The sequence below is a fragment of the Peromyscus eremicus genome, chromosome 8b (assembly GCF_949786415.1).
Source record: "Peromyscus eremicus chromosome 8b, PerEre_H2_v1, whole genome shotgun sequence".
NCBI lineage: Eukaryota > Metazoa > Chordata > Mammalia > Rodentia > Cricetidae > Peromyscus > Peromyscus eremicus.
Window position 1 is genome coordinate 48,539,261 of NC_081424.1, and position 123,443 is coordinate 48,662,703.

Here is a 123,443-nt window from a genome sequence, read left to right on the forward strand (position 1 = left end):
TAGTGGTGAGATTACAGACAGGAACTAATGACTGGCCTCTACCTCCTCCCACTTCTTAATTTTTACACTATATAGCCAAAGTTGGCCTAGAACTTACTTTGTTTGTTTGGGACAGGGTTTCTCTGTGCAGCCCTAACTGTCCTGGAACTCGCTCTGTAGACCAGGCTGGCCTCGAACTCAAGAGATTTACCTGCCTCTGCCTCCTAGCTGGAATTAAAGGCATTCCCCACCATGCTTGGCTGCTAGTCTAGAACTCTTATCTGTAGTGCAGGTTGGTCTCAAACTCATCCTCTGGCCTCAGCCTTCCGAGTGCTAAGAGTGCAGATATGTACTGATATGCCCACTTACCACTGGACTTTTTAAAACAGCTTGATTGACACAGTTCGATATGATTTAGCTGAAGTGCACAGTATTTTAGTACACTCACAAGCTTGTGCAATCATCTTTACAGCTGACTTCAGAACATTTGTTACCCCTAAAATAAATCCAGTATCATTGATAACTACTAATCTTTTTGCCTCTGTGCATTTATTTACATATTCTGGGCATTTAATATAATAGAACAATAAAATGCATGGCCTTTTGTGATTGGCCTCTTTCAAAGGACCATTCCTTGTAGCATGTCATCAGTACGTCCCCCTCTGACAGCTGAATAGAGTACTCCATTGTATAGATAAGACCACATTTACTAGCCTATCAGTGCTCTTTCTCTTTTTCTCCCTTGTTTATTTTATTTTCATGTTTTCAGATCAGGTCTCACATTGCCCAAGTTGGCATTGAACTGGCTGGCTATGCAGCCTCAGTTGTAAACTAGTGATATCCCGAGTCTCCACCTTCCAAGTGCTGGCATGACAGTCGTGGGCTGGCCCAGAGTTTCCATTTCCTCGCTCAGGATGCTGTTGCTATGACCATTGATGGACAGATAATGATGTTTCAGGTTTTCTGGGTAGATCCTGGGTCATGTAGTGGCTTGTATGTTTTGATTGACTGCCAGAAGTTTCTCAAATGTTGCCATACTTCCTTCAGCAATGCCACAGGGCTCCAGTTGCTCCACATCCTTGTTAGCATTCAGCACTGTTGATGTCTTTGATTATATCCATGGTGCTGGGCATGGAGCAAATGATGCATTTACTAACCATTTCTGTACTTTTTTGGATCATAAGTTTGAGGTGAGCTGGGACTATAGATAGAGTTCAAGACCAGCTGAGGCTACATAATGAGATCATCTCAACAACAAAAAATCGGGCCAGGAAAGTCTCTGACCAGATAAAAGATTGATAAATATTTCCTGCCATTCTCTGGGTTTATCCATTTTACTTGTTTTAAATTTGCTGCTTTGAAACAGCATTGTATAGCTCAGGTTGGCTTGGCACTGGCTATGGCCTGTTGGAGTTTTTCTTTGGGACCCCAGGCTCCCAAATAACCACACAGAGGCTTATTAATTATAAATGCTTGGCCGATAGCTTAGGCATGTTAGCTAACTAGCTCTTACATCTTAGATTAGCCCATATTTCTTACCTACACTGTACCATGTGGCAGTACCTTTTTTCAACTCAGCATGTTCATCTCCTGCTGTGTCTGGCTGGTGACTCTGCCCTCCTTCTCAGTGCTCTTTTTGTCTGCAAGTCCCCTCACCTCTACCTGCCCAGCTATTGGCCATTCACCCCTTTATTAGACCAACAAGAACAGCAAATATTCACAGTGTACAGGAAGATGATTCCATAACAATGGCTGCAAACTTCCAATCCTTTTGCTTTGTCCTCTTGAGTACTGAGATTACAATCTGTCTGTCTGTTTATCCCCTCCTTTCTATTAAATACACACATCAGATTGGCCTGTAGATGGATGGACACACACACACACACACACACACACACACACACACACACACACCCCTAAGAAAAGGTTAAAGAGGCTCCAGAGTTCAGAAACTCCCAAAGTCAGGGTCAGATTTAAGGAGCAAGGAAGAGTCTGTAGTCAACCTGACCAGACAGACGTTGGTACTAGGAAGGTGGGTAGTTGCTGTGATGGACTTGACTGTAGATGAACAGTCTGATTAAATAAGAAACACAGAGCCAAATGCAGAGTTAAAAGCCCAAGAGGTCAGAGCAATAGCTAAGAGCTGAGACTAAAACCCTTTCTTACCTTTCACTGCCGCTGTCGCCCTTCCCCTCAGAAAGAGACCTACTTCCTGTGTATCTGTCTTTTTATTGACTTTCTGTTCTGCCTTCTCATTGGTTGTAAACTCCACCACATGACCTCCTTATCACTGCCTGTCTATACAGACCTCCAGGTCTTCTATGGTTGGTATTGAGATTAAAGGCGTGTGTCTCCATGCTGGCTGTATCCTTGAACACACAGAGATCTGTCTGTCATGTGATCTGCATTAAAGGTGTGTGCCACCACCGCCCGGCTTCTGCTATGGCTTGCTATTAGCTCTGACTCTCAGGCAACTTTATTTATTAACATACACATAAAATCACATTTCAGTACAAATAAAATATCACCATACTTGACCAGGTTGGTTTGTGGGGGAAGTATATGACAGAAGCTTTTGGAATTTGGGGCTGGAAGTGCTCAGAGCTTAATGAGCTACTGCAGGAACTTGGAAGGTAAGTATGTTCCGAAAAAAGCAGACAATGGGAACCTGGCTTGTGAAGTTTTAGAGTCCCTTGAAGACACCGTCCTTTGTGTAATTTTTTTTTTTTTGAGGGAAGAATCTGTAGAAGGGAAACTGTCCCCTTATCGGGACAATGGATGCTGGTCTGCTAGGGCTCACAAACCAGTTGTGACTGATGAGAGATCAGTATCACTGAGGAGGAAGCTGGGGAACTACTTTTTCAGGGTCAGCTCACAGACGCTGTGGTCCTGAAGGGGCCAAGGCTGTACCTTGTGCTGGCAGTCAAACTTGCTAATATGGAAGAGCTTCCCAGGTGGTGCTGGTTTTGAAGGCATGAAGGGGTCAGGGAGAGCAGCTGAGCCTTGGCACCGTGTAACAGGGTTGAAGTCCTTGCAGAGAGACACCGTACTTGGGAGGAGGGCGCCTCAGTGGAGAAACTGCCTCCATCAGGTTGGCCTGTGGATATGTCTGTGGGGTATTCTTTCGCATAATGATTGATATAGAAGGGCCCACCCACTGTAGGAAGCGCCACCCCCCTGGACAGGTGGTTCTGAGTTGTATAAAAAGAGGCAAGCTGAGTACATTGGAGGGGCAAACTAGGAAGCAGTGTTTCTCTCTGGGTTCAGCTTCAGTGCCTGTCTCCAAGATCCTGCCTGTGCTTTTTCTTGATGACGGGCTGTGCTTGCAAGCCAAACACTTTCCTCTCCAAGCTGGTTTTGGTCAGTGTTTTATCACAGCCTCAGAAAAGGCCTTAGGAAGGCTGGGCGGTGGTGGCACACACCTTTAATCCCAGCACTCAGGAGGCAGAGGCAGGAGGATCTCTGTGAGTTTGAGGCCAGCCTGGGCTACAGAGTGAGTTCCAGAAAAGGCGCAAAGCTACACAGAGAAACCCTGTCTTGGAAAAACCAAAAAAGAAAAGAAAGAAAAAAAAAAAAGGCCTTGGGAGCTGTAGACCCAGAGTTATACAGGTGCAGAGATGTCAGGGGCAGGTCCCAGGGCCATTTCCTAGATCAATTTGAAATAGCTTGAATGTGAAGGGCAGAAGAAACTGCAGTTGAGCGGGAGCCTGGGGACAGTGGCAAGAGTCCTTCACTGGGATAGCTTTCCTGGATGAGGGCTTGGAACAAGTGACAGTGATTAGTCAGTGTGCCTGCCACTGTTATGGAATATCATTTTAACCAGGCAAAGATGTGTTACATTTATTTATGCTGCGGAATATTACTTTAACTATATGACAGTGTGTTGCATTTGTTTCTGCTGCCTTTGTTGACAATGTAAAGATGTGTTGCATTTGTTTAATTATGTAAAGATGTGTTGCATTTGTTTCACTTTGCCCAGGCACCTGATTGGTCTAATAAAAAGCTGAACAGCCAATAGCTAGGCAGGAGAGGGATAGGCGGGGCTGGTGGACAGAGAGAATAAGTAGGAGGAGAAATCTAGGCACGAGAGAAGAAGGAAGAGAGGAGAGAATGAGGGAGGAAGAGAGGGAGATCCCCGGGGCCAGAAGCCAGGCAGCCAGACGTGAGCAGCAGCGAAAGTAAGACATACAGAAGGGAAGAAAGGTAAAAAGCCCCGAGGCAAAATGTGGATGAAGGGAAACAGGTTAAGTTCTAAGAGCTAGTGGGACAAGCATAAGAAGGCTGAGCATTCATAACTAATAAGTCTCCGTGTCACGATTTGGCAGCTGGTTGGTTGGTGGCCAAAAAGAAAGCCTGCTCCATGCCACCTTCTAACCTCAGAGTACTCCTTATGTAGTCTCGGGTCTTGGGTTCCACTGCTTGTGGAACTGTGACTGAATGGCTTGTGTAATCCCAGGCATGGCTAGGCTTCCTTGTTTTCTTATCTGTTTGTGCCTTCTGCACTGGCAGACAGTGGTTGTTTGTTTGAGCCCTTGAACAAGATGTACTATGGCTGTTCTTTCCTGGCATTTAGGCTCAAAATGGTATGACTCAGGTCAAGACTGTGGCTTCATGAAATGGGATCATTTCAAGCTAAGCGTGACCTGAAAACTGATATTACATATGACTGATACTAAAACAGAGCAGGCCGCCTTCTGCTTTCACACAGTGTGTAAAGAGCCAGCTCATGGCACTGACCATGATAATTTTGAGTCTAGCTTATTTTGCTCAGTGTGATGATCTTCACACCCATTTTCCAACAGCCATTTCCTCCTTTTCTAAGGTTGAATGAAACTCCATTGTATGTTAGCTATGTTTTCTTTATCCATCCTCTGTGGGTACTTACTTTGATGGTATAAGTTGGATATTGTGAATGTTGAACATTTCCCCTACATAGTTATTAGCCTTCAACTCTTTTTTTCCTTCCTTGAGACAGTCTTACTATGCAGCTCTGATTGTCCTAGAACTCACTCTGTAGACCAGGCTGGCCTTGAATTCACAAAGATCCTCCTGCCTCTGCCTTCTGAGTGCCAGGGTTAAAGTCATGCACAACCACACCCAGCAGCCCGCAACTCCTAATGGCATCCTATTGGCCATTATTTCAACACCCAAATTTTGAAGGAGACATTTAAATCATGATACTATTTCCTATTAATTGTGTGGCCCCAATCATAATCTCAAGAAATACCAGATGTTCTTTCTGGTCTGTTTGGGTTATGTTAAGGCTCAACTCCAGATTATATTAGGGAAATTATCAATGTGGAAGAATATTCTAGCATTCTGGTATCCACTAATGGTCATCAGAATACTCTGTCAAAGCTGATTTTTCCTTCTTTAGTCACCTACATACAGGGAACCTCTGTGGCTCTGGATCCTCTGCCCATGCTAAGCAGTCACATCAGAGACCATTCAATCTCTTTTCTCTCTGCCTTTGCCTCTTGATACATCATCACATTCCCCTGCTCAATCTTGACTATTACCTCACCCCATCTTCAGACTTTTCACAAAATAACCAAGGGAACCAGTTCATCCTGAAGATACTTCTCACAGGTGAATCGCAGTAGCTGCACATTTCCTGGGCAGCCAAGGCCTGCGTCTTTGGTGATTTTAGTTCTGCTGGAATTCAATACAAAATTTAGGCACAAGGGGGAGACCCATTAGCACAGTGGAGTGGCTGGATTGTGCACAGAGATTTCAGTGTGAAAAGCTAGCAAATCATGATTTTCATTTTGACCGCAAGAATTCTTGTGTCTTCACCTTTAACAGGACTACAGTGGAGCTAGCTATCTGCCACGGTGATCAGGGCAAGCATTGTATGGAGGTGCGTGTCCTTGTCCATTCTTGGGGCTTAATTACTGCACAGATTTCTTGCAACAACATATTACAATGATTAGTCATTAGGCAGACTGGAAAATAAAATTCAGGAAGAGGAAAAAAGATGAGAATTTGTTAATGGGGCAAAATAAAAAGTCACATTGTGGAAAAACCTTTCTATGAAAAAGAAATAGCTTTCCATTCTGCCAGCCTTTGCTTGAATGTTACACACAGCAAATTAAAGGAAAAGAATTGAACCAGGTTGGACTCGAACTCACAGAGATCTGCCTGTTTCTGTCTCCCAAGTGCTGGGATTAAAGGCGTGTGCTGCTGCCGCTGCCACCACCACCACCTGGCTCCCCTAATTTATTAATTGTGAATGTAACAAGTGAATAAAAAAAAAAAACCACAATTGAGTGGACTTAAAGGAATAACTTTCTGGGCTATCTTCATTTAAAAAGATACAAATTGAGCTAGGCAGTGGTGCATGCCTTTGATCCCAGCACTTAGAAGGCAGAGGCAGGTGGATCTCTGAGTTTGAGGAAAGCCTGGTCTCCATAGGGAATTCCAGGACAGCCAGGGCTACACAGAGAAACCTTGTCTTGAAAAACCATTAAAAAAAAAAAAAAGACAAAAATTGGACTTGGTGCATCTCTAATGCTGGGATTCCTACATTGGTGTTCAAGAGAGTCAGTGGGGAGCATCTGAATGTGGTGGTTTATAGACGGGGTGGGGGTGGAGGGGTGGGGGGTCGATGTCTATATTTCTAATTAAGATGCAGTGTTTCCAGATCTCAGCGCTAGCTGTGGTCGTGTGATGTTAGATGACAGTTACTTCAGCTGTTCCTCAGTGCTGAGTCTGCACCGTGTCCCGGTCAGAACCGTGGGGCCATTCTCAAACTGATTTAAAGCATTTAAACATTTATTTGGAGGAGTCCACATTACTGTACAAAAACAGCTTTAAAAATCCCGTTTTTTGTTTTCCTTTTCTCTGCACACTTCCTCTCTTCCCCTTCATGAAGTTGTTGAATAGGACAGTTGGGTTTGTTTTCATTTTTGTTTGTTTATTTGTTTGGTGCGAAGGCTAGACTCCAGTGTCTTTTTGCTCACGCTGAACACACACTGTGCCATTGAGCACTTCCCTAGCCCCTCCCACCTCAGGCATCCAGGGCACAGATTAGAGTGTGTTTTCCCTTTTTACCTTGAATCTCAATATAAATGCTTTCCTTAATGCTCTCAAATGAATCCTTAAAGTAAATTATTCTTTTCTTTTCTTTTCTTTTGTGTGTGTGTGTGTGTGTGTGTGTGTGTGTGTGTGTGTGTGTGTGTGTTTTGTTTTTTGAGAGAGTTGAGAGAGTATTTCTTTCTCTCTGTTGCTCTGGCTGTCCTGGAACTCACTCTGTAGACCAGACTGGCCTCAAACTGAAGATTTGTCTCCTGAGTGCTGGGATTAAAGGCATGTGCCACCATAACCCAGCAAATGAAAGATTCTTATGTATGCATATAGACTAAGTCATTGTTTTTTTTTATTTTATTTTGTTTTGAGATAGGGTCTTTCTATGTAGTGCTGTGTGGCCCGGAACTCTCTACGTAGCTCAGAATGGCCTTAAGATGGTAACAGTCCTCTTGTTTCTGTCCCTCAAGTACTGGGATTACAGGTGTGTGCCACTAAGCCTGACATAGGTTTTTTTGTTTGTTTGTTTGTTTTTAAATAAAACTGAAAAAGCCAATCATGGTAGTTACATTGCTCTGACCTCCTCATTTGGAAGGCTGAAGCAGGATAGTCATGAGTTCAGGATTAGCCTGGACACATAGCAAGATCTTGTCTCAAACAAAACAAAAGTCAAAACAGAGTCCCAAATAGGGGTGTGTCCCTATAAACCACAGCAGTTGGGAAGGGCAGGCAGGACCATCAGGAGTTGGAGTTTAGTCTGGGCTACATAATTAGTTCCAAGCCAGCCTGGGCTATATGAGACACTGTCTTACAAATGAAATAAATCAGTAAAAAAAAAAAAAAAAAAGCACAAGAAGAAGGCAAGAAAAGTATGAAAAAAAAAAAAACCTAAATGGAATGGTTTTCCTATTTAGAACCTAGAACCAAAATCCACAAAAGAATATTTCATTCGTTTTTTGAGTTTCCCGGCCGGAGGCACATAAAATGCATCAGGCATATAAAATGTGTGGATACCACATATGAAGCTCTGCATTCCAGGCATAGTATTAAACACCTTACTCATGATGTGCAATAATATGCTAATACAGATACCTACAGCTACCACAGGCAAATACACTTATTACATTCTGCACACAGACATCAAGTGGCAAGATTGTTTCTTGCTGCTTTGAGGCCAGCCTTACACTGTAGCTCAGGCTGGCCTAGGACTCACCGTATAGCCTAGGCTGACATCAAACTTGTAACAATCCTCCTGTGTCAGCCTCTAAGGGCTGGGATGATGACCGTGAGTCACCATGCCCAACTGGACACAGGATTTTAAGTTACAAGCCCAATGTTATCCAGTTAGCCAATGAATCAAAATTTAAACTCCAATCTGCTGGAATCCAAAACTCTGTTTATATCTTTATAAATTATTTCATTTCAGCCTAATTTATAGCCATGGTGACGCGAGGCAGGGTTCTGGATGTAAGCCGTACTATGAGTGTCAAATACATCACAGCCTTACAAAGTCCCACACTGAAGATCGTTGGTGGACAGATGGAGGCTGTTTTTTGGTAATGTTGCAGTTAGCGTCATTTGGCACATTCGAATTCCTGGATTTTTACAATGAGCTGAACACCACGTGAGATGAAAGCCTTCTCTAAGGTCTTCAGTGTAGAGAGCCCCAACATGAACAACTCCCACGATGAGAAGACATGCTTCATGTTTCAACAGGCCACTAGCAGCTGAAAGTCAGTGGGGAAGAAAAAGGAAGTTATGTGGGGGGACAGATGGAAGCCATTTGACAAAGATGAACTGGCTCACTCTTCTAACCAAAGAGATGCTAATAAAATTTGTTGGTGAAATCCAAAATTTTGCTCATATAAATGATCCCAACTCCAGCCTGGTCTTTGACAACATTACCGACAAATTATTTAAAATTAAATGAGGTACGCTTTTATGTTGATCTATTCCATGTTTCCACTTCCTTCGATCTCAAACAGAAATCTTGGCTTGAGCGGCTGAAGCCCCAGAAACTGTGGAAAATGAACTTGATCATTGTTAAGATGGGTTCTGACTCAGAGTTGAGCAAGGATTCAAGTCCTATTCCAATACTAATTAACAATGCCCTTGCAGATAAAGTATACGGCTTAAGTGTTCAGTTATTTTTGTACTTAATATCCTTTATACATAAACACTAAACTCACTTTTAGCTATAATTAGTCTATAATTTTAGTATCCAATTGCTTGTGTGTGTATATGGTTGTGGTGTTTCCTCCCTTCCTCCCTTCCTTCCTTCCTTCTTTCCTTCCTTCCTTCCTTCCTTCCTTCCTTCCTTCCTTTCTTTCTTTCTTTCTTTTCTTTTTATCATGTACCAAACAACACGACTCTATTTATCCCTTTTGCTTGAAAGTTGATACTTATTAAAAAAAAATTCCAAATCCCTTTTCCCACTACGTGCTATTTTTCTTCATGGACAACTCCTGTGAGATGATATGATGATTGGTGGTGTCGACTTGTCAGAAATTGTGGGCATGCTTGGGGGGGCGGGTGTTATTGTGATTAAAAAGGTGGGCAGAGCCTTCCACCTGTGGGCTCCTTACTGCTCTAGAAGCAATGGGACCTGGGAGAATGAAGCCAGTAAACGAGGCAGACTAAAGTCCATGCAATAGCCAATTTTATTCAGAACATCAGGCACTTTATATTCTGACACTTAAGGAGAGTCATATGAGTAAAGTGTACAATCACAAGGAAAAGGCGCACATGGCAGACAAACTGCACATGGCAAAACCATGTTCTCCCATAGAGGTGTAGCAAACAAATAACAATAGCCAGTTGTAACGAATAATCAGAAGTAAACTCGCCCCTGTCTGATATACCTTGGAGGGTCACGAAAGCGCAATCCAAGAACAGTGCCATGTTTTTGAAGAAGTTGAGGTCAGGAGGTTCTTGGTTTCTTGGAGTGCCTTTTCCTACAAGCACGCAGAAATCTCCTCACACAACTCCATTCTTGGACTATGTTCTGACAGTGGAACATTCCTATAGGGGGATCTTGGGCCAGAAAAGGAAGGGAGATAAGTAGCGGCATGCGTACGTGAGGTGGTTGCTTCTGACGTTGGATGTACTGAGATCCGCTGCTACACACTCCTGTGCCTGGTTGGAGGGGTGGGGGAAACTGAGGCAAAGGCAATAATGTAATGTTAGTGTGAACTAAGCAATGGTAGAAAAAAATAGAGCAAGGATACACACACACACACACACACACACACACACACACACACACGGAAAAATTGTAAATAAATTTCAAAACGCAAACTGGTAGATAGTACGGTCAGTCTAAGTTATAAGGGAAACTAAGTGTGCCCATTGTGACTCTTCCTAACGTACTCTGATTGGTTGATATAACTGTGACTTTTACACTGTGCTCCCAAGGGCTCTGGGAATTTCCTTACAGTGTTTCCAAGGGGCCAGAACCGAGTGGAAGCCATATCCTCAAGTCCCATTTCAACCAAGGCAGCACCCACATAGTCTGCTTTGCATGTTTGATTCCCTGTAAAACTTCATCAGGATAAAGTGTTGCAAAGTAAGAGTGTTATTGCACAACCAAACACTTTCTGTGTGATGAATGGAGTCTTAGTCCCTCCCACAGACACAATCTACTCTGGCTTCATAGCTAGTGGGGAGAGGGTAGTGCAGGACCTAGGCTTGTAATTTATGAGTATAACTATACTTAGAATTTTAGTCATACTCATTGTTCCAATGTTTTGTTTTGACTTTTAGAAGTGAAAACGAATTTGCAGTAATCTCCCCTCATAAGTAAACATTATTCCCCCAAGAAAATTGAACACTTTCATTTCTAGTAGCCCCCCTTATCCCTGGAGCCTACCCTCCAATAAACAGGCTCTGAAAGCCCATAAGCTGCTGCCTCCCAGCCAAAAGGATGAAGTCTACGTCTAGGTGGAGACATGCCCTTGTCTCCTCCCTTAAGACTTAATCCAAGTGGGCAGGTCAATCACCTGGCCAAGAGATCACCTCTAGGAAACTGGGTTCATCTAACGCTATCCTAAAGAGATGGGAGGTATATTTATCTCTTTAATGAGATAGTACTTTTCTTTCCCAGAAGTCCTGGCCCCTGGGTAGTCCCATATGAAACCACAGCCATTCAGCTTCCTAAATCAGCCCTCTTTTCTGAATGAGTCAGGAAAGCGCATAACTTCTCCTTTTTTTCTTCCTCTTTTCTAAGCATGCTTTATTTAGCACTTTGGGCATCCTCATGCTTTCACTAAAGACCATTCCTCCCCCTCTTTTGCCATGAAGCTTACCTCCATTGTCCAACATGCCAGCTTAACTCAAAGAGCATGATTTTCCGTCTTCCGTGTCTCCATCTCCTTCCTTTGGGTAGCTGCTAAGATTTATAGCTTGCATGCCCTGGATTCTTCCTTCGAACTGTAATAAAATTTTCTGTAAGTTTTCTTCTGAGTTTCTTTTTTTTAAAAATGAGTCTAAGAGCCCTCAAAGGGGACCTCAATTTCCCTTGTAACATGAGGCAACCCCAATGGGACTCTAAAACATTTCAGGGAACGGGATGTTTGAAATCCGTTCTAAATGCACTACAGTACATACCTACCTGTGTGTCTAAACCTGATAAGATTTAGTTTATAAATTAGGCACAGTATGAGATTAGTACTAATCAAAAAGTAAAACAATTGTAGTACTCTGTGATATTCCTCCCTTAAAAGAATTAAGGCACATGCCAGTTCTTTCAGACTGTGTTGACAAGGACATCTGAAATGTTAGAAAATTCAGCTGCAGATAGTGGAGCTAAGTACTGAGGTACTCTTTTTTTTTTTTTTTTTTTGCAAGACAGGATTTCACTGTGCAGCCCTGGCTGTCCTGAAATTCACTCTATAGACCAGGCTGTCCTCGAACTCCCAGAGATCTGCCTGCCTCTGCTCCCTAGTGCTGGAATGAAAGGTGTGTGTCACTACCACCACCACCACCACCACCACCACCACCACCACCACCACCACCACCACCACCACCAATGCCACCACCAGGTCAGAGGTGCTCTTTTTAAAATGGTATTATTTTATGTATATAAGTGCTTTTCCTGCAAGTATCTGTGTACCATGTGTATACTGTGCCTGCAGAGGTCAGAAGAGGGCATCAGATCCCCTGGAACTGGATTATAGAAAGTTGTGAGCTGACAGGTGGATGCTGGGAACTGAGCCCAGGTCCACTGCAAGAGCAACCTGTGCTCTTAACCACTGAGCCATCTCTCCAACCCCTAGTGTATCTCTATTTTCTTTCATTTTCTTCCCTCTTTCTTTCTTCCATTCTCTTCCCCTTCTCTTTTTCAAGTAACATTTCTTTCGTGTGTGTGTGTGTGTGTGTGTGTGTGTGTGTGTGTGTGTTATGCGTGTGCATGTGCACACTCTAGGAAGTCAGAGGACAATCTGTGGGTGCCATTTCCCTCCTTTTACCATGTGAGTTCTGGTGCGTGAACTCAGATCCTTACACTTAGCAACACACACCTTTACCCATGAGCCATCTCACATGTCCCCCATTTTCTTTGTTTCAAGTGACAGCACACCTTATCCTTAAGATTGTGCTAGCTGTGATAACAGCCGCAACTCAACAGCTTGATAGAATAGAAATTATTCTTATGAAGTCCACTTGTCTGGGATACGTGTGTGGAAGCATCCAGCTCTGTGAAGATGGGATGGTGGTTCTGGGGTCCTACAGAAATCAAGATCTATAAAGACTAAAAGAGAGCAGCCACAAGCACAGGTGATTTTTTTTCTGGGCTGAACTTGGAAGTCATGTACTTCACTTGTGCCTACATCCCAAAGGTCAGATTTCAAGGTCACACCTAACTCTGTTTTGTGACCAGCAAAACAGTTGGCCACACTATGGCTGCGTCAGAAAAATGAAATTATACATTTATGCTTTTGATTGGGGCAAGTTAAGCTGCTTTTTGTGTTTTGTGACTGAGAGTGAATGCATAGGTGTGTAAGGACTGATTCTGAGATCTGTGGGCTCATGGGAGGCCCAAATGGCTGTCCTGAGGCTCCAGCATGTAAGCGAGGGAATAGCTTCTTTCTGTCTGTCTTTGACAGGTTGAGTAATATCCACTTCCCAGGGAAGTCATTTTCTAGCCTGTCATCAAACTATTACCAGTAACATAAAAATCAAAATGGCTACAGAATGGGCAAAAAGAGCAAAAATCTCTTTCGAGTCAGTGGTTTTACCAACAGGGCTAAATTGCCACACAGAGATTACGCTGGGAACTGAATTTGCCAGAGAGAACAATTTTCCAGACTCCGAAAGTACCTTGGAAAGTCTAAGAAATACCAGATTGGCACAGTTGGCCTCTTGACCCGAACATTCCAATGCGCTTGCAAAATTTATAACCACCCTGATTTGTGCCGAATTTGCCTCCGTCCACCTTATGTCCCTCAAGGAATTCTAAACACTGCCTCCCATTTCCCCAAGTTTCCCTTCCTCATGTGAGAAACCTACGTCCGGTTTACTTGAGCGGCACTCTCTCTCCATTTGCAAATCTCTTATGCACCACCGCCCGCCCCCCCCCCCCCCGAAAAAAAATGTCTTCAATTTTTTTTTAAAAAGAAAACTTCCTTGATCATATTTTTAAGTCATTTTATTACCTTGAGTTATGCTTTACCATTTTGCAAACTTTGCAATAAGCGTATTAACGCTTTTTCTTCTCGAAATCTCACCATTTCTTATTAGTCTGAATCCAGGAGGGCAGGTGTTAAATACTTGTCACTCTCTTTAACTCACCAGCTTCCTGACCAACGCGCGCGTATTGAGCACGCTGATTTACCAAATGAAGTACAAGAAGTTGGTGTTCTGAGTTCGGTGCTTTGCATCTAGGATGAAACTTCTAGAGCGTGTCAACAAACCCGGGACAGGCTCAGGGGCTTGCTTGTTTTTAAAATGACCATCTGATGCCCCAACTGCCTGTATCTCGCTTGCTTTCTCTTCTCTGCTTCCTTCTCTTTCCCTTTGAAAGAGTTTTATTGGCCAAGTAAATTCAGGACTGGTAATGCAAATTTATAAATAGATTTAATTGAGATCAACCCATGAATCAGCATAAGATAAGGATCTCTTCCAAACAAAAAATTAGACCAGTTTATTATTTGGATGTTTCTGGGAGGGATAAAGGAGAGTCACTTTATAGATAAAGGCATGTGGTTGACTAACCAACGATTGCTTATAAAATCTGGTCTCATGTGATTCCGAAAAATCATCAAAAGGGTGCAGAATGCTGCTATGAAAACCTTGGCAGGAACTTCAAGTCAGCCCAAGAAGCTAGGGGCGAAAGCAGCGTGAGCAGGGACGGTTTCCCTCTTGATTTTTTAAAAACGAGAACTGCTTTTTGTTTGAAAGTTGGCACAATTTTAAAAGCAATCCGGAACATGTCTAAAACGGGGTCAGGAATATCCCACACTCCTCTCAACCCTACTCAGAGCCATGAGATTTTCCAAAATGATAAGGAATTTTGAAAGATTCAGAAATAGCTGGGGCTTCTGCCTAAGTTTAGAAACCAGCTTGCTTTTGAAAGCTTGACCTTAACTGAACGTTTGATCCGTTGTCTTCATGTTTTGAGGAACTTTTGACTTCACTCCTTTGAGAACTTTGTGGTGCCAGAAGGATCCTGGGCTAGGAGGGTGGCTCAGTGGGTAGAGATGCTCTCCTGCACAAATGTGGTGCCCCGGGTTTGATCCTGGGAACTCAAGGTGAGAGGAGAGAATGGGCTTCAGAGGATTGTTCTCTGACCCCACACGTGTGCTGTGGCATGTACACCACACACCACAATGATAATGTTATTAATAATAAACCAATATTATTTAAAATTTAATACTTAATGTTTTCTCATTGCTGTCTCAGCATGATCTTGAGTAACTTCAAGTATGTTGCTGTAAGTCTGCTGTTAACCTCCTGTTCCTGGACAAATTACCTCCAGAATCATTTTACAAATGGACCAGGATTACAGGGAAGACAAGTTCATGGCTGCACTGTGGCATGCACTCACCCACCCACAGATCACACATGTACACAAACCAGGGCTCTCTTGGATAGGGCTCCATGCCATTAAAATAACAACAACTACAACAAACAACAACAATAATAATAAATCTACAGCATAGTGGCAAATTTCAGTAAATGGCATTAAAATTATCATTGGACAATTTCATGCATTTATGTAGTACCTTTTGATCATATTTACCCCTTATCCCTTTCTTATCCCTCTCATTCTCTGAATCCCTTCTTCTTCCCAACATGCTTTCCTCCTATTTTTGTATGTATGCATGCATGCATGCACACATGTCTGTATGTATTATTTTTATGATCCACTGAGTTTAATTAAGGTTGCTTGCATGGGTGTCATATTATTGACTGGGTCATCGGCAGCTTACCAGTAGCTTCACCCCTGAAGGAAAATGACCCTTTCACTCCTTATCAGCCTTAACTGCCAATAGCTCCTCAACTAGGGGTGAAGCCTGGTGAGCCCCTCTCCCATCCACGCTGGAATGTTGACAGGCTTGATCTAGTGCAGGCGTGTTGCAGAGAACAGCTGCTGAGTTTATGAGGGCCATGGCTGCGTCATGCCCGGATGACAGTGTTTCTCGGCACGCCTCTCATCATCTGGCTCTTGCCTTCTTTCCGCCCCCTCTTTGAGATGTTTCCCGGGATGTGGGGAGGATGTGTTACAGCTGTCTAGATTAGGGCTGAGCACTCAACCCTCCACTGTGAGACTCTGTATTAACTCTTGCCCACTGTAAAAGGAAACTTCCTCGACCAAGGCTGAGAGCAGCACAAATCTATGGTGTGGATCCAGGCACAGTTGAGCATTGTTGAAAGAGAAGTTCTTAGATCTCTCCAGCTCTAGCCGGTTCTGCTTGGTGCTGTGTTGGGTGGAGCCTTGATCTTTCAAAACTAAATGCCTACCTATTATTTTAGATGATGACCAAAGCTACCGAAGGGACAAGGCATTAGTGATTAAAGTCCACAGCCTTCCCTGTCTCCTGTCCCCATTGTGGAGCCACTTGTCCCATGTTGACCACATTCTTTCTTTAAATATGATGAGATAGTTAATTAGTTTAAGGTTTTTCTTTGGCTCAGGAAATAGTAGGGTTTTATAAGGCATTCTGCATATCTCTGCTGTGGTTTAAGAAGAGGAGGTCCATAGGTTTGTATTTTTAATTAAAAAAAATTAGAAACATTGAAATCATTTATTTTCTTGGTGTGTATGCGTGTGTGAATGTGGGCTCAAGTCTGCCATGGAAGTGAATAGAGGTCAAAAGGCAATGCTTGCGGGTTGGTTCATTCTTTCCACTTTGCCGAGAAAGGGGCTCTTGTTTCTGCCACTTTGGGTACTCCAGGCTAGCTGGCCAGCAAGCTTCCAGGGAATCCTCCTGTCTCTGCCACTCATCTCACAGGAGGACTGTTGGGAATATGGGTCCACATCACTTGCTACCTCTTCCAGGTTTTTGCATATGTTCTGGGGATTGAACTTGGCTTGTCAGGTTTCTACAGCCACAAATACTTTCAACTTTTAAGCCATCTTCTGGCCCTGTGTTGTTTTGAGGCATAGTCTCATGTGGCCCAGGCTAGCCTTAGATTCCCTATATAGCCATGGGTGGCCTAGATCTTCATGTATTTGCCTCTCAAATGCTGGTGTTACATGCCTGTGTCTCCATGACCAGTTGGATGTCTGATCTTAGAAGTGAGGTGTTTTCAACTCCTTTCTAAAAATTCTTGTTTTCCCAAAAGCAAAGAAGATGTTTTTAAAATTTATTCTTATGCATTTAGTTAATATAATTTAAGCTTATTATCTTCCAAAGTTGTTAGTCTAGTAGAATAAGAGTAAACACTGCTTTTGTGGTCCTTATGGGGAGAATTCTCTACTCTATTTTTAGGGCAAATAATGCTAATAGCTAACACTTATTAACTTTGTCCCAAATTCTGCATGCTAGGTACTTTGCACATGTTAAACAGTATCATCTTTATATCTCTATATCACTGATACCAAAATAGGTTTAAAGAGATTAAGGAATTTGTCCATCATCCTAAGACTAGGAAATAGCAATATAAAAATTTGAACCCAGACAGCCTGGATCAGGATGTGTCCACTCTGGTGATCTGAGGACCTCCAAGCCTAGGGACAAATCCAAAGACTTTCCATATTTTTTAAATGATAAAATATCCTTTACTTTATGGTCATTTTTTTCATATATGTGAAAAGATCTTGATCTCATTAATAATCTGATTTCAGTGAAGGGTTAATTGCTGATTACCAACTTAGTTAAAGTCAAGAGGATGCTTTATTCTACATCATTTTCCTTGAGCCATCTAGTATTTTTAGCCGTCAAGAAGAAGAGTTAGGCTTTTGTCTGGGGAAAAAAAATCTGCCATCTCCATAGGCCAGTTTTGATTTCTCAGGGACCTATCTATTGAGGACTTTTGCTCCTGGCTGTCTTCCTCTATCATCATCCTTGGTGACATCAACATCCAACTGGGTGACCTGTCCAACATCTTGGCCATTTAGTTCTTTGATTACCTGCTTTGGGAGCAATGATTTCCCCCCCATTTTTCGACTGAGTTACCTGTTTCCATGGTTACAGCCTAGCCCAGGAACTGCACTGTCTCTGGTTTCAGACATCTCACTCTACCCCCCACCCACTGTCTTCTCAATTATTTTCTAGAATAGCCCATCGCTGCCGGGTTCTGACCTCCTCACATCTTTCATTCATCACTCCTGTCCTTTCATTATTACCCTGTAACTCTCACATGCTTTCATTTTTCTTCCGCCTCCACTTCCTGTACTATCCCACTCATATTCCATATCCGTTATTATGACGACTCCCTTGCAAATACAATAAGGTCTCTGTTCTTCTCTCGATCTTACTGGCCTGGTATAACCTTGACCTTGGTTGAAGGTAAATGTGTTCCATTTTCCTCAAAAAATTGGGACGGAGGAGAAAAACCATACAATAGAGACCACTGGTTTCATTTTAAAACCTTGACCATAAACCTTAGGTGTTTCCTCAATGCTACTAGGAAGTCCCACTATTTTCCCAAGTGCTAGCCATTCCCATGTCACCTAGAAGATATTTTTGTGTCTGAATACTTCCTATGCAATGATTTACTACATAATCTACCTTAAATTGATTCTGGATGAAAATTTAAAGCTGGATGTGGCAGCACACACCTGTAATTTTTGCAGTGAAGCAGGAAGATTACTGCAAGTCTGAGGGCAGCCTGGTCTATGTAGTGAGTTCCAGGTCAGCCAAGGATACTCAGTGAGACCTAGTCTCAAAATGAAAACAAAAAATAAAGGAAATGTATCTCTATCTCAGATTTTGTTTTAGACTATAGGAGGCATGTAGGTCCTTGTGTTCACAGACAAGCCACAGGGAAATCAGGAATATTAACCTCACAGGGTTGTCTCTTCAAAGAGAGAAATGGATAACCTGTTTTCTGCCCAGAACGCTGGGATCAGATGTGGTTACTAGCCTGGTGACCTTTGCGCTGTTTGTATGGCCAGGCCACAGCTGCTACCCTAGCTCCTTATCATGAGCTTGTTTACCTTGAGCCTCTTTCCTTAGTTAATCTACAGAACCTATCTTCGTAGATGACGTCATGTGTACTTTGCAAGAGTTTGGAGTAATCGCATCTTAAGCTGTGTTGTACGCAGGAGTTTGAGTTAATCACCAGCAGGAAACTTTTTCCCAAGTTGTGCTGCGCTTAAATGTGCCTTAAATAAACTACTTGGGGTCAGATTCTCAAAGTTTGGACCAACACCAGCTACTGAGTCATGTTGGAATGGATTTCCTTTTTGTCTTCCTCCATTGACACTCTGCTGTCCATGGCGTTTGCAGAGACCGTCCCCCACCCTCACACGTTAGATCAGGGATTACAGGTTGGAAGCATGGCCCATGGGCCAAATCTAACCAGCAACCAGTTCTGGGTGTGTGTTTGTGCCCATGTGTGTACATATTTGTGTTTGTCTATATGTAGGACAAACAACATCTGTCAATATCTTTTTTTCCCTCATTGACTTAGAATTTACAAACAAGGACACACTGGTTGGACTAGCCTCCTGGAATCTGCCTATCTCCTAGAACTGGGATTACAATTGAGTATCACTATACCCATCTTTGCTTTATATGGATTCTGGGGATCAAATTCAAGTCCTCCAAGCTTGAAAAGCAAGCACATTACCAACTTCAGAAAGCTTTATAATCTCTTCGATGCTTTCCCAGATCTTTTGCCCATGGTATAAATGCTTAAGATTCTGTTTTTCTTTGTTTAAGTGCATGTGTGTGTATAATGAGTGTTCTACCTTGTTGGAGGAGAGGTTTCCTTTCTTGTTTGCTGCTATACTGTAAACTGTGATGTGTAACTAGTCCACAAGCTTCTGAGGAATTAGGTCTCCACCTCTCATCTTGTAGGGGTGCTAAGTTACAGTCAATGTGCCACTGTGTCCAGATTTTTTCATGGGCACTGGAGATCTGACCATCAGGCTTATGTGGCAAATGCTTTTACCTAATGAACCATTTTTCCAGCTTTAATTTTGTTTTTTAAACACTACCAAAACGATCCAGTGCAAATACATCTAGAAGTTATTATATTGTAGAGCAATATTTGGCCTATTTAAGATTTGTTATTTTTTTAAGTTTATGTGTATATGTGTGTGCCTGAGTGTGTATATGAGTACCATGCACGTGTAGTGCCCATGGTGGTCAGAAGAGGGTATCACATCCCCTGGAATTGGTGTTAGAAGGGTTGTGAGTCACCATGTGAGTGCTGGGAACTGATGCTTAGATCCTCTGAAAGACCACTGAGACATCTCTCCAGCCCCTTGGCCTAATTTTTTAGAGTTCATAAGAAATCCTGCACATACGTAAATTAATCCTCCAATCATTGTTTTCACATTTATTACTTATCTATCTTCGTGGAGAAGGGGTGCCCCTGCTCCGGTGCATGTGTGGGTGTGGGAGGACAGCTTTTAGGAGTCAGTTCTCCCCTGCCACTGTGGGGGTCTGGGAGATCAGTCTCAAGCTGTCAAGTTGGTTGCAAGCACCTTTATTCACTGAACACTCTTGAGAATCCCACGGTCTTTGCTTCTTAAAATAGCAATTATAATTCCCCTTAACAGTGACAGAGAAGGTGTTTGAGTGGGTTATTTCCCATGAAGTGAGCTCCCAATGGCTCTCTCAACCTCTCTGACAGTGAAGTTACAAAAGGATCATATTTACTTCTGCTATTAAAAATGTATGCTCGCATGTACATGAGAAAAAAAAAAAGTGGACCTTAAACATAAATGGAAAGGACGTTTGTGGTGATCACCAAAAGTGGCATTGATAAGTTGTTTCACAACCAGCTGCCTATTACAATAAAACACATAACAGATGGGGGATGCATTTTAGGATGAACTGGTAACCACAACCATTGTTCATTTATTAGAGAGTAGGGATTAACACACACTCAGGAGACCTTTCCCTGCTCTTACATAGGTTTCAGTAATGTGTGCTTAAATTATTTCTCTTTTCCTTAAGTGACTAAGTAGCTATTTGTAGCTTTGGGCTAGGTTTCATTCAGTTCTGTCTTAGTCCATGCCTGTTGCTATAATAAAATATAAAAAACTAGAATGGGTCACTGTAAAGATAAAACTATGTCTCATAGTTCCGGGGGTTGAGAAGTTCAAGGTGAGAGTGCCAGCACTTCTGGTGGTTGTGAGCTCTGCTCTTTGCAGATGATGACGTCTTGATGCAATGTCCACGGTAGCTTGCTGGAGCAGCTCTTACACCGGTACTGATCTCTCTTCCTCCTTTTTTAAAAATCAATCAATCAATAAATAAATTTATTGATTAATTTTACATCTTAGCTGCAGTTTCCCCTCCCCTCCTCTCCTCCCAGCTCCTTCCTCCACTCCCCTACCCCCAATCCACTCCTCATCCATTTCTGTTCAGGAAAGGGCAGGTCTCCCGTGAGCATCAACAAAACACGGCACTCCAAGTTGCAGTAAGACTAAGCACTTCTCCTTGTATTAAGGCTGGGCAAGGTGACCCAGTATAAGGAGTAGGGTCCCAAAAGCCACCAAGTGCTGGGATCAAAGATGTGAGATCCCAAGTGTTGGGATTAAAGACTTGTGCCACCATCGCCTGATTCTATTTCTCTTTTAGACTGGTTCAATCTCATGTAGCCCAGGGTGGCCTTGAACTCCTGATCTTCCTGCTTTCCTCTTCCCACATGCTGGGATTAAAGGTGTGCGCCACCACTGCCTGGCCTCTAGGGTTAGCTAGTGGCAGCTAGCTCCATCCTCTGATCTCCAGGGAAACTTTATTTGTCAGAACACAAACAAAATATCATATAACAAAAGAGTCAGAGACAGTCCTGTTCCCAGTGTTAAGAGTCCTACAGGAGGACCAAGCTATAAAACTGTAACATATATGCAGAGAGCCTAGGTCAGTCTCATGCAGGCTCCCTGGTTGTTGGTTCAGTCTCTGTGAGCCCCTGTGAGCCCAGGTGAGTTGATTCTGTGGGTTTTCTTGTGATGTCCTTGACCCCTCTGGTTCTTAAAATCCTTCTTCCCTCTCTTCAACAGGATTCCCCAAGCTCTGCCTAATGTTGGGCTGTGGGTCTGCATCTGTTTCCACCAGTTGCTGGATGATGCCTCTCTGATGACAATTGGGGTAGTCATCAATCTATGAGTCTAGTAGAATATCATTGGGCATTATTACATTGACATTGTAGTTTTCCTCCAGTCGCGTTTGGTTCTATCATAGGTCTCTGGGTCATCTAACCTGTGGGTCCTGGTGCTTGAGGCAGTGCCAGGAGTGGGCTTACTCACCTGGCATGGGTTTTAGGCTAGACTGATCATTGGCTGGTCACTCCCTCAATCTCTAGATTACTCTTATCCCAGCACATCCCATAGGCAAGTCAAACTATAGGTCTAAGGCTGTGTGGCTAGGTTGGGTTCCCAGTTCCTCCACTTGAAGTCTTGCCTGGTCACAGGAGATGGCCAGTTAGGCTACATATCCACTATTGCTAGGAGTCTTAGCTGGGGTCATCCTTGTAGATTCCTGGGAGATCCCCTTGCACTAGGTTTTTATATGACCCTGAAATGCCCCCCCCTTTTCAGTAGTCTCTTTCAGTACTCTCCCCATCCTTCCCCCTGTAACCTGATTGCTCATGTTCCCATCCATACCCACCTGCAGTCCACTCATGAAATCTCTTCTATTTCCCCTTCCCAGGGAGATGTAGGCATCCCCCCCCCATGAACCCTCCTGATTACCTAGTCTCTCTGGTTCTGTGGATTGTAGTATAGTTACCCTTTATTTTATAGCTAATATCCACCTATGAGTGAGTACATACTATGTATGTCTTTGTCTGGGTTACTTCGCTCAGGATGATTTTTTTTTCTAGTTCCATCCATTTGTCCTCAAATTTTCTGATGTCCTTGTTTTTAACAGTTGAGTAATACTCCATTGTGTAAATGTACTGCATTTTCTTTATCTATTCCTCAGTTGAGGGGCATCTAGGTGGTTTCAACATCATGGCTATTACAAATAAAGCTGCTATGAACATAGTTGAGCAACTTTCCTTGTGGTGTGGTTGAGCATCTTTTGGGTATATGCCCAAGAGTGGTATTACTGGGTCCTGAGGTAGGTTGATTCCCAATTTTCTGAGAAACTGCCATTCTGCTTTCCAAAGTGGCTGTATAAGTTTGTACTCCCACCAGCAATGGAGGAATGTTCCCCTTGCCCCACATCCTCTCTAGCATAAGTTGTCACTTGTGTTTTTGATCTTAGCCATTCTGACGGGTGTAAGATGGAATCTCAGAGTCATTTTGATTTGCATTTCCCTGATGGCTAAGGATGTTGAACATCTCCTTAAGTGTTTCTTGGCCGTTTGAGATTCTTCTGTTGAGAATTCTCTGTTTAGATCTTTACCCCATTTTTTAATTGGCTTATTTGGTTTGTTGATGTTTAGTTTCTTGAGTTCTTTATATATTTTGGAAATCAGTCCTCTGTTGGAAATGGGGTTGGTGAAGATCTTTTCTCATTCTGTAGGCTGCCATTTTGTGCTATTGATAGAGTCCTTTGCACAGGCATTGATCTTAATCGTGACAGTGAGGTCTTCCTAGAGGCCATACTTCTTTATAATTGTGTGTGTGTGTGTGTGTGTGTGTGTGTGTGTGCATGTGTGGAGGCCAGAGGTAGATGTTGAGTGTCTTCCTCTATTACATTCTACCCTATTTTTTGAGATAGGGCCTCTTACTGAACCTAGAGCTCACATAGTCTGGCTAGGCTGCTGAAGCAGGCTTTCTCTGGGGTGCCAAGCAGCTCCCAAATAAAGACACAGAGACTTACTATTAGTTATGAATGCTCAGCCTTATCTTATGCTTGTCCCACTAGCTCTTATAACTTAGTTTAACCTGCTTCCCTGCATCTACATTTTGCCTCGTAGCTTTTTACCTTTCTTCCATTCTGTATGTCCTACTTTCCTGCTTCTTCCGTGTCTGTCTGTCTGGCAGTTGCCTGGCTGACTTGACCCAGGCATCTCCCTCTTTTTCTCCTTCATTCTCTCCTCTTGAGCCTAGATTCCTCCTTCTACTTAGTCTCTCTGCCTGCCAGCCCCGCCTATCCCTCTCCTGCCTAGCTATTGGCTGTTCAGCTTTTTATTAGACCAATCAGGTGCCTTAGGCAGGCAAGGTGAAGCAAATGCAACACCTCTTTACATGAACAAATGCAGCATAAACAAATGTAACACATCTTTACACAGTTAAAGTAATATTCTGCAACATAAATGTAACACATTTTTACATAGTTAAAGTAACGTTCCCCAATAGGCTGCTACCCAGTAGTCCTCCTGAGGTCTTTCTTCTCCAGCCAGTGCTGTGATTACAAATGTATGCTGCTATGTATGCCAAGCTTTTTAATGTGGGTGTTGGGGAACTGAATTCAGGTCCTCAAGCTTGCAAAACAAGCACTTTACCCACGGAGCAATTTTCCAGTCCCCTACCTTTTAATGTTATCACACTGAATAGTTTTCCAACATATGACCTTGGAGAGATACCAACATAGAGCATAGCAAGTCGTACTCTTTAAATCAAATGTACTCTTTAAAAAAATCCTTATATAACCCAAGTGTCATAGGAGTGGTTTGAGTGACACACTTTCATTTTTGTGGTTTTTCGAGACAGTTTCTCTGTGTAACAGCCCTGGCTGTCCTGGAACTTGCCTTGTAGATCAGGCTGGCCTTGAACTCACAGAGTTCTGCCTGCCTCTGCTTCAGGAGTGCTGGGATTAAAGGTGTGCACCACCATGCCAGGTGGATGACACACTTTTTTTTTTTTTTGGTTTGGTTTTTTTTTTTTTTTTTTTGTTTTGTTTTGTTTTGTTTTGTTTTTTGCCTGTATGAGGGTGTTAGGTCCCCTGGAACTGGAGTTACAGACAGTTGTGAACTGCCATGTGGGTGCCGGGAATTGAACCTGGGTCCTCTGGAAGAGCAGTCGTAACCACTGAGCCATCTCTCTAGGCCCAGTACAAATTTTCTTATAAGAAGCACGTGCATTTGCAAAACACACAAATAAACAAATGTCATGATTTAGAACACAAGAAACTATGTCTAAATGAAAAACAGCTTTCCATCTTCCTTCCAGAAGCTACTTTCAGGCTTAAAAACAAAAAAAATCTTGTCTCAGCATTTACTTAACATGGGTGTGGGCACTCCAGGATTATTAGGGTACTTCAAGACAGGGTTAAACACTGTTGGAGAATGAGCTGAATTTCTGCTTTAAGCTCGATGTGCCCAATACTTCCCATTCCATACCACAAAATATTTGTCTTCTCCTCTCCACACCTCAGTCTGAGTTTGTCTGTGTGGTGGTTTCAATATGTATGACGCCCCTAGACTCATGTGTTCGAATGCTTGCCCCATTGGGAGTGGCACTGTTAGGAGGTGTGGCCTCGTTGGAGGAAGTGTGTGACTGTGGAGGTGGGCTTTGAGATATCTTCTATGTTCAAGGTATGCCCAATGTGGCACGCAGTCTCCTTGTGCTAACTGTGGTTCCAGATGTAGAACTCTCAGCTACCTCTCGAGCATCATGTCTACCTGCATGCTGCCATGTTTCCTGCTATGATGATCACGGACTGAACCTCTGAAACTGTAGGCCAGCCCCAGTGAAATGTTTTCCTTTATAAGAGTTGCCATGGTAATGGTGTCTCCTCACGGCACTAGGACAGTCCCTGACTGAACTTGCCCTCTTACCTCCTTTGCTTTGTCGGCTTGCTGTCTGATTAGGTCCCACTACGATCCCCTGTGTGATCACAGATGTAAGTTCACATCTGTCTCCCCTCTCCTCAAGACTCCCCTACCCTCTGTTGAGTCACATCTCCCCTTCCCTGTGGCAGTCTTCTCCCTGGGTCTCCTTGCCACCCCCCCCCCCCTCCATCCAGCCCACCTCTGTCCTGCTGCCTTCTTGAAGTTTAGCATTTATGATATTGCTCTTCTCAAACTTACCAGCTTTAGAACTCCTGGACCACACAGTTCAAATTCAGCCTGAGCCCAATTAGGAGCATTCTGCAAAAAGTTATATGATGTGTACGAGGGAGGACAGTGGGTAGCTCATATCTCTGCTGTCACTGTAAAGAAAAGCATAAATGCACACTGGTGTATCATGGACCATAGTGTATTACTCACCCATGGATTGCTCCCACTCATGGAGTTCTGTGAGAAGACTGGATGGGAGCAAGCTTTACTCATTTTACTTCTTTCTTTTGCTAAAACGACCATAATAATGGAATGCTCCAAAGCCCAGCCCAGAGTGCTATAACATTATGTAGCCCCCTCTGTAATCCAGGCCTCTGAATCCACCTGCCCAACTGCCTAGACATTGTTAGATTCCAGTCAGATGGAGGCATCAAGAGTCACTGGGTTCACGTCTTAACACTTCAGAAAGATCAAAGGCAATACTTGTCTCTGTCCATTACGGTACGAGTACTTATGCCTTCACACGGAGACAAATCTTTTCACAACAAGTCTTGAGAACAGTGAAAGTTGAGATCTCCTGTTTTCATGAAAAAAAAGTCTGCGGTCAACCAAAGCGACCACACACAGACTTCAGCAAACGGAATTCTGCGATACGCTTTAGAGTTATTGGAGAGGGGGCTTTTACCAGGCTGGTTCTTCCAGAGGCCTCAAGTTCCATCTGCTTTGAAGTTTCTTGGACAGTATCAGTTCATTGGAAATTAAATAAATCCACAGCGATTCCCCTGTGAGGAAAAACAAAAAAACAAAAAAACAAAAAACAAAAACAAACCAACTAACTGGAAGGTATGTTTCCTATGAATTCCACTGAAAATAGGAGATTTCAAAAACATAGTTTCCACTGGGGAAATATAAAAATTAATGTGGCTTCGAGCGAGAGTACTGACAGGAGCTTGCATTGAATATGTGGCTCTATTACTGTAAGGCTACAAGCCTCTGTCACGCATCGCGTGGTGCCCTGTGAATATGCGTGGCTCTGATGTGTCAATTAAGGTAGTATAGGTTGTTTTTTTTCAGTACTATTCACAGTATTTAAATTATGGAACCATCCTTGATATTTAGCAACAGAGAGGACTAGATAAAGAATGTGTGGTATATATTCATGATACGATTTTTTTCAGTCATAAAGAAAAATTCTGGAAAATGGATGCCACTGAAGATAATCACATCAAGTGAGTTAAGCCAGCCTCTGGAGGACAGATTTTCTCTCATTTGCAGTTCTTAGATTTTGTATGTATGTTCGTATATGTAAATCATGTGTATATGTGACATAAAAGCAGAAATTAAACTGTCCTTGTGGCAAAGGGGACTCATGAGGGTGCAGAAAAGGTCGTGGGAGGTAGAATGAAAAGAATTATGCTTAGCATACAATTCATACTTGTACAAAACCTCAGAAAGTTAAACAATAATAACCGCTTGTCAAGGCCAAGACACCCGGAGATACATCTAGATACATGTAATGGATACATCGAGAATGACTGGATGGAACCTAAGAAAAGCTGCCTCAGCTCCGATTTCACGTGTGTTTCCAACAGCACATGTGTCCCCCAGGGTTCTCAAACGATGTGACTGTGGGGTTCACTTCCAGTTCCTCTAACTAAGGCAAGCTCCTCCACCACACTTAGTTGTCTGGTCTGGGATGTCGCCAGTCTTCCATTTGACAGCTCTGTGTCCTCGGCTTTTATTTCATCCCACTGTGACTGTTTGCTTATTTGGAAAACGGATTATTCTAATATCCACTTCCAACTCTCACGGGAACACTTGGAGCTGCTGGTGAAAGGCCACCTGCCTGTGAGTATGTCGCAAGAAGCCACGAGGTTACCCGCACAGCACAGCGTTGCTACAGCTGTGCTTCTGGGCAGGGTTGTTGAGAAGGTGGGACGGAAGAACGTTCACTCACCCAGGACAGGCTACATACATACTTTGCAGAGCCAGGTACAAAGTGAATGCATGACTCTTAAAAAAGAAAAAAACAAACAACAACAACCAACCCAGCTGAGACGGTTGGACATGTGGTTCAATTGTCTAAGTGCTTGCCTAATATGCATGAGGCCCTGGGTTCAGTCTCCAGCGTTGCCTAAGACCTGGAATTACACTCACGGTAGCAATGTGCACCCTTCCCCCTCTTAAGAACGACCTCTGTCCCTAAGTGTCTTTGGCAGCTAGGAGGACAGATCCCTAAGGGATAATTGCATTGTGGCCTGCGGGTCTCCGTGGTGGCTTTGGCCACTGGCTAGCTCAGGCAACAGGCGCCGCCTCCTGGTTCTGTTTACTTGTTACCCCAGGAGACGCACCGGCGTCCCTGGCTCCGTGCGCTGCAGCACTCCGCTTCCTGGGTCCCAGCAGCATCTCGTGGAGGCCAGCCAACATGAGCCACAGCAGCTCCTTGGGCTCCGGGAGCCTGGAGCGCCCCCACGACGCCTCACCACCCGAGGTAGAGTTCCCGCTGCTGTTTCCTGGGAGGGACACGGGAGTCTCGGGTTTGCACAGTGGGTGGGATTGGAGCAGCTCAACTCCTACAGGGAAAGTGGTCAGGAAGGGCAGGTCTTGAGGTGGTGCCACGCGGCCTCTCTGACCACTGAAATTGGCTGAATTCCCCAGAGTAGCCTCTTCTGGAGGTTCTTCCCCCACCCTGTCTCCAGGGAACAAAGGGATTGCTTCAAGGAACTGAATTTTCCATTTGGTGCAGCGTCTTCTAACCTAGAGGTGGCGGGATCAGCGCTGGGCCTCACAAGGCCTCCAGCCTGCAGGCTGCTAACAGGTCCCCAAAGAGTGTTTGGTTGGAACTATTTGCTCCTCGTTACTCCTAGGATGTACTAGGCATTGGGGACTTAAGAGGTGTCACACTCCCAAACAGGAAAGGGAAACTTCTGAACCTGCCTGGGGTCCTCCTCGGAAATTGTGTGTGTGTGTGTGTGTGTGTGTGTGTGTGTGTGTGTGTGTACACGCGCTTGTGCGCGTGTGTACTGCTTTCAGAATACATCTCTAACCTAGGAGGTGTCCTCAGGACACACCCACCATGTACATACTCTGGGCAAAATTAGATTAAAAACATGGGTTGGAGCCGGCGGTGGTGGCGCACGCCTTTAATCCCAGCACTCGGGAGGCAGAGGAAGGTGGATCTCTGTGAGTTCGAGGCCAGCCTGGTCTACAGCGCGAGATCCAGGACAGGCACCAAAACTACACAGAGAAACCCTGTCTCGAAAAAAAAAACAAAACCCCAAAACCCATAGGTTGGATTCTCTAACATGCTATCAGAATTCAGTTATTTAGCATACTTGACTGTCACCCCACTTCTAGGTTTCTCTGATTCTTCACATACTGTGGGGAACCAATATCATGCGTGATATGCAAATACATCTAATTTTTCTTCTGACAATTTTATCTTAATGTAGTGTCTGTTCTCTGAATTAAGATGGTTGAATCATATATAAGTTATGTAATACTTTTGTTATTAATGTACTTTTAGCGAGCCCATTCAAAGTAAATTACAGCTCCTATCTCCAAATACGTTCTTGTAAAAATAAGGGAATTCACCAAAGTGCAGTGGTCAAATTCAGAATATTTAGCATTATTATAACCATATCGTCTAATGTATATTATCTGCTAAATTTCAGCAATTATCCCAAATATAAAATATTTTACTCCCCCCCCCCACGTTGTGTTTAGTGTCTTTAAATTTGAACCAGCTCGCCGGGCGGTGGTGGCGCACGCCTTTAATCCCAGCACTCGGGAGGCAGAGCCAGCCGGATCTCTGTGAGTTTGAGGCCAGCCTGGGCTACAAAGTGAGTTCCAGGAAAGGCGCAAAGCTACACAGAGAAACCCTGTCTCGAAAAACCAAAAAAAAAAAAAAAAAAAATTTGAACCAGCTCCTCATCTTTTTGCAACTGTGACTCCCCATGAGCTGATGATTGGTAGGAGGCTACATAGGAGATGCTGTGTCTTGGTACATTACTTCAGGAGCTGTGAAATATCAGCATGACTATTACTATTGAGGTTTCCAATGACGGGGACTATGTCTACCGGATGCTTCCACTGTAAAATTCCCCTCAGTGATAAGTAAACGATTATTGGGGCTGGGAAGATGGCTCAGTGGTTTGACCATGTGCTGACCTTACATTGATGTGGTGGCTCAAACCAGCTGTTCCTCTAGTTCCGTTGGACTAAAAGAGAGAGAGGCAAAAGAGAGAGAGAGAAGAGAAAGGAGAGAGACTGAGCTCATAATACCATGTAGTGTCTTTTGGGGATTTCATAGTCAATGTGTGAAGGGCACTTAACAGACTGTCTGCTATGATACTAATTAAAATTAGCCATTAGTGTCCCTCCTGTATAACCATCACTGGTATTTCAACCAGTACCTCTGCTGCCACCTCAACAATCAGTTTCTTGAGGATCCGAGAGTGTGACTGAAGCTAGAAAAAGCAATGAATTCTTGCTTTTCCTGGAGAGTTAGAGTTCGTGGTCAAGGGAACTGAAGTCATGAAAGGGGTATTCCTTCTCTGATGTCACTTCAGGAGGCAGAGTTCACGCTAAGATTTTCCTCAGTTGAATTTACCGAAGTCATGTCACCCACCAGAAGAGCTTCCCGAGGCTAGAAAATGTGAGAGCTGTGGGCGGTGTTAGAACTGACCGGGGCTTCTCAGGCAGGGAGGAGGGGGCCGTGCATTGGAGAATTCATGAACAGTGTGGTAGAACTGGGAGTCCTCGTGCACTTGAGACAGTAGCGAGGTGTGAAAGCGCCACCCAAGGATGGGGCAGTGTCAACAATCGGCAAAAGCTATAAAGTGGGAATTTCATGAAAAGTGTTTTGATTTCTTGTCAGGGCCACAAACTAATGGTAGCGTTCAGGCTATTTTCCAATATTGCTGTTTTCACTCATTTAGAGGCTCTGAATGAAAATTACGACTCCAGTACGAGCTACTATTGGGAAGTGGAGCAAGTCTCTTTCCTCTGGGTGTCGCAGGGGCTGGAAAGATGGCTCAGTGGTTAAGAGTGCTGGTTATTGGTACAGAGGACCCGGGCACATAAGGAACCAAACAACCGAATATGTTAAGGCAAAAAGACATCACTCGAGGTGATGGTAAAAATTGATATCCTAAGATGATAAAGATTTTATTCACTGGGAAATTGTAATAGTTCTAAGTGTGTATGCAGGAAGTAGTATATATAGCCTCAAATACCAGAAGAAAACCTGGTAGGTCTGTTAGGATGAACAGACAAATCCACACAAGGTAGCACATGCCCTTCCTTTTGAAATTGAACATTTACTGTGTGCATGTGTGTGAGTGTGTGTGTATGTGTGTGTGAGTGTGTGCGTATGTGTGTGTGTGAGGGAGAAAGAGAGACTGTGTGTGTGCGCGCGTGTGTGTGTGTGTGTGTGTGTGTGTGTGTGTGTGTGTGTGTAAGCCAGAGGATTACTTGTCAGAGACAGCTCTCTCTCTCTTCACCATGGGTGTCTGAGTGACTGGAATCAGGCTTCACAGTTAGTACCTTAACTCCCTGAGTCATCTCATTGGCCCTAGAACACTTCAAGTATACCTCAGTTAGGGTCAGGTGGATCAACCAGTCAAGAGTTTAGTAGGGGAGGCGTTAAAGGGCTAAAATTCAGATTTAGTTAAGTTATTGTGAGAATAAACATGTGTAAAATAGTGGAAGGCTGGGAGAGGAATTGGAGAGAGGGAAAAGGAGATGGGTTTGATGAAAATACTTTATGCACGTGTATAAAGTTCTCAATAAACAAACACAAAGCCCCGAACAATACTTTGAGCCTTTGAGTATCTTCACTCATATGGGTTGCTGTCGATCTTGACAGCTGCTCCTTCCTAATCTGTATTATTTCTTCACTTTAAAGTTTTATTGCTCTGTTGCAATCCCTATGAGATAAAGTTATCAAGATGTTTTTCTCCCCTGTGCCTAAAGTGGTGTGTGTGTGTGTGTGTGTGTGTGTGTGTGTGTGTGTGTGTGAATCCTTAGATTATGAAATAATTAGACCTAAGCCTAGAAGTACTTTATCGGTAGGGACTGAATGAAATGAGAGCTTTATACTATTATGAACGAAGGAAAACTATCAAATCATTTGAGAAAGTTAGATAACCCAGCTTTAAAGGAATTCGGCATAATCCTGGCCAGTACCCTTCCAAAGTGTTGAGGAAGACTGAGGGAATATGAAAGCCAAAGGCAATATGGGAGCCTGCCTTGGCTCGTGGTCAGGAAAGGGCTCTTACTGCAAAAACTGTGAGACTGGAACAAGGCCTGCAGAGCAGTAATACTATAACACTCTAAGCTCTTAGTGTTGATAAATGTGCACAAGTTGTTTTCAGGGGAGGCTGGGGGAAGATGTCTTTGATCAGAAAGTCTTTGTTCGGGGTTTGCATCATTTCCAGAATCCTAAGTCATTTCAGAGTAAAATACCTAAGAGATAAATGAATAATGATGACAGGTTTGCTCATTTACACTTTGAGTTGGAGATTTTTATTATACCGTTCATCTTCTTCTGGCTCCTACTCGCCGGCCACCTGGCTTCAGAATGGAGTGCGAGATAAAACCTTCTGGCTTGGGAATGCAGTGGGAGATAGAACCTTCTGGCTTCAGAATGCAGGGGGAGATAGAACCTTCTGGCTTCAGAATGCAGGGGGAGATAGCACCTTCAAAGAATGGGCAGGACTTTTTGAACACCAAAGAGAGAATCACTTTTTTTCCCCCATAATATCCTTTAAAAAGATTGTCTTTACTTAGTGTCAGCAAATAGAATGTGGAGGCATTTCAAACAATAGTGGATGCTTCTTGGTTTGAGTTAAATTGATGAATTTATAAAGACTTACTTTTTTTTCCACCCATGTTCAAGGACTAATTTTTTAAAAACTGTATGAGGGAGCCACACTGGGTACACGAGGAATTTTCTTCTGCCATGTTCTTTTGCTCAAGGTTTCCTTCTTTCTTTGTTTTACTTCTAGTTTATCTTCTCCTTTGAAATCGGTGTGTTGCGGCTTTGATCTCAGGGTAGGGAAGTTCAAAGGCATTGCTGGAGTGGACGAGGATACTTCACTCTTTGAATTACTGATATGCCAGCCCCACAGGCTACAGTCTTGGTATCAAGATATATATTGCTTGAATAACTAAAGGTTGTTTATAAAATTATCAAATGGAATAAATAAATATCTAAATAAATATCTCTTTAGGACAGCAGGGAGGGTATTAATTCATAAAATAAATACCTGCTTTATAGTTCTGAGTAACCCAAATGATTTTCTTCTCATTGAATTTCCTTTGTATTTTTCTTCTCAAATCTTCCCCATGGATATTCATTTTCAGAAATGTGGCTTTTGGCAGAGGAAGGTCAACATGTTGTAACCTCAGCATCAGTGCCAAAGGCAAGAGTTTTAAGACGAGAGGGTGATTTGGGTGTTTCTATAAATCTCTTGGATTTGGGGTCAAAGAGACAGATAGTAGGATTTCTGATAGGAGGTCCTGATGTTGCAACCTAAATGTTTAGATTAGCAAAAGTGAGAACTTGGGCCGGGCGGTGGTGGCGCACGCTTTTAATCCCAGCACTCGGGAGGCAGAGCCAGGCGGATCTCTGTGAGTTCGAGGCCAGCCTGGGCTACCAAGTGAGTTCCAGGTAAGGCGCAAAGCTACACAGAGAAACCCTGTCTCGAAAAACCAAAACAAACCAAAACAAAGCAAAACAAAACAAAACAACAACAACAACACCACCCACAAAAAATCCTGCAAACAAAAACAAACAGCAATAGATTGTTTTCAGAACTGTGGCTTTGGCCATAGGAAAGTTAACATATTGTAACCTCAGCATCAATGCCAAGGGCATAAGTTGTTGATTAACAACATCAAAAACAAAAGTTGTTTGTTGACTGATGTTTCTCAGTTTGTGCATGGGCAATGTCTCTCCATGACTGACAGTTCCATGGAGGCGCATGAGTAGTTCATGACAGTTTATCCCATGACTGAGGATACGAAAGACAAGCACAGGCTGAGAAACGGCTACTTGACAGCCACATGCCGTGCGTTCACTGTTACTCTGAGAGAACATCACTGGGGTAATTGGTGAATAATTCTGCAGCCTTGTTAAACGTCTTGAATTTGACGTTATGTGAAGAGGAATGCTCTTGTTCTTGGGAAATATGTGTCGAAGGACTTGGGGGTAACGGGCCATCGTGTGTGCAGATTGCTCAGAAGTGATTCAGCCATCAGAATCGTCATTCACACACGCAGAGGTGAGTCAAATGCAGCCAAATGTTCTCACAATTGTTGACTGAGTCTAAACGAGTCTTGAGTTCACTGGATCATTCTTGGAAGTTTTCTTCATCATGAAGCAAGGAAACAAAAACAAAAAAATTCCCACCAGCACGTGCCAGTCAGCAAAGGAGGTTACAGAGTAGAAAGTGCTGTTTCTGGCAATTGAGATTATAGCTTAGTTAAGTGACAAATAATGAGCAGTAAGTGACGTGTGCACAAGGGAGATGCCAAGCATGGCGAGTGTCAACACACTAACTCATGGAGGAGTCCAGAGGGGTAAACACGACGAAGCGCACACACGTGGGCTTTCCTAGACTAGAGTGTGGGGTGTGCGTGAAGGGAAGCCTCCAGATGAATGACTCCTGTCTCTGTCGTGTGAGAACACGGGATAGGGTCCTACGAGCTAGGGAGAGTGCTCTCACTGAGAAAACCTTGGTTTCAGGCTTCCCAGCCTTCTGAACTGGGCACGAGAAAGGTTTTTGGTTTAAGTTGTCCAGGCTCTGGTATTTTGTTATAGTAAGTCTGAGTTGACTGACAGACAGCCTTTGCTGAAGTTAGAATCCTTATTCATGTACTCGGGTCTTACACCCAGCAGATCTGATTCAGGGCAAAGGCCTTTGGCAACATTCTGGGCAGTATCTTTAACTTCAGAATCATTCCTCATATGAGGGCTTCTCATAGCCTTTGACCACAAAATGTTAAATTAGGTCTTGGAGAAGATCTTTTCTTTTTCTTTTTTTTTATGTTTTCTACTTTTATTTTATGTGCATTGGTGTTTTGCCATGAGTGTCAATGGAACTGGAGCTACAGAGAGTTGTGAGCTGCCATGTGGGTGCTGGGAATTGAACCTGGGTCCTCCGAAAGAGCAGTCAGTGCTCTTAACCACTGAGCCATCGCTCTAGCTCCCGAGAACTTCTTTTCTTAGAGGACTAGATTCTTGGTGCTTTGCCTTGTAGGACTGCAGGCAATGGCCGCTCTGACCCTTTTGGTTCACCTGAGTTTTCTTCAGGTGGTCAGCAGATGATGGCTAAGTCTGTGGCGAGGGCCAAAGTCCAGGGCGGACAGATGCATGAGTGCACACTTTAGAGATGATGTCCTTTAGGTGAGGAAAATGAAGCTTTTGGTCACGACTCCGTTTATTATCAGGAGACATTAACTGGAGTGGAACTATATCTCTTTCCCTGTGCAAGGAAACCCACCCCATTGTCTTCTCTGTCTCCCTTACACTAATTTCTGATGGTGAAAATGATCATGAATATGTTGTCATGGGGCTGAAGATTAGGAACCCTCTTCGTGACCTTGTGACCCCCAAGTCTTTCTTCTTGGCCCCCATGGACATCAGTGTTGACTGAGTTCTCGGCTCTGCCCTGCTTCTGAGGGTTCAGCCAGCGACCTGGTCCACACTCCCATTCCGTGGTCCTTTGAGTCTCATCTACCTTATTCTTTCAGTTTTTCTCCGGAAAATGGAAAGCCATGTACAGTTTCCACCTAGCTAGTTGTCAACAGGGCTTTCTGCTGCCTCCATGCCACTTAAATGGCTATGTTCCCAATATTCAGTCATCATCCGTCCAGACAGAGGCACCTAATGCCTCCTGTGGAGAGAGAGCCAATTTAAATGCAAAGACAGTGCTAGACGCTGAAAACAGGCCCTGAAGTCAGTTAATTTCCCTGTGACTTCTTTGAGTCCAGTTTGAGAACTATATTGGGTAAAATATGCACTTCTAAATCGGCCAGATCCAACCTGTATGTTTCTGCACTTACAGAAAAAAGAACTCATCTTTTAGACAGTAACTGGAAAGAGATTTATAAACTAAAGTTAAAGCCCTTAACATTACATATAGGATGCAAGCCATCATTACAGTAGTCAGACTAGTAAATAGTAGTACTGGGGCTTAGGACAAGTTCAATTTATGAAGAGAGATTATTTTAAACTTTTGACCAGACAGATATAGGATAGTAATACAACAATTGGGAGTATGGGCTCTGGAGTCAAGCAGTCCTGGTTTGCATTTGGATGGATCATTCATTCTTTCATTCATCCCCCATACATTTTTTTTTTTTTTTTTTTTTTTTTTTTTTTGGTTTTTCGAGACAGGGTTTCTCTGTGTAGCTTTGCGCCTTTCCTGGAACTCACTTGGTAGCCCAGGCTGGCCTCGAACTCACAGAGATCCGCCTGGCTCTGCCTCCCGAGTGCTGGGATTAAAGGCGTGCGCCACCACCGCCCGGCTCATCCCCCATACATTTGCCGATGGCTAGTCACTGGAAAAAACAGCAGTGAACAAAACTGACATTCTCTTGCTAATAGTCTCTCAGGGGAAATGGATGTTGTATAAATAGTCATTCAGATAAATCATAGCCACAGTGGTCAGGACCCAGAGGATAAAGGTTGGTCCCACGTGAGGGACTAACACAAGAACTTAACTTATGTGGAAGGGTCAGAGGACACTGATTCAGTGGCTGAAGAGCCACTGTGGCTGGAGCAGAATGAACATGGGGGGTTAGGGTTGAGGGAAGGAAGGAGACAGATGGTCCCTTGTCCTCTTAGAGCCTTGTTTCCTTTTAATAGGTCGTGGACAACACCATCAGCATTACAAAGTCACTCCAGGATTAAATAAGGCTGCATTGCGTTATGCTGAGTCCAGGCTCGGTTTCAGTATTTAACACTTGGCGTGTCCTTTGTGGAATCCCTGAGATGGTGTAGACAAAAAACAGTGTGGGCCAGGGTTGGCTTCTCCAATGGGGTTTTGAGTACAGAAAGGCATATAGCACATGACTTATGGAAAGTTCAAGAAGAAAATATATTTTAAAAACACTATCTTCATTTATATTTTTGTGTATTTTGGTGATAAACCAGATATACACAGTAGTACACTTTATATAAACATAGTCCTGGCAAGATACAAGCAAAATTATTTGTAGATCCCAGGGTAAAATCATGGGTTTAAGGATCAGATGAGCAGGTAGACTTGAAATCAGGCTCTACGGTGCAGTCCCTGTGGGCTCCTTGGGCAAGACCAAGCTGCTCATGTCTTGTGACATTACTGTAAGGGCTGTATGTGGTAAAATTAGTGTAATGATAGTTTATGTTTTCATGTATCCAGTCCTTGAGAAAGGATCACTAATTTTGTGTCCTTCAAGGAACAAATATTGAATACAGACATCTTTTTAAAGATGTGTGTGTATTGCTGGGTGGTGGTGGCGCGTGCCTTTAATCCCAGCACTCGGGAGGCAGAGGCAGGTGGATCTCTGTGAGTTCGAGGCCAGCCTGGGCTGCAGAGTGAGTTCCAGGAAAGGCACAGAGCTACACAGAGAAACCCTGTCTCGAAAAACAAAAACAAAAACAACAACAACAAAAAAAGATGTGTGTGTACGATGCTTGTGTGCGAGTGTGCATGTGTGTGTGTAGATTTGCATATGTGTGGAGGTCAGAGGACAGCCTTGGGTGTTCTGGTCTTCCCTTTACACTTTGAGTCGGGGTCAGTCTCTCTGTCATTGTATAGTTGTGCAAACCAGGCTTGCTGGCTGTGGGGTTCTTTTTCCTGCCTCCCATTCTCCTGCGGGGATTACAGACACTCGCCACTGTATCCAACTGTATGTGGGTTCTGCAGGTTTGAACTCAGTTCCACATGGTTGTGTAGCAATCATTTTACTCACTGAGTGTAAGGATTTGGTTCTTAATTATGTCATCAGCCTGTGACAGAGTCCCAGCCTAAAAAGTGGTGGACCCTCTGTGCGTCCCTCTCTTTCCTTTCCACTCCTTCCGTTTGTCCCCCCCCTTCTCTCTCTCTCTCTCTCCCTCTCCCCCACCCCCAATAAAGCTCTAAAAAGGTAACCATGGCCTGTGATTCCTCCTCCAGCACTCTCCTCTGTTGGCATGGCCGCCATGGGTGGCCAGCCACGAGCAGCGCACCTTTAACCAACACTGAGAGCTTTCCCTAGCCCTGGAAAATGACGTTTTGAAAGGCCTACAGAAATAATGCAAAGCTGGTGTCTAAACAGTGACCCTTCATCAGGGACTCCACGAGAACACGACCCACAGAATCAACTGCCTGGGACTCATGGGAGCTCATAGAGATCAGAGAGCCTGTAGGAGTCTGACCTAGGTCCTCTGCATATACTTTATGGTTGAGTAGTTTGGTATTTTTGTGAGGTTCCTAACAGTGGGAGCAGGGACTGTCTCTGACTCTTTTGCCTACTTGTGGGACCCTTTCCCCCTGCTGGGTTGTCTCATCTAGCCATGGTGGGATGGTATGTTCTTGGTCTTAATGTAGCTTTGTTATGCCGTGTTTGTTTGGTTGATATCCTGAGAGGCCTCTTCTTTTCTGAGGGGAGACAGAGGAGGGGTGGGACGGAGAGGGCGAGACTTGGGGGAGGGGAGGGAGGGAAAACTTCAGTTCAGATGTACTTTATGAGAGAAGAATAAAAAAAAATATAGTGACCTTTCATGTGATGAACCTCAGTTTATTGGTGAAGTGTAAGTTGGTGTTGCTTTTATGTGAGATAAGCACCCAAATCCTTAAAATGTTTATTACACAGCCATGTTAGCAGACATTGCTGAAGGTCAGAGGTCGAAGCCTCAGCAGGGCCTAGCAGCTTATCTCAATAAGCTTCGCAAACTGGAGCTCCCTCCCTCCAGCAAAGCTCTCTACCCGCCCTTATCTGGAGAATGTCCCTGGGCCTGGAGGACTGGCCTTATCTGAAAGCTCTCTCTAAACCAGATGCCTGACTCATCTTTAGCTTGACCCTTGGCACAGATCCCTGCTGAGAAGACTTGCTATAGGAGCTCTGCTATAGGACCCTACTGCCACCTACTAAACCCTGTGATGGGAGTGTGACAGTTATTGTAAATTAGGGATTGTCCCCAGGCTCCCTAATCCTATATATTCCTTATACTCTGGAGTAAAATTGAGCTGATTCACTGAAATCTGTCTCCCAGAGAGCTGTCTCCATTTGTGCTCATGGGTCGCCACAGCTTCCTGTCTCCCCATCTGCCTCTTCCTCTCTTGACCTGGTGGCCAGAAGGCGGAGGGGGAAAGAGGACCCCCACACAGCCATTTATTTTTCAGGAATTATTCCTAAGAATAAATTAAAATACATTTTTTATGCTGGAATATTATGTAGGTGGTTAGAACTGCTAGGATTGTGGGGACCGTTGAAGGTGGACTAAATGCATTTCGTAGTAGAAGATGGACATAAACCTTTTGTGGGTCCTAGAGTAGAATTTTATGGTGTCTGTTTGGGTCAAATAGACATTTTGGGTGTCTATTTGACAAAGGGTAGACTTAAACCCGTGATGATTTATCCTGAATCTCAGCTTGATTGGGCTGTGAGATGCCTAGGGATTACTAAAGTCCACTTTGCAGCATTTGTGTCTATGAAGGCATTTCAAAGAGGACCAGCTAAGGGAGAAAACCTGCCTTGGATGACTGTGGCACCATCCTGCAGGTGGGGCGTGCTTTATAGACTAAACATGAACAAAGAGAAAGCTTCCTAGTGTAGGAAATCTTTGTCGGTCCACTTCTTGGCTGCCATGCCATGAGTTATTCTCCTCCATCACGCCCCCACTCCATGGTGGACTGAAGGCTGGGCTAGACATCGAGGATTAGAATAGAAATGAGGGAAATGTGTATTCTGGTTAAACGAGAAGTGTGTTATATAGAGCTTGAGGAGTTTATTTCTTACCTTGTTTACCTGGGAGGGTTTTATAAGGATGTTCCTGTTGATTGTCACCTTGCCAGGATCTAGAATCTCCTAGGGAACAGGTCTCCAGGGATACCTGTGGGAGTTATCTGGTTAAGTTGGCCTCTGGCCAAGCCTGTAGGGGATTATTGTGGTTAATTGGTGAGAGAAGAATCATCATAATTGTGGGCAGGATCATTCCCTGGGCAGGGAATTCTAGACTATATAAAATAGAGAACGAGAGCTGAGCATTAACAAGCATGTAAGCATGCATTCATCACCTCTTCCGATGGATGCAATGTGAGCAGCAACTTCAAATTCCTGCTGCCGTGAGCCCCCTCCCCCGATGGACTGTACTTTGAACAATGAGCTAAAATAAACCTCCTTCTCTTCCTCTTCCTTCTTCCCCATTTATTTACATTTTATGTGCATGAGTGTTTGCCTGTATGCATGTATATGTACCACATGCATGTCTGGGGCCTACAGAGATTAGAAGAAAGTGTCAGATCCCCCGTAGCTGGAGTTACAGATGGTTGAGAGCTGACACGTGGGTGATGGGAGCCTACTGCAAGAACAGCAAGGGTCTAACTACTGAGTGTCGCTCCAGTCCCCCCTTCTTTATATTGAAGTTGCTTTTGTCGGGGAATTTTATCACAGCAACAGGAAAGAAAAAGACACCGAGGAGGTAGTGATCAGAGCTTCCCGGAAAGATCAGCACGAAGGAAGACGGAAGGAAGGGTGTACAGGAATTCCTCCTACTGTGTCAGTCTTCACTTGTTTCGGGGTGAGGTTTTGGCAGAGTCATTTCAGTCCTGGCGTTGAAGTGCTTGCTTCAACTCAGGTGCTTGAGAGCTTGGTGAGTTGATATTAGTCAGAGGAGGCTGCCACACTTGCCTCACAGAACACACCTTGCTGTCTGTCTTAGGGTTTCTATTGCTGTGAAGAGACACCATGACCACAACAACTCTTATAAAGGAAAACATTTCATTGGGTGGCTTACAGTTCAGAGGTTTAGTTCATTATCTTCATGGCAGGAAATATGGTGGCATGCAGGCAGACATGGTGCTGGAGAAGGAGCTGAGAGTCTACATCTTGATCAGCAGGCAACAGGAAGAGGGCTGTGACTCTGGGTGTTGCTTGAGCATAGGAGACCTCAAAGCCCGCCCCCACAGTGACACACTCCCTCCAACAAGGCCACACCTACTCCAACAAAGTCACACCTCCTGATAGGGCTACTCTCTATGAGCCAATTACATTCAAGCTACCACATTATCTCAACAGGAACCTGGGTTAGGTGATGAGGAATACACACCAAAGGACTTGAATCTTGCAAACTGGGGGCTGGGACTATAGCTGGGATGGTAGCACATTTCTCTCCCAGCTGGCCTGAACTCACTATGTAGACCAGGCTGGCCTCAAACTCACAGAGATCAACCCATCTGTCTTCTGAGTACTGAGATTAACATGTTCGGTTTAGTCAGCTTTCTTTTACAACTCTGAGTCACAACCCCACAGTGGGCTGGTCCCTCCTCCATCTGTTAACAGTGAAAACAATTCCTGACAGACATGGCCATAGGCTAACTGGATCTGGCCACACCCTCCTTGATGAGGTGAAGATAACTCTTAACTGTGGGTATAAGGACAAATGTTTATAGATTGTTGTCAGGGTTAGTTCAGTGCTTTTAACTGCTTTCTAGAGTCTCATCTTATGGACAGACAAAAGTTTGCTCTTTCCTATTGTAGCAAATATTACAGTGATAGGCCTTGTGTAGAGCTGGAAGGACTGTGGGGCAGAGAGTATGCACCAAAGCGACAGCCACAGTTTATACATCCATTCACAGAGTGCACATTGAACTCATTTTTATGTAGATCTGTAGTTCTTCTCTCTCTGTGTCCCTCCTTTGCTCACCTCCCCCCATCTCCCTACTATTGGCTTTTTAAAACATCTACCAATATAATTTTCTTTTGGGACCTTACTTTCCTCAGTTTTAAGTGGTGTTTTAAGGACAGCCCCTACTGATGGGGTCATTGTGAATGGGGACAGCTCCTGGATCAGTGGATATTAGTAATGTATTGTTATCTAACACTTCAGGAGTCATTCTTAAAGCAAATACCAAAAGGGGTTGTCATTTATGTATTCGTTGGTGGAATTTTCTGTCCAGTCAGCCAGCTCCCAAATAATCACATAGAGACTTATCATTAATGATAAATGTGCAGCTGATAGCTTAGGCTCATTACTAACTGGTTCTTACAACTTAAATTAATCCATGTTCCTTTTCTATGTTCTTCTATGTGGCTCATACCTTTCTTCAGCATGGCATGTCCATCTTACTTGTCCCTGAGTCTCCTGGTGACTGTCCTTCATCACAGTGCTCTCTCCCTGTCCATAAGTCCCACCTAACCTCTTCTTGACTAGCTATTGGCCATTTAGTTCTTTATTAAATCAGTGAGAGCAACACGTCTTCACAGTGTATAAGAAGATTATTCCACAATAAACAATGGCTCCTGCTCACCATATAATGTCTTTAGCAGAGCAATACTATGAAGGTTGTTTAAGAATAGTGTTTTCTTTTCAACGGGTATATTGAATTAGAAGGGCTTTTATGTGAATAATAAATAAGTCTAAAGGAAAAGTCATGGTCAGCTTTGTTTGAAGTCCTTGGATTCATGCAGAAATATCTTCTGAAGCTTGCCTACGTCTGCTAAGTTGTAGATACTTGGACTGCTTTCTTAGGTCCTCCACCCATTACTTTGCCCCCTTAGGCATGAATAAGCCCCAGGGACCAAATGCAGGCAGAGGAGAAAAGCAGAAGGTTCAGGAGAGTCCTGACAGATCATCAAAATTTGACTAGAACAGCCATGTCCAACCTCCAGCCAATGGTCTACGTGTCTCAGTATAGGTCTAAGCGTGGTCCAGTACATTTTAGGTTAATGCCATATTGCGACATCTAAAAGATAGACATCTGTGGACTGGAGGAGTGATCAGGTAGAAAGATTTGTTTTTCAAGATGGTCAATGTGCTGTGAATTAAGGAAGAAACTAGTTGGTGAGGAGAAGATGGACAGCAGAAAAGAATATCTTAGAAGGGGTTATTCACTAGGCAGCACTGGAAACCTGTGTGTGTGTGTGTGTGTGTGTGTGTGTGTGTGTGTGTGTGTGAGAGAGAGAGAGAGAGAGAGAGAGAGAGAGAGAGGTGAGAGGAGGAGGAAGAAGAGAGAAAATGTGAGAGAGGGAGAGAGAGAGCAAGGGAGGGAGAAAGGAGGGAGGGTGAGAGAGAGAGAGAGAGAGAGAGAGAGATTCAATAATGGAAGAGCCTGTGGTAATTCAGTTGGACGTTATGGTGTGGTGTAATGCTGGAGCAAAGGGGAGAATGGCTGTGGGACCCAGAGATGAGAATGGAGGGAACTTGAGAGCTTTTGGGTGTCCCATACTGCCAGTGACTTTCCTCTTCTCCTTTTTTTCTCTCTATTTTAGTCCATGGGATGATAAGATAGCTAGGCACTGTAGTAGCAAGACTGGCCCAGACACTGCCCACAGGTCAGATAATTGGGCACATTGTGTACTAAATTATGAGTGAGCTCATCTTTGCTTTATGGCACCGAACTTCGAAACTGTCCTTTATTCTGAAAAAAAAAAACAAAAAAAAAAAACCAAAAAACTATGAGCCTCCGGAAAGCAATTTCATTCATTATCATAATAGTATCAGCGGCAGAATCAAATCATATGTAGTTGACTCTCTAAAATTAATGTAAAATTGCTTCATGCTAGCTGGGTGGTACCTAATGGCTTCAATTGTCCTCATGGGAGGACAAATGGATGGGGCCTTAATTTTGCCACTGTGGGTAGAATGGAAAAAAAAAAAGATTGTTTAATACTTACAGGTAAAGTTGAGGGATTTAAAAAAAAAAGGACTGCAGGAGGGCTTGATTAAAAGAAACCTCCTGAATATCAGTTCTCACCCGTGTTCCAATCTGTGCTGTCAGTCACCTCTTTGTCACTGTGGTTTTCATAGAGAGACTGCACAGGAGGGCTGGTGCATTTTAGCTCTGCTTGACCCTTTAAAAACTACTTAACGGGGATGGAGGACACCATGAAAACAAGGTCCCCCAAATCAACATGATCAATCCCATATGAACTTAGAGAGACCAAGGCAGCATGCACAGGGTCTGCACAGGTCTCTACCAGGTGCTTTGGGTATACAGTGTGGCTTCCAGTTTAGTGTTTGTGTGGGATTCCTGAGAGTGTGAGCAAGTGGGTCTTTGATTCTTGTGCCCTCTCTTGGGCTCTTTTCCTTCTGTTTGTCTTGTCCAACTCCAATGGGTGAGTTTTTGTTTTATCTTATTATATTTTATTTTGTTATCTTTTATTATTATCCCTTAGAAGCCTATTTGTTTTTTAGTGAGGCAGAAAGGGAGTGAATTCCGGTGGGAGGGGAGGTGGGGTGAGAAGTGGGAGGAGTAGAGGGAAGAGAACTGTAGTCAGAATATATTATGTGAAAATATATTTTCAATAAAGGGGGGGAAAACAACAGAGGACATGCATTCTGATGACGAAAGTAATACACAGTCCTTGTGATGGACCTGGAAAATACAGGAAGATGAAAAGAATCACAGTATTTCTGGCCAGCATTTTAAAACTTATAGTTAACTATATAAATGATGTAAAACTAAGCCATTGCACTTTTACCCTGTGTTCAACACTGGTGTCCCTCCTGGAGGTCATTATTACCACCAGGCATGTGTGTTTGGTTCACTCTGATTTGTCATAGATGTACAAATAGGAAATACATAGTAGTATTTTCCATTTTCTTTTCGGTTTATGAACACAAGCATCAGGTTGTGGCTCTATACTTTCTTGGTTTTGTTCAGTGATGTCTCTTGGAGACAATATAATGCTCTGATGTGCAGATCTGTCTCCTGTTCCCCATTTTGTGGGGTTCTACAGTTCAGGAAGGCCTTTGTTTAATAACTGTCGTGTGAACAGGAGTTTACAATGCTTTAATAACTTCCCCCCTTTGTTGTTACTATAAATCATGTAATAATAGTAATTATCTGTATGCTGTCTCTGTGCACATGTGTGAGTAGTTTTCAAGGAGAAATAGCTGGAGAGCTGAGCTGTGGGGTCAGCTTGTTAGTTTGCTTTGGTAGTGCAAGAGATTGCCGTCAAGGCTATATACATGCTTGGCAAGTTCTCCGACCTGGAGTGCTTTGCCCCCATAGCCCCGTTTTTAACTGAAATACATCCGTGTCCACCCATGAGCACCTGAAGATGTTAATACTTTTGGTACAGAGCTCCTTTAGATCAGGACCTGCTAAGAAGAAGGGCTATTTCTGAACTGTTTCATATGGCTCTCAATATTATATTCAGTGGGCACATTGCATTTATTAGAAGGAGATCTAAAACAATGAGATAATTACAGCACTTCTTAAGTGAGATAATTACATTACTTCCTCAGTGAAATGTGCTTTGTTGTTGAAAGAGATCACAGCCATTGGAGAACTTATTCTCCTAGTAAAATTTTTATTAAGTGGTGGGCTGTGTACACTAAGGTTGAAACCTCTCCCGAGCACACTTCGGTCTCTCATGGCCTCATGTGGGAAGTGCAGCTGTGGTGTCGAGAGTCAGTGGGCCCTTCTGAATCCTGAATGAGGCCGGTGGGATGTGACCCTGCACCAAGAGCTTCCGTTCAACCTGTTCTGTTCTCTCCCCAGGAGTATTTAGCCACCTTGGTTGTGTTGTGACTGCAAACACTGGCTGTCACTCCGTGTCCCGGAGCTACAAGTCCTGCTTGGCACCTTGTAGATGGCCACACACAGGTCATGGCAACGTTTGTTTTCCAGTTCAAGGCTGCTTGACGACTTGTGTGCGCATGAGTGTATCAAGCCTCGGTGGCTGGCGGTGGAGTAGTCTCTGGTGGTCATTAGTGATTTTACTCATGTGCCCTCTGAGGCCGCTGGAATATTCCATGAGATTCTCCTTGCTGTGACCTCTTTCACATTCCTTAAAAAAAAAAAAAAAGTGAGTGGTTTTCTTGCATGTCTTCGACAAAGACTGTAGGGCCCTGAGAATTCACAGAGGTGGGTAGAGACATACGTCTGTTTTACTTATTTTTCTCATTGCTGTCGCAAGATACTCGACCAATGCAACTTAAGGAAGGAGTCGCTTACTCTGGCTTAGAGTTTGAGGGTCCAGTCCATCGTGGCCAGCATGGTATAATGGCAAATGCCCGGGGCAACCGGTCACATCGCACCCACAGTCAGGAAGCCCAGAGTGGTGCTTTCTCTTTTTTTTTTTTTTTTTTTTTTTTTTTTTTTTTTTTTTTTTTTTTTTTTTGGTTTTTCGAGACAGGGTTTCTCTGTGTAGCTTTGCGCCTTTCCTGGAACTCACTTGGTAGCCCAGGCTGGCCTCGAACTCACAGAGATCCGCCTGGCTCTGCCTCCCGAGTGCTGGGATTAAAGGCGTGTGCCACCACCGCCCGGCTGCTTTCTCATTTTTATTGCCTGGGTCCCCAGCTCACAGGATGGTACCACTTACCATGCCATGTCTGCTCCCATCTGTGTTCCCTACAGTCATTTCACTGTCGTCATCATCGTCGTGTTCTGTGCAGACCAAACAGAGCAAGTGGTTTTCAGCTAAGCTTGTCAGCCAACCCAGTCTAGAGACTCCCTCACAGATACTCCCAGGGGTTTATGTCTCTGGTTATTCTAACTTCTGTGAAGCGGCTGGAGAGATGGCTCAGCGTACATCAAGGGGGCTCACTACTATCTGTATGTAGCTCTAGCTCCAGGGGATCTTATACCCTCTTCTGTACACACACACACACACACACACACACACACACACACAGACCCTGTCGAGGTAACATCGTTAACCACCACAATGTCCAAACGAAGGAATCATCCTTACCAGATGTATACTTACACATGGGGAGCAGAAAGAGGACCAGAGGTGGCAGATTGGGACCCGCCCTGCCAAATCTGCTGCTCAGCTGTGTTCGCTTGGCTCCTGTTTTTCTTGTTTAAACATTAAAGTTGGTTGCCAAGCTGCACAAACTGGGGAAGTTTGGCTTGTCTTGCAAAATTGGAATGAAGGGCTGGAGAGATGGCTCGGTGGTTAGGAGCACTTGTTGCTCTTCCAGAGGACCCGGGTTTGATTACCAGCACCCACATGTCAGCGCACAACCATCTATAACTCCAGTTGTAGGGAACCCAGCACCCTCTTCTGGCCTCTTCGAGCATCAGGCACACACACGTGGTATACAGGTATACATGCAGCAAAACACCCAGACACATAATATAAAACAAAATCTTAAACAAACAAACAAACAAACAAACAAACAACAACAACAAAGTGGTACGATTTGGACAGGCAGGGACCCTTACTTTTACATCAGCAGCTGTCAGTGGAGCCCAGAACTGTACCTTCTAGAAGGGCTTAGACTTCCTGCGAATCTCCACCACCCCATCTCTCACCTCATGCATTCACTTAAGTTGCTTTCACGATCTGAGAGAGATTGTGATATTGAGAAAAATGGCAAAATGAACCATTAGGAAGAAGGCGACCTTTTACATTTAAGCCGCACAATTCCTTGGCAAAGAAGTGAGATCGGAAAGCAGCTCATCATCTTTGTATGTGGAAGGACTGTGAAGCTTGCTCCACAGGATGTAGCAGTTAAAAAGAAGCTCTTTTCAGAATTCTTTGCTCTCTCTCTTCTCTCTCTCTCTCTCTCTCTCTCTCTCTCTCTCTCTCTCTCTCTCTCTCTCTCCCTCCCTCCCTCCCTCCCTCCCTCCCTCCCTCCCTCCCTCTTTGGGTTTTTCGAGGCAGAGTTTCTCTGTGTAGTTTTGGTGCCTGTCCTGGAACTTGCTCTGTAGACCAGCCTGGCCTCGAACTCACGGAGATCTGCCTGCCTCTGCCTCCTGAGTGCTGGGATTAAAGACGTGCGTCGCCACTGCCTGCCTGTTGTCTCTTTTTGTTCTGGGCTGATGTAAGACCTTGTTTAAGTTAAGTAGAAGGAAATTCAAAACTACTATTTTAATTTAATTTTATTGTGCATGTGTGTGTGTGAATGATGTGTGTTCATTTACAGTCAGTGCCCATGGCATGGTTCTCTTGTGGAGGGCAAAGGAAAACCTCGGATGTTGGTCCTTACCATCCACCTTGTTTGAGACAGGGTCTCTTTGTAGTTGAGTGCTGTGTATTCCAGACTGGCTGGCCGGCCTGTGAGCTACTGGGATTCCTCTGTCTCTGCCCCGCATCTCCCTGTAGAACTGCTAGGACAGACGGACGCCTGGCTTTTATACGGGTCCTCGGGATTTGAACTCAAGTTCTCACATTTGCATGGCCAGTGCTTTATCCACTGAGCCGTCTTCCTGGCTAGGAAAAAACTCTAAACTAGCAACCTCCAATTCTTTCTTGCTTGGTTTCTTTTTCTTGTTCTTGTTCTCCTCCTCCTCCTCCTCCTCCTCCTCCTCCTCCTCCTCCTCTTCCTCCTCCTCTGCCACCACCTTCTTATTCTATTGTTTTGTTTTTGCTTTTTAAGATAGGGTCTCACATAGCCCATGCTGACCTTGAAGTTGCTAAGTGGTCAATGTTAATCTTAAAGTCCTGGTCCTATTGTGTCCAACTCCCAAGTGCTTCCATGCCTGGCTATCTACCTTCCTCTCTTTCCCTCTTCCTTCCTTCCCTCCCTCCCTCCATCCTTCCTTCTTCCTTCCTTCCTTCCTTCCTTCCTTCCTTCCTTCCTTCCTTCCTTCCTTCCTTCCTTCCTTCCTTCCTTCCTTCCATTGGAGATCCAACCCAAAGCCTCTCTAATGGGCTCTGCTACTGAGCACCCACATTATTTTTCTCACGGAACAGTCTAAGACTTATTTTTCTTGTAAGATACAAGGTTTTGCTATGTTGTACAGGTTGGCCTCACACTCTTGATCCTCCTACCTCAGCTTCTTGAGTGCTAGGATTATAGGTGTGGGCCATGGCACCCAGCTCTAAAGATCAATTCTTAAATGCCGTATCTCTCTACCATGATCTCGGGGGTGTGTGCATCATTATTTCTTGGGCTGCTTCTTGTTTGAACTTTGAGAAAAAGACACAGTACCTTCTTGGTAGCATTTTCTATGCATTTGAAATACAAAGATATTTGTATTTCTGAGATACCTTTGTGCAGTCTCTCAGATGACAGACTGTTTAACACGCCTTTTAATGCTTTGTCTTTTGGGGAAACTCTACCAGGAAACTGCCAATCATCCCACGGAATTCCCAGTCACCCGGGAACAGCTGAACCACTACCGGGATGTGGCTGAAAATGCTCGAAGTGAACTGGCAGCGACTTTGGTCAAATTCGAAAGCGCTCAGTCTGAGGTGAGACGCTGTACACACTCATCACTCAGAAGTGAGTCTTTAAAGCCCTTTATAGGGTGAAACAGGTTGCTGAGCATTAGAAACAAGATAGTAAACGAGGGATTTCGACCTGTTGACAAAGTTTAGACTTACTTTCCTGTGTGCTTAGCACCTCCAACTCCATGCTGGCTTTTAGATTTTAGTGAAGTCTGTATAACCTGAGGACTTTGGGTTAAAGTTGCATGGGCCTTCGGGAACATAAAACCTCCTTCAGAATGTCTTCCCTTAATATGGATTTGCTTGTATTCCAGAGCTCTTAGAAGGATTTCTGAATTCTCTTCATGTGGGAGTTCTGATTGGGCAAATGCCAAGATTGGCCAGTGTAGTGAAGTTTTGGAGCCTCTCTGGAATCATTCTGCTCCAGAGCAGTGGCTGTGAGGGGTCTAGACTGGCCTGTGAGGTAACGAACAGTGTCACTGTGGGTGCCAGGGACCAAATGAGAGATGAACTTGTAACATGTGTGACTCTGCATGCATGCACATTCTCAGTTCCAAAGAACCACATGTGTGTGAAAATGGTCCCGCAGAAGGGACCGGACATTCTCGGTCAGAAGAATGCAAACACTCTCCAGCATTTTGGTGCTTCAGAACCCACAGAAGTCCAAAAGTTCCCTTTGCATAATTTCCCTTTGTTGCCAGATTTCCCCCAAGAATCTGAATGTTATTTTCCTTTACAGAAGGCAAATGGGAGAAATACAGTGATATCCTGAACATCTGGATTTACTTGAGAGACAGTTGCAGCTGTGAAATCACAGTGTGGCTTGGAGGTCCCCTGAATCATTGTAAATCAGCGCTAAATGCAGCAATACTGATAGAGTGAATGGGTTCCCACTGTGAAATATTTTATTGCTTTTTGTAATATCCACCACAAATGTTTCTCGAGTAGCATGAAATCAGCTTAAGATGCTGCTCAATTTTATTTTTGTCGTCTGTGTGCTGGGTATTGAGTTCAAGGTCTCTCACGCACTATACAATTATTCTTCCACCAGGCTATCACACTAGCCTTCAACTGATTTTCGAAAAAGATAAACTATGACTATTAGTCAGGAATTTATTCAGCCATAATTTCCAATTTGGTAATGCAGACCTTCAAGGAAGGTCATGAGTAAAAAGGTGAAATTTTAAATTACAATTTTGGTTCTTTTGGTAGGCACTTCCAATGGCACATTGTTAAATCCCCCCCCCCTCCCCGTCTCTTTACATTAGCTTCGAGAGCTCCGCTCCAAGATGCTTTCTAAAGAAGTTTGCTGTCAAGAGCTGAAGGCTGAAATGGAGAGCTACAAAGAAAACAGTGCCCGAAAGTCATCTCTCCTCGTCTCTTTGAGGGGCAGGGTGCAGGACCTCCAAGAGGAATCGGCAGCTCTTTCTGCTTCTAAAATCCGCACAGAGATCTCTGCTCACACCACGATGAAGGAGAACCAGGAACTAATGAAGAAAGTCCTAGAATTGGATGAAAAATTACAGTAAGAAAGTTGGAAATGTTTCCCTGTTTGCTGGTGGCCATACTAGCTTTAGATCTCAGCCTATGTCTCGAGTGAACTTTGAATGTTATACATTATTTTTCCTTGAAACTCAAACTGAAAAAAAAAATTTACAGACCTCAAATATCTTTGTAGTCTTGGAAACTTAGCTCAGAGTTCAAACGTCTTCAAGTATTTCAACAAACACAGCATTGTCTTATGCATGCTTAGAACCTGTTGGTGAGACCTGCAAAGCTTATGGCATATATTAGATGTGAGATTTTCCTTAAGTATAAGCTTAACGCTGGAGTGACAGGGAAGCCCACAGGAGTATATTTAGAGGTTTGCTAAAAAAAAAATGCAAGGAAGCCAGACATCCCTAAATAGGTTTTATTGGCATTTTATACAGAGAACTCATGAAACTCAGGTTTTTTTCTCACTTCGTTCAGTCAAGAGGTCACTATTAAAACAAAATTGGGAACTGCTGGCTCCCAAAATATATTTTAAAATTCTATGTACGGCTTTATTTATTTATTTATTTATTTTTAAGACAAGAGTCTCTCCATGTAATTCTGGCTATCCTGGAATTGTAGACCAGGCTAGCCTCAAACTCACAGATATCTGCCTACCTCTACCTCTCAAGTGTTGGGATTATATTAATATGTTTTGAGACATGGTGTTGCTATGTAGCATTGAACTTAAGATGGCCCTGCCTCTGCCTCCTGAGTGCTAGGATTACAGTCATGCCGTCCCATGACCAGCTTTAAATATCACTCTTAATGAAGTAGTTGATACTGTTTTTATGTATTCCATTTTAAAAATGAACGGGTGCTCCCAGCCCCTGTCCTTTTCCACCTATAAACAAACTTTTTTTGTTTGCTTGACTTTAAACCAGGCTGTCCCTGTGTAGCCCAGGCTGGTGTTGAATTCACAATCCTCCTTCAGTTTCCTCTTGAGAACTTGGATTACAGGAGTTCTTCAGTCTTTTTATGAACCGGTGTCTCCAGTTTATCTCTTTTCTCTGCTCCACTGAAATTCCTTGGAAGGATCACCAGTGATGGCACAGGGCGGCTGGCCTCTGCAGCATCAGTTACGGCTGATCTGTGAACCAATTTCTTCCCTCGTCTTCCAGAACATTACACCCAACTGGTTTATCTCTTCCTTTTCTCTTTTTCTGTGTTTCTTCTTCCTCTTGACTTCCAGATATTGGGGTGCCTTTCTCCTTATTTCCACGTTGTTTAATCTCCTGTCTTTTCAGTATGATCTAGATGCGGGTGACACCACAGCAGCTCTGTATCCAGCTTGAAACTCTGCTCACAACACAAGGCACACAAACCTGGGCCTCTTCATGTGGACGCCCAGCAGACAGTTCAACTTTATGCATCTGACACTGGGATTCCGAGGTTGCCACCATATCTTTCTGTACTTATTTGATTTGGTGATAATTTCATTCTTCTAGCCATCACGTAAAACATCCCTGGTTCTCTTTTTCTTTAATATTCTTCTCTATTTAGCAAATGCATTCACAACATCTTAAAATAAAACTAAATATGAACTATTTTGCATTTGTTACCCCAATAACACTATCATCTCTCACCTGGACTTATTGTAGCAAGTATATACTACTTCAAGACCCTACTCCTGGTACCACTTTATACTTTGAGTAATTTAGGGTATTATTATAGTATAATGGAACATGTGGCTTAGCCGACAGAAATTTTCTTTTAAATATTTATTTATTATGTATACAAGTATTCTACCTTCATGTATGCAGGCAGGCCAGAAGAGGGCACCAGATCTAACTACAGAAGGTTGTGAGCCACCATGTGGTTGACTGGGAATTGAACTCAGGACCTCTGGAAGAGCAGCCACTGCTCTTAACCTCTGAGCCATCTCTCCAGGTCCCAGCCAACAAAAATTTATTGCTTATAGTTCTGGAGGCTGGGAAGTTCAAGATAAAAGTGCTGACTGATTCATTTCCTGGTAAGTGCTCACTTCCTATTTGAAGACATTGAAAGAAACTGAAAATAATTTCTTTTTTTTTCCTCCCATGGTAGAGAGAGAAAGAGAGATATCCTCTTTCTTGTTTCCTCCCAAAATATAATAATAATCTTATTCATAGGGATTCACATTCATGACTTAATAATTACCTCTTGGAAGCCTCAAGTATACATACTCTCTCAACGGAGGATGAGTAATTCAACATATGGGGGACACAGAAATAACCAGTTCAAACATGTTTTTCTTTCTTCTGTCAGTGTGCAACCCCAGCCAGAATGATCCAGAATTTAAGTACACATTAGATCATGTCAGTCCTCAGCCAGGACTCCTCCAGTGACTTCTCTTCTTACTCAGGGTAAAGACCTCGTGTTTTTACAACCAAAAAGGCTCAGACTAACCTGCTCGTGTCCCTCTCCTCCCCCTTATCCCTTCTGTTCCAGACCACTGGCTTCTTTGCTGTTCCTTGAACTGACAGACATGATCCTTCCTCAGGCCCTTCACAATGGCTCATCCCTTTGTCCCCAAGGTTCTTCTGCAGAAAGCGTGGTTACGTCTGATCTAGACGCTCACTCGGAAGGACCTGTGCATCGAGTCCTTCCAAGAGTGCTATGTCTACAAACCTCTTTCTCCCTTTTCTGTTAGATCGTTTCCCTCCAGTCTTTATATGACAATTACATGGATTAATATTTTGATAAGCTTCATGGAGCGAGGATTGTTATCTATCTTGCTCACTTCTGTGTGGGAGCCGACAGAGGCTCCCTCGTAAGGCCTTACTCAAAGTCAGAAAGTCTGAGCTTGCCTCACCCAGCAGGGCTGCATAATGGGATGATTTGGCCAAGGGCGTGGTTACCAGGTGTTTTGAAGGGTCTACACTTGTTGCCACTTTATACCTCAACCTTGGAAGGGGGAGGTCTTTTGCCCCTCCCCTTGGTGATATTTAAAAGGCCCATCATGAATAAAGTCTGGGTGACTGGGTGTGGACCCAGGGCCCTCCCAAAGCTATCCCATGTCTCTGTCTTTTCTCTCCGTCTATGTCTATATTTCTATGTAATACTTCTTCACATCTCTCTCCTCCCACCAAGAACCCTTCGACAGGTCGGAGCTGGACCCCGACACTTCTGCATCTTTTGCACCCCTGAAAGGATCCAGTGCATAGTTATGTTCATTAATTATTTCCACATAAACGCGTAATGCAAATGTCATACACTTATTGTAAATACATCCTTTCAATACAGAAAGTCTCAAGAAGAAATTAAAATTACTCAAAACCTTTGTTTATAGAAAATCTTATTAGCATTTTTGAATAGACTTTCGGATGATTTTGCTGAATTGCACTGTGTAAGCTGGTACTTTTTCTGACTGCTACATTGTTGATGTTTTCAAAAATCATTTAATTTATCATCTTAATAGCATTTTATATTCCACTTCTAAAATAGCTTAATTGGGAGCTGGATAGATAGCTCAGTAGATAAGAACACTTCCAACTTTTTCAGGGGAGCAAGTTTGGTTCCCAGCACCCACATGGCAGCTTACAATGGTCTCTTTATAACTCCAGTTCCAGAGGATCTAGTGCCCTCTTCTGGTCTTAATGGGTACTAGGCAGACATGTGATGCACATACATATAACTAGCTAAACACTCATGCCCATAAAATATAAATAAATAAATCTTCAAAAGCTTAACTTACTTAAAACTAGTTCCTTGGCTCTTTCCTTTAAATACTTAGAATAGTTTCATTAAAAAGTTTACTATAAAACAATCTGAACAGGACATCTGCAGACACTCATATTTTTACAGTTATGTGGATAATTCCTTAGGGTAGATTCTTGGGACTTTATTCGGTCAGTTAAGAAGCAGATAGCTATGGACATAGTTTAGGGGCCTTTGCAATAGAGCTGTGATGTTGAAGTCTTGTGGTTAATGTGTGGGGTCACCCAGGCAGATCTATCAGAGCCATGGCAGGCATTGTGCTTTTTTTGTGCGTGCAGAAACTACAGATAGATCAACACTAGTCATTTATTAATGCACTTTCCTAAATGGAAATATGATATGCTTTTGAGTACGTGCAATTACATGCTTTGTTAATCTTTGAATAGAGTCAAAAATTTTGCAGTAAACACTTAACGTGGGAAAAAGAAAGCAATAATCATGATTATTGTCTAGAATACTGAAAAAACGATACTAAATTACTGAGATGATTCTAATTTGCCTTAAAAGTATGCCTGTTTTTTGATGATATCTCTCTGAACATTGAAAGCACTGGAAATGCACTGTGCTATTTCAATAGACCTGTTGGAGACCAAATACCTGACATTTCATTGACTTGTCAATTTCCATACATTGCCAATATGCTAAAGATTCTCTGTGTGCCTGCTTTTTGCCTTACTCTTTGCTGGTGCTTGAATATTTTCCTCTCCACAGGTAGAGTATCCCCTGCTTCAGATATTATCTTTGTATGTATGTATGTATGTATGTATGTATGTATGTATGTATGTATATATGTATATGTGTCCACCAGTTATACTTGGCTATGAACTAGGACCTTATAGATCACATAACATCTAAAAAGAAAATGAAACTTGGCATTCTAGCATCCATACAGTGCCATTCTCCTCCTCTTCGAGGCCCCAGTAGAGGCCTCAAGGCTTGTCGATTGTGACCACACCCATGGTGGAGGGTCTGTGTGTGAACTAAGTGCTTGCCTTCATGTCTGCAGATCAGTTGAAAACAGGGGGCAAAGACTCTTCCCCTCCTGGTACTAGATCCAGGTACCATGGAGATTTTTATCTTCTGTAGACTGTAGGTGTGCTGAAGTGGCTTTGGCATTTCTCATTTCCTGCCAGGACTTAGCTGTCAATCATTTGTACTGGGACATTACGACATATTGAAAGTGGTAGTTATTCCCCATGGAGAGCTTTAGTTCCAACTTGGTTTGATGAATGTTGTCTGCTATAGTGCTAACCCTTGATCTATTTGTTATTTTACTGATAGAAACTGTTCAAAGGAAAATGAGGAGGCTAAGAAACAAGGCTCAGAGAATCTCCGGAGACAGGAGGAATTTCGGACTCAGCTTCGTGACTGCTTGAGCCTAGATGAGAAGCACAAGGAAGCGTCCGATGAAGATTTCATTTTAAAGGTATTTGCACACAGGTTTAAGGCATTATACACCCAGGGTTATCCTGACATGTGACAGGAAAGGGCAGTGTGGTGGATGAGTCTAGGGTTGGCAGAAGACTGGACAGTAGCCCAAAGGGAGCATTAATTAATGGTGTAGACCAGGATAGACCACATCACCTCTATGAGCTTCCATTCTAGGTTCTTCAGTAGCAATTTTTTGAGATTAATTAGTGTCTAAAAGGGATTAATTATGTTGTCTAAAATGCATTTAGCTATTCAAATGTAATTAATTATCGAAATGATATGTTTGTGCATGAACTTTTTTTGTTACAAACACACACCAACAAAATCAGACATATAAAACATTAATGTTTTAATTTTCATTGATATTTTTAAATGAACACATGCGGCATTAGACTTCACTATGCATTTTCAAATAAAATGTTTTTGTGGATTCTCCTCCTCCCTTCTGTTTTCCCCCCATGTTCCCATCCCATCTTGTATCCTTCAAAGACGGGAACAGGACCAGAGGACCCATGTGACACCAAGTGGAAAGACGTGGGCTACAGCTTATACTTTTGTTACTGCCCCAGCTGCAGCCTTCTGTGTAGTGTGCTTAATAAAATATTTCCTGTAGCCTAAATTTCTCGGGTCCCTGCCCAGCCCCCCACGGTCCAGACAAATCTCTCTCACCCAAGGTCCACAGTCTCTTATCCATGGTCCCACAGCTGGTCAGTCCCAATTAAACACACAGAGGCTTATATTATTTACAAACTGTATGGCCTATGGCTAAGAATTCTTGCTGTCTGTCTCATAATTTAACCCATTTCTATTGATCTATAAGTTGCCATGTGGCCATGGCTTACAAATCTGCTGGCTTGCTGTTCCTCGGGTGGCAGGCTGGCATCTCTCTCCAGACTCCACCTCTCTCCTTTCTTTCTCTCTCCTTGGATTTCCCACCTGCCTCTAAGCTGCCTTGCCATAGGCCAAAGCAGCTTATTTATTAACCAATCATAGCAACACATATTCACAGATTACAGAAAGACATCCCACAGCAATTGCCCCCAACTCTGCCAAAAAAAAAAAAAAAAAAAAAAAAAAGGTGTCGTTTTGGGCATATGTAGTGAGTAAAAAGCTAGACTTATGCCTTTTACATCAGAACTAATAAAATCTTATCCTTGGGCAGATTGCTATTAAAGGTGGAAATTGATAATTCTGATGTAATACTTGGCTTGGTACATAGTGATTCATACAGGTGTCTGCTAATTCATAAACATTTTGTGTCCTTGTATCCTGACAGATACTCATACAGCCATTCTTAAAAGTCTCCTCCCAGCTGTCCACTAGTCAGCCCTACAGCGTCCCCTGCAAGCTGATTCATTTTGATTTAGCAACAATCCACTGCATAGAGTGAGGGCTAGAGTGCCAGGGACCCTTGTGTGTAGCTGGGGTTGTCTCCTGGTCCTGCCTGACCCACAGTCAGGACAAATCTCTCTCACCCGCCAGTCCTGCAGCCAAGTAAACACACAGAGACACTTATTTAAACTGTTTGGCCTAATGGCTCAGGCTTCTTACTATCTAGTTCTTATATCTTAAATTAACCCATTTCTATTAATCTATACCTTACCACGTGGCTCGTGGCTTACCGGTACTTTACATCCTGTTCCTCATGGCAGCGGCTGTCAGTGTCTCCTTGCCTCAGCCTTCCACCTCCCAGCATTCTCCTCCTCCTTGTCCTGCCTGCACTATCCTTCCTGCCTGGCTACTGGCCAATCAGCATTCTATTTATCAATCAATCATAGCAACATCTATTTACAGCATATAGGACATCCCACAGCACTCGTGGGTGATGAATGTTCCTACTCCTCCTAGTAAATATAGGACAAGGTGCTCGCTTGCATGAGTCCACTTTTTGGTGTGGTTTGGGGGACTTGTACGTTTCTTAAGCCAAGTGGTGGGCAGAGCAAAAGGGAACTTAAAAACTTCTTTGGGAATCCCTTCCCTCCACTAGTGACAACCTAAGCGTATTTCAGTAGGATCTCTGTTAATCATGCCCCTTTATTTTCTATATTCCCAATGCTTTGCCATTTGGCCCTTACCTACCAGGAGAGCCCATGCCCCCAAACTCAGCCAGCTGGTGCAAATGGTAGGTGAGTCCCTTGGATGGCCACTTTTACATGCAAACAAAAGCAGAGGCCACTCCTCCGCCGCCTCCTGGATCTTACACCCTTGGCCACAGTCCTGCTGCTCTGCTCATCTCAGAACTAGATATTAGATGGCTCTGAGCAACCCCGGCCCCCCCTCAAGTCCTGCGAGTATTCATTCTAGCCAGTCCTCAGCCTGGATCACTCTGTTTTCTTCCCACCGAAGCCATAAGGAAGCCGCTTGTCTGTATTTCCTTGTTCCTCTTCCTTCTCAGTGGCCCCAGGGATTCTGCAAGTACTGATCCTTGCAACAGAGACATGTATAATGAGGAATCTCTTCTTTTCCAAAACGTTTTGTTTTTGTGGTTTGTGTGTGTGTGTGTGTGTGTGTGTGTATACACATGTGAGTACAGGTGTTCCTGGAGGCCAGAGGTGTTGGATCCCTTAGAGATGGAGCCACAGGTGGTTGTGAACTGCCTGACATGGGTTCTAGGAACTGAATTTGGGTCTTCTGCAAGAGCAGTCCACACTCTTAACCACTGCGCCATCTGTCCAGCCCTGAATGGTCTTTTCAATAACAATTTCCTTGTAGGCCTTACCAAACCCAAAAGCGAGGGGACCTGTGTTTTAAAACAGAGTACCCCAGCTGGAGCAGGTACTCCTTTTTTTTTTTTTTTTTTTGAGACAGGGTTTCTCTGTGTTGTTTTGGTGCCTGTCCTCGATCTCACTCTGTAGACCAGGCTGACCTCGAACTCACAGAGATCCACCTGGCTCTGCCTCCCAAGTGCTGGGATTAAAGGCGTGCGCCACCACCGCCCAGCGCAGGTACTCCTTTTTAAAGATCTCACTGTCAGACAGGAAATCTTGTACCTACTAAGCATCCCAATGAGAAGCAGAAGAAAATCCACACTATCACAGTCATTCCTTTACTTTCACATGTCTGTATAAACATATGGTAAAAAAAAAAAGGGGGGGAAGCATTCTTTAAAAAAAAAAAAGATCTTAGTTTAATTATGTGTATGTATGTGTACATCTGTGTCGGGGTATGGGCATATGCTCTTGGAGATCAGAATAAGGCATCAGATGCAAACAAGCTCCTAGTCCTACATTAACAAGGAGAAGTAGGAACATTCATTACCTATGAGGGTCCCTGGTACTTTAGTCACTCCATATAGTGGACTGTTGCTAAATAAATCAAAATCAATCAGCTTGTAGAGGACACTGTAGGGCTGACTAGTGGACAGCTGGGAGGAGACTTTTAAGAATGGCTGTATGAGTATCTGTCAGGAAGCAACTGGAGTTGTAGGTAGTTGTGAACTGCTTGATTTGGGTTCTGGGAACTGAACTTGGGTCCTCTGGAAGATCAGTATGTATTTTTAACTATTAGTTCATTTTTCCAATATCTCCCACATTTAGACATGGTCTTACTATGTCACCCTGGTTGGCCTGGAGCTCTCTGTGTAAACAAGATGGCCTTGAACTCGAAGAGATCTACCTACCTCTGCCTCCTGTGTTCTGGGAGTTAAGATGTGTCACTACGTCTAGCCAGGAAGCAGTCCTCATAATTTATTTGATATTCATGCATCCATTTTACCAATGTTTAATGAATGTATTTTACATGCTGGGCACTCTTCTGGGCATGTGGCAGTGAATGCCACAAGATTAATTCTCCACCCCTGGGGAAACACCCAGCTTTCATTGTTATGGGGTTGAGATGGTGCCACGGTGAATAACTGTGATGCCATCCTATCTGGTGAAAGGTTCTGTGAAGAAAATCACCTTGTGATGCAGGGTTAGGGAATGAAGGATGCCAGTGGTGTGGGAAGCTGGCTTAGGCAGACTGGGGCACTACCTCAGAGGTGGGGACTTAGATGGATGCTGAGAAGTGAGCACGGGAATGCGAGGAAGTGTGCAAGAACGACGGACAGCATTGAGTTGTGAAATGGTCCCAAGTGCAGGGGCTGAGAGATGTACCACTTCCACGGGTGGGCAACACACAAACGCTGACCATGCCATCTGGGGTCTCCTGTTACGGGCACTGTTAATGGCCCTAGAGAGTGAACTTATCTACATGGCTAGTGAGCCTTACAAATACTTCCAGTGAACGTTTTTCAACACACAGCATGGAAAGCAAAAAGCCCTGCGAACGCTAACCCCCATGACAACCATTTTTAGCACGCTCCATAGGATGCTTACAATTATTTGGAAAGATATTCGTAAACACAACTGCTCTGTTTTCTCTGCAATTCCCCCCATGCCAGCACCTTGCAAGATGCAAGTGGATGTGGGCTGAGGAAGGACAGCTCTCTTGGTCAGTGACCTTTGCCATCATTTTAGCCTGTCATCTCACCTTCAGCACACTTCATCTGGCACTCGCCAAAGCTTACCCACCTCCCATCATTCTTGCCTTTGAATGATTTTAATTTGATCACTGGGTCTGCAAATAGTGGCATTTAGAGGCTGCCTTTGAAAATGTGGCTGTTTGGATCTGTCTTTTTTATTGTTCTGTAAGATCACAACCTCATTAGGCTATAGATTGTGAGTTGCTTGGAGAAAGTGGATGGAATTGTCTGTTTTTGGTTTTTTTTTTTTGTGTGTGTGTGTTTCTTTTTAGCACAGCTGTAATTTCTTTCTCTTCAGCTTAGAGAACTGTGCAAGGAAAACACATTCCTGAGAGGACAAATCAGTACTCTTGAAGAGACTATAAATGTCCATGAGATGGAGGCAAAAGCTAACAGAGAAACGATCAGGAGGCTGGCAGCGGAAGTCAGCAGGGAGCAGAAAAGAGCTGCCTCCTGGGCGCTGGAGAAAGACAAGCTGAATCAGGTACAGTGGGCTGAAGGTGCCTCTGTGGCGTGCTCACAGAGCAGAAATGCAGGAGCAGATGTCCGGAGTGCCCTGAAATTATGGGCTACCGTTTCAAAGGGCCTGCTCTCAGTGGGGGGTGGGGGACATCATGGGGCTAAGTGACCCACGTAGCACATTTGATATTTGAGAGATACTTTTTATACATACTAGTTATTTATTTCTAATTGCAAAAAAAAGAAGTACAAAATGCTCTAAAGGATTTGTAGACGAGATGGCCTACTTTGATTAGATAATAAGGATGTTTTTTATATTCAAGTCTTAGACTTTGAGCTAATAGGTAATGAGTTTAAAAGATGCAAAATTCTAGTTGTATAAAAGATATTAAATGTCAGCTCCTCCCTCTCTTCCCTTTTCTTAGGCATCCACTTCTCTTCCGGGGATATTTCTTATAATTCCTTTTTTATTTAATTAATTGTGTGTGTGCCCGTATACACATGGGTGGAGGTCAGAGAGTTGACAATGGGGTTAACAATGGCTGGCTTTCTTTATGTCTCTCCACCTCATTTTTTGAAACAGGGTTTCCCACTGAGCCAGGAGCTTGCCAACTGGCCATACTGGGTGGCCAGAAGGCTCTCAAAATCCTGACTTCACCTTTGGGATTATAGTAGTGTGCTCTCTCTCTCTTTTTCTCTCTCCCTTCTTCTTCCTTCCTCTCTCTCCCTCCCTTTCCCCTCTTCATACTTGGCTTTTTGCACAGATATTGGGGATCCAAATGTAAATTCTCATGTTTATGTAGAAGCAATCTGAGCAATCCTAGCTTTTTTTTTCTTTGAAACACATTTAAAAAAAGTATATAACCTGGAACTATTCAATGTACTTGTATATGTATAATACACTACACTACACACTGTTATCAATAAGACCATTATGAAGAATTGCATCAGTTGCTTTGCTGTTATGATAGAATACTCTAACAAAGGCAATTTGGGGAGAAAGGTTTCATGTTGGCTTACAGTTCCGGAGGGGATATGGTCCATGATGGGAGAGAAATCATGGCAGCCGGAGTGAGAGGCCACCTGGTGGTCAGGAAGAAGACTGATCATATTTCATCCACACGCAGGAAGCAGAAAGGGAGGAAACAGGAAGTGGGGTCAGCTATAAAACCTTAAATCTCACCCCCAGTGATATACTTCCTCTGGGAGTGCTCTGCCTCCTGCAGGTTCCAGAACCTCCCCAACAGCACCACCCACTGGGGACCAAGTGTTCAAACACATGAGCCTATGAGGGGCATTTCTCTTTTAAACCACAATAGTCCTATGTAATTTTTCACGTGTCATCTGTCATGTAAAACAAAGTCCTACAAGACTTGACGGATCCAAGTACATGGATGCTGTAATTCTGAGAGGTGTCCACCAAAGGAATTGGCTCCTAATTATAAACTTTTGTTTACACAATGAATAGCTTGGTCTTTTCCAACTAGCTAGCCCTTGTTTGAGTGTGAGAATAAATACTGTATGCTTAACACTGTATAATCTTTTAATTATGTTTTGAGTTACGTGATGAAGAAACTCATTATTGGATTAACACTAACCATTCACTTTCAAAAGCTAAAGTGAGCCGGTGCAGCCCATTAGGGAACGTGCTGTGGCTCTAGTCATGGATTGGGACTTTCTGATTAGGTGTCCCAGAGAGGCTCCATGAGGGAGGAAGGCCCAGTGGCCTCCAGGCTAAGAATGATGTGAGTTGGTGTGCGAAGGAGGCATCTTCCTTACACCTTCCTTGTCTACAACGACGTCACTGGGTCTGACAGTGATCTGTAGTAATGATGATGATTTCTAATTATTCCACAGTCATGATGGTCATTTCTCATTATTTCCAGTGCTCTTCATGAACAAATCCCCTTACCTTTGGCTCTCCTTCCCCGGTACTTCAGCACTGGGGAAAAGCAAAGACTGTCATTTTCGTCAGCTTCTTGTCCTGGACAGTTTGTGCTTCTAGAACAAAATGCCACAGGCTTGGCTGGGAATCCAGCGCAGTGAGAGCATGAGAGTCTAAACGTGCAAGCCTTGGGTTCGTTTGATTCCCAGGACCATAAAACTATAGGAAAATGACACTTTAAAAACAATTTGGAGTGTATGGCTTATACAACAGTGAGTTGGAAATGCCAGGTCAGGTGCTGGCGTGGCTGAATTCTAATGAGGTCCTCGTCTATGCTTATACACGTAGCGGTTTTTTTTTCTTCTGTGCCTCACATGGCGGAGGGAAACGGAAGGGGATGGAGCAAGGTGGAGGGAGGGAAAGAGTGAGAGAAAGAGGGAGAAGGGGAAGAGCGAGGGAGATAGATGGATCGATAGATAAATAGACAGACAGACAGGTAGTCAGGCAGGCAGACAGAGAGACAGATAGACGGGCAGATATTTGTCTAGCATTTGCTATGTGGCTCCAGGCTGGCTTCAAATGCATAGCAATCTTCCTTCATTAGCTTTCCAGAGGCTGGAGTTAGAGGCATACACCCCTATGCCTGGCTCCCAACTCTTTAGTGTAACAAACATTTTTTTTTTCCTTCTGCAGTTGCCTGAGGTATCTGTGGGGTAACAATTATGAGGTCATTTCTTGCTTTTTTTTTGTTTATGATACTGGAATGGAACCCAGGGCTTCATGCATGTTAGGCAAGTGGTCTACCATGAAGCTGTGTTCTTATCTTTATTCTTCAAGATGTTAGCATCCACCAAATCTTGTCTTGATGAACTATCCCCCAGATAGTGGCAAAGTGATAATTTATACATTGATAGTTCCTTCTAGATCAGCTGCCCCTCCCTCCCTCCCTCCCTCCCTCCCTCCCTCCCTCCCTCCCTCCCTCCCTCTCTTGTTTTTCTTAAAGGACCCAAAATCCAGAACAAAGCGATGACTACATGGATGTCCAGCTGCTATAATTCTATAAAAAGCAGCTTCTTTTTCATTCCTTGACATTAACTGTTATTGTTTTGTTTTCTAATAGTCAAGTTTTTCTCTTGATAGTCCAAATTCTCTGATCTTGTGGATCTGAAGCTCCTTGGAGATGGCCCTGTGCCCCTGCCCCATGACACTTATTTAACACTTCCTTAATTTCAGGACAAAGGCAATATCCTAGGCTTACTTGAAATTTCCAGGTTACCAGCCTCAACCCCTCAATTCCCTAGAGAACTGATGTTCTACATGTCAAGGAAACAAGGTGCTTTGAGACCATACTGCAGGCGCGCTCACTTTCTGTACATTCACCCTATCCCAGTGACAGTGCTCAGTGAGATTGTGTGATCTGTTCAAGTTCACACAGTGATCACGTGGCAAGCCTGGGGCTTGAACCCTTGTCGCCACAGTGCTCGGCCTCTGTCAATCATCCTCTTTGCACGGCAGCTGCCGCATCATCCCGTATATAATTGTGTTGGCAGGGATTATTTATTAGCAGAAGAATAATAATAAACAGCCGTGCAATTTCCTTAGTGAGTATAAACTTTCAAAAAGTGTCTCTGGACCTTAGTAGGAAAGGAGTGAGAAAGTGTGTCAGAGTACTACATGAAACAGGAAAACAGAGCCCAACTCCTTTTCTTATATAAGTGTCTTTACTTGGGAGTCATTCTGGAAACTCAAGCACTTTGGCTCCAGGTTCCTGCCAACATCATAAAAACTGTAAAATAAAAATATGGGCAATAAAAACCTGAGGTCTTTAATAAAGTGCTCATTCACAGAACTATTACTCTGATGATTTACTATCAAAAAATTCCGCCCAGTGCTTCTCCTGACACGTTAACAGCCTCGGAAAGTCTCCAGACTGCTTTCCAAAGCTCTGTTTTTGAGGTAGGAAACTTTATTTTATTAGGAAAGTCCAGATGTATGGAAGAGGCTGGAGTAGCCTAGCCACACAGCTGGGGGGAGGAGGGTGTGTCTACAAAATTTGGCTTTATTGCTTTGTTTAAAGACTCTATTAAGCGCCAAGTGTGGTGGCGCACACTTTAATCTCAGCATTCAGGAGGCAGAGGCAGGAGGATCTCTGTGAGTTAATGGTCAGTCTGGTCTACATAGTAAGACCTTGACTCCAAGAAAAAAAAAATCCAGGTGATTTATCATGGGTAGTAAATATATTCTTTGGAAATCTTTAGCAGTGATTTTGTGTGTTTGGGTACTGGGAACTGAGTGAAGCTATTATGCCTGTTAAGCACATGTACCCCTCAGCTGCACCACAAATGTTGCAGTGTGTTTTAAAAGCTGTCAGAGCTTGGTACCTTTTATCTTTGTGATCTTAAAAACAAATTCAACTCTGTTCAAAGTAGCCACTTTGCCCATAAAAGCCACACACACCTTTTTTAGAGCCTAGAAGTTAAATACACACACACGTTCTACTTTAAATAGCCTCTTTTGTTCAACATCATTCCTATTTCCTTGGTTAGAAAGAAGAGACTAGGGGCTGGTACTGTTTTTGGATCCAGTCATGCCTAGGTTTGGAATGCTGACCCTTCTGTATTATTTTCTTCATTATGCTACATTCAAGGAGTACAGACAGCTGAGCCTAATATGGTGGGCAGAGGAGTTAAGAAGCAGGCTGTAGTAGCTCAAGTCAATGGTCTCCTTCTCAAGATCTGGCATCCCCTATTAGAAAAGCCTCAGGGGACACCTAGGAGGGATTGTTTAGCCTCTAGGATGCTTCATGAGAGACTACGTCAATTAGGTTAATTGAGGTTGGGAAACCCACAGTAGAAATGGGTGGCACTATTCCCTAGGCTCGGGTCCTGGACAGTAAAAAGGAGAAAGCTAGCTGAGCACATTGTGTATGCAATGGGACCAGCTGCTTCATGCTTCCTCTGTGTTGACTTCTCCAGCATGAGGGACCAACACCCTTAAACCATGAGTGGAAAAAATAAACCTCTCCTCTCGAGTTGTTTTGTCATTTTATTGTTGTTGTTTTGTTTTGTTTTCCAGACAGGGTTTTTTTTATATAGCCCTGGCTGTCCTGGAACTCACTCTGTAGACCAGGTTGGCCTTGAACTCAAAGAGATCCACCTGCCTCTGCCTCCCAAGTGCTGGGTGGGATCAAAGGTGGGCACCACCACCACCTGGCTATTGCTGGGACTTTGGTTGTGGCTCCAGAATCATTTGATTATGAAGTCCTTCCCAGGCATGCAACTTTACTTTTGGAACCTTTGGTTTCTTTGAAAATTATCCCTGAAATGGGAATATGATTTAAGGCTATATGTTATATGTATTTTTAGTATTAAGTTATAGGTAATAATCCCTTGATATATGTGGGGGCTCCAATCCAGGATGCCCCATGGAGAGCAAAAAAAAAAAAAAAAATCTGTGGATGTTCAAGCCATTGTGTAAAGAACTATAGTTTAGTATACATATCATCTCATAGATTTTAGGTTATCTCTCAATTACTTCTAATTCTTAATACAATCAGACTAGCACACAAACTATTATTTATTAAGAATTTACAAGGAAAAGGTCTGCACTTAATTTCCTTCCTGTGTATTTTTGACCTGCTGTTGGTTGGATCCATGTTTGTGGGAAGCCACAGCTACAGAGAACACACAGTAACATCTGTGTAGTACTCAGTGTGCATCCGGGACACAATTTACTTTTTCTTCTCTCTCCTTGTGACTCACTTTTACCTAGAGATTAAAATGAGTATAAGATTATTTGAAGAGAAGAGGCAGGCAGAACAGGTCCTGGAAGTGAGAAATGGTTAGACATAGATTACTAAGGAAACTAAGGCTGTCTAACACCACGTGCCATGTTGGAAGAAACCTTCAGGTAATTTCCTATCTAGACCCCAGCTCTCATAGGAATGTGAATTATCTTTAGTTACTTGTTTTGAGATAAGTTCTCACTATGCAGCCAGTTGGGGCTAAACTATGTAGACCAGGCTAGGCTCAAACTCACAGAGATCAGCTTGCCTCTGCCTCCCAGGCACTGGGATTAAAGGCGAGCGCCGTGCCTGTCATATTTTATTATTCCAATTTACTAGTTATTTTTGGCAGTTCTGGGGGTTGACCCCAGAGCCTTGTGTATACTAGGTAAGCACTTTAAAGACTTACCTTTCCCCTACTAGTGTCTAGTCCTTCCTCAGGCTCCCCCAGAGGTGGAAAGTCCCTGATGTTCCTGCACTTCCAGCTGGGGCAGTTTCCCATCAAAAGAGCCTGAGACCAGAGTTTCTACTATTTATGCCCTAATCCTGGTAGTGTCTTACTTCACACAGCAAATGGAGATATATTTTCTTCCTCTTCTCCTCTCCCCTCCCCTCCCTTTCCCTCCCTTCCCCAACTCTCTCCTCCCTTACCTCCCCTTCTCTCCCCTCCACTCCTTCCCCTTCCCCTCCCTTCCTCCCCCCATCCTTCCTTTCCTTTCTTGTTTCTTCAGTTCTGCAGATTGAACCTATGGCCTCATTCATGGAAGGCACATGACCCTCAGGCATATTTTCTTTACTTAGAAAAAAAAAATTCTTGGAGACCAGGTCTTGTTAAATTGCCCAGGCTGGACATGAATGTATTCCATAGTCTAGGCAAGCCTTGACCCTTCTTCTCAGCCTCCCAAGTACCTAGGATTTCAGGCCTGTGCTACCAGGCCACATCGCAAACATTTTGAAGTAATTTCTAAATTTCTTCCTTCGGCTCAGCAGTCCAAGGTTTTCCCCAGTGCTCTTTACTTGGACCCTCTCTGTGTTGTGTAAGAGGCTGAGGAGTTCCACTCTCCAGATGAGCAACTGGCATGAAAACAGACACGAATATAACACCTGCTCATGAGGTCCAAGTTCCAGCTGTTCCTGGGAGTCTAAAGTACAATCAACAACCGAGCCAAGGAATGATGGAAGAAACAGCAGAAGGTTGTTCATTGTACTTCCTGCCACAAAACAGGAAGAATTCAATCCTCTTCATTTTTCATCCCCCTCTTTTTACTTATTAGCTTTTAATATATTATTGTATTGACGTTGTCAAGGTTGACATTCTGATATTTATTAAAATTTATTAGATGATTTATCCTTAGGGTTGTTCTAAAAATTTAAAATCAGAACAGCATTTAAAGATTACACGATACAATACTGTTTATTGTGGGTCTAATCCTATCCATGACAGAACCCATCGCATCCTGCTGAAAAGATCCAGTGGGAACTGTCCGTGGTCCTCCAGGCACAGAATGAGCAGCCTAGGGCAGTGTTTGCAGCCCAGGAACACAGTGGCTTCTGGGGCAGATGCATCCCCGGTCAGCCAGCACCGAGGTTGCTAATAATGAGACTTTCAAACTTCAGCTACCTTTGTCCTTTTCGACATACACAATGCCACTGGGACAGCCCTGATCTGGGAAAGGTCGGCTCATCTGAAGTAAAATGTTGCTCTGCAGCTTCTGCATCGCTGAGCATCTGTTAAGAGTAGAACAGAGCAAAGCCTCCTGGACGACAAGGCAGCCTTCGGATCCCCGGAGGCATCTGCAGGGTAAATGCTCCACTTAAAGAAAATCTCCCCCCAAAACACAACTTCAAAACTTCCACCAGTCTTTCTGTGTGTGCACTCTAGTATGAATGTCCTCTGGGCTGTGGGTTAGGGTCATAACTCTTTATTTATTTTGAGTCAGCTCCTGACTAATATCTCTATAGATAGAAAAATAAATTATTGGGAAAATTAACATTTATTTGCATAAAGTGCAAATCCAAATTTCAAGTATTCGAAACCACAGCCACAAAATGGAAACATAATCACTGTATGGAGAATAAGTGTGGGGAAAAAGAATCACTCAAATGGTACCCATCCTATTTTGAAAGTTTGTGCACAGGAGATTAATAATGAAGCTCTTGGTTATACAATATTATCTGAACAAAAGTTAAATTCACACAGCTTTGTGTTAAGAAGAAAACTATCTGCAAATATATTGACAAGGAGTGGTGTTTGTGCCAGCATTGAAGTTTGCTTGTGATCACACACTAGCTTTGGGTTTGCCTACGAAGTGAGGAAGTCTTGGTTGGACCCATGATGCTTACTGTGGGGCGTTTACCCACCAACACCACAGCTCCCCAGAGTTTTCTTGAGTGTGAGCAGCAGGAAATATTAGATAGGAGGATTTAGATTGTGGAGATAAACAGAAAATAAAGGATAGCCTCGAGAGGGCCTGGAACCTATTCCAACGGGCCCCGACTGTCTCTGCCCCAGGGCATTTATAGAGATGCCAAGGGGGTGGAGCAAAAGACCTCCTCCTCCAGCACAGCCAAGTGCAGACCATCTCAGACACCTGCACTCAGGCCGGTGGTCCTAATCATCCTCTATGCGGATCTGCTGGGTGAAGCCACGAGGAACCCGAAAATGGACTCCTACAGCTTACGGGAGGGGTATGCTTGGATTTCAAGACATTTCCAGAAGTTGCTGACTGTGGTGACATGCTCTTCTGTAATCCTAGCTCTCAAGAGAGAAAGAGAGACAGGAAGATCCAGTTAAAGGTAAAGGGTAGCCTGGTCAACATTGACCCAAGATAAGTTAAAGGCTAGCCTGGTTTACATTGTAAGTTCCAGGCCAGGCAGAGCTACAAAGAAAGAGTCTGTCTCAGCAAAACGAAACAATAAGAAAAACAAAGACACAGGACTAAGCCCTTCTTACAAAGGTTTGCTGAAACCAGGGTTGTCAAGGTGCAGCCTCGGACCTGGCTTCCAAGAGATTTTAAGGTGATTTCTTCACCTCTAAGATATTTATTTTTAATTTGTATCTAAATCAAACAAGAGTAACTCTGCTTTCAAAATCTGTCACTAGCCCTGTGTCGGCCGACAGTCCTACGCATTCTTCTGTAAGGTCTAGTGTCACCCAGGGACATATAACTGTGCTCTAATTGAATAATTTGGAGTATTTGTCACTGCCATACTTAGTAATTTGGCATATAGTTATGTTTTGGGGACTAGAATTGTAGTTTTAAAAGATGTTTGCATGTTATATTTTATATAACAAATTTATACCCACGTTGTCTGTGCTCACACGCGTGTGCTTACTTGTGGGCACTTGCAGGGTTTATTTGTTAATCTTAACTGCAGTGGGCAGAATTAAACAACTGACATTTTAATTTATAAAATTAGTTTAGAATTGGGGGAATGAAGCTTCAGCCACAAGTTACCACCTTGACAAGAACTAATTGTGTTTTTCTTTTTTTAAGACAGGGTTTCTCTGTGTAGTAGTTCTAATTGTATTTTTAAGAGGTAATTTGATCACAGAAATATGTAAGTCCATGTTGTAGTCAGCAAGTTCATGTTAGGAATCAATTGCGCCTGTATACCATGCATGAATGTGTTTGTGTGTACCGGGCTTTTTCTTTTGAGCCACAAACCAGCTCCCAAATCATGACACGGAGACTTATTATTAGTTATGAATGCTCAGCCTTAGCTTATGCTCACTTCTGGCTAGCTTTTTTTCCATAACTTAAATTAACCTGTTTCTCTTCATCTGTGTTTTGCCTCGGGTTTTTTTAACCTTTTCTTTCTGTATGTCCTACTCTGTGTCTGCTGGCTGGTGGATGCCTGGCTTCTGATCCCGGACATCTCCCTCTTTCTCCCTCCTTCTCTTCATTCTTCTCCTTCTCTAGATTCTTCCTCCAATTTATTCCCTCTGCCTGCCAGCCCCGCCTATCCCTCTACTGCCTAGTTATTGGCCGTTCAGATTTTTATTAGACCAATCAGGTGCCTTAGGCAGGCAGGGTGAAACAGCAACACATCTTCACATAATTAAACTAATGCAGCAGAAACAAATGTAACACACCTCTACACAGTAACATTCCACAGCAGAAACAAATGTAACGCATCTTTGCCTAGTTAAAATAATATTCCACAACGTATGTGTTTGTTTGTGTGTGTATGTCCCGCGTGAATGTGTATGTGTTTGTGTGTGTGTATGTCATGCATGAATGTGTATGTGTTTGTGTGCCTGTGGAGGCTAGTGGTTGATGGAGAGTCTCTCCCTCTATTGCTTATCATATCATTTTTGGGACAGGATCTCTCATTGAACCTGTAGCTCACTGGTTAGGCCACACTGGTTCCGCTGCCCGCTCTGGGGATCTGCCTGTCTTTCCCCACTCAGCAGATCTCTTGGCTTTTTCATATGGGGCCTGGGGATTCAAACTCAAGGTTCTTATGCTTTTGAGACAGCTACTTTACCCACCGAGCCTTCTCTGCACAAACCATTGAGAGGCTTTTTTTGCTTCAGACAGACTTTTGTCTTCCACTGAACACTTCATGTTATTTGTACACAATTTTGTTAAATGTAATGGTGACATCATTATTGCTCATTTAGTGACTTAGAGGCCTGAGCCTCTAAGTTTATTATTATTATTACTATTTTGATATTTTTTGAGACAGGTTCTCTCTATGTAGCCCTGCCTTAGAACTTGCTATGGCAGACCAGGCTGGCCTTGAACTCACAGAGATCCACCTGCTTCTGCCTCCCAAATGCTGGGATTTAAAGCATGTAGTACCATACCCAGCAAGATTTGTTAATTATTACAAAATGTTTTAAGCATTACCTTCCGCCGGGGGGGGGGGCGGGGGGAGGGCTGCCCTTATTGCGCAGATGTGTCCTCAGTGGAGGCCACTTCTGAGCTTTCTGGGGAAGAAGTTGTGTGTTTCTCCTTCCATGTCAGTGTGGTCTGACAGTTGTCACCAGGTCACGCCTAGCCATGCTCATGTCACCTCATGTCTCATGCTTCAGGGCATCCTTGAGGTAGCCATGCAACCAGACTCCAGTGCGGTGGCTTGCTCCTGGGGACTTGGGGAGGTAATTGCATTTGCAGTCCCGAGGACATCTATTTCCAGTAGACCAGTGCAGCTGAGTCCCAGAGTGATTAGTCAGAGCACCGGGGAGTGGCTGTCCCCAAGGTCTGCTGCTGGCTCCGGTTCCTTCATTTCATAGAGAAACAGATTAGAGTTCACTGGGCTGGATGTTTCCAGAAAAAAAATCCAACCAAACTACTTTTGTGATTTTTTAGTAGACATTATGATGGGCGCTTGGATTAAAAAGAGGCAGTGCTTTGTTTTAGGGTGCTTCTCAACCTTCCTAATGCTGTGACCCTTTAATACAGTTCTTCATGTCATGGTGACCCCCTAATCATAAAGTTATTTCATTGCTGCTTAATAACTGTAATTTTGCTACTGCTGTGAACTGTAATGTGAGTATCTGATATGCAGGATATCTGATAAGCAACCACCAAAGAGGTCATCCATGACCCACAGGTTGAGAACCACTGTTGTAGGGTGTTAGATTAAGTTGGTAGTAGATAGTAGGGTAGAAACAATCTTCAAAGCTAAAATATTTTAATTATGTTTGGTGCTCTTTTGGTATTGGATGACATTTAATTAATGTACTTCAAATTGTCAGCAAGTCTTTCATACTCTATCATCTGATCTATTTAAATTAAAAACATGTTTTATTTATTTATTTTTGTGTGTGTTGCTAGCATGTTATGTGCATGTATGGAGGTCAGAGGAAAACTCACAGGTGAGTTGGTTCTCTCCTTCCACCACATGGGTCCTGGAGATTGAACTCAGGTCTTTGGGCTTGGTGGCAATCGCCTGTATCCACTGAGCCATCTTGCTCTGATAGTTTTTTTTTTTAATGTATCTTAAAGGCTTTTTGTAGAACTGCTTTCAAATACCATGACTGACAACGAGAGATTCCCGCTTTTGCAGGAAGGGGCTTCTTTTCATACACAAGCTACTATGTAATCGTCTATATGGCTTTGGAACTCATTTGGGTTAACTTTTATCCTTGCATCGAGTTTAGGGCATCTGTTTTCTAAGTAAAAACATGAGTCTAGTTGTTCATTACCAACACTGCTCCTGGCTACCAAAAGTGAGCAAGTGGGCAGATACAGTGTTCCTATCTGAAAGAAATCGGTAAACGCTAAAAATATGGTGTCTTTGCTAAAGGACCCTGGGCTGTACTTTAAGGCCCTTGATTTAATTAGCAGTGATGCGGGTGTTCTTGAAAGAGAAAGGGGAAACTAAGTCCCTAAAAAGCAAAGCATTTTACAAAATAAGCTCCCCAAAGAGTGATTACCCTGCAAGGGGCAGGCTTTTCTAACTACCTTGCCTCCAGGCGGCTTTTCTTTCCAACTGATAACTGAGACTTCCTTGTTTTATTTATTTAATTTTACAATCACTGTAAGAAAAAAGGGAAGATGTTATATTTTCTCTATGAAATAGGAAGTAGCATTTCAGCCCACCCCTTTTCCTGTCTCCCAGCTGTTGGTGGAGAGAAACTCCCTTTAAAGACCATTTCTAATGTAAAAACAATGATTGTATCTTAACTAACAGCCAGAAATGTTACTGGCCCCGTCGGGTGAGTCTGTGGTCAAGGATGTTGTCTCTTTTCTGTGCTTTTTGCCCCTCACACTCTATTTTCATTACAAAATAAAATGAAAGATCCTTAACTAAGCATCAAGACTATGTCATAAGGCAGGCCGACCCGTTGTTTGATCTTATTTGATATGAATTTACATGTTTTGGCACTTGACCGCTAGTTAAAGAAGTAGGCGCACGTCTCTGTGCCCTGCATTTCATTTTTCTTAATCTCTGGCTACCTATTGTATTTTTCAAGATTATTTTTCTAAGTGTGGGTCTTATCTCCTTTTTTCAATCCGCTACACCCCCCCCCCCCCCCCCGGCAGTCTTTTAGTCCTTCTTTCTCAGGCTCTATCAGTTCCTGTTTTTTTCTTTCTGAGAGAAGTTAGTCAGTGAACTGGAAGCGACACTTCTAAGAGACTACCAGTCTAGTTTTAAACACAGGATTAAAGCAGCCACTGCATTCAAATAATGTTTGTTTGTTTGTTTTTGAGACAGTGACCCATGTAGTCCAGGCTAGCCCCAAACTTGCTGTGTAGCAGAGGATGACTTTGAATTTGCGATTTCCTGCATCTGCCTCCTCATTGTTGGGTTTTCAGCTGTGCTCTACTGTGCCTGGCTTTCTGTGACGATGGGGCTAGAGCCTAGGGTTTTTTTCTGTGACGTTGGGACTCGAATACAGGGCTTTGTGCATGCTAGATAAGCACTTTATTGACTTAGTCACATCCTAAGTACCTCAAACAGCTATTTTTTTTTAAAAAAAATAAAAAGATTTATTTATTGATTTTTATATATGTGAATGTTTTGGTTACATGTGTGAATGTAAGTCACATGCATCCCTGGTGCCTGTGGAGGGCAGAAGAGGGTGTCAGATCCATTGGAACTGGAATTCTAGATGGTTATGAGACACTGTGTGGGTGCTGGGAATCAAGCTGGGGTCCTCTGGAAGGGCAGCTAGTGCTCTTAACCACTAGGCTCTCTCTCTAGCCCAAACAACTATATTTAATAACTTTATGAAGCCACGGAGAGACCTTAGAACTAAGATCGTAAGGCACATCTAACCCTAAGTTCTTGGAGTCACGTGGGTGGGAGAGGTAAATGAAGACCTCATCCAGTGCGGATGTCTCCATTACTCTTTTCGTTCTATAATCTTTCAGGACTTGCTCAGTGCTGTGGAAGCAAGAACAGCTCTAGAAAAGGAAGCTAAGCTCTTCCGGGAAAGGCTGCTTGCTGTGCAGCGAGCCTGGGACGCTTCAAAGCAAGAGCTGACCCAGCTGAGGAAAAGCTGCCAACAGCTGGACCTGAGCTTGACAGCCAGCAGGGATGCAGCCGCAGCCTCGCAAAGCCAGAACGCCTCCTTCAGGGAGAAGCTGGCGGCGCTTCTTTGTGGCCGATTGGATACGGCTGGGTCCACGGAGGGTGCCATATTGGAGAGGGTTCGAGAGCTCAGCATCCAGGAGGAGAGCAAGAAGAGGGTGAGTAGACCATGGCCCCGCACAACTTCTTCAGCATTCACTCTGCACACAGCAGCCGTGTCTTGGAAGTAGTGACTATGTAATGGAGCATGTTTGCGCCACCTTTAGCTGTACTTCGGATGGCCCGAGTTCTTGATGGAGTTGGAGCTGTCCATGTTTCTCCTATGCGTTTACTCAGGGTGGCGTGAGCTCTGGCAAGACCCTGAGGTCATGGTTTCTGAGATTTTCAGTGACCTTTCCTGTTTCTTTTTCCTCTTCCTTCTCCCTTCACGGCCTCCATGTGTCTCTGTGTGGTGTGTATGTATCTGTTTGCATGTGTCCATGTGTGGTGTGTATCTGTCTACTTGCATGTGTCTCTGTGTGGTGTGTATGTGTCTGTCCGTGTGTGGTGTGTATGTGTATCTGTTTGCATGTGTCTGGGACCCTGCAGGTGCAGTCTCCTATGGAGACTGGAGGTACATATCAGGAGTCTTCCTTTGGGACTAGTCAACCCCAAAGCTTGGTGGTATGGTCAGCCTCACCAGACAGCTTGCTCTAGAGAGTCCTGTCTCTGCCGTTCAAGGCTAGGATGACAGATGAGCCCCGGGCATTTAATGTCAGTTCTGGAATCCCACATTTGGCCCTCTTGCTGACACAGCGAGCACTTGAACCATGGGGCTATCTCCCCAGACCCAACGATCTCTTCTTCTTTTTTGCAATAATGAAGGCAGAACCCAGGTTCTCACACTGGGAAGGATGCTCTGTCAGTGAGCTACCGTCCCCACGTTTTAGATTTTTACTTTCTTATCTTATTAGCATCTGGTACAAAGTTCACAGTTCCTGTTCCAAACTGTGAAATTCTTCAGGCTCATTGAGTGTTTTCTTTTTTGGGTTAGTGAGTAGTGTTTTTGAGAAAGAGTTTCATTATGGAGCCCAGGCTGGCTTCCAACTCACAGGAACCCCCCTCCTTTATAAGGCCTCCCGAGTGCTAGCTAGAATTGCAGGCCTGTCCCACCACATTCCCCAGTGTGCTTTCGAATTTAGGGTACTCATGGGCTTGCAAACTAAATACGTAAAAAAGCCATATATCAACCACACACAGCTCTCCACAAGGGGTCTAGACTGTACCCCATTGCCAGCCACACTCACTGCGCTACAGCGGAACCTGCGAGCCACTCAGGATGGGATGAATGGAGACTATAAATAGCCTGAGTCATTGAGGATTCGCTGTCCTGTGGGGTCAGGTCAGGCCAAGTCTTGCTAGGAAATGTTACTAGTATTTGCCTCATAAGGTTATTGTTTATTAGAGGCATTCAATGGAGCAGTTGTTACATGTTCACACGCTGTCTGGCAAATCAAGACAACGAACATTAACTATTACTGCTGTGTCTCCTCCCGCTCTGTCCTTCCTTCTGTCTTCTGCATACCATGTTGAGGCCCCAGCGAGGCAGTGAGGAGACCTACACTATAAACAGTAAAAGGGACCATTCAGGTTAGAGCAGATCCATGCTTAATTGCGTCATCATCCACACTGTCAGTAGCCGTCATCGGCAAAGCTCCACTTAGTGGTGTTGACATCCTGTTGCAGGGATCATCAACTCCAAATGATTGGGTCCTAGCTAATGAGGTCGAAGGTAAATGGCATCGCATGTGCATGTAGAATCCCATGATGGCTAGTTCTTCTTTTGATGTTAAATTCACTCAAGAGGAGACAAATGTGCTTTTGCATCGGTCAGTGTCGCTCACCCACAGGTCGGTGCTGTGTCTTTTGTGTGCTCCCCCCTGTCTCCTCTCCTCCTGTCCCAAGTAACGACAGCTTTATTGTCTACTGCTTTCTATATGTATTTTAAAGATTTTTAAGATTCTGCACGTAGGTGAGATCATGTAATATTTTTCTTTCTGCGTCTGATTTCTTTTGCTTTGCACAGTGTCCGCTGGGTCCATCCATGTTGTAGTATAAAGGGTAAGAGGAGAGATGATATATGTACTAATTTGTTCCAAGGTGTTCACTAAATATGGATCTTGCAACATCTTTCTATACCTTAAATATACACACTACATTTTATTTTTAATTTTTTCTTGTTTTTTTTTTTTTGTGAGTGAGTGAATGTGGTGTGTGTGTGTGTGTGTGTGTGTGTGTGTGTGTGTTTATATGTGGAGGCTAGAAGATGACCTTGGGTCAACATTGTTCCTTAAGGTACCATTAAATTTTTTATTTTTTGAAATAGAGTTTTTCACTAGCCTGAAAATCGTTAGTAGGCTACCCTGCCTGGCCTGCGAGCCTCAGGGATCTGCTTGTCGCCACCTTACCATGCCCTGCTTTTGATGTGTAGGTTCTGGGGACTGAACTCAGGTCCTGGTCCTTTGAATGAAGTGATTTACTGACTGAACCCTCAAACTCGCCCCACAATGACTTTTTTTTTTAAAAAAAGTTAGTTTAGGAATGCATTTGCAAATTAAAAAAATAAAAAACCAACCTAAAATTCATGTAAGCTCTACAGGTAATTCTCATGGCCTTTTTACCCAGTGCACAGTGTTTTTATAGCTGAGCTGCACTCTGTAATGTATGAGGTTAGGTCCATTTTTTTTTCCTGTGACTCAGTTTACACATAGGAACTCAACTGAGGCCAGGAATTGTTTACTGAACTGGGAAGAACTTCAGGAAGTTGTCTTGAGTGGTAGTGTGTGTGCACTGATAGCTCATGTCCCCCCCACACTCATTTTATTGCTTTTCATTCTATATTTCCCAGCCTCCCCCTTGCTATTTTAATTCCAGTACGTGAACCATGGCATACGGTTGCCAGCATGATGTATATGTTTATTTTCTAAAGCAAAGTGGTGTAAATTGGTTAAGCTGACTATGCCTCCCCCACTTCCCATACAAATGGGAATGATTCAGTCGTTTTAGTGTCTTTCTCGACCTCCCCTACCCTGTAATTTTTCTCAATAGCTGCACTTCCCATTTAAAAGCCCCGAATCAAGCATGTAGCTGGTGTCTTGCGTGACTCATCTTCAAGTAAAATCAGGAGAAAATGGATTTTGCGTATTGTCTTAGAAATGTTTTTGAAGAATGGGCGCTTTAGAAATTGATGAATCTGTTGGTGGAGGCAGCGGCTTCTCCCTGCCAGCTGCCATGGCTACAGGCAGCCAGCTGTTGAGTCATCCCATGTGAAGGCCCCGCAGGCTTGGCCTGGCACACTGTCCACTTCGTGTGCGCTCTCCGCTGCAGAACGCCGCTCTTCCTGTTTACTCTGGGGCTGTGCATTCTCCCTCGTCTAGATGTGCAGTTCCCAGTGGAACTGGGGACACCGCCCCCACTTCTTCCCTAAGTCGTTTCTACTTCTTCCTTCAGTTTCTGCTTCTGGCAAAATTTAATTTTCTCTTTAAAAATTAGCTGTATCATATCTTAGAGCAGGGATTCTTAACTATGGTACTGTTGATGTTTAGACTAGATAGTTGTTTTCTTCTTCTTCTCCTTCTCCATCTCGTTCTCCTCCTTCCTCCTCCTCCTCCTCCTCCTCCTCCTCCTCCTCCTCCTCCTCCCTCCTTCTCCTTCCTCCTCCTCCTTCTCCTCTTCTTGTTCTTGTTTGAAGAGAAGGTCTTATATAGCCAGACAGTTCCTGAACTCATGATCTTCTTGCCTCAGCCTCCTGGGTGCTGGGATTATAGGTGTGCACCCTCATAGCTAGTTCTGTATGGGATAGTGTGTGCGTGTGTGTATGTGCATGAGTGTATATATGTGTATGTATATGTGTGTTGTGTATCTGTGTGTGTATGTGTCTGTATATATATATGTGTGTGTGTATGTATGTGTGCATATGTGTATGTGTGTGTGAGTGTTGTGTGTGTATTTGTGTTCCTGTGTGTGTGTGTGTGTGTGTGTGTGTGTGTGTGTGTGTGTGGCAGGTGGTGGTAGAGTCCTGTGCATTGCAGGGTGGTAGCAGCATCTCTAGCCTCTTCCTGTTAGATCCCAGGGCAACCCTCAGCCCCAATCTGAGACAACCATTGTGTCTCTAGACATAACCACATGCCTCCCCACAAGGGCAGTCATCCCTGATTGAAACCCTCTGCCTCAGAGGAAAGTCCTACCTCTGGATTCCCAGGAATCCAAAAGGACTTTCTGGATGTTATTTTGCCTAGAATTTCAGGTCTTGTAACAGGTGTTTAAGAATAAATGGCTTCTTGCACAATGGCTGAAACATGCAACATTTTTACATTTTACATTTTGAGGCAAATTTTTCCACAGTTTGAGGTATTTCCTAGCTTACTAATTTGAATGAGAATTGATTAAGTGTAGAGATGATGTGACCTGATCAATTTCTCCTCGTTTCCTAAACTAAATATAAAGTCACACAAGCTCGTTCACCTTGGTGTAGACTTCCTTTTTGCTGGCTTTGCTTACTGCCTCAGCTGGAAAGGCTCTGCAGGTGCCGTGGACATAGCCTGATGCTCCTGAAGGCCTGAGGGAAGTTCCACACCCCCAGTTCCTCAACTCTCATAGCCCACCATCATTTTCCTGGCACTCACTACAGCAGACATTTCCCAAGTAGCACCAGCAGACTTCCACTGATGTGCCACAGTCAAAAATTACTCTGCATGCTCACTCCGGGGCACAATGGTGTCTGAACAGCCAGAGGTGTCCTGCCTTCAGCCTCCCTAGTTGTAATTGGTTCCTAGCACAGCATTAACAATGTGCCACTGACTGGGTGGTGTCAACAGAGCTTCCTAGCTCACAGTTCTGGCGGTTAGAATTCTACAGTCAAGGTGTAGTTGGGGCTGGTTCCTGTGTTTGTGAAGCTCCCCTGGCTTCTGAGGATGGCCCCAGGCCCTCCTTGGCTGATGCACGGGTTCTCCCCATGTTTTGACAGTATCTTCCTTTTATATATGTCTGTTTTTGCATCAAAGTTTCTCCCTTTTATGAAGACACTGGACAAACTAACCAGATCTTACCCCCAGTGAGCCAATGGTAACACTATCTTGGTAAAAAGCTTATTTCTAAATAAAGCCCGTTCTGAGGGCCTTAGTTACACCAACCTTCCTTTTCTGCTGGTACCAAGTTAACCTGTAACAAAAGTTGACTTGAACAAAGAGGAAGGGAGCAGGGTTAGCTAGTCGACGTTGTTGGCCCCACATACTGACGTGGAGGAAGGAGAACTTGGCTGATATTAAACCCTGGTGTTAAAAGCTACTGGATAATTTACTTTATATAATTCCAAAATGAAAGGTATTATTTGAATAAGAGAAAGCACCAGACCTTGGGTGACCCAGGAGGATTTTTTCTGGGCACAGAGCTCTCATGTTGTTTGGTAGAATCTCAGAGCAAAAGGCCTCTCTGTGGAGTTCAACAAATCCTTGTCCTCGGGAGGTGAGTTAGCTCTGAGGGCATTATGACTTTGCTTCCCAAATCTCTCTTGTTTCTTTTTGGAGGGTAGCCTGCTGAAGTACGTCTTTAATTAACCAAATTGAGGCATGTGTTTTTTCGTGATGCTCCCGTCCCCAAGCCCCTACATCCTCAGTAGAGAAACTTTGAGAACATCAAGTGTACATTCAGACCACACTATGGAAGGACGGGAGAAGGAAAAGTCCATTGGCTCTTCAGACTTCTTGGTGTGAAAAGCAACAGGTGTACAGTTTGGGTAGGAACACCCAGGGACTGGTATCTGGTGTTCAAAAGAATGGAGTCAGATGGTGCTCTTAGTTTATTTGAATAAGTTTATGTAACTTTAGTTCTGAAAACAACAACTGTGTGCTGTGTGCCCTGACAACTATCGAAACTTCTGAAGCTCAGCTTTGTGATGGAGTAGATTGGGAAGGGGCATAGTGTGATGGTGGGGTAGTTTGGGAAGGGCCACAGTGTGATGGGGTAACTGATTGGGAAGGGCCACAGCTCTTTGCTCCACTCTGGATCCCAGACTCACTAGCAGCAGTTTGGTACATTGTGCACAGTTCAACCATCCACTTACTAGTAGATTGCTAAGTGGCCTGCGTTGGGCTTTCAAGGCTCTTTGGAGCATCCTCAGGTCTAACAGGTGGTGTGCGGGCAGGGTTCTCTTGGCTTTGACTCAAATGCTCTTGTCCCTCACTTGTCTTCTGTAGAAAGATTTCTAGTTGACAAAAGACTCTATAGCTAAAGAAAAATACTTTGGGGAATAGAGCATAGAACAATGTCTTTTTTTCTTTTACTACTTTGAGACAGGATCTCGTGTAGCCCAGGCTAGCCTTGGACTTGCTTTATAGCCAAGGATGACCTGTGTCAACCTCCCCAGTGCTAGGATTATAGATAGGCATGGGCCACCACATCTGGCCGGCAGAGGAAAATTCCTGAAGGTTTTCAAACACTCGTTAAGGAAAGAGCACCTGGTTGGTTGAATTCATACATCAGATTGTGAATACTGATGGCAGGAATTGTCACACCCATGAACTCCCAGCACAGCTATTGGCGATAGTTCTTAGAGCTGACAAGGTGAATTGAGGTTTGTCAGAGTCTTCTGCTCTGTAATAATAGTACACATTTCCCTGGAGGAAAAATAATTCCTCAAATATGGCTCTGAGTGACTTAGCATCAGATACTGATATGAAATACCCACTGAAGTATAGAATGGTCTGTATTATAGGCTTGGTACTCAAGAGCCATCAAAGCGGAGGATGAGATTTCAGTTTTGCTTGGTCTAATTCCCTCCAGGTGTCACTCAATTCAGTCCACTCTGGAACAAGAAATTGATTAACTTTTGTCCTCCACTGACCTGGATCCACTACCTGTTTGCTGTCTGGTGTCTTTAGGCAGCTTTGGTCATCAGAAGAAACATTTTCTTTTCTTGTATAGGAATGCTTGGGCTGGGGGTAGGGGTGTGGAGGCATGGTCTCAGGTAGACCAGGCTGGTCTGGGACTCCTGATGGTATTGCTTACATCTTCCAGTGCTGAGAACTTTTTCTTTGTTTTTCATGGTGAATTGTTTTAGAGATTGCACCCAGATTCATACAGGCTAGGCATGCTGTACAACTGGCATACGTGCCCAGCTCTGTGATGGATTCTTTTCAAAATCTTTAAAAAAATTACTTCTTTTATTGTTTTAATGTATGAGTGTTCTGCTGCATGTGTGTGTATGTACCTTGGAGATCAGAAGAGGTCATTGGGTACCCTGACTGGAGTTACAGACAGTAGTGAGCCACCATATAGGTTCTGGGAATTGAACCCTGGTCCTTTGCAAGAACAACAAGTGATCTTAATGACTGAACCATCTCTCTAATCCCTCATAATGAATTCTTAATGCAGTCTTTGCAATCCTAATAATTTTGAATACTAGAAAATGACAGAAAATGATACTTAAACCATTACTAGGTAAAAACAAGGATAGAAAGTTGCATACATGACATAATCTTGACTGTATCATAACAATACAAAACCAATACGTTATTTAAAATAGGTAAACAAACAAGTAAATAAATAATTGTGGTCTCTGTTTAGAGGATCATGGAAAGTTTTTTTTTTCCAATTTATATTTTTGGCCCTTAGTGAATATTTTACAGTATATATTTATTATATTGTATTATATTACATAGGGATGGATGAAAACCTAAGTAAACGTGGACTTTCTTTTCTAATTTATGCTTATTGACCCTTCACTGAAGGTCTGAGTGTAAGTCAGATCAAATCTTACATAAAATAGTGTTTCCCAAAAATTGATGGCAGCTTCAGTCCCTTGCATTAAGCATGTTTTTATAAACAACAAAGAAAAAAAGCAAAGCCTCATTTCTGTTCTTGATTTAAACTCCAAAAAAGCCAAAACAGTCGAGGCCATTAGTACTGTAAAACATCTATTACTCTTTTCCTTTATGCTCCCCAAACAAAAGAAAACATTTTTATTTACCTATGTTTTATCCCAATTTTATTGAGCTCAGCATTTTCCAAAAACTAAATTTAGTAAAATCAGTGTTGGTGGTCTGAAAGTGTGCTTTAAGTCTGTGATTTGACTTTTGCTCTTTGTTTCTGGGGACAGGACAATCAGGACCAAAGAGAGGAATTCCTGGGAAGGATGTAAATCCTGGGAGAATTTTTGGTCTCCATACTAAAAAGAATTTGACCTTTCAGATGCTAAAATGATAATATCAGTATATAATTGTACCACTGAAGTCTAGGATGTACATAACCAATATTCAGTAGAAGGCTAAATAGAAGAAAAACATCTGTCTGCATTGGAATTCCCAATAACACCTCCAGGCTGCTTCTGACGATAAATTCAACTTTAATCAACTATATGTGCTGAAAGAGTGTCTCTGGGGAAATGACATTTTTGTGGCTCTTGAAATGGCTTTTCACCTGAACCTTTTTCCTTCCAGCTTAGCTTTGAAATCTCTAAATTAATAACAATTTTGGAGACAAGTAAATATTATCTATAAATATTTATTGACTAATCATGTTGAAGGAATTGTAGAAAAATGAAAAAAAAAATCCACCACTATCAGTCTGATAACAAATATTGGTTTATTTCAAACAGAGGAAAACAGTTACCAATGACCTATTTTTAATTTAATTTTTACCAGGAATCGGCAAGTGGGTGTCACAGTGGTGAGGCTTTTTGGGCAGAGTGGTGGATCTGAACACTGTGTCATCTAAACAAGGCGTTGCCTTCTTCTCCGTCTTTGTTTCCAGATGGTCTCCCAGCTTGAAGCCCAGGTATCAGACCTTGTCGAACAGTTGGGAAAAGAAGCTGAGCTTCACCGGAAAGCCATACAGAGGGCCCATGAGGCAGAGAGCAAGTTGGAGGTCCTTCAGGGTCAGCTGAGTCACCTGGAGGGAGAGCTGCTTTCTGGAGACATCGTGAGAGACAACTTGAATCTTGAGAAACAGAAAGTAAGAATGGGATGGTACATCCGTGGTGGGAGTATCTGTCATGGGCTGAAAATGTACCTGGGAACTTTGCAGTGGTTAGAGACTGATCGTTCTTGAGTTACAAGCTAATTTCCAAGGAATAATAAGTCTCTTTCTATTGTTTAGGGTTTCCTAGATTGTTAATCCAGTTAAAGCCAGTATGTATTTATTGTGTGTCCACTATCTATGAGGTTGGAAGGTTTGGGGTAGCTGAAGTATGGGTGATGTATAGTTTCTATTAGTAAAGGCTCAGCATTTAATAGAGGAGACAGGCATTAAGATACCTTGCTGTACCCTAGACTATATATATTATAGTTGTCATAGTGTATTAATAAAGTATTAGATACTTCTGGACAATGAAGGGATTTTACAAGAGAGGAGATGGTTCAGTTCATCTTTGAAGGCTAAATAGGATTATAGTGGGGGAAGAGACAGATCCTGTAGGTAGACACAGTTTAAAGGTGTGAAGTCTTGTAAGTGCTATATTCAAAGAATGCAGAGTGGGTAATCATATATGGTAGAAAGTGGCATTCTTAGTGGAACTACAGCAAAGAGAAGAATGGGACGTGAAGATCTTTTAGACCTGAAGGTTCTTTTCTTCTATAGAATACAAAGTGTAATTAATGACTGTGAACATCAGAGTGTAGTCATTTGCTGCCTGATGATGTTTTTGTCAGTGGTAGATTGCGTGTATGACGGTGGTCCTCTATGACCACGGCTGGGCTATTGTGTAGTGGTAGAGTGTGTGCTTACCATGCACAAAGCCCTAGGTCACATCCTCAGCACCTCAAAAGTTAACAAAGACAAACTCATCGAGTGGTGGTGTAACTGTCCATGATGTCCACACAATGACAGCCCTGTCTGATGCCGCAGCTTTCAGAACCTAGATCCACGGTTAAGCAATACATGCCTGGTAGAGCTGAGATGTTGCAATGGAACTACTCAGAAGAAATAGTACTACTAGGTTAGAGGGAGACAAGAATAGCATGTGAGAATAGTCGACCCTAAGGACCTGAGCCTTGGGGGGTGGGGGCGGGCAGCAGGACTTGGAGATGGTTTTGCAGAATGGTGAGTAAGTGAGCTCACTTGCTTTGCGCCGAGTGTAACTAGAAGGGAAGGGGCGCAGAGTCACAAGAAGAACATGAAAAACAGGGTCAAAGAAAGGCTTTGTTGGTAATAGTGAAGAAGTAAGAGCTTGTGAGCTACAAGGGTCCATGGAGAGAGGGCAGGGACAGAAAAGGAGGTGCCTAGAATCAAGAATAGGGGCACAAAATTTGTCATGAAAGATACTCTTTGATTGAGAAGAGTGTTCTCTGGAAACTCACTCCTTTTCATTCTTCTGAACTTAAAAGAAACTGAGGATGGCCATGGCTACATTGGGGGTCAGATAGGCAGAGATGCTTAAAAGGCTTCTGTGGAAGCCAATCCACACGAGACAGGTGGAATAGGGCATGGCTAGTACACTTGGTGCTCTGATGGAAATGGATGTGGAATGAGGTTGGAACTTGGAGGCAGGAGTAACAGCTTCTTTCTTATTCACATATATGGGGACATGATCCTCCTTCCTGCTCCTGCTCCTGCTCCTGCTCCTCCGGCAAGGATCAGTTCTCATTCTGTAGCTCAGGTTGGCCTTGAACACCGTATCCCAAGCTGGCCTGGAACTCACTGTTTGGTGCAGGCTGGCCTCGAACCTCTGGCAATTCTCTCGCCTCCCTCCCAAGTGCTAGAATTACAAATGTGAACCATTAGGACCCTCTTCATGTAGGTTGATTTCTCTTCCCTTCTTTCCACATAAGTATATATTAGACTTCATCAAAATTGTGCCAAAATAGTTCTCAGCTATGAAAGCAGATTACATAAGCTAGTTATGTCCACAGTGAGTTTTCCACAGATCCAAGTAGTAAGGGCATGGTGATGTAAAAGTGAAAGTAAAGTTGTATAGATTAAGTGCCAGATATACTCTAGATTAGTACAATATAGAGTAGAACGCACTGTCTCTAACTCATGGTAACCTGTGATTCAAATGAATAAAACACACAGTAACCTCCCCTTTTTATTTCTACAAAACTAAAGTTTTTAAGCCAGTTGGGCATGCCTGTATTATTAGGGTGCTGAGGCACAGGACCATGAGATTGAGAATAGCCTGGGCTACATACATAGTAAGTTCAAAGACAGCCTGGGGTATATGGTGATAACCTACCTCAAAACCAAAAAAAAAAAAAAAAAAAAAAAAAAAAAAATCAGGAAAAAAACCCAACTTTCCATCAAACTGCAATCTTAAAAAAAGATAGATTTATTTTATTCTTTTTTTTTTTTTTTTTTGGTTTTTCGAGACAGGGTTTCTTTGTGTAGCTTTGTGCCTTTTCCTGGAACTCACTTGGTAGCCCAGGCTGGCCTCGAACTCACAGAGATCCACCTGGCTCTGCCTCCCGAGTGCTGGGATTAAAGGCATGCGCCACCACTGCTCGGCTAGATTTATTTTATTCTTAATTGTGTGTGTGTGTGTGTGTGTGTGTGGTTCATGGGTTTGTGCACATGAGTGTAGGTACCCCAGGAGGCCAGAAGAGGGCACTGGATGCCCTGGAGCTGGAGTTAGAAGCAGCTGTGAGTCACTTGAAGGGTGTTTGGAAACAGACTTGGATCCTCTGCAAGAACAGTGCATACTTTCATCTGCTGAGCCACTCCTCTAGCCCCTCAACAGAACAGCTAAAGGCCTTGAAAGAGGCACTTCCTCAAGCCAGGAGGCGGTGGCGCACGCCTTTAATCCCAGCCCTCGGGAGGTGGACCTCTGTGAGTTCGAGGCCAGCCTGGTCTACAGAACGAGATCCAGAACAGGCACCAAAACTACACATAAAATTTTAGATATTCAACCTCTATTGGATATGTAATTGGTAAAGATCTTTTCATGTTCTGTTGCCTGTCAGTTTGTCCAAATACCCTTGTCCTTTGCCATACAGAAACTTTTCAGTTTCATGAGGTCCTGTTTATTAGTTGTCCTTAGTGCCTGTACTTTCAGGGTTTTGTGCAGAAAGTCTTTTCCTATGTCAGTGAGTTCAGTATAGTTCCTCACTTTCTGGTCTATCAGATTTGGTGTATCTGGTAATATGTTGAGGTCCTTGATCTATTTGGAGTTGAGTTTTATGCAGGGCGATAAGTATGGATCTGCATTCTTCTACATGCAGCCATCCAGTTTGACCAGCGTCATGTGGTGGAGATGCTGTCTTCTACCCAGTGTGTATTTTTGGCATCTTTGTCAAAAATTGATGTCGACAGGTATGTGGCCTCATTTCTGGGCCTTCAATTCAGTTCCCTTGATCAACATGTCTGTTTCTATGTCAGTCCCACGTGGTTTTTATTCCTGCAGCTCTGTAGTACTACTTGAGATCAGGGATGGTGATAACTTCAGCAGCTCTCTTGTCGTTCAGGATTGCTTTAGCTATCCTGGTTTGTTTGTGTTTCTATATTGAAAGTGGCCTTTTTGATTTCTGTGAGGAATTGTGTTGGAATTCTGATGGGGATTGCATCGCACCTGTAGATTGCTTTTGGTAGGAGGGCCATTTTCATAGATTAATCCTACCATCTATGAGGGTAAGTCTGCTTCCTCCACTTAAAATACAAGCAATAGCAGCTAGGTCATGTTCAAGCACATATTAGAGGTTAAATAAAATCCCAAACGGAGAAACCACCAGAGCAAGAAGAACCGACAGTGTGACAACTCAGATATAAAACTGTCTGTGGCGTCAAAGCGTAGTGAATGATGCTATATTGGTAGTTACTGTAGATTCCAAAGATGATAAAATTGTATTTATCTGTATGCCACTTAACAAAATTGGAAAATATACACTTGCAGATAATTCCATCCTGATGACTAAAATATAAATAGTTCAGGCTTTAAACTGATACACTTAGACGGCAGGAAATGATACTCATTTCACCGTCTAATTGCCTGAAAGTGCCAGATGCTGAGAAGTTACTGCAGCAAGAAGGTGCTATTGGAGATAGAACCCCAATCCTGTAATTGCCGTAGAGCAAGAGCATTGATGGACTGGTCCGCTCATCCAGCACACACTGAGCGTTCTGTGTCCGAATATGCTCAGGTAAACAATAGCAGCTAAATGAAGGACGACCTTTAAGCTTTGTGCAAGTTGAGTTTGTTAAAACGTGAGCTGTGGGAGCTAGAGAGATTCAAGGGTCAAGAGCACTTGCTGTTCTTGTACAGGACCTGGCCAGCACCCACCCACATGGTGACTCACAAAGAAATGTCTGTCTCTCCAGTTCTAATTTATCCGATGCCCTCTCCTAGCCACCTCAGGTACTGTCTGCATGTGGTGCACACGCATACACATATGACGGCAAAAACACACATAAAATAAATATTTAAAAGAATGCAGACTATGACATCTATAGTTTTAGACTGTTTTAGTTCTGTTTTAGACTGTTGTTCACCTAATTATGTTATACTGAACACTTTAAAGAGTATTTCCTGAAGCTCTCTCCCTATGTATGTGCATGTGTGTGTGTGTGAAAACATACATCTTCCTCAGTTGTGTTTCACCTTATTTTTCGAGATAGGGTCTCTCACTGACCCGGAAGCTTACTCATTTGGCTACACTGGCTGGCCAGTGAACCCCAAGGCATCCTCCGTCTCTGCCTCTCTCATGCTGGAATTACAGGCACATTCAGGGTCTGGCTTTTAAAAACAATGTATGTTTTGCAGTTCAAACTCAGGTCACCATGCTTATACTGCAAGCATTTTATCAACTGAGACGTCTTTCCAGCTCCCTTAAAGCATTTTAACAACAACAACAACAATAGCAACAACAACGACAAAAAACCCTTAACTGATGTTCAACTTTAGTACACATGTGGAGAACTTTGGTTTTCGAGTGATTGCTAAGTGCTGGGACAGCCTGGGAAGGGCAAGATCACAGTGGCTTTTTGCCAAGGCACATAGAGAGAGACCAGAGTGGAATTAGGGGCACAGCCCATTTGTCACATGCCAGGGCTTAGAAGTGTATTTAGTATTAAGCTGACATCAAGGTTACTGGCCAGGACAGAACAGAGTGTTTGGACAGGAAGATGGCAGAGAATTGGTAAGGTGGTTCAGACATTCACTACCCAATCTTGGGGTCAGAATCTAGGCTCTGGGGTGATGTTAAAGAGAACAACCTGTAAACTTACGAGAGAGAGGACTCAGTGAGACCACACCCTAACTCCCGTGCCTCATTTTCATTCTTGTTTTCTGGGTTTAGTATCTGAAGTTTCTGGATCAGCTTTCAGAGAAAATGAAATTGGGCCAGATAGCTGCTGAACTTGGCTTTGACATGCGTCTGGACGTAGTTTTAGCTCGCGCGGAGCAGCTAGTCCGCCTCGAAAGTAATGCTGTCATTGAAAACAAGACCATCGCTCACAACTTACAGAGAAAGGTAGGCACTGTCACACTTCCTAAGACCAAGAAAAGAAACTCCTGGAAAGCCCGAGTGCTAAAATGATTTTATTACACCGTCATCAGCCGTGTGTTTAGGAAGCATATTATTAGAAGACTATCTGATGTGTGGATCTATCACTAGGCTCCTGTAAGCCTTGGAATTGCCCATCCTTGTGGTGGTCATTGTCTCCATGGTTAAAATAGTAACTAGAACCATTTGTCTGTGTTCCATGCCGAAGGTTGGAAGAGGGGAAGACGAAGGAAGATGAAGACCCAAGTGATGGCTTGTAAAGAAGATTCTGGAAGATACTAGCTGAACTTATGTTTATACCATGGCCAAACCTGGTCGCAAGAGAGACTTGCAGACACAGCTGTTAAATCTCATAGTTTCTGCTCCTTTGAGTTAGGAGGGAAGCCGAGGGTGGGGTGGGGTGTGGGGTGGGGGAGGGGGGCACTGAGCGGTTCTGCACGCACCAGCTCTATTGAGCTAGAAAGCACAGAGAGAAGCGTTCACTTTTCATCCAATTGAAAGGCAGAGTTCGAAATGGTTTAGAGCAAATGGGTGAATGGACAAATGAAAGCAATGAAACATAGTTATTAGTTGTGTAATTATCGGCCCCAGAGAAGGAGAAAAGGAAACACAGATGTGTTCTTGTAATCCTTCCTAGGAGAAACGGTTTGTGTAGAGGCTGTATGAGATGAGCCACATCTGGGTCCATGGATCCGGCCAGACTGTGTAATCTTGGGCGAATCACGTACCTCTCTGTTGGTTTCTTCATATTAAGATGGGAATGACACACCCCTCATGGGAGAGTTAATTTTAATAAGAGAAATTGTGAACTCCTGTCTCATAGAATAAACTTTGTTCTTCTCACTTAGCTCTTACCCCAGCTCACTGTATCTGGAGGAATTTTTTTTTTTAGAAAACAGAAACAATCAAGGATGTCGAATTGGACCAAAATTCTTTCTTCACTTCTCCTCAGAAAATTGATTTTGTTCCTTAATGTCCAGTGCTATACCTTCTTAAGAATGATCATTAAAATTACCCATGTACAGAATTTATCAGTGGACATTTGTATCAGAGTGCAATTTGACATGACGTGGTTCAAGAAAGAGAGTTGGGGGTAGGCCAGATGGCTCAGTAGGTAGAGGTGCTTGCTGCTAAGCCTGATAATCTGAGTTTGATCCTTGGTACTCACAGGATAGCAAGAGAGGATGGATTCCCACATGCTTTTCGGTAACCTCTGTGGGCTGAAGTTTCAATAAGACCAAAATGCATTGTATATATGTATGAAAGTTTCAAAAAATAAATAAAAGCATTATTCAAAAATATTAAAAGGGATTTGATTAGAGAAATATCAGATTTGTTAAGGAGTGACCCAGGTGTGGACACAGCTGTCACAGATAGGCAAGAAACGCAAAGTAGTTTTTCTGTAAGTCTTTCCACCTCAGAACACTTAGGGGAAAATGAAGGGGTCATGTAACAGTCTCCAGCCTGGGCATTGGGCATTGGACCGTTCTCAATTCCCCCTCCCGGTGTTTGTGACCTGTGACGGAACTGCCTGGATTTAATATCTGCCTACTGAAGCGACAAGCAGAGCTCAGGAGGCTTTCTCTGCTTGTAGTCATTTTCTACAACCCACTCCAATGCCTTCCATCAGTTTGAATGCCAACGTCAGTGATGTTGTTCCAAGAACTTACTCCCCGCCTGGCTGGAGGAGCTCACAGCTTAACACAAAGAGTTCAGAGAAGCGAAATCTTCATGAAGTCCTGTTTCGGAGATTCAAAGTTTGTAAACAATTTCCTTAAAAGTCTCCTGCGTGTATCTTCTGCAAGAATGTATCAACTCTCATCCTGGGAGCTACTCAGCCCGGTTCTAACCGGCTCAAATTATCTAGGGCAAGTTTCCAGTATGATGTGGGACCTCTTGTTTCAGAAGATGCCACTGAGCACTGGAGAGGATTTTGTCTGTGTCTTATTATATTTTACTTATTCTGCTCTTGATAAGCCTATTTTATTAGTCTTAAAAGTAATTTTGCATTTTTATTATGAGGCACAGAATATTGGACGAAGCAGCTGTGGAGAGCTGACTTCTTCTCACATTTTCTGGGGCTCTTTTGTCCCGTGCTTTGTAGCTACAGAATTAATTCTTGGAAAAAATACGAATAAAAAAATTCAATCAGGGAAAGGGACCCGGTGACCTTTTTTTTTTTTGATGGTTTGCAAATGAGTCTTATTGAAGTGTGGATAAAAATCGACATTATCTGGGTAATTCATTTATATTTACTGACTGTTCAATTATTTTTTTTTCAAAAAAAAAATCCTCTTGTATCAAACCAGCTAAGGACTCAGAAAGAAAGGCTGGACAGCAAAGAAGTGCATATGAACCTCCTTCGGCAGAAAATTACCCAGCTGCAGCAGGAGAAGCAGGCACACACAGCCTTGGCTCTGGAGAGGGATGAGGCCCATCTCTCTGTCAGGAAGCTGGAGAAGAAGGTGGAGAGGATGCAGAAGGAGCTGGGTGCGTGTCAGGAACACAACATTGAGCTCAAAGCCAAGTTGGCTGACACCAACGAACTCAAGGCAAGTGTGTGTGGCTCCTTTCTCTGTTTCTTTCTGCCAGTGCACATCCAAGTGTACACTAAGGAATGGCACCCTTGAGTCAGGCGTGGCTGTGTGTGCCTGTAATACCAGCACTCGGGAGGTAGACGCAAGTAGATCAGGAGTCCAGAGTCACTCTTGTTACACAGACAATTCAAGGCCGGCCTGGGTTATATGTATTTTCCTCAAACAAAAGAGGGAAAAAGGTGGAGCTGCCGAGATGATTCAGTGTGTAAAGTCTCATTCTGAAGTGGTCGGACACATGTCTGGGGCCTTTCCTGGGGAAGTTCCCACTTCTCTGGGGTCCGCTGTTTCAATAGTCCGAAAGATTGAGAGACCCAAGTGTCTCTGTAGAGGATCTTCATTTCCAGCAGGCCAGTTACAGAAGTCTTCATTAGATAGGAATTTGTTTAGGAGGGGATGAGAAAATAGAAGCTCTACTTACTGAGAATCAGAGTTTTGTCTTAGGGTTACCATTGTCGTGAAGAAACACCAGGACCAAAAGTAAGTCGAGGAGGAGAGGGTTTATTTGGCTTCCACTTCCATTTCACAGTTCATCATTAAAGGAAGTCAGGGCAGGAAGCTGGAGGCAGGAGCTGATGCAGAGGCCATGGAGGGGTGCTGCTTATTGGCTTGCTCCTCATGGCTTGCTCTGCCTGCTTTTTACGGCACCCAGGACCACCAGCCCAGGGCTGGCCCCACCCACAGTGAGCTGGACCCTTCTCCACCAATCACTAATTAAGAAAATGTCCCACAGGCTTGCCTACAGCCTCATCTTATGAAAGTATTTTCTTAATTGAGGCTTCATTCTCTCTGATGTCTCTACCTTATGTCAAGTTGACATAAAACTAGACAGTACAAAAACATACAATAGAAGAGGCCCACAGACAAGGGAGATGAAAGGGTTCTGCTGTAATACATGTCTGACGTAGTTCAGTTCTGGATTTTTGCTTAGCAATTTCCCTCTTGTTCAGGGGAGAGGTCCATTTTATTTATTTATTTATTTATTTATTTATTTATTTATTTATTTATTTATTTATTTATTTATTTATTTATTTAGCTTGTACGCAGGAAGTTCACTTTATTGGAAGATACCTACCCACATTAGCTAGAACACTCTGGTTTGAAATAGGTTTGGAGACTCAATTATAATTGTAGTATCTCGCTGGGCAGTAGTGGCACACGCCTTTAATCCTAGTACTCAGGAAGCAGAGGTAGGTGGATCTCTGTTAGTTCTAGGCCAGCCTGGTCTACAGAGTGAGTCCTAGGATACCCAGAGCTGTTACATAGAGAAATCCTGTCTTGAAAGAAGAAAAAAATAATTGTAGCATCTCAGAGGCTGATGCAGAAGGATTATGCATTTGAGGACATCATTGGCTACATAGTGGGAGTCTGTCTAGGCAAAGCAAAGTGAAACAAAACCCAAAACATCTACCTACTTTTAATATCATCTGCAAATATCCTCCAGGAAACATCTAGAACACCATTTTTATCAAATATCTGGACATCGTGGCCCAGCCAAGTTGACGTATAGCATTAACCATTGTAAATCTTTTTGATGGGTGAATAATAATCCATTACATGGATGTACCACTTTCTGTTTGTCCATTTAGAATTTAATGAACATTCAAGTTGTTTCTACTTTGGGGCTGTTACCAATAAAGCTGCTATGAACATTTGAGTTCCAGCTCTCATGTACATTCCCATGTCCGTTGCAAACTAAGGCTGAAGACCTTGACTTCAGGTTATCTGAATATCTCCTTGTAAGACCCATGCATTAAGCTTTCTTGAGTTCTAGACCGAGAGAAAACAAAACCCTTTCCAGACGAACTGTTAAATTTTAAACCATTGAAAATTATCTTGGCATGCAAACCTAAGTATTATAGAAATATTTTTTTGAAAGACAAAACTATCTTTGCATAGATCTCCCTTCTTGTGTTAAATTTAGAATAATTCTATGATGTCACTTAAGACTATATGGATTTGTCAATTGCATTACATTTTTTTTTTTTTTGGTTTTTCGAGACAGGGTTTCTCTGTGTAGCTTTGCGCCTTTCCTGGGACTCACTTGGTAGCCCAGGCTGGCCTCGAACTCACAGAGATCCACCTGGCTCTGCCTCCCGAGTGCTGGGATTAAAGGCGTGCGCCACCACCGGCTGGCGCATTACATTTTTTACCATTATGAAACCAAAACTAATTTAGAAATCAAAGGATTAAAACTCCAATCTAAGAAATTAATGATATTAATTCAGTATGACTGACGATATTGTTTAACTAAAATCATCATTGACAAGAATGTGTGGTGCCAATTGCGGCTTTCAAGTTTGTTCTGCCTATAAATTCTCCCTGCATGATGAAGTGTGTTCTACCACATGTTTTATTTAACCATTGTGAACCTCCTTACACACATGGTGATATAGTTTGGCCTTAAGTTTGCATGGATGTATGATTTATGAACTAACTGTACCTTTGTTCTTTTCTCATTAACCTGGGGTTACTAAAGTAGTGTTCCTATTTGGCACAAATATCACCTTATAAGAAAGTGCAGGCACAGAAATCTTGTGGCAGAATTCTGGAGGATGTAGAAGAGGCTTTGTGTAACCTCTCTATAGCCAGATACTTCACAGCTTGCCATAGCTACAATCAGTTTCTAGGGAATATATTGAAACACCCCATAATGCTAGTGGCTCAGACAGGAAGGGTGTTAATTACTGTTTTACTGAAAAGAATCAAGGAGCTGGGGTGGTAACTCAATGGTAGTGTGCTTGCCTTGCATGTATGGGCCTCAGGAAAACCCTCAGCACTGATGGTATGTGGTGTGTGTGTGTGTGTAAGGGAATGGGCATGCCACATTTAGAAGGACGTCTCAATATCCTCAGAAGTCTGGCTTTTTCTGATTTCGACTTGAGCATCCTAACCAATGCTTTCATTATCTCTCATCTTAAGTCCCATGTAGTTTCTGGGGCTCCAGCCTCATTCCAGGTACTAGCCAGGAGAAAGGCCTGAAAGTCAACCTGTTGGCTAGGTTCTGGGAATAATGTAACAGCTTTATGTCTCCATTGGTCAGAACTTAGTCTCTTGACTTCGTTTAATTGAGATCAGCCTGAGGAATAGGTCTTCATTCTGGCTAGTGAGAAAGAATGGAAGACCAGCTGTCTGGTGGAGAGCCTCAGCTGTCCGCTGTGGCCAACCCTTGTAGGAGCCAGGTTCCAAAATCAGCTCCAAAACTCAGGGGAGACATGTGTAGCTAAAGTTTTTCTGTGTCTCACCCAGTCCACAGCCACTCAGACCCAAGTAAACACACAGAGGTTTATATTAATTAAAACTGCTTGGCCATTAGCTCAGGCTAACTATTGATTAGCTCTTATGCTTAAACTCAGCCCATTTTTGTTAATCTATATGTTGCCATGTGTTACATGGCTTTACCTATGTGCCATTACATGCTGCTCCCTGGATGGCGGGCTGGCATCTCCTGACTCAGCCTTTCTCTTCCTAGAATTCTCCTCTTTGCTTCTCCGCCTATACTTCCTGCCTGGCTACTGGCCAATCAGCATTTTATTTACCAACCAATCAGAGCAACACATATTCATAGCGTACAGAAAGACATCCACAGCAGCCATGAGTGTCTCCTTTGTGGTCTCTCAGAAAGCACCAGAGCAGACAGTAGCCTTCAGCCACAGGCAAAGCTTGCTTCTTTTTCTGACTTTTTCCATATATCCACTATACGGAAGCTGCTCCCCATGTTCCTTCCCCATGGACATGGCTCCCACCCAGCCAGTGTAGCCCTTACTCACCTTCCCTGGAGTCAGTTCTGTTCTACAGTAGCCCAGATCTCCTGGATTGCTTTTCTCACTGTGCACAGTGAACAGGGTCTGCAAAGGCAGACTGTTTGCTTTTTGTGGTGAGGGTAACTATACTTTGCCAGTTCCCAGAGTGTGGGCTGCTAGGGACAAGGAGGGGAGAGAGACCAAACAGTTGAATGTCTTCTCTACATAGCTGTATCTTTGTGGACACAGCATCTGTTTTGGCCATCAGGACACTCCAGAACAGTGGTTTTCAGCCTGTGGGTCGTGACTCCCAAGGAGGTCAAATGCTAAGATGGTAGGAAGACACAGATCCATAAGAGCAGCAAAATGACAGTTATGAAGTAGCAATGAAAGTAACTTTATGGTTGGGTGTCACCATGACACGGGGAACTGTATTAAAGGGCCACAGCATTAGGAAGGTTGAGAATCACTGCTTTAGAACTTTGCAGCCCTACTTCATGCAGACTCATGCACTCTGCTTGATGCCTGTCAGGGGTTTTCAGTGAACTGTCTTTAACAACTGCAGCTGGGCAATTAGACCCTAAGGTCAGCCAACATGGAAGAGTTCAGATTTAATCACCTTTCCTGTCTGGGCCTTTGGCACTTACATATAAGAGGGAATTGCCCACCAGACTGCACAGTTCTTTCCTGGGAAGCAGACAGCACACAGTGTTCACCACAAGTGGCACCCTGGGAACCTTCCCCATCCTAGCTGGACTCTTGATGATACATCAGTCTTGTTTATAGCCAGTTCTGTCCTGCTGCAGGAAAATTAGAGGCCAATTGCTTGCTGAACTCTGGGCTGCTCTGAGAAGTTCCCTCAAGGGGATTAGGAAACCAACTTAGTCCCACCCCACACCCAGGAATCTGTTGTTGGTTTGATTTCACAGTCTCCGTCATTCTTGCTGGCTCCCAGCTCTGTCCTGGTGGCTCGACTTGGCACTCCTTCCTTCGAATCCAAGCGGTCCTCTGAGTGAGGAGTGATGATGTCCTCAGTGAGTGTGTGTGGTTGACATGGACACAGCCATCTAAGGACCCTAATGCCTCAGCCCATGGGAGAGATAAGGCCTTCCCTGATGAGGCTCAGAGAGATGGGAAAGCCTTTCTGTGTTCTGAGTGCCAATGTTGACAGTGAGCGCAGAAAATGTCCACTGTAGCTTTCTCCCCTGGGTGTTTATTGCCTGAAGACTGCTCTTTCCAGAGACTGTTCCTACGGAGATTAGGAACACATGCCTCCTTAGTCATTGGTATATAATAACTCTGCTCCTTGTTTATCTGTATGTAATAACCCCACCTCCATGTTCAGCTGTGTGCAATAGCCTCACCTCTCTGTTGAACTCTATGTAATACACATGCTGAACGTCTGGGTGCTGTGACTTCTCCATCTGAGAGTCCTGACCACTTGATCTAGATGCATGCCCATGTGTTTGCCATTTCCTCATTCCCTGGTTGCCCTGAGTCAGGGTTCTGGGACCTAAGTTATACAGGGACATGGCACCTCTGGGGTGTGAAAAGGCCTCTGATTATTCAGAGTCCTCTCCTATTTCTTCTCCTTAGGATTGTCTCCAAGCTGTGACCTGTCACCTGTGGTAGACATTTCACCATGTTTCCTCAATCTGAACAGAAAGCTGAATGTATCCATTCCAGTAATGCAAGGTTTCATACTCAAAATACCAATCCTAACAGCTTTGTGGTTAGGCACAGCTTTTCTCTGCAATAATGATGTAGCATGAGTACTAAGAATCTCTGTTTTAATGGGTAATGCCTTTTTTCTTCTCAAGGCAGGGTTTTTCTGTATATCCCTGGCTGTCTAGGAATTCACTCTGTAGACCAGGCTGGCCTTGAACTCACAGAGATCCACCTGCCTCTGCCTCCTGAGTGCTGGGATTAAAGGCATGTGTCATCACCAAATGGAGGGTAATGATTTTGTTTTAAAGTTTGATAGGTGTTTAATTCATGAAGTTTACCCAACTTGAAAAATGTTTGATAGTCTATACAATATATTATTTGAAGTAATACGTTTAGGTCATCTATAAATAAATATACATATTCCTTTCTTTGTGGGATCTTTAATCAATATAATTCCTTCCCATCTTTTGGCTTTGAAAAGAAGTCTTCTTAAATTGATTTGAAATGTGTGTGTGTGTGTGTGTGTGTGTGTGTGTGTGTGTGTGTGTGTGGAACTAGAGGTCGGAATGAGAGCCTCATGCATGTTAATCAAGAGTTCTACCACTGAGATATATTCGAAGTCCTTTTAAAACCTTTGTGTTTTGAGACAGGGTCTTGCTAAGTTGTCTACACTGGCCTTGAACTCAATCTGTAGGCCAGACATATCTCAAAGTTGGCAGTTCTCCTGCCTCAGTTTCCCAAATAACTGACAATGAAGATCTGTGTCACTAAGGGCCAGTGAAAAATTTCAAATCTATAGAACAAGTGCCAAGAATAGTATAATGGATATTCTTTTACCCTTTGTATAAATTGGTAACATTTGATTGATTACTATATTTTACAAAAGAGAATGAGAGATTTGATTTCTTCTGAATCATTGGAAAGTGCTCTGCATATCTTGACACACCACCCCTTAATAAGTTCCCCAAGTTTCTTTTTAAAAACAAAGTCATTCTCGCTACAATGGAATTAGCCATTCAGGAATTACCATTGAGACACTCTTTGGACACACTGGGTTTGGCAGGAAATAACTGTCAAAATGTGGTTTTGACAACATGGGATCCATGAGTGATCACCAACATTGGCTCCCACAGACTTGGGCGTTTCCCATCTTAAGTACCTGCTCAGCCATTTCACTCACCCGTTTCTCTATGCTGCCCTCACCCCAGTGGCGGGCGCTTTACTTCCTGTCTATTCCCAGAGCTGTAGAAAGTGTTCTTTTGCCCTTTGGACTGTGAGTTCAAAGCTGCTGTCAGAGTCCCAAGAGAGTTCATATCACTCTAGAGCTGGTTCAGTGGCTGTGAGGTCAAGCATGTCTACCATTGACCTCTTTCTGTTTAGATAAGTATCTTAGTCTTTGAGTGTCATAACAATATGCTACAAGCTGGGTGGCTTATAAACAACAGAAATGTAGCTCTCGGATCTCTAGGGGCTGGAAGGCCCCAGGGCCAGGTGCCAGCAGATTTGATGTCTGCTTTATCTTGGCTATGTCCTCATATAGTGTTAGGGGCAGAAAGCTCCACCTGTTTTACCAGGACATACAAATGCCTTGTTTCTGTGTGTTATGAGGGCATCTTAGTCACTGCTCTACTGTGTGAAGAGGCAACTCTTATAAAAGGAAGCATTTAATTGGGGGCTTGCTTTCAGTTCCAGAGACTTAATCCATTATCATCACGGTGTGGAGCATGGTGGCATGCAGACAGGTGTTAGAGCAGTTTCTGGGAGCTTTACATCCTGATCTGCAGGCAGAGAGAGAGAGAGAGAGAGAGAGAGAGAGAGAGAGAGAGAGAGAGAGAGAGAGAGAGAGAACCTGGGCCTGGCTTGGGCCTTTGCCTCACATTCATTAGTGGTGTCTAGAGACACTTCTGATAACTGCTGATGGAGAGCTGAGGCTTGCTGATGGGCTCCCCTGTGACACCATTAGAAGAGTGGGCATTCTACCACTGCAATCATTTGTCTGCAAGGCACAGGGACCCACTGGTTAGCATAGAAATTCCAACTTGCTCACAGGCTTTATTTTAGCGATCTTACTTCAGAACCATGCTGTCTGTAATTTTATTGAGTTGATTTCCCAAATAAGCGTACTCTGCTTTATCGTTCATAAGCTACAGTGACTGAGGCCATGCTTGTCCAGTTTATGCTCTTTCTGTAAGGTCTTTGTAGCTGCTTGGGATGAAGTCCATTCTTTATTCATAGAACAATTAAGTGAGTTCCATTGCCTTCCCAGCTGTCATTGTATACAGTTCTCCTAAAGAAGAACAAGGGAAATGATCCTCATCCTCTTGACTCCTTAGATTAAAACTTTGGAACAGACCAAAGCCATCGAAGATTTAAATAAAGCCCGAGACAAGCTGGAGAAGATGAAGGAGAAAGCAGAGCAAAAGCTTATGTCGGTCAAGTCTGAGCTGGAGACTACGGAGCAGGAGGCTAAAGAGCACAAGGAGAGGGCCAGGGCCATGACAGAGGTGGTCACCAGTGAGCTGAGGACCCTGAAGAAGACTCTGGAAGAAGCTGAGAGGAGAGAACAGCAGGTAGATAAAAATCTGCTGGTGGGATCCTCCTCAGGACGTGACAGGATGGCTTAAAAGCTGCATGAGAAGTCACATTCTTGGCGATACAGACGGCTTTGGGAATGGGTGTGCCATCCTGTGCAGGGCCATGCTCAGCTCCCCTGCGCCATTCTAACTTTAGTTTATGTGCTGCCAATGAGAGCATTATTCATACATTTCTCCCAACACAATTTGTAAAGATTTCTGTATCATTTCAACAGTTCCGCCCACTCCCCCGCCTCTCTTTTGGCATGCCAATAATCATTATGAGTTTCTTGGCCAAGAAAAACAATTCATACTTGCATGACATAGACTATAAGCAAGAAAAAGGAATTAATGTGCTTATCAAAGCAATAGAGAGCCAGTGTGGACCTAGCTTCTGGTGGTGATGAGATGTTTTAAATTGTGTCTGATAATTGCCTCTGGAGATTGCCTTGTTGCACGTTTATGGTTAAGCAGGGTTTGGGACTCATAGGGAAGCTTTATCTCCCACAGAGATCAGTTGCAGGAAAAAGTCTCCAATCTCAAACAGTGGCACCCAGACTTCGTGGTTGACCAAGCGCAGATGTAGGCCATAAAAAAGTACACATCAGCTGTCTGGCTGTAAGGAGGAGCATTTTATCTCCTGAGCACATCAGGTCAGACGTAGAGAACTCTGTCCCGGGCAGTCTGACCCCTACTGCCTTTGAGTAGCATGTCACTTTCTGAAGCTGAAAGGGCAGAGAATGGACTCTGCTCCTAGGATTTTTTCCCCCCTACTCTGCTTTGGCTCATGTGTCAGGCAGAGCTGGGAAGAGCTAAACCCTAAGAGCAAGTGTTCTCAGGAAGAAAACATCTCAGGAATTGTGAGTTTTGGCCACATTCAAAAGGGTGGGAAAGTTTGAGAGAAACTCTTTGCATTTGAGAGGCGAGGCTGGTGCCTTATTCTATTTAGGTGCTTTTACAAAGCATGGGAAATGGAGCAGCTTGTATGCAGGGCGGTTCTTTCTCTTAGGTCTAAGGCTGGAGATTTAAGGTCAAGACGTCAGCAGATTGGGTGTCAGGCTTATGAATGGTGTCTTCAGGAACCCTTGAATGGTCAAAGTTCTCTGGGGCTTCATTGACAAGGGCACCAAGTCTATCTTGGAGACTCCACCATGGTGACCTTATCCAAGCCTAATTACCCCAGAAATCCCCTTCTCCCAGTGCCATCGCACTGAGGATTATGTCTCAATATACACTTTGGGGGTGGAGTGTGCAAGTACGAAAATCTTTCCTCTCCCATGCTGGGCCATTCTCGGGAAGGAAGTTGGGGATAAATGTTTGGATGTTGTTCTGATGATACTCTGTCTACAGGTTGGATCTCATCTTTTCTGAAGTGGAAGGTATTTAGTGAGGGCTTGTCTTGATGATACCCCCCCTTTTGCCTGTGTTAGTCTAGGGCCACAGAAATGACCCTAGAAGAACATGAAGAGAGGTGATGCCCACTCTAACCACTGCCCTGGTTTCTACTTTCCTCTTTCTTGATGGACACCTAGCTTCCTCAGTGTTAGAACTATACACGGAGGCAGCAGTCTTTGCAAGGTAGTTTGAGAAGGACTGAGAAGCCCTCAGGTTTCCATCAGCTCATTCTTTCTCTTTGAGTTTCAGAAATTCATTACCCAGTTAACATCCCAATGCAGAAATAGTTATCATTCATGGACAGGCTCACACCAACATTTGTGTAGCACTTTGTGGGCCCCAGGGCATGTACTCAGTTATCATTTCACTTTCCTGGATGTCAGAACAGACTTAGTGAAGGCAGAGTCTCAGGGATGGTTGTTTCCTGGGGTTCTTGACTCTCTAGCAAATACACACATGTGTGGTTGATATAGTGTGCACCCCAATAAACTTATCTGGGGGTCAGAGAACAGAACAACCACTATATTAAGCATAGGTTTAGGCAGTGGTTGCATACGCCTTTAATTCTAGCATTCTGGAGGCAGAGATCCGTCTGGATCTCTGTGAGTTCAAAGCCACACTGGAAACAGCCAGACATGGTGACACACGCTTTTAATCCCAGGAAGTGATGGCAGGAAGCAGGAAGTTATATAAGGCATGAGGCTCAGGAACTAGGTCTTGTTAAGCTTTTAGGCTTCTGGCAGCAGTTCAGCTGAGAGACATTTGGATGAGGACTCAGAGGCTTCCAGTTTGAGGAAACAGGATCAGCTGAGAAGTTATCGAGGCGAGGTTAGCTGTGGCTTGTTCTGTTTCTCTGATCTTCCAGTGTTCGCCTCAATATCTGGCTCCGGGTTTGTTTGTTTGTTTGTTTGTTTTTTTGGAGCTGAGGATCGAACCCAGGGTCTTGCGCTTGCTAGGCAAGCGCTCTACCACTGAGCTAAATCCCCAATCCAGGGTTTGTTTTTATTAATAAGACCTTTCAAGATTTGTGCTACACATATGGCCACTTGACTCACCAGAGATTATGAAACTGCTGAAGCCTGGGGAATCTGCAGGGATTTTAGAAGTCACTTAGCAGGCAAGCCTCCTTATGCAGAATTTAGAGAACTCAGGCTAGAGTGGGTCGTTCGCCTACCTCATGCAAAGCTGGGCTTCCCGTTTTTGCTATTGTCGCGTTTGACCTGGCAGCAGTGATGCCCTTTTTTCTTTCCCAGCTAACATATCTCTGCTTGCTATCTGCAGCTGGTGGACTTCAGGGAGGTGATTTCCCAGATGCTGGGCTTGAACTTGACCTCTCTGGCACTTCCCGACTATGAGATCATCAAATGTCTGGAAAGACTGATCCACTCACACCACCATCACTTCGTTACCTGTGCCTGCCTCAAAGACATGGCTGCTGAGCCAGAGAATTGCTCGCCATGCCACTTAGAACTCCTGCATTGATCGCTTGCCTCCTGGAGGGAGGAAGGAAGAGACGGGGGACGATTCTCAAGTGGTGCAGCTCAAAAATTCCTTGTAGTTTTTGAAATTTGGCCAGCGTGTGTGTCGATTATAGACTTTGGTGACACAGTGAGAATATATCATGGGAAAAAAGGTCTCCCAAAGTGCCATCCCTCGGGCCAGAGAGATGGCTCAGCAGGTGAAAGCATTTGCTACAAAGCCTGACAACCTGAATTCAATCCCTGGGACCCACATGGTAGAAGGAGACAATTGGCTCTTGCAAGTTGTCCTCTGCCCCACACACAATCTCTATTATACAAGTACACACACACACACACACACACACACACACACACACACAAAATAAATGTTAAAAAGTTCCAGTCCTAGTTACTATTCAGTACTAAAACCACCTATTGCTTCATTAGCTACAGGGCATTGAGACCCACAGGAATCCCCCAGGTTCGTGCCTGGGTTGGGATATATGAGCACAGAGTTTAAAATGGCAGACCTGACCTGGAGCGTTACTGATGACTTTACATCTTAAGATAGCCATGTGCAGAAGTGTCCTGAAAAATATTATTTAAAGTTATTTTATTTTTAGCTTTGTGTGTGTGTGTTTGTGTGTGTGTGTGCAGGTGCCAGCAGAGACCGTAAGAGGGAGTCATATCCCTTGGTACTGGAGTTACAGGCAGTTGTAAAGCACTTGATGTGGGTGCTGGGAACTGAACTCAGGTCCTCTGCAAGAGTAGCATGTGCTGTTAACAACTGAACCATTTCTCCAGTCCCGTAAAAATTTCTCTCTCTCTCTCTCTCTCTCTCTCTCTCTCTCTCTCTCTCTCTCTCATCAACATACATACAATTTGACACATAATAATTGTACTTGTTTATAGATTTCTGAGTGACATTCCAGTCCATGCATACAATGTAATCAAGAGATCAGGGTAACATGGTGAAGTCTTAACGTACTTACTACATGCTTTCCAAGGCCCGAAGACAGTTGAACTAATTTGGGCTTCTACATGGTTAGTGTGGGAGCCAGGGTGTATAAAGCAGAGGCTGTGCCTCTTGTGCTCTGCAGTCTCAGATTCTGCTCAGTTTTGAGACTGATGCTGGCATAAAGGAAGGGAGGCAACGTGACAGATAGTGACTCATTTGAATAACCATCCCATGGGTCTGAGGACCGGTAGGAAACATGGCTGCTTTTACTACTGCTCCCAGGTGATGAATGGTGGTTTTGAAAGTCTGAACAGGGTTGACCTCAGTTTTCATTTCCTTGGGGGCAGAGTCTCTCGTTGAACGTGGAGATAGGCTGGCAGTCACTGAGCTGCACCATCCGCCATCCTCCTGTCTCTCCAGGAAGAGTTATAATAACCACAGGCACAATCACACCCAGCCTTCAGCAGATCCAGCTGGGATCCGAACTCAGGTCCTCATGCTTGCGTAGCACTCTTACCCACAGAGCCGTCTCTCCAACCTCATCTTGTATCTTTATGTGCCTCATTAAAGTAAACAAACAAACAAAAAATCTTAATGCCTCACAACATCGAGGGAAATGAGAAGTATACAGCTAAATGTTAAGTCTGAGTTACAAACAAGGCATAAGCTGATTCAAGACAATGAGGGCTTATGGATACCTATTGACTGGTTGTGAAGCTGGGAATGAGACTAGATATGGATTTGAATGGGAAAAAAAGCATAAACATATTCTTGCAACCACTGAGTAAATGGCTCATCCAATTGTTCTACAAGTTACACTGCTTCCCTCATGCCCAGTGGCATACTCATGTAATCTCAGCCCCCAGGAGCTGGGCCAAAAGGATTGACACAAGTTTGAAGCTACTCTGGGCCACATAGTGAGTGAGCGCCAGCCTGGACTACAGAGTGAAACCCTATCTCAAACTAAGCTAGCAAGCAACCAATGGCTGACTATCTAGCTAGGCAATCCTCCTGGACCCTAAACAAAACAAATAACCCTATTAGGCTGGCTTTAGCTCAAGCAGTTACTCCTCAGGCCAGACTTTTATCGGTCTAAAGTGGTAAGTGTGTTATGTTATTTTCCCTTTGACTGGTCATTAGTTCCATGGCAGGGGGTCATATAAGAGACCAAACATAACCCATATTGGTTATAACTATACTTTATCATGTGAAATTACATTTCGTTTATCCAAAATGTATGGCACAAGTGTGTAAATAACAACTCTTGATCCATATATTAATAATTCAATATGTTTGACTGTATATCCTAGAGACATTAAGTGGAAAGGATAGATAGGATAAACATAAATAAGTCCTGTGCCTACAGATAGTTCATGTGCACAGTAACTGTTTGCTGTTTGGACAAACTGAATATGTGTTAGTAAAGCCGTTTCCTTCTCATCAAAATGCTGGTTGTATGCTTGTCTCCCCTTTGAGCATGCATTCCAGAGTTGGAAGGTTAGCTTCACATTTCTGGGCTAAGTTTCGTTTTTCTATAATACCCATGTATATTTTATATTGTCCAATAAAATGCCTTAGATTAATGTGACTTTTAGATAAGGTCTTAAAATATTTATTACTAACTCGTCTAACAAATGTACTCGCGGGGAATTGCTATTGAGGTTATTGTTCTGATCACTGAGACATCAAAATATTCAGAAAATATCTCATAAAAAACTGTTCCCTTGAATCCATCTAAATTTCAAATCGATTCTTCCAGACTTCTGAGGAGGAGTGGCCAGTGATCCAGACCAGGGGGTGATGGGCTGACGGGCTGCTAGGGACATCTGTGATACTGAGCCACAATAACAGCATGCAAAAGAAGCATCTAAATTTTACTGGGGTAACATTTTATGGTGGCTAACCTTTAACCTGGAAGGCTTCTTCCAGTTTGTATGGTCGTGTTTAAATCGAGTTACCTTATAATGGGGCAACAATGTCCCTACTAGATTCCAGAGACTAGCAAACAAAAGACCAGTGTTAGGAATGGGCTACCTCTTCTAGAGCTGCTTGCCAGTGAGGCCTGATAGACCCTCCAGATATTAAAGGCTGCCAATGCTCTTGGTGACTCTCCAGAACTTGATGGTAAGATCTGATTGCTGAAGACACCACATACGAGAGTCAGAGGACATGGAGAAATCAAGCTGGTACTCAACTTGACCCTTCATCCCTATTGGCTAGGTTTCATAGCTCTGGAAGGTGCTCTGCACGCAGCCAGAGGAGAAAAGTAATCCATCTTATCCAACTGTGAACCCTGTGAGCAACGATCATGACCAGTCTGGCAAGACATGCCCACTGGCACAATAGTGACGTGAATGTCATGGGAATACCCAAGCACTTTCTGATTGGATTTCAGGGCCACTGTGCAAGATGAAAGCCGTGTGTGGCACCGATATCAGGAAACACCCTGGCTACCACATCCTAGTAACACTTTTTGTGTGTATACACACATGCATCTTCCTCTCTTTTCCTAGTTTAGCTGAATTCCACTGCCTGTCGGGGCACTCACATCCTTAGCAACCCATTCCCACCAGCTGATTGATTCTATTTCAAATGTTTGCATCCTCACCGCCATTCATAGCTTATTCCCACCATTTTTAAACATATTCAGCTCTCTCCCCTCTTAAAACACATTGCCCCCCTTTCCTCAGAGCCTTCTCCCACCTTTCTAAGCTCTGGGGGAGAAGCTCCTACTATTGCCCTGATAAATGACCATGACTTATCATTATAGATTAGGGCATCTCTCAACCCTTATCGTGAAAGCTTCTTTTTGCAGTAGATGGAGATTAAGAGAGAGAACCCAAATTAGTTCAAGTGCAGAGAATGAGACTGTGGAGTGCTCAGGCCTTAATGGTGTATCAGTATCGCATGCCCTTCTCCCGGGCTCAGGGATCATTGTAGAAGAGGGTATGGATAGATTCTCAGAGCTAGAAGCAGTGGGTGATGTCGAGTATTTTAAGGTGTGTTATTTTTGTTCACATTGCATTTGTTTAACTCCGTGAAGCTGTGTTACTGTGCCTGTGTGAAACACCTGATGGTTTAACAAAGAACTGGCCAATAGCAAGGCAGGAGAAAGGGTAGGCAGGGTTGGCAGGCAGAGAGTATATATAGAAGGAGAAAACTGGATGGGATCTAAGATTGAGGAGCCAGAGAAGAGGAGGATGCCAGGGGCCAGCTACCCCACTACACAGCAAGCCACAGAGTAAGAGTAAGATTTACGGAAGTAAGAGAATGGGAAAAGCCCAGAGGCAAAAGGTAGATGGGATAATTTAAGATAAGGAAGCTGGCTAGAAACTAAGCCAAGCTAAGGGTGGGCATTCATAATTAAGAATAAGCCTCTGTGTGTGTGATTTATTTGGGAGCTGGGTGGCAGCCCCCGCCCCTAAAAAAAGAGCAAAAACCTCCAACAACAGGATGACTACGAGGAAAAAGTGTTTTCCAGACAGAACAGGGCAGTTGCACATATCAACCCACAGAAGTTGAGACAGCATACACAGAAACTTTCACAAGCCCAGGTCAGACAAAATCCCTTGCATGGAAATGGGAGTGGAGCATGATGTCTCACCCCTCGCTAAGGAGCTATTGACAGCTGATAACTTCTGGGAGGGGCAGAGTCAGTTTTCTTGGTGTGTGGTCCCTGTTAGCTTGACCATGCTCCAGCGGAAGGCCCGATATGCACGGATACAAATCCAGAGAGTCCTCACGGATGGGAACATTCAAATGCGCATCACCTTACCCCAGCCCTTCACCCCGCACTCTGGAATAGCTGATCTTTACGTCTGAGTTTCCTGGTACTCCATTTCCTCCTCGCCTTGTCAATCTTATTCCATCTGCGGCCAGCCTGGATCTTATGGTTCATTTCTCCAGCCATTCTCTTTCTAACACCTTTGACTTCTTATTCCTTTGCTCTTCTGCCATCAACTTTGAGTTAATCCCAGCTACCAGTGTTTCCGCTGATTTATCTGCCCCACTGAATGAGGCTGGAGAAAATCACATAAAATCGCAGTTAAGTGGCATCCCAAATCCATGGCCCTTGATCTCCACAGAGCTGTCTGTGCCAGCTGGTCATTCTACACTGTTTTCCTGGTTGGATCCCACTGCCATTTTCTGAAACAACTATTGAAAATATTCGTTTTCTCACCGCCTTTATCCCATCTCTTCCTTCTTCATTCTCAGGGGATAATATCCCCTGATTTCACTCAGAAAATAGAAGCCATTACAGGAAACACCCTGGCTACCACATCCTAGTAACACTTTCTGTGTGTACACGCACACGCATCTTCTTCCCTTTTCCTAGTTTAGCTGAAGTCCACTGCCTGTCAGGGCACTCACATCCTTAGCAACCCGTTCCCACCAGCTGATTGATTCTATTTCAAATGTTTGCATCCTCCCTGCCATTCATAGCTTATGCCCACCATATTTAAACGTATTCAGCTCTCTCCCCTCTTAAAACACATTGCCCCTTTCCCTCCCTTTCTTCTGTATATTTGAGCCCCTTGAAGGTGTCATTGGTACTTTGCCTTTCTGGTTTCAGCTCACATCAGGCCATCTTGAACCGGCTGCCTAGCTCTGGTTCCACCCACCCTGCAGATTCTGGCTGGCAAATCTTTGTTATTTCCCCAACGCTGATCTCACTTGAGCTTTATGAAGCACCTTACCACCCTCTGCCTTTTCCTCTTCCTTCGGCTTCCATGCCGTGATAGTCAACCCACTTTACCCACCTCTGTGTGCCTGAGCCAGGTCACTTGAAGGTTCTAAGACACAAAACCGTGGTGAGAGATTGGTGTAAGGCAAAGTGGATATGAGTGCCGGTGGCGGGAAGCTTGCCCTCGTAGTCAGAACTTTGTGGAGAATATTCCGATCCTCTGCAAACCTGATGGCCGTAGACTGCCCTAGGAGTAGAGGACTCCATGAAGGGCCCCAGTACTTCTTTGTCCCAAATAGCTCCCAAAGTTCCAGGTTTCCTTTGATCCTGTCGTGATGGTTCCACTCCTCTCAGTTCCGGTCCCTGCCTCTTCAGTCAGAATTCATCACTGTCTCTCCATTTCTCCCATCACCTCAGGCTCCTGCTATTGTGGCCTGCCCCCTTGTTCATGTTTTCTGGTACATTCTGGATATACTGTGTCTTGCTGCTGCTGTTGCCACATTCCTCTGGGTCTCTTCTGGAGACCCTGGTTGGGTAGTCTGTCACTCTTGAATATAAGGGGCCCCTGATGAAGAGAAACACCATTGACAAACCTGTGGGTAGTCTGTCTTTAGACAAGGCACCTGTTTCTGGTCCAGTCCACAGTGGTGACAGAGTGGAGTCTTATGCCGGTCTCCTGGCTGGGAATGTTCCATGAGAGTCTGTTCTCTGCCTTCCTTTTTTATACGTCAATGCATTAGCCTCACAGTGTCAGGTAGATGGTCTCTTTGTGCCTTGTCTCCATCTGTAAAATGGATGTTCTACATACTTCTTTTGGGTTGAACTGTGTCCTGCCAAATGATGCCAAAAATTCTAACCACAAGTGTCTGTATATGTGACATTATTTGGAAATAAGGTATTTGTAGATAATTATGTGACAGTGTCATTAGTGTGAGCCCTGATTAAAAAGTAAAAAGGCAGATGCCTTTCTAGGAAAATATCGACATGGATGTAGATGCAGATACGGAGAGAATGTCACACAAAGATGGAATTAGACATCAGAGTGATGGCTTTATATGTAAAAGAAGCCAGTTTGTTAGTGAGCTAGGCAAGTGTTTGTACCTCTGAGCTACATCCCTGGCCCTGAAGTTCTAGATCTGCCCAGAGATGCTGGCTCCCGATAACCCACAACTAAGTCCCTTTCAAGGCCTTGCATCTTGTCCTTCTTTCACAGGGATAGCTCTCATCTAGTGACCAGTTGATGTAGGGGCACACAGACTTGGCATTTGTCCCTAGTGCAGGATACTCTGGAAGGTCCTCTCAGCTTTATACCCTTCCTTCCTCATAAGATTGAGTGATTGTTAGCTTTAATTGTCAACTTGGCACAACCTAGAATTACTCTGCAGGACAGTCACAATTGAGGAATTGTCTAGGAATAATCAGGTTATTTGATGGAGGATTGTTTGGATTGTTCAAATGATGTGGGAAAACCCAGCATACTGTGGGTGGCACCATTCCCTAGGAAGGGTGTCCTGAACTACATGAGAGCAGCAAGCAAGCAAACAAGCAAGCAAGCAAACAAGCCTACATGCATCGTTTGTCTTGTCTTGACTGTGGATACAATGTGACCTGCTTTGAAATCCATCTACTGTGACTTAACCCACTGCAATGGACCACAATCAGAATTGGAAACTAAATCAACCCTTCCTTTCCCGAGTGCTTGTTGTGATCAACACATTTTACCACAGCATCAGAAACGGAACTAGATGGTCGTGCCTCTGCTGCAATCACACCCTCACACCACAATGTCACCACACCATAGCCAGCCTTGCCCTCCCACTTTCTCACAGGTTTGGTTTCTTCTGTATGCAGCTGACCAACTCTCCACCTCACAGTCTTCTCAGAAAATGAGACTCAAGATAGGAGTCACATCCTCTATGAAGCTAGGCCTGAAGACACTAAACCATCTTGGTATCTCTGTCATGTAGTTTTGTGACCCATTCAACAACTGTTCTTCCATCACTCAGCACTACAACGCCTACCAAAGCCCCTAAACAGCAAAACACACGTATCAGTGACACATTTTATTTTTCACTTCTTTCTTTCACAAGTCTCCATGGCGACTCTTAACTAAGTTCTGTTGTAAGGCCGAGAACCAGAAAATAACCTCTTATTTGTAGTGTTCTGTGGTTTAACAGTTCACAGTACAGAATAGAGCAGGACTTAGAGCAGGACAAGCAAAAAGAGCTTTGTTATGGGGTATAGCCACTTACAGAACTCTCTGAGGACTGAAAAAGCAGAAGTGTGGTTGAGCTTTCCAGGGGCATTCCTAAATTCACAGAGCAGGAGGAAAATAACCATAAAGCCAGGGATACGGAATTACATGATTCATGTTCTGGATCTACCCTTCCCAGAGTTTTGTTGCTGATCCCAGCCCAGATACCACCCAGTACACCTGCAGATATCTCAGCCAGGAAGTACATGCCAAGTACTCTTCTTCTCAGGGACCACAAATCTAGTGACCACATGTTATACTTTATGCTAAGGATGCCACAGAAAACCAAATGTACATATCCTATGTCCAACAACAGTAGCTGTGGTAGTAGAGGTGTGACTACTGCCAACACCCAGACCTCACACTGAAGCATATAACTGGCTAAACTCAAATGGTGTCTGGAGTCTTCTAAGGGAAGATTCCAGGAAATACAGTGTTCTACATGTCAGAGGGACAGGAAGGCACACTAGAAGATCATTTCTCCAACGTTTTAACATACTCCCTTGGAAAACTCATTTTACTCACACATCTGCACAATCACATCCATGTCTGCCCGAAATAAAAGATTCACAGGAAATTGTGATGCATCCCGCTGTGTGGTGCTGTGTTACCCTATGTGAGTCTGTTCCACTAAGAAATAGCTGTTTTGACTCAGTGTTTTGTGACCTCCCAATGGACGGTCACTGGCAGTTTGGAAAAACACTTTATGGTAAGAGAGAAATGGATGTTGATTGCCAATCACAACATCCCCAGTCCAGTGTTGCTCCTTCTTCTGTTCATGAATTAAAAAGAGGATTCAGGGCCATTGGCAGAGGGACCCAGCATTGCAATATAGCTCACAGTGCACCTAGGAGCAGGAAGGTGGCTTGTTCTCAGATCAGCACCTTTTCAGTCGTAAGCAAGAACACCATGACAGCTTGGGGCTGCAAAAAACCCCACTGGTGTTGCGTGGTAGGTGAATAGAGGAAAAGACCATCTGCATCTTGCAGTTTTTAGTACAGAGTGGACCAAGCCCACATAGTGGTCCTGATGCCAAGTGCATTGTGGGTTACCCACTGGATGCCTTAAATAAAAAATGCTTGTCTTTCATCCAGTTTCTGACTTTACATGTAGATATAAAACCTAACAATTAATCCCGAGAGCGTCCTGGTGTATATTGTATGGGAAATGTCTGGCTGGCCTCCTGCCCCATGTTAGGAGGTAATTGTTAATTTTACTGTTAAGGTTTGCAAAAAAAAAAATTTAATCCCTTAATGTAGAGCTTTTAGATAAAAGCTCATATTTGCTAATGATCAAGTCTTTCAATAAGAATGATTTCCTAATGTGCTATGGCTTTGAAGGTAGTTTATTTTAAAAAAGAAAAGCCAACCAAAGACACCGAGGCAAATAAACACTCAACACACACCTATTCTATGACAAATGGCGTTTGCAGGCACAATAACTCGTATAATGTTCACCAGGAGTTTTAGAGGTGGGATTGGGTAAAGTGATTAGCAGGGACTCATCCAAGGTCATTAAAGTAGAAAGTGATAGAATTTGGGTTTATACCGGTCCTAACTGGCTCACATCACACGCTTTGTGAATATAAGTGAAAAACAACAACAACAACAACAACAAAAAACCAAAAAACCCAGACTTGAAAATCTCAAAACAGACTTGATTAGCAAGACTACAATTTTTATGTTCTGGAGAAAATATGTTCTAATGGGTCCTCAAACTACTCATTTAATCCGCGTCCCAAGCCGTATTTTGTTCTTTCTAGGACCTTGACATCTTAAGTGTATTGCAGAATTGAAAAGATAATTTGCAGGCATTATTTTAGCCTTTCATTTTTTTCAGGCTTTTCCTCTGCTTGTGACACTGTTTAAAGTGACTGGAGGAATTTGCATGTGTTGCAAACTGAATGTCAGTACCTCTTGAAAATTCATATGATGAAAACCTAAGCTCTGCTGTGGTGATATTTCCTGGTGGAGCCAGGAAATGGATAGTCATTTCTCAAGATGAGGGCATGAGGGTAGAGCTCCCCCATGATGTGATTAATGTCCTGGGAGGAAGAAGGAGAAGAATCATCATCATCATCACCACCACCATCATCACCATCACCACCATCATCAACATCACCATCATCAACATCACCACCATCATCATCACCATCACCACCATCACCACCATCATCAACATCACCATCATCAGCAGCAGCACCATCACCATCAGCACCATCACCACCATCATCATCCTTACCATCAACAGTAGTAGCAGCAGAAGCAGCAGCTAGAGCTTGCTCTCTGCCTACCATGTGAGGGCATACTGATGTGGCATAGGATGAAAATCAGGAGAGAGCCATCACCAGAGCCACACCATGGAGACATTAGGCTTGCAGCCTCCATAAGAGTGAGAAGTAAACTGGTCTTCTTTAAGCTCTGTTCTGCTTCCACTTAGTCATGACTGTCTGAGTTGACTAAGGTATTAACACAAGTCCCTCAAGCACTTCCACTCTGTAATGGAGTGCAACGGCCAGTCACATGCATGGCATTTCAGTTCTGTATAGTTGTAGCAATCCGAAGAATGCCATGCCTGTACAGTATGTGAAAAATCTTACAAAGTATTTATGCTTCTCTTAATTCAATATTTATTCTTACATTTTTCTTCTTTTTGTAAAAATACACAACACTAATCAAAATGCAAGAGCATAAGCCAGTGGGGTTCCTCACTCATGTAATTTATTCTTATTACCCTCAGTACAGGGTTGAGCTCAGATCAACATCAATATGACCTATAATTTATGGCTTTGGAAGACATTGCGTCATGCTTCTGAGAATCAAGATTTTGTTTTAGCATAGGCCAAGTTTATTTAGAAACAATTCTTGGGTTTTTTTCTTATACATAAGTTAGTATTTAGCCTACACAATCCTGTTGAGAATTCTCAGAAGGTGGCAGTGATGAACTTTAGGATTGATAAAAATCTCGTATGTGCCTCTCTCAGAGGATGGGATAATTAGCAAGGAAAAGACAGAGGTTCCAGACAAGTTCTGAAAACCCACTCAATCATAATCTTAAGAATGAGAGTTACTGTTTATTTATACGCCAAGGTCTCCATTGAGCACTTTGTAAGTTTTGTGAAAATTAGTCCTCTCCGAAGCTCCCAGGCAGTTGGCAGACAATTTTGGTCAGTGTTCATGTCAAAGAAAGTATCTAAGATGGGAAAAGTGACTGGTGCCAGGTCCCACACTGGATGATTTTATTCTAGAGGCATTCACTTTTGTGCATCGCACTTTGTTTTTGGAAGGTCCTCATATCTAAGTGTGTGTGTGTGTGTGTGTGTGTGTGTGTGTGTGTGTGTGTGTATGTGTGTGTGTGGTCAGTTCCACATCTGCCCTATATGAGAGTGTATACTGAGTCTGTGCATAGGTCTCAGTGACACAAAGGAGAAGAAAGCTCCCTCCTGGTGGAGAGTCCTGCTTCTCTAGGAGCTCCTTCTGTATCCCTGCACTGGGTACCAGGCCAATTGACTTGATCTGGGTGTTAAAGACTAGTTTAGAAAGCCATACCTCATCATTGCAGTGGGATGTTAGATTTGTCATCACTGTGACAAAATCCCGGAGAAAACCAATGTAGAGGAGGAAGTCTTTATGTGGTTCATGGTTTCAGAGGTCCTGGCCCATGGTCAGCTGGATTCATTGTTTCTGGGACACAGGGAGGCAGAAAAATCATAGCACAAGGGCTTGGAGAGATAGAATTGTTCACCTTATGGTGGACAGGCAGAGGTTAACAGATAGGAAATGATCAGAACAAGAAACCTTTCAAAGGCATGTCCCAGGGTTCTACTTCGTTTAGCCAGGGCTCACCCTTCTACAATTTCATAACCTCCTAATAGTTTCTCCCAATTTTGACTCCATTCAGTGGGTTAAATCCATTGATGAAGGTAGAGACCACATAATCCAATCACTTCCCAAAGCTTCCACTGAGTACTGCTTTTACTAGGGACCAAGTCTTCAGTACACAGGACTTTTGGGAAGACAATTCATATCCAACACACACACACACACACACACACACACACACACACACACATCATTAGTATGTATATATATATATGTATATTATATGTGTACATATACATCATTGCTGTAATCAAAAGCACTTTAAGGAAGAGAGCTTATTTTGGCTCACAGTGTGAGGGCACAGTGCATCACAGGGAAGAGGGTGTGGTAACAGAACCAGGAAAAGCCGTTCACATTACATTCACAGTCAGGAAGGAGAGAGCAATGCATCCTGGTACTCAACTCAGTTTTCTCCTTTTATTCAGCCGGGGAACACAGCCCGTGGACGGTGCCATCCATATTCAGGATGAATTTTCTATCTGCACTTAAGCCTTTCTGGAAACATCCTTGTAGACAGCCTTACAGGTGTGTTTCTAGGGTGATTCTAAATCCAATCTAATTGACGATTGAGATGATCACAGTTGGTGTGGGTGTTAAGTGAGATAATAGATATGTTTAGTGCCTGGCATATTGTTATTGTCAAAGATCGATCAGGTGTTATTCTTAGGTCATCCAGATGCACAATCATCATGGTTTGTATTTAATGACCTTACTTCTAGACTAAATCACTGAACACCGACTTCTTTGCTCTTTGAGGTGGACTATTAGGTGGATAGTTGTATGATTTTTTTTTTCTTGGGGAGTTATGAATGAAATTGTACTCACCTTACACAGGGCACTGACAGTAGACGAAAGACATCATTCCACCCAAGCTTAGCCTAGTGAACCTGTGGTTTGTGAATCATTTACAAGTTTTCTATGTTAAAGGAGTGTGGGGGAGGGGTTGCTCGCAGAAGCATGGGATGCTCAAAGGCAGCTGCATCATGGAAAAGCTCTCCTCAGCATCAGCGATGGCTCACAAAAGATGTAGCCATAGAGCAATCTGTATCTTCCAAAGTGCTTGTCAGAGTCTCTTCCTTAGCAGCTTTAAAACGTGGAGTCTGGCCAGGCGGTGGTGGCGCACGCCTTTAATCCCAGCACTCAGGAGGCAGAGCCAGGTGGATCTCTATGAGTTTGAGGCCAGCCTGGGCTACAGAGTGAGTTCCAGGAAAGGTGCAAAGCTACACAGAAAAACCCTGTCTCGAAAAACGGAAACAACAACAACAACAAAAAGGGCAGGGGTGGGGGCGCGGGAAGTCTGTAAAATTTAGGAACTTCCTGAGGCTTGTGAGGTTTGTTCTTTACTTCCTGAGTCTTACTCAGCTCACCTCCATGAGGGAGTGCTTCAATTAAGAGGAAATGCTACATAACCACGGTCTATAGGGACTTGCAGGTATTGGTGCCCAGTGTAATCCTCCTCCAGTCCACACTAACTTTTGGTTATTTGACTTGGTTTAGGTCGTGGGATACTGTCAAGTGTGCTGTGAGCAGTCTTGATTGTCATTGTGTGCTGGAAATCACCCTCTTTGGATCTAGATGCCATACAAGAAGAACAAAATAAGCTAGTCTTTTTTTTTTTGAGAAGCACCCTAAGATAATTTGTACAGCGAGGTGCGGCCATGCCAATATTATAGTTGAACTCAATCACGAATCCATTTTTCCAGTCAAATGCAACCGTAAAGGCATTCTGGTTATGACCAGAGCTGCCAAATCACCCACAGACTCCTGAGAATAAGTTGCTATAATTTCAAGCCCCTGCTTTTGGGGAGTGGTTTTTCATGTAGCGACTGATAACTGAAACACTCTCTGTAATGACATAACATGGCGGGACTTCACCTCACAGCACAACTGTGCCAATCAGAGTGAGCACACTCCTCGGTCCCCTGTGCAAGTGGGCAGCTGGAGGGTGGAGACCTGGAGAAGAGATTTCAGAGAGCCTAAAGGCGCACTTCTTTCAGCAGAGAAATCTATCAGAAGGCACCTGGGTGATTTCCTGAAGAGAAAGCCAGCACTGTGGAGGTTGGCCTGTGGGGAAAAAAAACAAAAAACAAAAAACAAACAAACAAAAAACCCCCAAAAAACCAAAAAAAAAACAAACCCCAAACAGAACAAGATACCAAACAAACACAAAAATACAGGAACACCGACCGCCTCCCACAGTAATTACACTCATGTTGCTATTTGCCGTCCTACTAGTGATCATAATAGAAAACCAGGACAATTTATATTTTTAGAAACCAGTGTTTTATTTGGAAAATGTCAGTTGTCAATTGTACCCTAATGGTGTTTTTCTAAAATGTGTGGCTGGTAACACGAGTAGGGTAGAGCTTTGGGTTCTTTTAAGAGAACTTTGAGCAGTTGACTAAGCATTCTGGGTACAATTGTGTCTGAAGGGATTTAGACATCCTGTTTTGTGCTGTGAAGTTCTGATGTGTGACACATGACATCCTCTAATTGGATGGGTGGCTTCAGTACATGTACTGACACCACTTTATCCTCTGACTCAGTTTCTCTTTTCTGAATGGTTTTTTTGTTTACTATGTTTGAATGAAGGTAGGGCATTGGAAAGTATCACAATTCTTCATGAGAAAATACATATAATTCATGCTGGGAGGACAGGAATACAAAAGAAAATCCAACCCAAAGAACTAGGTTTTAAGAATCCCACTTTTTAAGAGCAGTTCTAGAGTTACTGAACAAGCCAAGTGAGCCATACAGAGATTTTCACATCCTCTGTATGTCTACTTTTCCTGATCCTGTGAGAATGTACCCGACAGAAGTAACTTAGAAAAAATTTGTTCTGGCTCATAGTTCTAGTCGTTGTAATAGGAAGGGGTGGTGGAATTCCTGGCAGGGGGAGTGTGTGGCAGGAACTGTTCATGTCTTGGTGGATCAGGAAACAAAGATGATACTGTATGTGGGGTCAGTCCACATCCTGCGAAGTTCTTCCCCCAATGTCCCCTTCCGCCAGCTCCTAAAGGTTTCGTGACCTCCTCAAACACTGTCACTAGGGAGGGACCAGGTGTTCCAGAATGTGAGCCTTGAGGGGACATTTTAGATTTTTACCTTTTACCTTAACATACTCCATCCCCCTGGCATAGGCATAGACTTCCTCACTATCAAAGTGCTGCATTTGAATGCTGTTATGATTAATGACTGTGCATTGATACAGTACTGTCACCCAATATCTAGAATTTACATTAGGGTTCAGCCTTGGTTGTTCATTCACGGGTTTTGACAAATGTATAATGATTATATATATATATATATATATATATATATATATATATATACACACACACACCCACACACACACACCCACACACACACACATGCATTCCCACCATTATAGTCCATAAAGAGTAGTTTAGTTGACCTAAATAACCCGTGTTCCATCTCTTCATCCTCCCCTCCCCTCAGCTCCTTCTACTGTCTCTACAGTGGTGCCTTTTCCTGAATATCATTAGTCGGATTCCTACAGTACTTAGCTCTCAGAATGCCTCTTTCTTAAGATTTCTCCTTGGCATTCCATGTCTTGAGAGTACATTTCTTTTCTGAGCTCAATAATGTCTCACTGCCTGGATACGCCATGTTTACCCATTAATCTGCCAAAAGACACCTTTGCTGTATCCCAATTATGACAACAAAGGACAAAGCTATTATAAATATCCATGTATAGGTCTCTGTGTAGATGCAAATGTATAGCTTGTGTGGGTAAATACCAAAGAGCCTGCCTCCTGCATGCTGTGGCTCATGTAGCTTTGTAAGGAAGTGACAAATTGTCTTCTAAGGGAAATTCTCACTAGCAGTGTTGAAAAGCTCTTATTCCAAACCCATGACGTCATGTTCTTCTTTAAGTTCGAGGTTTCTACGGCGTCTTACCATTGTTTTCATTTGCAATTCAACGTATGGTGTTGAACATCTTTCCACACCCTTTTTTCCCCTGGTTTATGTCTTTTTTTTGGTCTGCTGGAATATTTGGCTTGTTTTAAAAATTGGATTGTTTGTCTTCCTTGTGTTGACTTTCAAGACTTTGTATATTTTGGAAAATGGTTCATTATAAGATATATATATATATATATATATATATATATATATATACATATATATATATATATATATATATATATAATAAATACTTTCTCCTAGAATAGTTTTATAAAAGTAATAATGGTGAAAGGCTGAAATTGATCTTTGCATTGTATAATTAAGAATGATTTGAAAAAGAATAAATGGAAACATATTAACTATCATGATCAAGTTTGGAGAAAGACTGTTAAGACATTGATTCTTTTCAAAAAATAACAATTTTATGTGAAGGAGAGACTGTAATAAAGTTTCTTTCTGAGTTCAAAATATGCTTGTGAGGGAGCCAGAGTGATGGCTTAGTGGGCACATTGCTTATTGTGTGAGAATGAGGGCCTGAATTCAGTTCCCTCTTACCGAAGTAAAAGCTGGGCATGGCACTCGAGGAGGGGACAGAGACAAGAGAATTCCTGGGCACACAGTCAAGATGAAACCCGGAGCTCTAGATTCAGTGACAGACCCTGTCTCAAAATATAAGATGGAGAGCCACACGGGAAGAGACATGAAGCCACGCCTTGGCCTCTACATGTGTACTCATATATACACACACATGCGTGAGCATTTGAATACACATGAATAGACATGCCACAAGCATACAAAAATGTAGCTGTGAAATTCACCAAAAGACAGACTTTCTAATTGATTAATTAGGCGGTTTGAGCAGAGGTGATCTGTGGGGAAGGGGACTTGTTAGTACATGTCTGCTGTTTGCCCTCTCTTGGTTTTTGTGTTTGTCTCCCCCGCTGGCCTGTGAGCTCCTGAGAGGATGTCTTCCTGACATGTTCATCTTCATGCAGAAAGGATGAGACATGGTAGATCCTAAAAAGTGTTTCTTCACTGAGTAAATAAATGCACTTAGCTCTTGCTTTCTGCAAGAGGTTGAAATCTGCAGGGTTCTAGAATTCCCCATAGGTTAAACAAAAAACAAAAAAACAAAATAAACAAATAAAACTATTACTGTGGATTCTCAAGTCCTCCACAGAAAACAGTGTAGTATTTGCATACAAACCTTTCCACATCCTACTTTACAGATCTTACATGTTAAGTCATCTCTAGGTCCCCTGTAAGATCTATCACCATGCAAATAGTTATTGAACTGTGTTGTTTAGGAGCAATGCTAAGAAAAAGCAGTGTGCGAGGGTACAGTGCAGTTTGGTTTTGCTAGGATCAAATCTAGAACCTTGCACATAGAGAGCAAGTGCTTTATCACAGAACTAAAGCCCCGTCCTTTGCAGACAGGGTATCATCATGTAGCCCAGGCTGGCTTTTTTAAATTAACTTTTTTCTTACAATATATTTTGATTGTGTTTTCTCCCCCACAACTCCTCCCAGATCCTCTCCTCCTCCCTACCCATCCAACTCCACGTTCTTTCTTTCTCTGTTTCAAAACAAAAATAAAACAAAAAACCAGAAATAATAATAAACAAAACCCAACAAGACAAAAAATACTAAAACAACAACAATAAAAGAAACAACTCTCCCCCCAAAAGCCCCCAAAACATGTGGTTTTGTGTTGGTCCATTTGTGTTGGTCAACTGTTCTGGGCATGGTGCCTGTATTGGAGTGTGGTTGAAATACCCGTGACACCCCCATTGAATAAAACTTATTTCAACCCTTTCCCAGTAGGAAACTGCAAACAGCTTTTTGGATAGGGGTAGGACTTTGTGTCTGCTTCCCCTTCTCAGCAAATGACACCATCATCTGAGCCAAGTGGTGGTCTACAGAGTGGGAAACAATTCTTTCCCCATTCTATATCTTATAGAGAATTAGTATCCAGAATATATAAAGAACTAAAAAACAAAAAATAAATAACCCAATCAAAAATGGACTACAGAACTAAACAGAGTTCTCAAGATATGAAACACAAATGGTTGAGAAACATTTTTAAAATGTTCGACACCCTTAGCCTTCAGGGAAATGCAAAATAAAATTAAGATTTCATCTTACCCTGATTAGAAAGGGCAAGATCAATAAGACGAAAGACAGCACATGCTGTCGAGGATTTGGGGAAAAGGGAACTCCTGGCTAGTGGGAATGCAAACTGGTGCAGCCACTATGGAGACTAGTGTGACCTTGAACTCTTCTTGCGCCCCAGCTGGCCTTGAAACTGTGCCCCTTTGGCCCCCATCTCCTGAGTGCTAGGACCACAGATTTGCCAGATTTCCAAATGCAATTGTTTGAGGATTTCCTTTTAAAAAAGTGAAACATGACTAAAAAGATGATTTGTCTTTAAAAAAGTGTTTTTTATTATCTTTGGAGTCTTCAGTAAGACTTAATTACTTCTTTATAATATGAATATTTTATAGAGTTCATCCCTAAAAGATTAATCATCAACATCACCTAAGTACCCCAGTAGTTTGGTCTTAATTCACTGATTCATCATTTGTCAACACTAAGAAGAACTCTCTCTCCAGGTACACTTAAAAACAAAGCATGTTTTTAAGTATTCACTAAGTTTTTACCTGTGTGCAAAATCCACAGAAACAAAGAAAAATAATATGAAGTATCTTTATGAGAGGGGTGAGTTCATAAGTATTCTGGGTTTGGGAGATTGCAGTCTCTGTGGCGATGCTTACAGTTAATGAATACAAATAGTGAATCAGTTCCCCCAGACAGCCATACAGCATGGTTATTCTGTCTAAGAGCAGATGCCATGTTCTAAGACCACATACCAACCCAGCAAGAACAGAATGACAAATTCTGTTGGGGAAACACACACACACACACACACACACACACACACACACACACACACACACGCTGTATTTGGCCAGGAATCATAAATTTGATGGTTTCAGCACCAGCACAACCTGTAAATTTGTACTTATCTTCCTCCGCTAAAATTTCTCTGGTTATCACCCTTTCGTGCCACCACTGATTGGCTCCTGGCATACGCACCTGTGAACCGGATAACGGATGCAGTGAACACCATCGGTCTGCCTGAAAGAGCTGCCACCACCAAGTTGTCACTCAGGATGCCTAGTTGGTATGAAAGTGTTCTTGTTCCACCTAAGGCCCATGGCATCAGCAAAGGGACAGTTTGATGAACACATGTATAAGGAGGGGGCTCCATAGCCTAATTTGAGTTGAAGGTCTCCAAGAACAGTTTGTGGAAAGCGCTCCAGCAGGAAGTCCTGTTTGTAATTGTTCAGCACAAGGACATCTGGACTACTCATACTTCCCACTCAGGATTGTCTAAAAGTCACATCTTTTTCATAATCAGCAGTATCTGGACTCACCAGAGGGGAGAGCCAATGTGAGTGCATCATGAGACCATATCTCCCTCAGAGAACTCTGTTGGATGCTGGCTGATTCGTCATTACCCAGAGGCCTCCAGGACCACTCCCGTTTCCATGTCTAACATCAACTGCCTAAGTGTTTTCTACCTGTGGTTATTTGAATTTGTGGATGTTGAACCTACTGACACAGTGGGCTAAATGCATATGATGCCTACTAATTTAAAAATATTCTAAAGGGAGAGGGGAGTCCTGAAAAATTATTGATAAACATCTGTGGCTTGAACATCTGGGGGAATGTACGTATCAGATTGCGGTTAGGAGCTTGGCTTTGAAATGTGTATGATCGCCAGGTGGTGGTGGCACACGCCTTTAATCCCAGCACTCGGGAGGAAGAGCCAGGAGATCTCTGTGATTTCGAGGCTAGCTTGGGCTACCAAGTGAGTTCCAGGAAAGGCGCAAAGCTATACAGAGAAACCCTGTCTTGAAAAACCAAAAAAAAAAAAAAAAAAAAAAAAAAAAGAAATGTGTGTGATCTAACTTTGAGTTCTGAATTAGACCACAGGTAATGCCTGTCTCGTGGGGGTACTCAAGAGGTTGAAATAAGAACATGGATGCACAGTGAGTGGGAGAAGGTCAACCAGTCTCTGTAATCTCAACAAACTTGACATGATTTGCAAACAATAAAATTGTGTTTGCAGGAGTCAATGTCAGCTCTCCCTGGAGGAGACCGACTAACCCCTAGAATTCAGAGGCCCAGTTAGAAGTAGGTTGACACTGATAGCACATAAGAGCAAGCCTTGACTTGGCACAGGGCATCCTGGGATAGCATGGTTTCTATGACATTTTCTGTCTGTACCACGAGTGGTCATAGGACAAAAACAAGTGAATGTAAGTTTCTCTTGTGAGGCAGGCATATCTGACCATGCTCACGTCAGGGGTAAGTACAGGACCAAGATATGGGCTGCCTTTGGTTCCAGGTGGCCATCTTTGGAAGGAATCCTCTTGTCCTTGTAGATCCTAACTAAGCAAGATACTTTTGGAACCCTAGACACCAACAACTCCTGGGATTCACATCACCTGTGGGTCCCTTTGTTTTCTGTCTGTAGTCATAAAACTACTAACAGTAAGAAAAGGTTGTTACTTTTGTTATTCCTAAATCCTGGCCACAGTTTGCTCCATGGTCTGATGTGGAAGAGCCTGCTGAAGAGACAAAACGTTAATCACGTGAGTTATTGATGTTTTTAGAAGATGTCTAAACATGGACTCTTGAGAATTGCTGCACAGCCCATAATTAAAAGACTTCAGTGTAGAACTCTAGAGGCAGATGGCCATGTAAACAAATCATGTCGGTGTCTGTAATGGGTATCTAGAAAGGAAGACTCCTTAAGTGAAGAGCTGGCACCAGGCTTGCAGGAGAAGACTCTTGCTCCAGTATTCACAGTAGCCAGAAAGTGGAGCCAGCTTAGATGTCCCTCAAGAGTCTTAAAGAAAAGGGAAGGCATGGTGTTTTCATGAAAATGGATGCAACTGGAAATCATCATGTTAAGTGAAATAAGTCAGAAAGATAAGTGGAACCTAGCTTAAATGATATATGTGTGTATTAGTGCATCTAAAGGGGGCTCATGAGAGGGGAGGCAACAGTGTTAGGGGAAATGGGAAAAGAGAAAGCAATGGATAATGTGATAAGAAAGCAGAGGATGAGGCGGGCATATCTCAATGAAGGAAGGAAGCCACCCAGAGGGAGCAGCAAGCAGGTGAGGGCAGCGTGGGAGAGGAAAGAACCACAAAGCTATAATGATGTGGATATGAAACCCATTACACTGTGTGCTAACCTAAAACATTCATAAAAAATAAGACCCTCATTCTAGGCTTGATTTCCACAGAATGTTGGACTTAAGTGTGAGTCTCAAGGGCAGAAACATTGGCCGTGTTCTGAATGGACGTTCAATTCACACCGCCCCATGGCCAGCCAACTGCCTTTGTAAACCTGCTGTGCAAACAGAAGGAGTTTTCCTATCTGATGCTAGCCTGGTCCCACTGGCAATGAGTTATAAGCTATAGTGTGCTGCATATTTTAACACATATAGACAAAGACTGTCATGTGTATTCATCCATCTAGGCCCCCTCCTCCCCGTGGTGATATTTTAATTGTGCTGAAATATGATTTTATTTGTATGTTAATAAATAAAGTTTGCCTGGAGATCAGAGGTCATAGCGAGCCAGGTACAGCAGTCAGGCAGTGGTAGCCCATGCCCTTAATCTGATCACATGGCAGGCAGATCCTCTGTGTGGTCAAGGACACAGCCAAGTGTGGTGACATGAACC

The 123,443-nt window shown here is 43.4% G+C and overlaps 1 protein-coding gene and 1 pseudogene across 1 annotated transcript; one reads left to right on the top strand and one right to left on the bottom strand.

The window, feature by feature from the left end:
* Nucleotides 1-27,899: 27,899 nt before the first annotated feature.
* Nucleotides 27,900-102,560, top strand: Ccdc170 (coiled-coil domain containing 170). Its single transcript, XM_059272390.1, has 11 exons — nucleotides 27,900-28,006; nucleotides 48,733-48,861; nucleotides 50,106-50,362; nucleotides 55,351-55,495; nucleotides 60,261-60,446; nucleotides 73,920-74,237; nucleotides 82,867-83,067; nucleotides 88,338-88,511; nucleotides 90,854-91,096; nucleotides 98,883-99,119; nucleotides 101,799-102,560. The coding sequence occupies exons 1-11, from the start codon at nucleotides 27,941-27,943 to the stop codon at nucleotides 101,997-101,999; spliced, it is 2,157 nt and encodes a 718-aa protein (XP_059128373.1). The 5' UTR covers nucleotides 27,900-27,940; the 3' UTR covers nucleotides 102,000-102,560.
* A 17,777-nt stretch (nucleotides 102,561-120,337) lies between these two features.
* LOC131918385 (pecanex-like protein 4) overlaps nucleotides 120,338-123,443 on the bottom strand; it is a 22,204-nt pseudogene continuing 19,098 nt past the window's right edge.

What these genes read in the sequence shown, in the direction of transcription:
- Ccdc170 (XM_059272390.1), top strand. Translation starts at nt 27,941, where the DNA reads ATGAGCCACAGCAGCTCCTTGGGCTCCGGGAGCCTGGAGCGCCCCCAC. An exon ending in GAATTGGATGAAAAATTACA is followed by an intron (nt 50,363 to 55,350) that starts GTAAGAAAGTTG and finishes TTTTACTGATAG; the next exon opens with AAACTGTTCAAAGGAAAATG. An exon ending in CTGAGAGGAGAGAACAGCAG is followed by an intron (nt 99,120 to 101,798) that starts GTAGATAAAAAT and finishes TGCTATCTGCAG; the next exon opens with CTGGTGGACTTCAGGGAGGT.